Here is a 144,179-nt window from a genome sequence, read left to right as displayed (position 1 = left end):
TTTCAGCACCCGGTGTCCTCGTCTACTCTCCCGCCCGCCGCACCCCGCAAAGGAGCAACATTGCGCTGTCTGCCAGACACATTAAATTTACCACAGACAGGGCCGGGGGAATGCTGTGTCTTCCACGGGCATCAAAATTTTCTCGACAGCCAGAGGACATCCCGTATCTCTCCTACACCAAAATTTACCCTCAGGCATATTTCCCCCTTTCCCCTTTCTACCACGTTCCTTAACCCCCAATCTCTCTTTTTTTTTTTTGCGGTACGCGGGCCTCTCACTGTTGTGGCCTCTCCCGTTGCGGAGCACAGGCTCCGGACACGCAGGCCCAGCGGCCATGGCTCATGGGCCCAGCCGCTCCGCGGCATGTGGGATCCTCCCGGACCGGGGCACGAACCCATGTCCCCTGCATCGGCAGGCGGACTCTCAACCACTGCGCCACCAAGGAAGCCCCCCCACAATCTCCTCTTTAAAAGAGCCCAGAGAGTCTGCTCCACACCCAAAGGGTGGCCAAGAGATTTGGAGACATTGTCAATTGTCTCTCCATTTTGCTAGATCCCAATATCACCTCCTCTGCCAGACCTGACAGCCATTGTCAGATGCTCACAGGCACACAGCTCCTCTGGTAGTCAGCGAGTTCCCCAACAGACAATGCAAAATCCTTGCTCTGTCAACAGAAGTGCATCAGCTGACCCTCAGCAGCTTAACACATCTGCAGAATGAAATGTTATGATATATTACGAGTGTCAGGGGGCAAAAAAAATTCCAGTTCCATACCTGAGAATGCAGAGTTTTGGATAAGCACAGCGAACAGCACAATAACCTAGAAGCAAGTGCCTTCATGCAGTCTTTCCTGAGTTCCCGAAGTTCATCTCAATCTAGCCAGTGTGCCACCAGTAAGACCTTTCCCTCCTCTCTCACCCGGTCACCTTTACCCCCCACCCCCCCGCCGCCCTCCCTAATCTAAGGGCGATCTGTTCTGGCTCTGGGACTAGACTATCTGTAGCACTTGGAATTCTTCCAAAGTCGCCTTCTCTCCCCAGAGTCACAGTCCCTGGAGAGTTAGCCCAGGCCAGGCAATCGGGGCCAGGCAAGGTAGCAGCAGCTTTTGACCAAAGGTCAAAGCCTCCTGATAGCCAATTTATAAGATTCCACAGTGAGGGAGGGACAGGGTGGCACCGTAGCTGAATTGGTGTAGAGGGCAGCGAGAGTTCTGGGCTGTGGGTTCTGTATCCCCTCGTCCTTGAGCTGTCACTTAGGTTTCCAATCCATTTTTTCCCAAAGTATAGCTTCTAAGCATGTCAAAGTTTCTGTGTCCCTGCAACCAACCCCAGCCTATTGAAAGAGATATAAAGTGGTTGTCTTGGTCGCCCAGGAGGGCACTCTAACCACCTAATCTCATGATGATTGAGACCTAAAGGAAAATTCAGCTGGTGACCATGATAAGAAAAAAAGGGAATGAGAAGGATGTGTGTATGTATAGACTTGTTTTTTCATGGTGAAGACGTTCCTTTGAATAAACTCCCTCCCTCCCTCCCTGCCTCCCTCCCTCCTTCCCTTCCTTTTCTTTATCTTTGAGTCCTACAACACCAGTTTGAATTCGTTTTTAGATGGTCAGGTATTTTCTTTTTCAGGTGGGAAAACAGAGGCAAGTCACTTGTTTGAGATAGAAATATTAGTGTCAGAGCCAGGTCTTCATTCCAATCTTCTGACTCCAGGTATTTCCATGGTGCCTCAACATAACTTCTCAGACATGAGACTGTGCAGTTAGGTGTGCTCATTTTGTTTTTGTGCTGTTATGCTAATCACACAGAGCTGTGAATTTGGAGACTCGGATGCAATGTGTTCAAGACAATTTTGTAAGTTGTGTTTTGGTCAAGAAATAAATAATATATAGGTTACTGAAGAGATAATATGGCAAGTTGACATCTCTGATGATCTCTTTTTGGTCATTGTCCAATAGCTTTGGTCTCGTTGTTGCCTTATCAATCACCCTGTCAGTTTTTTCCTCCACAAATGTCTCTTCCTTTGTATTTATGATAGCACCTTCTCAAACTCTTCAGACTGTTATTTTAAGTGCCTCCTAACTCACCTCTCTGACGACCCCTCCCTGTGTCCCCAGATGTCCATGACTCTGGTTTACCCAGGGCATATTAATCTAAATGAAAGTTTTATCATGTTATGATCACTAATAAGAAGCTGAAATGATTGCCTAGATCACAAACTCCTCTATCTATTGAGAATCTGCTGAAATTTGCCCCCACACCTCCCCAACCAGTTTCCTCATCCTCTTGCCAAATTATACCTATTTTCAATTTCCAGCTCTAATTCCACTTCCCATTAAAGTGTTCTTTGACTTCTTTTTTAACAACTTGTTGAGCTATAGTTCATAGATCATACAATTTATTTATTTAAACTGTACAATTCAGTGGTTGTATACTATTCACAGAATTGTGCACCCATCACTGGTTGCACAATTTTAAAACATTTTCATCACTATGAAAAGAAATTTTGTATATCAAACTTTCAGTAGTAAGACCAAGTTCTGGAGATCTAATGTACAGCATGGTGATTATAGTTAATAATGCCGTATTATATGTCTGAACATTGCTAACAGTAAATTTTAAATGTTCTCACCACACACACACACACACACACACACACACACACACACACACAAATGGTAAGTATGTGACATGATGGAGGTATTAGCTAATGCTATGGTGATAATCATTTTGTAACATGTAGGTATATCAAATCAATATGTTGTGCACTTTAAACTTACACAGTGTTATATGTTAATTATATCTCAATAAATCTGGGAAAAAAAAACTGTACTCATTTGCAGTTTTTCCCATTTCTCCCCCAAGTACTCTGTTACCCCATACCCCTTTCCCCAGCCCTAGGAAGCCACTAATGCACCTCTGTATCTATGGATTTTTCTATTCTGGTAATTTTTTATAAATGGAAACATACATATATAGTTTTTGTGACTGGCTTCTTTCATGTAGTATAATATTTTCAGGTAGATCCATATTGCACTGTGTATATGCTTCATTCCTTTCTATTCCAAATATTGCATATATGTATACAGATAAACCACATATTGTTCATCCATTTATCAGTTTATGGAAATCTGGATTGTTTCCACATTTTGGCTATCATGGGTGATGCTGCTATAAACATTCATGTATATTTTTTGTATGGAATATGTTTTAATTTATTTTAGGTAATTCAACTGAGAGTTGAATTAGTGGGTACAATTGTAATTCTATGTTAAACTTTTGCGAGGAACTGCCAAAGTGTTTTCCAAAGTTGTTATACCATTTCACCCTTCTTCACATGCTCGTTAACAACTGTTATTCATGTATAGCCATCCTAGTGGGTGTGAAGTGATATCTAGTTGTGGTTTTGATCTGCATTTCCCTACTAAATAATGGTGTTGAGCATCTGTTCATGTCCTTATTTGGCTGTTTGTATATCTCCTTTGGAGAAGTGTCTATTCAATGATATTGCCCATTTTAATTGATTAGTTTGAATTTTTTATTATTCAGTAGTTACAAATGTTATTTATATATGCTGAGTACCAGTTCCTCATTGGATATGAGATTAAAGAATATTTTATCACATTCTTGGGAATGGCTTTTCACTTTTTTTCTTTTAATTTAACTATAGTTGATTTATAATATTGTGCTAGTTTCAGGTGTACAGCTTCAGATTCTTTTTCATTATAGGTTATTACAAGATATTGAATATATTTCCCTGTGCTATACAGTAAATTATTGTTTATCTATTTTATATATAGTGGTGTGTATCTGTTAATCCCATATTCCTAATTTATCTCTCCCCCTTCCCTTTCCCCTTTGGGAAGCATAAGTTTGTTTTCTGTATCTGTGAGTCTGTTTCTGTTTTGTAATTAAGTTGAGTTGTATTTTCTTTAGATTCCACAAATAAGTGGTATCATATAATGTGTCTTTCTCTGCCTGACTTACTTTACTTAGTATGATAATCTCTAGGTCCATCCATGTTGCTACAAATGACATTTTTTCTTTCATTTCTATGGCTCAGTAATATTCCATTGTATATATACCACATCTTCTTTGCCCATTCATCTGTTGATGGAAATTTAGGTTGCTTCCATGTCTTGGCTATTATGAATAGTGATGCTATGAACATTGGTGTGCATGTATCATTTTGAATTAGAGTTTTCCCTTTTTTTTTGGATATATGCCCAGGAGTGGGATCATATGGTAACTCTAGTTTTAATTTTTTAAGGAACCCCCATACTGTTCTTCATAGTGGCTGCACCAATGTACAGTCCCACCAACAATGTAGGAGGGTTCCCTTTTTCTCCACACCTTTTCCAGCATTATTTGTAGACATTTGGTGATGGACATTCTTACTGGTGTGAGGTGATACCTCATTGTAGTTTTTATTTGCATTTCTCTAATAATTAGTGATGTTGAGCATCTTTTCATGTACCTGTTGGCCATCTGTATATCTTCTTAGGAAAAATGTCTGTTTAGGTTTTCTGCCCATTTTTTTGATTTTTTTTTCATATTGAGTTGTATGAACTGTCTGTATGTTTTTGAAATTAAGCCCTTGTTGGTCGCATTGTTTGCAAATATTTTCTCCCATTCTTTAGGTTGTCTTTTCATTTTGTTTATGGTTTCCTTTGCAGTGCAAAAGCTTTTAAGTTTGATTAGGTCCCATTTGTTTATTTTCACATTTATTTCTTTTGTCTTGGCCGACTGAATCTAAGAAAATATTACTAAGATTTGTATCAGAGAATGTTTTACCTATGTTCTCTTCTAGGAATTTTATGGTATCTGGTATTATATTTAGGTCTTTAATGAATTTTGAGTTTATTTTTGTGTATGGTGTGAACAAGTGTTCTAACTTCATTGATTTACATGTGGCTGTCCAGCTTTCCCAACACTACTTGATGAAGAGACTGTCTTCTCTCCATTGTATATTCTTGCCTCCTTTGTGGAAGATTAATTGACCATAGGTGCATAGGTTTATTTCTGGGCTCTATTCTGTTCCATTGCTCCAAATGTCTGTTTCTGTGCCAACACCATGCTGTTTTGATTACCATAGCTTTGTAGTATTGTCTGAAATCTGGGAGGGTTATGCTTCCAGCTTTGTTCTTTTTCCTCAGAATTGCTTTAGCAATTCTGGGTTTTTTGTGATTCCATATAAATTTTAGGAGTATTTTTTCTAGCTCTGTGAAAAATATCATGGATAATTTGATAGAGATCACATTAAATCTGTAGATTGCTTTGGGTGGTAGTGCCATTTTTTTACAGTATTAATTATTCCAATCCAAGAGTATGGGACAACTTTCCATTTCTTTGTATCATCATGAATTTCCTTTATCAATGTTTTATAGTTCTCAGTGTATAGGTCTTTCACCTCCTTGGTTAGATTTATTATTAGTTTTTTTTTTTCTGATTTTAAAGGGGATTTTTTTTTTTTTACTGTCTCTTTCTGATATTTCATTGTTAGTGTAAAGGAATGCAACAGATTTCTGTATATTGATCTTGTATCCTATCCTGCTAGCTTTTTTAGTTCTAATATTTTTTGTGGAGTCTTTAGGATTTTTCTATAATCATCTGCATACAATGACAATTTTACCTCTTCCCTTCCAATTTGGATATCTTTTATTTCTTTTTCTTGTCTGATTGCTGTGGCTAGGACTTCTGATATTATGTTGAATAGAAGTGGCAAGAGTGGGCATCCTTATCATGTTCCAGAATTTATCGGGAAGGTGTTTAGCTTTTCACCATAGTGTATGATGTTGGTTGCAGGTTCGTCATAAAAGGCTTTTATTATGTTGAGATATGTTCCTTTTATACCCTCTTTGGTGAGAGCTTTTATCATGAATGAATGTTAAATTTTATTAAATGCTTTTTCTGCATCTATTGAGGGATATGCGGTTTTTGTCTTTTCCTTTGTTGATATGGTGTATCACATTGATTGATTTGCATATGTTGAACCACCCTTGTGACCCTGGAATGAATCCAACTCGATCATGGTGTATGATCTTTTTATGTGTTGTATTCTGTATGCTAATAATTTGTTGAAGAGTTTTACATTTATATTCATCAAAGATATTGGCCTGCACTTTTCTTTTTTTTGTATAGTAAGTCCCCTACATACGAACCTTCAAGTTGAGAACTTTGGAAGATGTGAATGTGCATTTGCACATCCAGTCACATAAGTTAGTTCATGTGTCTGGCATACATTGTCACGTGGGTGCATTCTCTACAAGTGGTTGTGCTTTTGTGTATTTTACAGTACAGTACTGTATAGAGTACAGTAGCACAGTATTGTTATTTGAAGTCCAGGATGTCCAGAAGGAAGCATAAAAGCAGAGGTGATGTAGCTGGTACTGCTAAGAAGTGCCAACTCTTGTGCTGTACTACTGTACTTTTCAAGGTACTGTACTGTAACATTGAAATGTTTACTTTTTGTGTTTGTTTTTTATGTATTATTTGTGTGAAAAATGTTATGAACCTAATACAGTACAGTACTATATAGCCAATTGTGTTAGTTGGGTATTTAGGCTAAATTTGTTGGACTTACGAACAAATTGGACTTACGAATGCACTCTCATAATGGAACTCATTCGCATGTAGGGGACTTACTGTAGTGTCCTTTTTTGTTTTTGGTATAAGGGTGATGGTGGCTTCATAGAATGACTTTGGGAGTGTTCCCTCCTCCTCAATCTTTTGGAATAGTTTATGAAAAATAGGTATGAGTTTTTCTTTGTATGTTTGGTAAAATTCCCCAGTGAAGCCATCTGGTCCTGGACTTTGGTTTGCAGGGAGTTTTTTTTTTTTTTTTTTTTGATTACAGATTCTATTTCACTACTAGTGATTGGTCTGTTCCAATTATCTGTTTCTTCTTGATTTAGTTTTGGCAGGGTGTATGTTTCTAGAAACTTGTCCATATATTCAAGGTTGTCCATTTGGTTCGCATACAACTTTTCATAGTATTTCTTATGATTTTTTTGTATTTTTGCAGTATTGGTTGTTATTTCCCCTCTTTCATTTCTTATTTTCTTTATTGGGGTCCTCTCTCTTTTCTTGCTGAGCCTGGCCAGAGGTTTGTTGATTTTGTTTATCCTGTCAAAAAACAACTCTTGGTTTTATTGATTTTTTTTTCTATATATTTTTTGAAATCTCTATTTCCTCTCTGATCTTTATTATTTCCTTCTTTCTCCTGACTTTAAGCTTTGTTTGTTCTTTTCTAATTATTTTAGGTGGTAGTTTAGGTTGCTTATTTGAGATTTTTCTTGCTTTTGGAGGAAGGAATGTATAACTATGAACTTCCCTCTCAGGATTGCTTTGGCTGCATCCCATAGATTTTGTATGGTTATGTTTTCGTTATCATTTGTCTCAAGGTATTTTTTGATTTCCTCTTTGATTTAATTATTCACCCATTGGTTTTTTAGTAGCATGGTTTTTAGTCTCCATATAGTTGTTTTCTTCTCATTTTTCTTTCCGTGATTGATTTCTAGTTTCATGCTGTTGTGGTCAGAGAAGATGCTTAAAATAATTTCTATCCTCCTCAATTTACTGAGGCATTTTTTATGTCCTAGTATGTGGTCTACTGTAGAGAATGTTCCCTGTGTCTTTGAAAAGAATGTATATTCTGGGTTTTTTTTTTTGTTGTTGTTGTTTGTTTGTTTTGTTTTTGGATGTAGTGTCCTATAGATGTCAGTTAAGTCTTAACTTTTTTATTATGTCATTTAGTGTCTCTGTTGCTTTATTGATTTTCTGTCTGGAAGATCTGTCCATCGATGTCAGTGAGGTGTTAAAATTCTCCTACTATTATTCTATTCCTATCAATTTCTCCTTTTATATCTATTAGTATTTGTTTTATGTATTTAGGTGCTCCTATTTGGGGTGCATATATGTTAACGAGTGTAATATCCTCTTGTAATGATTCCTTTATCACTATATAGTGTCTTTCTTTGTACTTCTTAATGGCCTTTGTTTTAAAGTCTATTTTGTTTGGTATGAGTATTGCTACCCTGGCTTTCTTGTTATTTCCATTTGCATGAAATATCTTTTTCCATCCCCTAACTTTCAATCTATGTGTGTCTTTTGCCCTAAAGTGAATCTCTTGTAGACAGCATATTGTAGGTTCTTCTTTTATTATACAACCTGTCACTCACTCTGTCTTTTGATCAAAGCATTTAATCCATTGACATTTAAAGTAATTATTGTTAAGTATGTATTTATTGCCATTTTAAACCTTGTTTTCAAGTTGATTTGTATTTCTTTGTTGTTCCTTTCTTTTTGTTTTTCCTTTTGTGGTTTGGTGGTTTTCTTTTGTGTTATGCTTGAGTTCCTTTCTTTCTGGTTTTTGTGAGTCTTTTGTATGTTTTTTGATTTGTAGTTATCCTGGTTTTCAAGTATGTTAACCCATAACTATATCTACTTGCTTTAGACTGATAGTCATATAAGCACAAACACATTCTAAAAGATCTACATTTTCTTCTTCCCCTCCCCCACATTTTGATGATTTTGATATCCTATTTTACATCTTTATCTCTATGTTTATCCTTTTGCTGTTCTTTGTAGCTATAATTGTTTTCACAATTTTTTATTGTTTTTAATCTATGTGCTGCCTTATTTAAATGATTTTCAATTCTTTTATATACCTGCCTTTCCTATTGTGATTTTCCCTTTCCTATAGATTCTTGCTTCTATAGAATCAAGAAGACGTTAGAGAAGGCCTTAGAGAAGACCTTTCACTATTTCTTTTAGTATAGATTTAGTATTGCTGTATTCTTTTAGTTTTTGCTAGTCTAAGAAATTATTTATTTCTTCTATTTTTAAATGATAATCCTGTTGGGTTAGAGTATCCTAGGTTATAGGTTTTTACCTTTCAGGATGTTGAATATATCTCGCCACTCCCTTTTTTCTTGCAAAGTTTCTGTAGAGAAAACAGCTTATAGCCTTATTGGGTTCCTTTGTAGCTGACTTTTGTTTTTCCTTTTTTTCCCTTTCCTTTTGTTTTTCTTTTGCTGCCTTTAGAATTCTCAGTTTATTTTTAACTCTTACCATTTTAATCATGATATGTCTTGGTGTGGGTCTGTTTGTGTTCATCTTGTTTGGAACCCTCTGTGCTGCCTGTACCTGGGTATATATTTCCTTCTTTTGCTTTGGGAAGTCTTCTGCCATAATTTCTTCAAATACATTTTTGACACCCTTTCTTTCTCTTCTCCTCTTGGAATCCCTATTATGCATAGGTTGGCACACTTTATATTATCCCATAGATCTCATATTTTGCTTTCATTTTTTTCACTTGTCTCTTTGTCTGCTGCTCTGATTGGGTCATTTCTATTATACTATCTTCCAGATCACTTATTTGTTCTGCATTATTTAGTCTGCTACTTATTTCCTTTAGCTCAGTTTTTATCTTGGCAGTTCAGTTGTCTAATTTTGATTGACTCCTCTTTATGGTTTCTAGTTCCTTGTTGCAGTGATCTGGATTTCTATTAATAGTCTTTCTTAGTTCCTTTAACATTTTTATTCCCTCTTTTTTGAACTCAGGGTCTAGTAGAATGGTGTGGTTTGTTTCATTGTTCCTTTAGGGGTTTTCTTTTGTTCTTTTATTTGGGAGTAGTTCCCCTGCTTTTTTATTTTAATTATATTTCTCTGACTATGAATTCAGGAGAAACAGTTATCTACTGCAGTCTGGAAGGGCTGTTTTTAATGTGGGAGCATCCCTGTGTAGACTGTGTAAGTCCAACATTTTTGTTGCAAGGGCTGTATTTGTTACGGTTGCCTCCTTGGTCTTTCTTCAGAGTGTGTTGACTATTGTCCCCTTGATAAGGGATGTGTTTGGTGTTGTAGTGACCAGAGCCTCCACTGGATGTTGGGTGCGGGCTTCTCTTTGCTCTGTGGTTGTCACAGCCTTGTCAGGGGCAGAGTCTGCTCCCCAATTGTTGGAGTAGAAGGCTCCAGATCTGGTTCTAAGGTGAGGTGTGAGGTAGGTGGAGCTGGAGTGCTCCCTCTGTGAAAGGAGCCACTGCATGTTCCTCCCCAGGAGATGTCAGCCAGGATGTATGACACTGTGACACCATCCACCACCCATTGTGTGCTCCCAAAAAATCCACTGCTGCTGGTACTACCCCTGGACCTGCCTCCACTGCAGGAGTGCTGATAATCAGGTCAGTCGTCATCCTGCCTTCAGCATGTGTGCTCTCACAAAGCACAAGCTCCCAAAGCCTGCTGAATCCATGCCCTGGTGTGGGAGTGCTGATAATCACTCAGACTTCAGTGTTAATTTCCATGTGTGTTTGCTCACAAAGCACAAGCTCTCAAATCCCACTGAAGTCATGCTCCACTGTGGGAGGGCCAATAATCGGCTTGGACTTCAGTCCCTGTGCATGTGTTCTCCCAAATTCTTCCATGGCCAGAGCTGTACCCTGCTGTGAGCATGCTGGCAATGAGGCTTCTATGTCAGACCCACACCCCACCATCAGGGCATTGATAATGGGACTTCTATGGCAGACCCACACTCCGTTCTGCATACACTCCCAATTGCAGCCTGGACCACATTCCAGGACATATGGGCTGTTTCCGTGCAGCCAAACCAAGCCTTCTCCCCGAGTCTGTCCACTGAACCCTGAGTTTCAGCACCCAGACACTGTGCACATCTGCAGGTATGTGTCTCAGCCTAGGAAGTGTGGCAACATGGCAGCCATCAGTGCTGGTCCCTCTCTGTCCTGCTTGGCAGCAGGCCAGCAGGGGAACATTCCTCTCAGCAAAGTGTGTTTGAAGTTGTCAAATATATTTTCTGCATCTGTTGAGATAATCACATGATATTTGCCTTTTATTCTACCAGTGTGGTGTATTACATTAATTAATATTCAGATGCTAAACCAACCTTGCATTTCGGGAATGAATCACATTTGGTTGTGGTGTTTAGTCCTTTATATCTGTTTCTGGACTCTGACATAATTTGGTTCAGATTTTTCCATGTGTATTCCAATAGCATATTGTTCTATAGTTTTCTTGTGATGTCATTTTCTGGTTTTAGTATCAGGATAATAATGACTTCAGAGTGATTTGAGAAGTTTTCCCTCTTTACCTAGTTTTTGGAAGAATTTGTGAACAGTTGAAATTAATTATTATATAATTGGTAGAATTCAAAAGTGAAGCTATATGGGCCTTATGTTTTTCTTTGTTGGAAGAAAACATAAATTAAATCTATTTACTTATGTAAATTAGTAATGTTATGTTATGTATCTGTTCAGATTTTCTATTCTTCTTGAGTCATTGTTCATAATTTGTGTCTTTTAAAGAATATTCCCATTTCATCTAAGTTACATAGTTTGTTGCATACAGTTGTCCATAGTATTTTCTTATAGTCTTTTTACTTAGGAAATGTCAGTAGTCACGACCCCTCTTTCATTACTGATTTTAGTACTTTGGGTTATTTTCTTAATGATTGTTCTAAGCTTTGCAATATACATCTTAACTTATAAAAATATTCGTAAGATTTATACTAACTTATTTCCAGTGAGATATAGAAATGTTTACTTCTATATAGCTCTATTTCCTCTTTCTCTTTTATGTGTTGTTGTTTTTCATATTACATCTTATATGTTATAGACCTAAGATTACATTGTCATAATTATCAATTTATAGAATTATATGTCTTTTAAGGAAGCTGAGTGAAAAAAGGAAAGCAAGTATATTTTATAGAGTTGGTTATATTAATCTTCTTAATTACCATTTCTGGCTCTCTTTATTTGTTCTCAAGACTTTGATTCACCACCTACTGTCATTTCCTTACTCTTATGGCTTTTTTCTCCCCACCTCCTTCTATTGTAAAATATGTTACATTAGTATATGTTAGGGGACCAAAATAAAGTCACACTCACACACACATACACAATTGGCTTTTAAATTGGATAACAGAAGAAAGGAGAAGAAAGACACAATTATATTTTCTTTTTTACATAATCACTTTTATATGTGTTCTTTGTTTTTTAATGTGTATTTGAATTACTGCCTTGGGTCACTTGCTTTCAACCTAAATAACGTCCTTTACTATCTCTTGTAAAATGGGTCTGCTAGCAATGAATTCTCTCAATTTTTGTTTATATGGGAATGTCTTTATTTCACCTTTAGTTTTGAAATATTGTTTTTCTGTATGTAAGATTCTTGGTTGGCAAGTTTTAGCACTTTAAATATATTTGCCTTCAGTCTTCTGGCTTCCATTTTTTCTGATGAACTATCAACTGTTAATCTCTTTGGGGGCCCCCTTGTACATAGAGAACAGTTTTTCTCTTGCAGCTTTCAAGATATTCTCTTTTTCTTTGGCTCTCAACATTTTGACTATGATGTGTTTGGGTATGGATCTCTTTAAGTTTATTTTACTTTGAATTTATCAATGGTGTCTCACATTTCTATAAAACTCTTTTCATTTTTCTTCATTTTTTCCCCTCTCTTCTTCAGATTGCATAATCTCTATCAATCTGTCTTCATGTATATTTATTCTTCTGCTAGTTCAAATTTACTGTTGATCCCCTCTAGTGAAAATTTCATTTCCCTGGGGAGGGAAAGATGGACTATATGTCTAATGTACAAACTTTATAAGGGGATACCCAAAGGAATGGCTTCTGTATTACCAGCATATTCTAGCTACCTGGGGTTCAATGGAAACAAAGATAGTGGTATAATATAGCACACAACTAGTTGCCACAGCCCCTCCCTCTCAGCTCAGTAAAGAGCAAACAGGTGAAAAATCCAAGATACCAGGTTCTCACTGGGGAGTGAAAGAGTTAGAGCATCCAATGATCTAACTTTTCTGTAGGCTGTCCAAGGAACTGACTTTATTTAGTCTTTATTGCCTTGGAACAGTGATGTGACTGTCATTCTGTAGATGCATGAGGACTGCTACAAACAAATAAGATTAGATTAGCACAAAGGTTGAGAGGCCCGAGAATTTCTCTCCAGGCTGATTGGTGAATATTTTTGTCTGTACAAGGCCAGTTAATAAAGACTGGGAGAAATGAGTTTTGTCTAATGCACAGACACCAGAGAGGCACAGAAAATGAAGAGACACAGAAATATGTTCCAAAGAGAGGAACAAGACAAATCTGTAGAAATTGATTCTAATAAAACCAAGATATATATTTTACCTGAGAGAGAATTTAAAATGAGCATCATAGAGATGTTTACTGAGGCCAGGAGAATAATGCATAGAGAAACTGAGAATTTCAACAAACAGAAAATATTAAAAAGTTCCAAACAAATCATGGGGGATAAAAAATAAAATAACTGAACAGAAAAATAAATAAATAAAAGTAAAACACTAGAGGCATTCAACAACAGACAAGTTAAAGCAGAAGATAGGATCAGTGAACCTGAAGATAGATCATTGGAAATGTTTCAGTAAGAGAAGGATACTGAATAAGAATCTAAAAAATGAATAAAGGACAACTGTCAGTCGAGTGAGTGGGACACATTGGGCATGCTGCATGCTAAGGACTCATTGCTGAACTCGATCCTCTTGGTGAGCATTTCTCTGTTTGGGGCCACAGACAATGAACAGGGGACCAGGGACCAGAGACCAGGGACTGGGGACCAGTGACCTGGTAACATTTTTCTTGAATGTCCCTGGGGAAGGTACAAATGTTGGTAAGGAGACAAATTCCTCCCTCCCCATGCTGGGCTGGTTTCAGGCACTGGAATTCACTTCCAAGGTCCACTGCAGGCCAGCCTCAGTTGGTGCAAGCATGTTGAGAAATTTTCACCATCATCTTTGGTCAACATCACAACCTATGTGTATGCATGAAGAAAGTTTATTTTTTCCTTTTTTTCCACTCACTGCTGCCACAATGAAGGAACATTCATAAACGAGACAAAAAACAATATGGTAATACTTAAAATAATAAAAAAGCAAAGTAAAAAGTGAATAAAGCTTAAGTAACTAATGCAACACTATCAGGTAGAACAATATACACATCAGGAGAGCCTCAAAAGAAAAGGGAAAGAAAGGATCAGAAAGTTAATTCAAAGAAACAATAGCTAAACCCTTCACAAATCTGGGGAAGAAAATGAATATCCAGATCCTGAAAGCTCCAAGCTTGCCAGTTAAAATAAATGAAAAAAGAAGTCCACACTGAAATAAATTATAAAAAAATTGTTAAAAGACCAGGCAAGAATTTTGAAAGTAACAAAAGAAAAGTGACTTGTGATGTACAAGAGGATCTCTATAAGACTGTCAATGGATATTTTAGCAGAAACATTGCTGGCTAGAAGGTACTGGGATGGCGTATTCAAAGTTCTGAAAGAAAAGCAAAACTGCCAATCCAACAATATTATATCTGACAAAACTATCCTTCTAATATGAAGGAGAGATAAAAGATAAGAAGTTCTGACAAAATCAGAGAAAAGGGGAAGAGTTTTAGAGTAAAGGGGAAGTTTGGCAAGGTAATTAGTATGTGGGAATTGAGGGTAAAGAGGAGGTGTATTCACTGGAGAAAAGAAGGAGGAAGATAGTGCTGGAGGCAGTCTGATAACAAAAATGCTGAAGGAGAGAGATAAGATGGTGCTGGAGGCAGAGCTTGAGAAGCAGAAGTCAAGTAGGAAGAACCTGAGGCTTTGGTATCCTATCTTTTTTTTTTAACATCTTTATTGGAGTATAATTGCTTTACAATGGTGTGTTAGTTTCTGATGTATAACACAGTGAATCACTATACATATAGATACATCCCCATATTTCCTCCTCCTTCTGTCTCCCTCCCAGCCTCCCTATCCCACCCGTCTAGGATGTGACAAAGCACCGAGCTGATCTCCCTGTGCTATGCAGCTGCTTTCCACTAGCTATCTGTTTTACATTAGGTAGTATATCTAAGTCCATGCCACTCTCTCACTTTGTCCCAGGTTACCGTTCCCCCTCCCCATGTCCTCAAGTCCATTCTCTACATCTGCGTCTTTATTCCTGTCCTGCCCCTAGGTTCTTCAGAACAATTTTTTTGATTCCATATATATGTGTTAGCATAACGTATTTGTTTTTCTCTTTCTGACTTACTTCACTCTGTATGACAGACTCTGTGTCCAACCACCTCACTACAAATAAATCAGTTTTGTTTCTTTTTATGGCTGAGTAATATTCCATTGTATATATGTGCCACATCTTCTTTATCCATTCATCTGTTGATGGACATTTAGGTAGCTTCCATGTCCTGGCTATTGTAAATAGAGCTGCAGTGAACATTGTGGTCCATGATTCTTTTTGAATTATGGTTTTCTCAGGGTATATACCCAGTACTGGGATTGCTGGGTTGTATGGTAGTTTTATTTTTAGTTTTTTTAAGGAACCTCCATTCTGTTATCCATAGTGGCTGTATCAATTTATATTCTCACCAATAGTGCAAGAGGGTTCCCTTTTCTCCACACCCTCTCCAGCATTTATTGTTTGTAGATTTTTAATGATGTCCATTCTGACTGGTGTGAGATGATACCTCACTGTAGATTTGATTTGCATTTCTCTAAGAATTAGTGATGTTGAGCATCCTTTCATGTGTTTGTTGGCAATCTGTATACCTTCTTTGGAGAAATGTCTATTTAGGTCTTCTGCCCGTTTTTGGATTGGGTTGTTTGCTTTTTTGATATTGAGCTGCATGAACTGCTTGTAAATTTTGGAGATTAATCCTTTGTCAGTTGCTTCATTTACAAATATGTTCTCCCATTCTGATGGTTGTCTTTTTGTCTTGCTTATGGTTTCCTTTGCTGTGCAGAAGCTTTTAAGTTCCATTAGGTCCCATTTGTTTATTTCTGTTTTGATTTTCATGTCTCTAGCAGATGGGTCAAAAGGATCTTGCTGTGATATATGTCATAGAGTGTTCTCCCTATGTTTTCCTCTAAGAGTTTTATAGTATCTGACCTTACATTTAGGTCTTTAATCCATTTGGAGTTTACTTTTGTGTATGGTGTTAAGGAGTGCTCTAATTTCATTCTTTTACATGTAGCTGTCCACTTTTCCCAGCACCATTTATTGAAGAGGCTGTCTTTTCTCCATTGTGTATTCTTGACTCCTTTATCAAAAATAAGGTGACCATATGTGTGCGATTTTATCTCTGGTCTTTCTAACCTGTTCCATTGATCTATATTTCTGTTTTTGTGCCAGTACCATACTGTCTTGATGACTGTAGCTTTGTAGTATAGTCTGAAGTCAGGGAGCCTGATTCCTCCAGCTTCATTTTTCGTTCTCAAGATTGCTTTGTCTATTCGGGGTCTTTGTGTTTCCATACAAATTGTGTAATTTTTTGTTCTAGTTCTGTGAAAAATGCCATTGGTAGTTTGATAGGGATTGCATTGAATCTGTAGATTGCTTTGACTAATATAGTCATTTTCACAATGTTGATGCTTCCAATCCAAGAATATGGTATAACTCTCCATCTGTTTGTATCCTCTTTAGTTTCTTTTATCAGTGTCTTATAGTTTTCTGCATACAGGCCTTTTGCCTCCTTAGGTACGTTTATTCCTAGGTATTTTATTCTTTTTGTTGCAATGGTAAATGGGAGTGTTCCTTAATTTCTCTTTCAGATATTTCATCATTAGTGTAGAGGAAAGCAAGAGATTTCTGTGCATTAATTGTGTATCTTACTACTTTAACAGATTCATTGATTAGCTCTAGTAGTTTTCAGGTAGCATCTTTAGGATTCTCTGTGTATATTGTCAAGTCATCTGCAAACAGTGACACCTTTACGTCTTCTTTTCCAACATGGATTTCTTTTCTTTTTCGTCTCCGATTGCTGTCACTAAAACTTCTCAAACTATGTTGAATAATAGTGCTTAGAATGGACATCCTTGTCTTTTTCTTGACCTTAGAGGAAATAGTTTCAATTTTTCACCATTGAGAACATTGTTGGCTAAGGTTTGTCATATATGGCCTTTATTATGTTGAGGTAAGTTTCCTCTATGCCTAATTTGGTGGGATTTTATCATAAATTGGTGTTGAATTTTGTCGAAAGTTTTTTCTGCATCTATTGAGATGGTCATGTGTTTTTTTTCCTGCAGTTTATTAATATGGTGTATCACAATGATTTACATTTATTGAAGGATGCTTTCATGCCTGGGATAAATCCCACTTGATCATGGTGTATGATGCTTTTAATGTGTTTTTGGATCCAGGTTGCCAGTGTCTGGTTGAGGATTTTTGTGTCTATGTTCATCAGCACTATGGGCCTACAATTTCCTTTTTTTGTGATATTTTGTCTGGTTTTGGTATCAGGCTGATGATGGACTCATAAAATGAGTTTGGGAGTGCTCCTCTCTCTGCAGTTCTTTGGAAGAGTTTGAGAAGGATAGGTGTTAACTCTTCTTTAAATATTTAATAGAATTCCCCTGTAAAGCCATCTGGTCATGTACTTTTTTTTTTAGGAACATTTTGAATCATATTTTCAACTTCATTACTTGTGATTGGTCAGTTTATGTTTTCTATTTCTTCCTGGCTGAGTCTTGGAAGGTTGTGCTTTCCTAAGAATTTCTCCATTTCTTCCAGGTTGTCCATTTTATTGGCATAGAGTTGCTTGTAGTAACCTCTCACCATCCTTTGTATTTCTGCAGTGTCAGTTGTTACTTCTCCTTTTTCATTTATAATTCTGTAGATTTGAGTATTCTCCCTGTTTTTCTTGATGAGTATGAGTAATGGTTTATCAATTTTGTTTATTTTCTCAACAAAATAACCAACTTTTAGTTTTACTGATCTTTAGTATTGTTTCCTTCATTTCCTTTTTATTTATTTCTGATCTGATCTCTATCATTTCTTTCCTTCTGCTAACTTTTTTTTTCTTTTATCTCTAATTGCTTTAGCTGTAAGTTTAGGTTATTTATTTGAGATGTTTCTTGTTTCTTTAGGTAAGATTGCATTGCTATAAACTTCCCTCTTAGAACTGTTTTTGTTGCATTCCATAGGTTTTGGGTCATCGTGTTTTCATTGTCATTTGTTTCTAGGTATTTTTTTGATTTCCTCTTTTATTTCTTCAGGTATATCTTGGTTATTAAGTAGTGTACTGTTTAGCTTCCATGTGTTTGTATTTTGTACAGATTTTTTCCTTTAATTGATATCTAGTCCCATAGTGTTGTGGTCAGAAAAGATACTTGATATGACATCAACTTTCTTAAATGTACCAAGGTTTGATTTGTGGCACAAGATATGATCTATCCTGGAGAATGTTCCATGAGCACTGGAGAAGAAAGTGTATTCTGTTGTTTTTGGACAGAATGTCCTATAAATATCAATGAAGTTCATCTTTTTAATGTATCATTTAAAGCTTATGTTTCCTTGTTTATTTTCATTTTGGATGATCTGTCCATTGGTGAAAGTGGGGTGTTAAATTCCCCTACTATGATTGTGTTACTGTTGATTACCCCTTTTATGCCTGTTAACATTTGCCTTATGTATGGAGGTGCTCCTATGTTGGGTGCGTAAATATTTACCAATGCTCTATCTTCTTCTTGGATTGATCCCTTGATCATTATGTAGTGTCCTTCTTTGTCTCTCGTTATACTCTTTATTTTAAAGTCTATTTTGTCTGATATGAGAATTGCTACTCCAGCTTTCTTTTGATTTCCATTTGCATGGAATATCTTTTTCCATCAACTCACTTTCCATCTTTATGTGTCCCTAGGTCTCAAGTGCGTCTCTTGTACACAGCTTATATATGGGTCTCATTTTTGTATCCATTCAGCCAGTCTATGTCTTTTGGTGGGATCATTTAATCCATTTACATTTAAGGTTATTATCAATTTGTATGTTCGTATTACCATTTTCTTAATTGTTTTGGGTTTGTTATTGTAGGTCTTTTCCTTCTCTTGTGTTTCCTGTCTAGAGAAGTTCCTTTAGCTTTTGCTGTAAATCTGGTTTCGTGATGCTGAATTCTCTTAGCCGTTGCTTGTCTGTAAAAGTTTTAAATTCTCTGTTGAATCTGAATGAGATGCTTGCTGGGTCAAGTAATTTTGGTTGTAGGTTTTACCCTTTCATCACTTTAAATATGTCTTGTCACTCCCTTCTAGCTTGCAGAGTTTCTGCTGAAAGATCAGCTGTTAACATTATCGGGATTCCCTTGTATGTTATTTGTTGTTTTTCCCTTGCTGCTTCTAATATTTTTTCTTTGTATTTAATTTTTGACAGTTTGATTAATATGCGTCTTGGCGTATTTCTCCTTGGATTTATCCTGTATGGAAGTCTCTGCGCTTCCTGGACTTGATTGACTATTTCCTTTCCTATATTAGGGAAGTTTTGAACTATAATCTCTTCAACTACTTTCTCAGTCCCTTTCTTTTTCTCTTCTTCTTCTGGGACCCTTATAATTTGAATGTTGGTGTGTTTAATGTCCCAGAGGGCTTTATGACTGTCCTCAATTCGTTTTATTCTTTTTTCTTTATTCTGCTCTGTAATAGTTATTTCTAATATTTTATCTTCCAGGTCACTTATCCATTCTTCTGCTTCAGTTATTCTGCTCTTGATTCCTTCTAGAGAATTTTTAATTTCACTTATTGTGTTGATCATAATTGTCTGTTTGCTCTTTAGTTCTTCTAGGTCCTTGTTAAACATTTCTTGTAGTTTATCCATTCTATTTCCAAGATTTTGGATCATCTTTACTATCATTTCTGTGAATTCTTTCTCCGGTAGACTGCCTATTTCCTCTTCATTTGTTACGTCTGGTGGGTTTCTATGTTGCTCCTTCATCTGCTGTGTGTTTTTCTGTCTTCTCATTCTGCTTAACTCTGTGTTTGGGTCTCCTTTTCACAGGCTGCAGTTTCATAGTTCCTTTTGTTTTTGGTGTAAGCCCCCAGTGGCTAAGGTTGGCTTAGTGGGTTGTGTAGGCTTCCTGGTGGAGGGGACTAGTGCCCATGTTCTGGTGGATAAGGCTGGATCTTGTCTTTCTGGTGGGCAAATACCATGGCTGGTGGTGTGTTTTGGGGTTTCTGTGACCTTATTATGATTTTAGGCAGCCTCTCTGCTAATGTGTTTGGTTGTGTTCCTGTCTTGCTAGTTGTTTAGCATAGGGTGTCCTGCACTGTAGCTTGCTGGTCATTGAGTGGAGCTGGATATTAGCATTGAGATGGAGATTTCTGGGAGGTTTTCACTGTTTGATATTACGTGTAGCCAGGCAGTCTCTGGTGGACCAAATTCATGAAATTGGCTCTCCCACTTCAGAGGCACAGGCCTGACATGCGGTCAGAGCACCAAGACCAGGTCAGCCACCTGACTCAGAAGGAAAGAGAGATAAAAGAAATAAAAAATAAAAAAATATATAACAAGAAATAAAGTTATTTAAGTAAAAAATTAAAAAAAATATTAAAGAAGAAATTAAAGGTAATACAAAAAAAAAAAGAAAGAAAGAAGAGAGCAACCACACCAAAAAACAAATCCACCAATGATAACAAGGAGTAAAACTATATTAAAAAAAATGGAGAGACAGAACCCTAGGACAAATGGTACAAGCAAGGCTATACAGACAAAATCACACAAAGTAGCAAACTCACTCACAAAAAGAAAAAAAGGAAAAGTGTATATACCTATATATATCTAAAAAAAAGGAAGAGAGCAATGAAATAAATAAAAAATCTACCAGTGATAATTAACTCTAAATACTAAAGTATGATAAAAATAAAACCCGAAACTGGTCAGTCACATACAGCAAACCCCACGTCTACAGTTGCTTCCAATGTCTACCCCATCAATTTTGGGATGATTTGTTGGCTATTCAGGTAGTACACCAATGCAGGGTACATCAACTTGATTATGGAGATTTAATCTACTGCTCCTGAGGCTCCTGGGAGAGATTTCCCTTTCTCTTCTTTGTTCACACAGCTCCTGGGATTCAGCTTTGGATTTGGCCCCACCTCTGCATGTAGGTCACCTAAGGGCATCTGTTCCTACCTAGGCAGAACAGGGTTAAAGAGTAGCTGATTAGGGAGCTCTGGCTTACTTAGACCAAGTAGAGGGAGGGGTATGGAATGTGGGGCGAGTTTGTGGCTGAAGAGGCCGGTGTGACATTGCAACAGACTGAGGCGTGCCATGTGTTCTCCCAAGGATGTTGTCCCTGGATCACGGGACCCTGTCATTGGCGGACTGCACAGTCTCCTGTGAGGAAATGTGTGGATTGTGACCTGTGCTTTCACATAGACTTCTTCGTGGCTGCGGAAGCAGCCTCAGAATTTCATGCCTGTCTCTGATGTCTGGCTGATAGCCGCAGCCTGCACCCATCTCTGGAGCTTGTTTAGGCAGTGCTCTGTATCCCCTCACCTCGCACGCCCCGAAACAGTGGTCCCTTGCCTCTTTGGCAGGTCCATACTTTTTCCTGGACTCCTTCCTTGCTAGCTGTGGTGCACTAGCTGCCTTCAGGCTGTGTTCATGTGGCCAATGCCAGTCCCCTCCCTGGGATCTGACCTCCAAAGCGCAAGCCTCCACTCTTATCCCCCACCCGCCCCAGTGGGTGAGCAGACAAGCCTCTCAGGCTGGTGAATCCTGGTAGGTACTGATCCTCAGTGTGGGAATCTGTCTGCTTTGCCCTCTGCACCCCTGTTGCTGCACTCTCCTCCATGGCTCCAAAGCTTCCCCCTCCCCCCTGCCACCACCCCCCATCTCTGCCAGTGAGGCTGCTTCCTAGTGTGTGGAAACTCTTCTTCCTTCACAGCTCCGTCCTCTAGTGGCCAGTCCTGTCCATATTCTTTTGTCTCTGTTTTTTCTTTTGTCCTACCCAGTTACATGTGGAGTTTCTTGCCTTTTGGGAAGTCTGAGGTCTTCTGCCAGCATTCAGTAGGTTTTCTTTAGGAGTTGTTCCACATGTAGATGTATTTCTTTTTTTTTCTTTCTTTCTTTTTTTTTGCGGTACACGGGCCTCTCTGTTCCAGTTGGGCTCTGCTATCACTGCAGGGCATGAAAGCTCCTCTCTCTGGTGTCCCAGTTTTATTTAATTGATGTTTCTTTTTGTTAATTTTATAAAATCAATACAATAGAATTGAGTGTTCGTAAATAGACCCTCACATTTATGTCAGTTGATTTATACCAGAGTACTGTGAAAGAATAGTCTTTTTGAGCAACATGGATGAGCAAAAAGCTACCTTTGTCTCCCCCCTTCAATCTACAACCTATAAAACATCCATAGTACAAAAAAGTAGCCTGTGCCTAGCACACAAGGACACTGGAGAATTCCCCATATCTATACATCTAAAGGTGGTTTGACTGGAACATGTAGAAAGTGCAGAACCTGAGGACCAGTGGAAGTAGTGTTGACAATCTGAGATTTCTGGCCAAGACTGCTGAGTTCACAGCCCCAGAGATCCCAGTAGTAGCAGGCAAGCAGTGCACAGGACTCCAGCATCCTGGCTATAGCAGTGCCTAAGGCCACAGGTAAGTGGGCAACAGTGGCAGTAGGACCTGAGACACCATCTCTCTAGCTGCTGAGGTGCCATAACTCTGGCTCCTGTTCCCCCTTGCACAGCAGCAGAACCCATGAACGTTACAACACTGGGCAAGGTAGGGGTGCCTGCACCACCAGGGCTCCCACTCTTCCCCAGCCCCTCCCCTTGCAGCAGCAGAGTTTGAAACTCAGGGATCCCAGATGTGGCAGAAGAGCCCAACATTCCAGTGCACAAGGCATCACTGCCGGCAACACTGGCAGACAAAGGCACCAATGATTTGAAGGCACAAGAAGCAATAACAAGGGCATAGAGCCACAACTATGAGAGAGACTGTGGGGGGTGAAAATTGAAGACTCTCCAGTGTAACCAGAGGCAGATCAGGTAAGAAAATCTGAAAACTTATGCTATAGCTCTATCTAGGAAAACAAAAGAAAGACCTTTAATTTCTAACTTGTTGATACTTCAGATGCAATGACAGAGTAACAACTTAATAAGTAGCATGAAGAACCTCAGTAACACTGTACCACAAAAGGAAAATGATAATTCTCCAGAAACCAAACTTAAATTCACAGATGATTGTGATCTATCTGATAAAGAATTTAAAATAGCTGTCATAAAGGAACACATTGAAATACAAGAAAACCCAGAAAGGTAATTCAATGAACTCAGGAATAAAATTAACAGAAGGAATACTATCAAAGAGATTTGAACTCTAAAAAATATCCAAACAGAAATTCTGGAGCTGAAGAAAACAATAAATGAGATGAAGAATGCATTAGAAAACATTGGAAATAGAACATATCACATGGAGGAGAGAATTAGTGAGCTTGAGATAGAAATCTATAAATGATACAAGTAGAAGATGATAGAGAAATAAGGTATAAAATAATAAGGAAATACTATGAGACCTATCTGACTCTTTTAGGAAGATCAATGTTAGGGGAATTGGTATTCCAGAAGGAGAAGAGAGGGAGAAGGGAGCTGAAAGTTTATTTAAAGAAATAATAGCTTAGACCTTCCCAAACCTGGAGAAGGAACTGGATATAGAAGTCCACGAAGCTAAGAGAACACTTAGATTTGCATTACAAGAAATGTTGAATGGAGCTCTTCTACCAGAATATATACTACAAAATGTAAAATAGATAGCTAGTGGGAAGCAGCCACATAGCACAGGGAGATCAGCTCGGTGCTTTGTGACCACCTAGAGGGATGGGATAGGGAGGGTGGGAGGGAGAGGCAAGAGGTAGGAGATATGGGGATGTGTGTATATGTATAGCTGATTCACTTTGTTATAAAGGAGAAACTGACACACCATTGTAGAGCAATTATACTCCAATAAAGATGTTAAAAAAGGAGAAATTACACAAAAGTTTGAGTAACATGATATATAGACAGAATAAGAAAATTGCAGCTATTAATCAGAATAGATTTTAAAACACTTTATTAGGACTTCCCTGGTGGCACAGTGGTTAAGAATCTGCCTGCCAATGCAGGGGACACAGGTTCGATCCCTGGACTGGGAAGATCCCACATGCCATGGAGCAACTAAGCCCATGTGCCACAACTACTTAGCCTGCACTCCAGAGCCCATGAGCCACAACTACTGAGGCTGTGTGCCACAACTACTGAAGCCTGTGCGCTTAGAGCCTGTGCTCTGCAACAAGAGAAGCTACCACAATAATAAGCCTGCACTCTACAACGAAGAGTAGCCCCAACTCACTGCAACTAGAGAAAGCCTGCATGCAGCAACAAAGACCCAACACAACCAAAACTAAATAAATTATTTAATTTTTAAAAATAATAAAATAACTATTATAGCATGAATGTTAAATGGGATAGAAGTAGATGAAAAACAGCTATATGTACTTAACTTGGTAACAAATTCAAAACATAAAAAAGGTATAATTTGAAACAAGACAAACAAGAGGAAGAAGAAAAGGATGGTACCCATATAAGTAAATGAAGATAAGAGATGATCAGCAGAAAAAGGACTATGTTATCTATGAAACATTTCATACAAACCCCATGGTAAACACAAAATATAAATCTAGAGCAGAGATATGAAACAATAAAAAGAGGAAACTCAGAAAACCAGCATAGAAAGTTACTAAACCACAATGGCAGGCCGAAACATAAAGAGAAAAAAGATATACAAAGCAACCAGAAAACAGAGGATAAAATGGCAATACTAAGTCCTCATCTATCAGTAATGAATATCAGTGTGGATTGATTCAATTCACCAATCAAAAGACACACAGTGGATGGTTGGATTAAAAATAAGGTCCAATTATATGGTGCCTCAAAGAGACTAACCTCATTTCTAAAGACAAACATAGGCTAAAAATTCAGGGAGGGAAATGATAGAAAAAAAAAAAGGCAGCCCAAAGAAAGAGGGTGTAGCCATACTCATATAGGACAAAATAGACTTTAAGCCAAAAATGGTAACAAAAGAAAAAAATGGAGTGTATATAATGATGAAGGGGACAATTCATCAAAAAATTAAGTTATTAATATATATGCACCTAACATAGGAGCAAAGTAAGTATAAAAAAATTACTAACAAACCTAAACAGTAAAATTTCATACTGTTTTGAAACAGTATGAAATGTCATAATAGCAGGAGACTTGAACACTCCAAATACATCAGTGGATAGATCATCCAGAGAGAAAGTCAACAAGCAAACAGTTGTTTGGAATCAAATGAAACATTAGATAACATGGATTTGATAGATTTGTGCTGACCATTCCATCCACATGTAGCAGAATACACATTCCTCTCAAGTTCATTTGGAATTTTCTCAAGGATTGACCATATATTGAGAGACAAAAGATGTCTCAATAAATTTATGGAGATAGGAAACATATCAAATAACTTTTCTGATCACAGTGTTGTGAAACTAGAAATTGATTACTGAAGCTGGAATAGTCACATATATGTGGAGACTAAACAACATGCTGCTGAACAACTATTGGGCCAAAGATGAAACCAAAGGAGAAATCAAAAATGACATGAAGACATGTGAAAATAAATATATGACATACCAAAATCTATGGATGCAGCAAAAGTGATATTGAGGGAAATTTATAACAATATATGTCTATATCAAAAAACAATAAAAATCTCAAATAAGCAATCTATCCTTACACCTAAAGAAACTAAAAGAGAAAAACAAACAAAGCTCAAAATTAAAGGAAGGAAGGTTGTACCTTTGTAAGAATTTGTCCATTTCTTCTAGGTTGTCCATTTCTTTGGCATATAGTTGCTTATAGTAGTCTCTTATGAGCCTTTGTATTTCTGTGTTGTCCATTGTAACTTCTCCTTTTTCATTTCTAATTTTATCGATTTGAGCTCTCTCCTTTTTTTTCTTGATGAGTGTGGTTAAAGTTTTATCAATTTTGTTTATCTTCTCAAAGAACCAGATTTATTGATAGTTTCATTTATCTTTGCTATTGTTTTCTTTGTCTCTATTTCATTTATTTCTGCTCTGATCTTTATGATTTCTTTCTCTCTACTAACTTTGGGTTTTGTTTGTTCTTGTTTCTCTAGTTGCTTTAGGTGTAAAGTTAGGTTGTTTATTTGAGATTTTTCTTGTTTCCTGAGGTAAGATTGTATTGCTATAAACTTCCCTTGTACAACAGCTTTTGCTGCATCCCATAGGTTTTGGATCATCGTGTTTTTGTTGTCATTTGTCTCTAGGTATTTTTCGATTTCTTCTGTTCATTGAAGCACTATTTACAGTAGCCAGGACATGGAAGCAACCTAAATATCCATCGACAGAGGAATGGATAAAGTAGATATAGGACCTATGTACAATGAAATATTACTGAGCCATAAGTAAAAATGAAATAATGCCATTTTCAGAAACGTGGATGGACCTAGAGATTGTCATACTGAGTGAAGAAAGTCAGAGAAAGACAAATATATGATATTGCTTATATGTGGAATCTATTAAAATGATGCAAATGAACTTATTTAGAAAACAGAGGGTCACAGATGTTAAAAACAAACTGATGGTTAAAAGGGGGAAGGGGGAATGGATAAATTAGGAGATTGGGATTGACATATACACACTATTATATATAAAACAGATAACTAATAAGGACCTACTGTATAGCACAGGGAACTCTACCTATATGGGAAAATAATCTAAAAAAGAGTATATGTGTGTGTGTGTGTGTGTGTGTGTGTGTGTGTGTGTGTATAACTGATTCACTTTGCTGTACAGCAGAAACTAACACAACATTGTAAATCAAGTATACTCGGATAATTTTTTTAAAAAAGAAAATAAAAAAATAAAGGAAGGAAATAATAAAGACAAGATCTGAAATGAATAAAATAGACACTACAAAAACAATAGAAAATGTCAGTGAAACTAAGAGCTGACTTGTAAAAGATAAACAAAACTAAGAAACTGTTAGCTGCACTCACTAAGAAAAAAAGGGAGAAGTCTCTGATTAAATGCAATCAGAAACAAAGGAGAAGAAATAGCCATGGTTGTCACATAAATATAAAAGAGTGTAAGAGAATATTATGAACAGCTCTATGTAAACAAATTGGCCAATCTAGAAAAGATGGGCAAATTCTAAGAATCATACAACCTTCCAAGACTGAATCGTGAAGAAATAGAAAATCTGAATAGACCAATAGCTAGGACAGAGATTGATAGAGTAATCACAATGCTCCCAATAAAAAATTCCAGTACCAGACGGCTTCACATGTAATTTCTCCCAAACATTCAAAGTGGATTTAATACCTATTCTTCTCAAACTTTTCCAAAAATCTGAAGGGGATGGAACACATCCTAACTCATTTTGCAAGGCCAACATCACACTAGTATCAAACCCAGACAAAAACAACACAGACACACACACACATACACCGAAAATTACAGGCCAATAATTCTGATGAATGTAGACCTCCAAATCACCAACAACACATTAGTTAACCAAATACAACAACGCAGCAAAAAGGTCATACACCATGATAAAGTGCAGTTATTCTAGGGATGCAAGAATAGTTCCCACAAATCAAGCAACATGATATACCATACTAACAAAATGAAGGATAAAAACGATTTGATTATCTCAGTAGGTCCAGAAATAGAATTTTACAAATTTCAACATCCATTTATGACAAAAAACGCTCAATAAAGTGGGAGTAGTAAGAGAGTATCTAAAGATAATAAAAGCCATATATGAAAAACCCACAGCTAACATCATACTCAGTAGTGAAATGTGAAAGCTATCCCTCTAAAATCAGGAACAAAGCAAGGATGACCACCTTTCTACTCTTGTTCACCATAATATTGGAAGTTGTAGTTGGAGGAACTAGACAAGAAAAGAAAGAAAAAGTATCCAAATAAGAAAGCAAGAAATATAAATATATAGAGAAAACACTAAAGATGCCACCAAGAAAACTGTTAGATACAATAAATGATACATTAAAATTTGCAAGGTATAAAATCAATATATAAAGATCTGCTGGGTATTTATATCCTAACCGTGAGTTAGCAGAAAGAAAAGTTAAGAAAACAATGCTATTTTTAATCTCAACAAGAAGATTAAATACCTAAGGATAAATTTAATGAAAGAGTTGAAAGACCTGATCTCTGAAAATTATAAGACATTATTAAAAGAACTTGAAGAAGACACAAACAGATGCAAAATATTCCATGCTCATGGTTTAGAAGAATTAGAATTGTTAAAATATCCATATTACCTACAGAAATCTACAGAATCAGTGAAATCCCTAACAAATACCCAAGGTTAATTTTCAGAGAAATAGAACAAAAAATGCTAAAATTTATGTGGAACCACAAAAGAACACAAGTAAAGTAATCCTGACCAAAAAACAAACAAACAAACAAAAAACCTGGAGGTATCACACCTGGATTTCAAACTATATTACAAAGCCATGGTAATCAAAACAGCATGGTCCTCTCAGAAAAACAAATACATAGATAAATGGATTAGAATTGAGACCCCAGATAAAAACCACAGATGTATGGACAACTATTTGTCACAAGAGCAAAGAACATACAATGGAGAAAGGATAGCCTCTTCAATCAATGGTGTTGGAAAAATTGTACAGCCACATGAAAAACAAAAGCACAAAAAATAAGTAACATTTTACCACTATCTCACACCATACACAAAAATAAACTCAAAAATGATTAAAGACAAATTTAAGTTTCATTAGGCTCCAGTTGTTTATTTGTGTTGTTATTTCCATTTATCTAGGAGGTGGGTCAAAAAGATCTTGCTGTGATTTATGTCATAGAGTGTTCTGCCTATGTTTTCCTCTAAGAGTTGTATAGTGTCTGGCCTTACATTTTGGTCTTTAATCCATTTTGAGTTTATTTTTGTGTATGGTTTTTGTCAGGGAGTGTTCTAATTTCATTCTCTTACATGTAGCTATCCAGTTTTTCCAGCACCACATATTGAAGAGGCTGTCTTTTCTCCATTGTATACTCTTGCCTCATTTATCAAAGACAAGGTGACCATATGTGCATGGTTTTAACTCTTGGCTTTCTATCCTGTTCCATTGATCTATATTTCTGTTTTTGTGCCAGTGCCATACTGTCTTGATGAAACTTAAAAGCTTTTGCACAGCAACGGAAACAATAAACAAAATGAAAAGACAACACTCAGAATGGGAGAAAATATTTGCAAATGAAGCAACTGACAAAGGATTAACCTCCAACATATACAAGCAGCTCATGCAGCTGAATATCAAAAAAACAAATAACCCAATCCAGAAATGGGCAGAAAACCTAAATAGACATTTCTCCAAAGATGATATACAGATTTCTAACAAACAGATGCAAGGATCCTCAACATCACTAATCATTACAGAAATGCAAATCAAAAACTACACTGAGGTATCATCTCACACCAGTCAGAATGGCCATCATCAAAAAATCTAGAAACAATAAATGTTGGAGAGGGGTTGGAGAAAAGGGAAGCATCTTGCACTGTTCGTGGGAATGTAAATTGATACAGCCACTATGGAGAACAGTATGGAGGTTCCTTAAAAACTAAAAATAGAACTACCATATGACCAAGCAATCCCACTACTGGGCATATACCCTGAGAAAACCATGATTCAAAAAGAGTCATGCACCACAATGTTCATTGCAGCTTTATTTACAATAGCCAGGATGTGGAATCAACCTAAGTGTCCATTGACAAATGAATGGATAAAGAAGATGTGGCACATATATACAATGGAATATTACTCAGCCATAAAAAGAAACAAAAATGAGTTATTTGCAGTGAGGTGGATGGACTTAGAATCTGCCATGCCAAGTGAAGTAGGTCAGAAAGAGAGAAACAGATACTGCTTGCTAATACATATATATGGAATCTAAAAAAAAAAAACAGGTTCTGTAAAACCTAGGGGCAGGACAGGAATAAAGATGCAGACATAGAGAATAGACATAAGGACACGGGGAGGGAAAAGTTAAGTTGGGACGAAGTGAGAGTGTGGCCTTGACTTATATACACTACCTAATGTAAAATAGATAGCTAGTGGGAAGCAGCCATATGGCACAGGGAGATCAGCTCAGTGCTTTGTGACCACCTAGAGGGGTAGGATATGGAGAGTGGGAGGGAGATGCAAGAGGGGGAGGATGTAGTGGCATAAGTATACATATAGCTGATTCACCTTGTTATACAGCAGAAACTAACACAACAATGTAAAGCAATTATACTGCAATAAAGGTGTTAAAAAAAGTCTTGAATGTAAAGCCTATAACCATAAAACTGCTAGAAGAAAATATAGGCTGTTTACTCTTTGGCACGAATGTTAGCAATAGTTTTCTGGATATGTCTCCTCAGGCAAGGACAACAGAAGCCAAATAAAACAAATGGGACTGCAGTGAAATTAAAACCTTTTTTTTCAGTGAATGAAACCTACAAAATTTAAAATACAAGCTACAGAATGGGTGAAGGTAATTGCAAATGATATATCCAGCAAAAGGTTGATATCCGAAGTATATAAAGAACTCATAAAACTCAATATCAAAACTACAAACAACCCAATTAAAAATAGGCAGAGGACATTTTTCCAAAGAAAAATTTTTTCAAAGGAGCCACGGAGAAGGTCATGAAACAGATGTTAATATCACTAATCATCAGGGAAATGCAAATCAAAACAATAATAAAATATCACCTCACACCCGTCAGTATTGCTATTATCAAAAATACAGCAGGGCTTCCCTGGTGGTGCAGTTGTTGAGAGTCCGCCTGCTGATGCAGGGGACACGGATTCGTGCCTCGGTCCGGGAAGATCCCACATGCCGTGGAGCGGCTGGGCCCGTGAGCCATGGCCGCTGAGCCTGCACGTCTGGAGCCTGTGCTCCGCAACGGGAGAGGCCACAGCAGTGAGAGGCCCACGTACTGCAAAAAAAAAAAAAAAGAAAAGAAAACAAAACAGATATCAGTTTTTGGTAAGGATGTGGAGAAAAAGGAGTACTTATACGTTGTTGATGGGAATGTAAATTGGTGCAGACACTTTGGACAAGGGTATGGAGATTCCGCAATGAATTGTGAATATAAAAACAGAAATATAGATCAATGGAACAGGATAGAAAGCCCAGAGATAAAGCTATGCACATATAGTCACCTTATTTTTGATAAAGGAGGCAAGAATATGCAATGAAGGAAAGGCAACCTCTTCAATAAGTGGTGCTGGGAAAACTGGACAGCTTCATGTAAAAGAATGAAATCAGAACACTCCTTAACACCATACACACAAAAAACCCACAAAATGGATTAACGACCTAAATGTAAGGCCAGACACTATAAAACTCTCAGAGGAAAACATAGGCAGAACAGTCTATGACATAAATCACAGCAAGATCCTTTTTGACCCACCTCCTAGAGAAATGGAAATAAAAACCAAAATAAACAAATTGGAACCAATGAAACTTAAAAGCTTTTGCACAGCAAAGTAAAACATAAACAGGATGAAAAGTCAACCCTCAGATTGGGAGAAAATATTTGCAAATGAAGCAACTGATGAAGGAATTAATCTCCAAAATTTACAAGCAGCTCATGCTGCTCAGTATCAAAAAACACAAAAAAACAAATCCAAAAATGGGCAGAAGACGTAAATAGACATTTCTCCAAAGAAGATACACAGATTTCCAACAAACTCGGGAAAGCATGCTCAACATTGGTAATCATTAGAGAAATGCAAATCAAAACTACAATGAGGTATTACCTCACACCAGTCAGAATGGCCATCATCAAAAATCTACAAACAGTAAATGCTGGAGAGGGTGTGGAGAAAAGGGAAGCCTCTTGCACTGTTGGTGGGAATGTAAATTGATACAGCAACTATGGAGAACAGTATGGAGGTTCCTTAGAAAACTAAATATAGAACCACAATATGACCCAGCAGACCCACTACTTGGCATATACCCTGAGAAAACCATAATTCAAAAAGAGTCGTGTGCCACAATGTTCATTGCAGCTCTATTTACAATAGCGAGGACATTGAAGCAACCTAAGTGTCCATCAACAGATGAATGGATAAAGAAGATGTGACACATATATACAATGGAATATTACTCAGCCACAAAAAGAAACAAAATTGAATTTTTTGTAGTGAGGTGGATGGACCTAGAGTCTTTCATACAGAGTGAAGTAAGTCAGAAAGAGAAAAACAAATCCCGTATCCTAACACATATTTATGGAATCTAAAAAAATATGGTTCTGAAGAACCTCAAGGCACAACAGGAATAAAGATGCAGACATAAGGAATGGACTTGAGGACACGGGGAGAAGGTAGGGTAAGCTGGGGTGAAGTGAGGGAGTGGCATGGACATATATACACTACCAAATGTTAGATAGTGGGAAGCAGATGCATAGCACAGGGAGATCAGCTCGGTGCTTTTTGACCACCTAGAGGGATGGGATAGGGAGAGTGGGAGGGAGACACAAGAGGGAGGAGATATGGGGATATATGTATAGGTATAGCTGATTCACTTTGTCATATAGCAGGAACTAATACATCATTGTAAAGCAATTGTACTCCAATAGGATGTTAAAAAATAATAAAATAAAAAAATAAAAAGTGAATAGTACTACTGTATCATCCAGCTCTCCCACTTCTGGGTATTTACTTCCTACATGCAGAAACACGAGTTCTAAATGATATATGCACCCCACTGTTCATAGCAGCATAATTTACAATATCCAAGATATGGAAGCAACTTAAGTACCCAACAGTGGATGAATGTATAAAGAAGAAACAATATATATATATATATACACTAGAATTCTACTCAGCCAATAAAACAAAAGAAAACAAAACATGAAGTCTTGGTATTTGTGAAAACATGGATGAAACTTAAAGGTATTATGCTAATTGAAGTAGGTCAGAAGTAGAAAGACAAATAACATATCATTTCACTCATATATGAATATAAAAAAACAAGCAGAGAACAAGAAGAAACAAAATAAATGAACAAATGAAAGAAAAACAAGCACATAGGCACAGAGAACAATGTAGTGGTTACCAAAGAGCAATGTGCGTGGAGCAATATGGGTAAAGGCGATCAAATCTATGGTGATGAATTGAAACTAAATTTTTGATTTTGAGCACACTGCAGGGTATATAGATAGAAATATAATTTTGTACACATGAAAATTATTTATGTTTTAAACCAGTGTTACCTCAATCAAAAAATTTGTCCTTTCAACAAATGGTGCTAGGGCAACTGAATATCTATATGCAAAAGAATGAAATTGGACTCCTAACTTACATTACATAAAAAAATTAATTCAAAGTGCACATAGATCAAAGACATCAACGTAAGAGCTACAACTATAAAACTATTGGAAGATAGCATAGCATTAAATTGTTGTGACCTTGTGTTCAGCAAAATTTTTTTTAACTGAAATTTTTTTTAAGATATGACACCAAAAGCATAATTTAGAAAAGATAATTGGGACTCATTAAAAAAAAAACTTATGTGCATGAAACTATACTGTCAAGAAAGTGAAAAGATATCCCATAGAATTAGAGACAATAATTATATATCTTACATCCAATAAAGAATTTACACCCAGAATATTTTAAAAACTCAAAAATTAAGAATAAGTCAAATAATCAAATATTTAAATAGAAAAATATTTTAATAGACATGTCTCTAAAGAAATTATATGGATAATTAGCACATGAAAAGTTGCTCAACATCATTGGTCATCAGCATGTACTTATATTTGGCTATGTGACTTGCCTTGGCTAAGAGAATGTGGTCAGAAGGTGACAGTATACTAATTTTGAATTTAAGCCTTTACAAGTTTTGCATGCCTCTGTGTCTTTCTGTACTTTGTCAACTCCAAAAAGAGAGCATGTCTTGGCTATCACTGGGGTAAATGAGAGGCTCATAGACCAGACTCGAACCTAACCTATATCACAGAATTGCCTACCTGAATTCAGTTGTGTTCAGTAGTGCCACCACAGCCAAACTACAGATGCATGAGAAATAATTACTGTTGTATGTCACTGAAATATATTTGTTACAGCATGCCTGATTCAGTTTCCTGGCCCCTCAACACTGCCCAGTGCCTCTCAGTGTGGTACATTTTAAAGTTTTTCCTCAGCAGCCATGCACCATGGGAGGCATTTCTACCTATCGCACTTGCCATTGAAATATAAATATTCTCAAGTAGGTAAAACCTAGGCCAGCAAGCTCAGTTTAATTCCTGGTTAGGTCTTAATAACTCAAAAAGGCTTTTTGGAGTAACAGTCAGTTTTTTGTCATTAGAGGTCTGAAAGCTGATGATGACAAAACATTCGTCCAAGAATCCCTTTTTTATTATTATTATTTTTTTACATCTTTACTGGAGTATAATCGCTTTACAATGGTGTGTTAGTTTCTGCTTTATAACAAAGTGAATCAGTTATACATATACATATGTTCCCATATCTCTTCCCTCTTGTGTCTCCCTCCCTCCCACCCTCCCTATCCCATCCCTCTAGCTAGTCTCCTTAGGTAGGTTTATTCCTAGATATTTTATTCTTTTGGTTGCAATGGTAAATGGGAGTGTTTTCTTGATTTCACTTTCAGATTTTTCATCATTAGTGTATAGGAATGCCAGAGATTTCTAGGCATTAATTTTGTATCCTGCTACTTTACCAAATTCATTGATTAGCTCTGGTAGTTTTCTGGTACCATCTTTAGTATTCTCTATGTATAGTATCATGTCATCTGCAAACAGTGACAGCTTTACTTCTTCTTTTCCGATTTGGATTCCTTTTATTTCCCTTTCTTCTCTGATTGCTGTGGCTAAAACTTCCAAAACTATGTTGAATAAGAGTGGTGAGAGTGGGCAACCTGGTCTTGTTCCTGATCTTAGTGGAAATGCTTTCAGTTTTTCACCATTGAGGATGATGTTGGCTGTGGGTTTGTCATATATGGCCTTTATTATGTTGAGGAAAGTTCCCTCTATGCTTACTTTCTGCAGGGTTTTTATCATAAATGTTGTTGAATTTTGTCAAAAGCTTTCTCTGCATCTATTGAGATGATCATATGGTTTTTCTCCTTCAATTTGTTAATATGGTTTATCACATTGATTGATTTGCGTGTATCGAAGAATCCTTGCATTCCTGGAAAAAACCCCACTTGATCATGGTGTATGATCCTTTTAATGTGCTGTTGGATTCTGTTTACTAGTATTTTGTTGAGGATTTTTGCATCAATGTTCATCAGTGATATTGGCCTGTAGTTTTCTTTCTTAGTGACATCCTTGTCTGGTTTTGGTATCAGGGTGATGGTGGCCTTGTAGAATGAGTTTGGGAGTGTTCCTCCCTCTGCTATATTTTGGAAGAGTTTGAGAAGGATAGGTGTTAGCTATTCTATAAATGTTTGATAGAATTCGCCTGTGAAGCCATCTGGTCCTTGTCTTTTGTTTGTTGGAATATTTTAATTACAGTTTCAATTTCAGTGCTTGTGATTGGTCTGTTCGTATCTTCTATTTCTTCCTGGTTCAGTCTTGGCAGATTGTGCATTTCTAAGAATTTGTCCATTTCTTCCAGGTTGTCTATTTTATTGGCATAGAGATGCTTATAGTAAGCTCTCATGATCCTTTGTATTTCTGCAGTGTCAGTTGTTCCTTCTTTTCCATTTCTAATTCTATTGATTTGTGTCATCACCCTTTTTTTCGTGATGAGTCTGGCTAATGCTTTATCAATTTTTTTTATCGTCTCATAGAACCAGCTTTTAGTTTTATTGATCTTTGCTATCGTTTCCTTCATTTCTTTTTCATTTATTTCTGATCTGATCTTTATGATTTCTTTCCTTCTGCTAACTTTGGAGTTTTTTTGTTCTTCTTTCTCTAATTGCTTTAGATGAAAGGTTAGGTTGTTTATTCGAGATGTTTCCTGTTTCTTAAGGTAGGATTGTATTGCTATAAACTTCCCTCTTAGAACTGCTTTTGCAGCATCCCATAGGTTTGGGTCGTTGTGTCTCCATTGTCATTTGTTTCTAGGTATTTTTTAATTTCCTCTTTGATTTCTTCAGTGATCACTTGGTTATTAAGTAGTGTATGGTTTAGCCTCTATGTGTTTGTATTTTTTACAGATATTTTCCTGATATCTAGTCTCATAGTGTTGTGGTCGGAAAAGATACTTGATACGATTTCAATTTTCTTAAATTTACCAAGGCTTGATTTGTGACCCAAGATATGATCTATCCTGGAGAATGTTCCATGAGCACTTGCGAAGAATGTGTATTCTGTTGTTTTCGGATGGAAAGTCCTATAAATATCAATGAAGTCCATCTTGTTTAATGTATGATTTAAAGTTTGTGTTTCCTTATTTATTTTCATTTTGGATGGTCTGTCCATTGGTGAAAGTGGGGTGTTAAAGTCCCCTACTATGATTGTGTTACTGTCGATTTCCCCTTTTATGGCTGTTAGTATTTGCCTCATGTATTGAGGTGCTCCTATGTTGGGTGCATAAATATTTACAATTGTGCTATCTTCTTCTTGGATTGATCCCTTGATCATTATGTAGTCTCCTTCTTTGCCTTTTTAATAGTCTTTGTTTTAAAATCTCTTTTTTCTGTTATGAGAATTGCTACTCCAGCTTTCTTTTGATTTCCATTTGCATGGAATATCTTTTTCTGTCCCCTCACTTTCAGTCTCTATGTGTCCCTAGGTCTCAAGTGGGTCTCTTTTAGACAGCATATATACAGGTCTTTTTTTTTTTTTTCTTTTTGTGTTACGTGGGCCTCTCACTGTTGTGGCCTCTTCCGTTGCGGAGCATAGGCTCCAGACGCGAGGCTCAGTGGCCATGCCTCACGGGCCCAGCTGCTCCGCGGCATGTGGGATCTTCCCAGACCGGGGCACGAACTCATGTCCCCTGCATTGGCAGGCAGACTCTCAACCACTGTGTCACCAGGGAAGCCCTCAGGTCTTGTTTTTGTATCCATTCAGCCAGTCTGTGTCTTTTGGTTGGAGCATTTAATCCATTTACATTTAAGGTAATTATCGATATGTATGTTCCTATTACCATTCTTAATTGTTTTGGGTTTGTTATGGTAGGTCTTTTCCTTCTCTTGTGTTTCCTGCCTAGAGAAGTTCCTTCTCATTTTTTGTAGAGCTGGTTTCATGGTGCTGAATTGTCTTAGCTTTTGTTTGTCTGTAAAGGTTTTAATTTCTCTGTCAAATCTGAATGAGATCCTTGCTGGGTAGAGTAATTGGTTGTAGGTTTTTTCTCCTTCATCACTTTAAGTATGTCCTGCCACTGCCTTCTGACTTGTAGAGTTTCTGTTGAAAGATCAGCTGTTAACCTTATGGGGATTCCCTTGTGTGTTATTTGTTGCTTTTCCCTTGCTGCTTTTAATATTTTTTCTCTGTATTTAATTTTTGATAGTTTGATTAATATGTGTCTTGGTGTGTTTCTCCTTGGATTTATCCTGTATGGGACTCTCTGTGCTCCCTGGACTTGATTAACTATTTGCTTTCCCATATTAGGGAATTTTTCAACTATAATCTCTTCAAATATTTTCTCAGTCCCTTTCTTTTTCTGTTTCTCTTCTGGGACCCCTATAATTTGAATGTTGGTGTGTTTAATGTTGTCCCAATGGTTTCTGAGACTGTCCACAATTCTTTTCATTTTTTTTCTTTATTTTGCTCTGCAGTAATTATTTCCACTCTTTTATCTTCCAGGTCACTTATCCATTCTTCTGCCTCAGTTATTCTGTTATTGATCCCTTCCAGAGAATTTTTAATTTCATTTATTGTGTTGTTCATCACTGTTTGTTTGCTCTTTACTTCTTCTAGGTCCTTGTTTAAAGTTTCTTGTATTTTGTCCCTTTTATTTCCAAGATTTTGGTCATCTTTACTATCATTATTCTGAATTCTTTTTCAGGTAGACTGCCTATTTCCTCTTCATTTGTTAGGTCTGCTGGGTTTTTACCTTGCTCCTTCATCTGCTGTGTGCTTCTGTCTTCTCATTTTGCTTAACTTACTGTGTTTGGGGTCTCCTTTTTGCAGGCTGCAGGTTCATTGTTCCCGTTGTTTTTGGTGTCTGTCCCCAGTGGCTAAGGTTGGTTCAGTGTGTTGTGTAGGCTTCCTGGTGGAGGGGACTAGTGCCTGTGTTCTGGTGGATGAGGCTGGATCTTGTCTTTCTCGTGGGTCGGTCCACGTCAGGTGGTGTGTTTTGGTGTGTCTGTGACTCTATTATGATTTTAGGCAGCCTTTGTGCTAATGGATGGGGTTGTGTTCCTGTCTTTCTAGTTGTTTGGTATAGGGTGTCCAGCACTGTAGCTTGCTTGTCATTGAGTGGAGCTGAGTCTAGGTGTTGAGATGGAGATCTCTGGGAGATTTTCGACATTTGATATTATGTGGAGCTGGGAGGTCTCTTGTGGACCAATGTCCTGAACTTGGCTCTCCCACCTCAGAGGCACAGACGTGACGTCTGGCTGGAGCACCAAGAGCCTGTCATCCACACAGCTCAGAATAAAAGGGAGAAAAAAAAGAAAGCAAGCAAGTAGAAAATAAAAGTTATTAAATAAAAAATAATTATTAAAAAAATTTAAAAAGTTATAAAAAAAGAAAGAAAAAAGAGAGTAACCAAACCAAAAAACAAATCCGCCAATGATAGCAAGCAATGAAAACTATACAAAAAAAACAAAAACAAAAAAAACCCTGGCAGAACCCTAGGACCAATGGTAAGAGCAAAGCTATACAGACAAAATCAGACACAGAAGCATACACATACACACTCACGAAAAGAGAAAAAAAAATATATATCGTTGCTCCCAAAGCCTGCCTCCTCAATTTGGGATGATTCGTTGTCTATTCATGTATTCCACAGATGCAGGGTACATCAAGTTGCTTCTGGAGCTTTAATCCACTGCTTCTGAGGCTGCTGGGAGAGATTTCCCTTTCTCTTCTTTGTTCGCACAGCTCGCGGGGTTCAGCTTTGGATTTGGCCCTGCCTCTGCGTGTAGGTCACCTGAGGTGTCTGTTCCCTCCCAGACAGGACGGGGTTAAAGGAGCTGCTGATTCGGGGGCTTTGGTTCACTGAGGCCGGGGGGAGGGAGGGGCACAGAGTGCGGGGTGGGAGCCTGCGGCGGCAGAGGCCGGCGTGACATTGCACCAGCCTGAGGCGCGCCATGCGTTCTGCCGGGGAAGTTGTCCCTAGATCCCGGGACCCTGGCAGTGGCGGGCTGAACAAGCTCCCGGGAGGGGAGGTGGGGAGAGTGATCTGTGCTTGCACACGGGCTTCGTGGTGGCTGCAGTAGTAGCCTTAGCGTCTCATGCCTGGCTCTGGGGTCCGTGCTGATAGCTGCAGCTCGCGCCTGTCTCTGGAGCTACTTTAAGTGGCGCTCTGAATCTCCTCTCCTGATGCAGCAGGAAACAAAGAGGCAAGAAAAAGTCTCTTTCCTTCGGCAGGTCCAGACCTTTTCCCGGACTCCCTCCTGGCCAGCCGTGGCACACTAGCGCCCCTCAGGCTATGTTCACTCTGCCAACCCCAGTCCTTTCCCTGCGCTCCGACCGAAGCCCGAGCCTCCGCTCCTAGCCCCCACCCGTCCCGGCGGATGAGCAGACAAGCCTCTCAGGCTGGTGATTTCCAGTCGGCACCAATCCTCTGTGCGGGAATCTCTCCACTTCGCCCTCCACACCCCTGTTGCTGCGCTCTCCTCCATGGCTTCGAAGCTCCCCCACTCCACCACCTGCAGTCTCCGCCCACGAAGGAGCCTCCTACTGTGTGGAAACCTTTCCTCCTTCACAGCTCCCTCCCTCTGTTTCAGGTCCCGTCCCTATTCTTTTGTCTCTGTTTTTTTCTTTTGCCCTACCCAGGTACAGGGGGACTTTCTTGCCTTTTGGGAGGTTTGAGGTCTTCTGCCAGCATTCAGTAGGTGTTCTGTAGGCGTTGTTCCACATGTAGATGTATTTCTTATGTATTTGTGGGGAGAAAGGTGATCTCCACGTCTTACTCTTCCACCATCTTGAAGCTCCTCTCTATTTATTTATTTTTGGCTGCATTGGGTCTTTGTTGCGTGCAGGCTTCATCTAGTTGTGGCGAGTGGGGGCTACTCTTTGTTGCAGTGCATGGGCTTCTCACTGCGGTGGCTTCTCTTGTTGTGTAGCACGGGCTCTAGAGCCCAGGCTTAGTAGCTGTGGCACACGGGCTTAGTTGCTCCGCGGCATGTGGAATCTTCCCGGACCAGGGCGTGAACCCATGTCCCCTGCACTGGCAGGTGGATTCTTAACCATTGCACCACCAGGGAAGTCCCTGAACCAATCTTAAATTTGCTCGTTTGTTCATTCACTCAGCAAATATGTCTGCGTATGTATTATGTACAAGATATTATAGGAGGTACTATGGAGAATACAGTGGAGAACCAAGCATAAGTCTCATCTTCAGTGAGCACATGATCTAGTAGGGGAAATGAGACCTATGTAGACATTTATAACACAAGATAGAAAGTAGTAGTTACCAAGAAAATGGCGCTATGTGATGTCAGAGAAGAGCGAGTTATTACTTCAGCTGGTGGAGGGACAAGTGGCTGGGAATTAGGTAAGGGTTCCAGGAGGAGATGGTGTTTGTGTGAGGCCTTAAAGGGCAGGGTAGAGTTTGATAATGCAGTTTTGGTAGGAAGGTAGAGGATTCCAAGGTGAAGGAACAGCTGGTACAGAGGCAGAGTATTGAGGGGTCTGAACAGGGAACCACAAGTAATTCAATAGGATCAAAGCACAGGGTACTGGGGAGGGAATCATAGGATGCCAGGTTGGAAAGGAAGCATCAGATGGTGGAAAGCCCTGAATGCCAGATTGTGGGTTTGATTTTATTCTGTTACTAATAAGGAAATACTGGGGGGTTGTAAACACTAGTAAGAGCTGTTTTGCAGGAAATCTAATCAGGTGGCAATATAATGGGTGAGGTGATTTGGAGCAGGAAGAAGGAAGGAAAGAGGAAATACCAGGTAGGGGGCTATTTCTGAAGTCCAGGAGAGAAAGGGGGCCGCACTATGGCTGTAACGGGGGTGGGTGGGTGGAGGAAAAGAGAATTGCAGAGGAATATACTGAACCTGGCAAGTGATTGGCTACTAGAGAGGTAATTCAAAGTTAGCACTAAAGTTTCAAAACTGGAAAGAAGGTATTGCCAGGTAGCAGAATTGTGGGTAGGGATGGTAGGTTTTGACTGATGTTGAGTTTGAGGTGCTAGTGAGACATCTGAGTGATGCCCGGCCCACAGCAGGACTGAATATTAGGAAGTTTCCTTTGTGGATAGGGTGGTCCTCTTCTAGATCCCCATAGAAATTGCAGTTCATTCAGGGTAGGGACCTTGCAGGTTGAGAAGAAATCTGGCAGAATGATGAGAACCTATGACAGTGCACCTCCTGAGCAACAAATGACTATTTCCTTATCCAAATCCTAGACAGATTGGGCAAGATGCTTAGTGGAGTGTGAGATGGTTGTTCTGTGTGCCACTCATCACTTTTTAAAAAAATATATTAAAAATTTTTTTGAAGTATAGTTGATTTACAATGTTTCAGGTGTACAGCAAAGTGATTCAGTATATACACCTATATATATATATATATATATATATATATATATATTCTTTTTTAGATTCTTTTCCATTATAGGTTATTATAAGATATTGAATATAGTTCCCTGTGCTATACAGTAGGTCCTAGTTGTTTATCTATATTATATAGAGTAGTGTGTATCTGTTAATCCCAAACTCCTAATTTATCCCTCCCTCCCCACCACTCATCACTTTTAACTGTCCATCCTTTAAGTGGCTTCACATCTTTGAGCCAGATGGCTTGTGCTTGACATTGTACCTTGATAGCTTCCAAGTGTGCTAGATGAGTTTTGACTGCAAGACACCCTTGGCCATGCCCTGATTGATTCACAGTGCAAAATGTTGCCTAAGCAATTCCACAGAGACAGAAAGGAGATCAGTGGTTGGCCAGGACTGGAAGAAGGGGAAATAGGGTGTGACTTCTAAGGGGATATGGAGTTCCTTTTTGGGGTGATGAAAAAGTTCTGGAATTAGATAGTGGCAATAGATGCACAGCTCTGTGAATATACTAAGAACCATTGAATTGTATACTTTAAATATTCAGTAGATAAATTGTATGGCATCTGAATTATATCTCAGTAAGAATTTCTATAAGGAAAAAAAAATGTTGCCTAAGAAGAAGAAGAAATATATTTTCCTTTTCTTACTTTCTGGACTGGAAACCTTTTGTCATTTTTCTAATTTTCAGTTTAACTACTTTGACAGAGTCCTTTTGCATGGTTTTTCTGCTCATGTTACTTTCCTCTGCTTTTTCTAAAAGAAGATCTCTGGGTAGAGCATTTCTGAAGTTGTACTAGTAAGATGCCCTTCAGGCATGTTTCAGCATCTAAGAAAGCCTTTCAATCTGCTTAGAGAAAGCAACATATTAATCTCTTTAAGAATTAAAGCATTTGCCAAATTAAACACGTGAATGAAAACATTCTAACCAGATTTGTGTTGACTTCTGTGCTCACAGTGTAAACACACGCACGTGTGCACACACAGACACACATACACACACGCACTCACACGAAGTATTTCAAAACATCAGAAAGCAATGGCTTTCAAAAGTACTCTCCAGCCAACACCCTCTCTCATATGCCAGAACTCAGTCCAGAGCAAGCTTTTTTATAGCTGAGTTATATAAACACTTGAAGCCCAGAGTAATCTCTAAAATGGAAATACTGACATCGCTTCACTTGAGCAACACAGATGGCTCTGGCTTTTTTAGCTAGAACATGATGAGTTTTCTAATAGGAAGCCAAGAGGCTCTTTGGGGTAGAACTGTTAAGAAATGTAGAGACTGGGAGGAAAATCTCTCAGTGGATTGCAGTTGTAAGCACTGTGCCCTGGCTGCATTCTCCTACTACCCCTCTTCCTTCTGTAATCAGGAAAACTGCCCAGATAGATACTGCCTTGTATAAGTATAGAATGTAACCTTGACTTGTGACCTTAATTTTCTGCAGTCCCTTGCTTACCCTAGGGTTGCTGGAAGCAACAATGGTGATTGTTGTCTCAGATATGAGGCTCTGTAAGGATGGACAAGAGACATCTGAATCGTTTAAAAAATAAGTCTACCAAAAATTCTCCCCCAATGTGTCAAGAGAATGAAATTGATGCACTTTAAAAGTTTTCAAGTGTTTTGGTGTATTAGCTCACTTTGGTCTCTCAATCACTCTGTTTGATAGAAGAGCTGTGTGTTGTTGTTTCCATCATTATAGTCAAGGAGGTAGCATGAATAACCTGTTAGTGGTCAGGCTAGGATTAGGAAGCGATACAAACTCATTGTTCCTTCCCCAGTACTCGGATGCCCAGTACCAGGACTCCCACATACAGACCTGCCCTGCTCCCCAGTGACCAGACATTGGTGTAGCTAATTGCATTTGCGATTTCATTTCTCATGGTTGTTTATTGTCTTGGCAGTTGGCTTTGCCTGGGTACCTTTGCTGAAGGATGGTAGAATCATCACATTTGAGCAGCAGCTGCCAGTTTCCGCTAATCTTCCCCCAGGCTACTTGAATCTGAATGATGTTGAATCAACAAGGGTAGGAAAATATCTGTATTTGTTGAAGGAATCATGATGAAGTGTTTTTTTCCTCTTTTTAAAAAACTGTATTGAAGTATAGTTGATTTACAGCATCGTGTTAATTTCTGCTGTCCAGCAAAGTGATTCAGTTATACATATATGATGAAATGTTTAAAAGGTAGAATACCGTTGGCATAGTCGATAGTTTGGTCTGGTTGATAGCTACTCAGAGTGTGGTTTGAGGGCCGGTGCTGGTCCACGACAAATAAGTATAGAAAATGAGTGTTGAGAAGCTTGTTTAATAGTTTGACAAAGTAACCTCATGTCTGTTGATTCTGATAACGATTTTTAAAATGGGACTTTGATTTTGTGCATAATGAAAAGAATTCATTTATTTAGTAATTTTTATTGTCATTTGGAAAAGTATCAGCCTGCAAAGGATTGGAAATTCAAAATGGTTTAGTGTACATTTATTCTAAAGACATGTTATTTTCTCCAATAATTCCCTATGTGCAAAACTAACACATTTGTTTCTGAAAGAAAATGTTGAAATGCATAAAGGCATTATATGTTGCTCATCTATCCATTGCTATGGTACAGAAACTCATGTGTGTATTTTCTCTTCACAGCAGTCTAATGTGGATATTAAGTGGGTAGATGGTACAAAGCCTTTGTTGAAGATTAAAAGTCACTTGGAGTCTACCATTTATACTCAAGTAAGTTTCATCACCTGAATTTTGTCAATTTTAATACTTGAGTATATTTCTGGACTAAAATAGACTATATTCGATTCTACAGCCTTAGAGAAGTTGTGGCCTGAAAGACTTTCTCATTAGTAATAACATCATTCTTAATAATAGCTCAAATTTAAAAATTCTTCTCAAATTACCAAATCCTTTTACCTATTAATGCCCCTTTTTTGTTTCAGGATTCTATCCAGCATAGCGTGTTACATTTAGTTGTCATATCTCCTTAGGCTCTTCTTGGCAGTGACAAGTTCCGAGACTTTCATTGTTTTTGGTCACCTTGTCAGTTTTCAGGACTACTAGTATTTTGTAGGATGGCCCTCTGTTGGGATTTCTCTGACATTTTTCTCATGGTTAGACTAGAGTTGAACACAGAAATTTGCAGTCAGTGGATCATGGCTGGCTACTACAGTTTGCTCTTAGCCTCGGCATCCATGAAATTAGGATCAAGTATCTGTGAGATGCCTCAAGCACAGTTTGAAAAATCACGGATGGAGAAGGTGAAGTCCACGCTCTTTGGTGTGGCCTACAAGGTCCCTCTCAATTTCCCCTGCCCACTTCATCATTTTAGAGGAAAAGAAACCGAGGCTTGCTCAGGTTAGATGATTTACCCGAGGTCACACAGGTAATAATTAGAGAAAGCAGGTCAAAATCCGAATTTCATGATTCTGGTTCCTGATACAGTCCATGCCGTCCACAAATTCAATATCTGTAGATTCCATACAGGACAGCTGGACACTGACCGGTGCAGGGCCAGGGTACACTGGGTACTGAATGCCTGGGACTTGTTCTGGTGACTCCCTGCTGCTATGTTTTCTTCACCCGTGAATTCAGACCTCTCTTCCTGCTCGTTTCATTAAAATATAGAAGCAGCCCAACTTCAGAGGCTACACTAGCCAAAAAAGAGATTAAACAAATGTGTGACTACTTGGGCATAAATGGTGACCCTACCCAGTGTGCTTAGGTACATGCTGAATGTGCCTGGTTTTGCTGCTTTGTGTGATGGTCGAGAGGACTATGGGACTCATTTAGGAACATGCATGTTGGTAGCTGCAGATGCTGAGTCTGGCCATTAGAAGACCCAGGGAAACAGGTTTCCAAGATTCCGGGGTGGTGTGGGGGCGGAGCCTGTGCTTTGCAGGTGGGAGGGAGGGAGATGCAAGAGGGAGGAGATACGGGGATGTATGTATATGTACAGCTGATTCACTTTGTTGTACAGCAGAAACTAACACACCATTGTAGAGCAATTATACTCCAATAAAGATGTTAAAAAATAAAAAGAAATGGAGCGGAGGGGAAGATGGCGGAGGAGTAAGACGCGGAGATCACCTTCCTCCCCACAGATACACCAGAAATACATCTACACGTGGAGCAACTCCTACAGAACACCTACTGAATGCTGGCAGAAGACCTCAGACCTCCCAAAAGGCAAGAAACTCCCCATGTACCTGGGTAGGGCAAAAGAAAAAAGGAAAAAACAGAGACAAAAGAATAGGAACAGGACCTGCACCAGTGGGAGGGAGCTGTGAAGGAGGAAAGGTTTCCACACACTAGGAAGCCCCTTCACGGGCAGAGACTGCGGGTGGTGGAGGGGGGAGCTTTGAAGCCGCGGAGGAGAGCACAGCAACAGGGGTGCGGAGGGCAAAGCGGGGAGATTCCTGCACAGAGGATCGGTGCCGACCGGCACTCACCAGCCCGAGAGGCTTGTCTGCTCACCCACTGGGGCAGGCAGGGCTGCGAGCTGAGGCTCGGGCTTTGGTCGGAGCGCAGGGAGAGGACTGGGGTTGGCTGCGTGAACACAGCCTGAAGGGGTTAGTGCACCACAGCTAGCCGGGAGGGAGTCCGGGAAAAGGTCTGGAGCTGCCGAAGAGGCAAGAGACATTTTCTTCCCTCTTTGTTTCCTGGTGCGCGAGGAGAGGGGATTAAGAACGCTGCTTAAAGGAACTCCAGAGACGGGTGTGAGCCACGGCTAAAAACGCGGACCCCAGAGACAGGCGTGAACCGCGGATAAAAGCACGGACCCCAGAGATGGGTGCGAGTCGTGGCTAAAAGCACGGCCCCAGAGATGGGTGTGAGCCGTGGCTAAAAGCACAGACCCCAGAGACGGGCGGGAGACGCTAAGGCTGCTGCTGCCGCCACCAAGGGGTCTGTGTGCGAGCTGAGGTCACTATCCACACCCCTCTTCCGGGGAACCTGTGCAGCCTCCCACTGCCAGGTTCCTGGGATCCAGGGACAACTTCCCTGGGAGAACACATGGCGCACCTCAGGCTGGTGCAACGTCATGCTGGCCTCTGCCGCCGCAGGCTCGCCCCTTACTCTGCACCCCTCCCTCCTCCTGGCCTGAGTGAGCCAGAGGCCCCGAATCAGCGGCTCCTTTAACCCTGTCCGGTCTGAGCAAAAAAGAGACGCCCTCCAGTGACCTACATGCAGAGGCGGTGCCAAATCCAAAGCTGAGCCCCTGGGAGCTGTGAGAACAAAGAAGAGAAAGGGAAATCTCTCCCAGCAGCCTCAGGAGCAGTGGATTAAAGCTCCAAAATCAACTTGATGTACCCTGCATCTGTGGAATACATGAATAGACAACGAATAATCCCAAATTGAGGAGGCGGGCTTTGGGAGCAAGATTTATGATTTTTCCCCTTTTGCTCTTTCTGTGAGTGTGTATGTGTATGCTTCTGTGTGAGATTTTGTCTGTATAGCTTTGTTTACACCATTTGTCCTAGGGTTCTATCTGTTTTTTTTTTAATTTTTTTTCTTAATAATTTAATTTTAATAACTTTATTTTATTTTACTTTATCTCCTTCCTTCCTTCCTTCCTCCCTCCCTCCCTCCCTCCCTTCCTTTCCTTCCTTCCCTCCTTTAGACAACGAAACAACCCAAATTGAGGAGGTGGACTTTGAGAGCATGATTTATGATTTTTTCCCCTTTTTCTATTTCTGTGAGTGTGTATGTGTATGCTTCTGTGTGAGATTTTGTCTCTATAGCGTTGCTTCCACCATTTGTCCTAAGGATCTATCCGTCCGTTTTTTTTCTAATAATTATTTTTTAATTTAATAACTTTATTATATTTTATTTTACTTTATTTTCTTTCTTTTTTCCTTCCTTCCCTCCTTCCTTCCTTCCTTCTTTCCTCCCACCGTCCTTCCCTCCCTCCCTCCCTTTTTTCTTTCCTTCTTTCCTTCTGTCCTTCTTTTCTTCTTTCTTTCTTCCTTCCTTCCTTCCCTCCTTTCTTTCATTCTTTCTTCCTATTTCTACTAATTCTTTCTCTCTACTTTTTCTCCCTTTAATTCTGAGCCGTGTGGATGAAAGGCTCTTGGTGCTCCAGCCAGGAGTCAGTGCTGTACCTCTGAGGTGGGAGAGCCAACTTCAGGACACTGGTCCAGAAGAGACCTCCCAGCTCCACACAATATCAAACGGTGAAAATCTCCCAGATCTCCATCTCAACACCAGAACCCAGCTTCACTCAATGACCAGAAAGCTACAGTGCTGGACACCCTATGCCAAACAACTAGCAAAACAGGAACACAACCCCACCCATTAGCAGAGAGGTTTCCTAAAATCATAATAGAGCCACAGACACCCCAAAACACACCACCATACATGAACCTGCCCACCAGAGAGACAAGATCCAGCCTCATCCACCAGAACACAGGCACTAGTCCCCTCCACCAGGAAGCCTACACAACACACTGAACCAACCTTAGCCACTGGGGACAGACATCAAAAACAATGGGAACTACGAACCTGCAGCCTGCAAAAAGGAGACCCCAAACACAGTAAGATAAGCAAAATGAGAAGACAGAAAAACACACAGCAGATGAAGGAGCAAGTTAAAAACGCATCAGACCTAACAAATGAAGAGGAAATAGGCAGTCTACCTGAAAAAGAATTCAGAATAATGATAGTAAAGATTATCCAAAATCTTGGAAATAGAATAGACAAAATGCAACAAACATTTAACAAGGAACTAGAAGAACTAAAAATGAAACAAACAATGATGAACAACAAAATAAATGAAATGAAAAAGACTCTAGATGGGATCAATAGAAGAATAACGGAGGCAGAAGAACAGATAAGTGACCTAGAAGATAAAATAGTGGAAATAACTAGTTCAGAGCAGAAAAAAGAAAAAGGAATGAAAAGAACTGAGGACAGTCTCAGAGACTTCTGGGACAACATTAAACACACCAACATTCGAATTATAGGGGTTCCAGAAGAAGAAGAGAAAAAGAAAGGGACTGAGAAAATATTTGAAGAGATTATAGTTGAAAACTTCCCTAATATGGGAAAGAAAATAGTTAATCAAGTTCAGGAAGCACAGAGAGTCCCATTCTGGATAAATCCAAGGAGAAATATGCCAAGACACATTTTAATCAAACTGTCAAAGATTAAATACAAAGAAAGCATATTAAAAGCAGCAAGGGAAAAGCAACAAATAACCGACAAGGGAATCCCCATAAGGTTAAAAACTGATCTCTCAGCAGAAACTCTGCAAGCCAGAAGGGAGTGGCAGGACATACTGAAAGTGAAGAATGAGAAAAACCTGCAACCAAGATTACTCTACCCAGCAGGGATCTAATTCAGATTTGATGGAGAAATTAAAATCTTTACAGACAAGCAAAAACTGAGAGAGTTCAGTACCACCCAACCAGCTTTACAACAAATGCTAAAGGAACTTCTCTAGACAAGAAACACAAGAGAAGGAAAAGACATACAATAATGAACCCAAAACAATTTAGAAAATGGGAATAGGAATATGCATATCGATAATTACCTTAAATGTAAATGGACTAAATGCTCCCACCAAAAGACACAGATTGGCTGAATGGATACAAAAACAAGACCCATATATATGCTGTCTACAAGAGACCCACTTCAGACCTAGAGACACATACAGACTGAAAGTAAGGGGATGGAAAAAGTTATTCCATGCAAATGGAAACCAAAAGTAAGCTGAAGTAGAAATTCTCATATCAGACAAAATAGTCTTTAAAATAAAGACTATTACAAGAGAAAAAGAAGGATACTACATAATGATTAAGGGATCGATCCAAGAAGAAGATAAAACATTTGTAATTATTTATTCACCCAACATAGGAGCACCTGAATACATAAGGCAAACACTAACAGACATAAAAGGGGAAATCGACAGTAACACATTCATAGTAGGGGACTTTAACACCCCACTTTCACCAATGGACAGATCATCCAAAATGAAAATAAATAAGGAAACAAGCTTTAAATGATACATTAAACAAGATGGACTTCATTGACATTTATAGGACACTCCATCTAAAAACAACAGAATACACATTTTTCTCAAGTGCTCATGGAACATTCTCCAGTATAGATCATATCTTTGGTCACAAATCAAGCCTTGGTAAATTAAAGAAAATTGAAATTGTATCAAGTATCTTTTCCGACCACAACGCCATGAGACTAGATATCAGTTACAGGAAAAGATCTGTAAAAAAATACAAACACATAGAGGCTAAACAATACACTACTTAATAACGAAGTGATCACTGAAGGAATCAAAGAGGAAATAAGACAATACCTAGAAACAAATGACAGTGGAGACACGGCGAACCAAAACCTATGGGATGCAGCAAAAGCAGTGCTAAGAGGGAAGTTTATAGCAATACAAGCCCACCTTAAGAAACAGGAAATATCTCTAATAAATAGCCTAACCTTGCACCTCAAGCAATTAGAGAAAGTAGAACAAAAGACCCCCAAAGTTAGCAGAAGGAAAGAAATCATAAACATCAGATCAGAAATAAATGAAAACGAAATGAAGAAAACAATAGCAAAGATCAATAAAACTAAAAGCTGGTTCTTTGAGAAGATAAACAAAATAGATAAACCATTAGCCAGACTCATCAAGAAAAAAAGGGAGAAGACTCAAATCAATAGAATTAGAAATGAAAAAGGGGAAGTAAAAACTGACACTTCAGAAATACAAAAGATCATGAGAGATTACTATAAGCATCTCTATGCCAATAAAATAGACAACCTGGAAGAAATGGAAAATTCTTAGAAATGCACAACCTGCCAAGACTGAATCAGGAAGAAATAGAAAATATGAACAGACCAATCACAAGCACTGAAATTGAAACTGTGATTAAAAATCTTCCAACAAACAAAAGCCCAGGACCAGATGGCTTCACAGGTGAATTCTATCAAACATTTAGAGAAGAGCTAACACCTATCCTTCTCAAACTCTTCCAAAATATAGCAGAGGGAGGAGCACTCCCAATTTCATTCTACGAGGCCACCATCACCTTGATACCAAAACCAGAGATGGATGTCACAAAGAAAGAAAACTACAGGCCAATATCACTGATGAACATAGATGCAAAAATCCTCAACAAAATACTAGCAAACAGAATTCAACTGCACATCAAAAGGATCATACACCATGATCAAGTGGGGTTTATCCCAGGAATGCAAGGATTCTTCAACATACGCAAACCGATCACTGTGATACACCATATTAACAAATTGAAGGAGAAAAACCATATGATCATCTCAATAGATGCAGAGAAAGCTTTTGACGAAATTTAACACCCCTATTTGATAAAAACCCTCCAAAAAGTAGGCATAGAGGGAACTTTCCTCAACATAATAAAGGCCATATATGACAAACCCACAGCCGACATCATCCTCAATGGTGAAAAACTGAAAGCATTTCCACTAAGATCAGGAACAAGACCAGGTTGCCCACTCTCACCACTCTTATTCAACATAGTTTTGGAAGTATTAGCCACAGCAATCAGAGAAGAAAAGGAAATAAAAGGAATCCAAATCGGAAAAGAAGAAGTAAGGCTGTCACTGTTTGCAGATGACATGATACTATACATAGAGAATCCTAAAGATGCTACCAGAAAACCACTAGAGCTAATCAATGAATTTGGTAAAGTAGCAGGATACAAAATCAATGCCCAGAAATCTCTGTCATTCCTATACACTAATCATGAAAAATCTGAAAGTGAAATCAAGAAAACACTCCCATTTACCACTGCAACAAAAAGAATAAAATATCTAGGAATAAACCTACTTAAGGAGACAAAAGACCTGTATGCAGAAAATTATAAGATACTAATGAAAGAAATTAAAGATGATACAAATAGATGGAGAGATATACCATGTTCTTGGATTGGAAGAATCAACATGCTGAAAATGACTCTACTACCCAAAGCAATCTACAGATTCAATGCAATCCCAATCAAACTATTGCTGGCATTTTTCACAGAACTAGAACAAAAAATTTCACAATTTGTATGGAAACACAAAAGACCACGAATAGCCAAAGCAATCTTGAGAACGAAAAACAGCTGAAGGAATCAGGCTCCCTGACTTCAGACTATACTACAAAGCTACAGTAATGAAGACAGTATGGTACTGGCACAAAAACAGAAAGATAGATCAATGGAACAGGATAGAAAGCCCAGAGATAAACCCACGCACATATGGTCACCTTATCTTTGATAAAGGAGGCAGGAAACTACAGTGGAGAAAGGACAGCCTCTTCAATACGTGGTGCTGGGAAAACTGGACAGGTACATGTAGAAGTTTGTGATTAGATCACTAACTATCACCATACAGAAAAATAAGGTCGAAATGGATTAAAGATCTAAATGTAAGGCCAGAAACTATCAAACTCTTAGAGGAAAACCTAGGCAGAACACTATGACATAAATCACAGCAAGATCCTTTTTGACCCACTTCCTAGAGAAATAGAAATAAAAACAAAAATAAACAAATGAGACCTAATGAAACTTCAAAGCTTTTGCACAGCAAACGAGACCATAAACAAGACCAAAAGACAACACTCAGAATGGGAGAAAATATTTGCAAATGAAGCAACTGACAAAGGATTAGTTTCCAAAATTTACAAGCAGCTCATGCATCTCAATAACAAAAAAACAAACAACCCAATCCAAAAGTGGGCAGAAGACCTAAATAGACATTTGTGCAAAGAAAATATACAGACTGCCAACAAACACATGAAAGAATGCTCAACATCATTAATCAATAAGGAAATGCAAATCAAAACTACAATGAGATATCATCTCACACCAGTCAGAATGGCCATCACCAGAAATCTAGAAACAATAAATGCTGGAGAGGGTGTGGAGAAATGGGAACACTCCTGCACTGCTGGTGGGAATGTGAATTGGTACAGCCACTATGGAGAACAGAATGGAGGTTCCTTAAAAAACTACAAATAGAACTACCATATGACCCAGCAATCCTACTACTGGGCATATACCCTGAGAAAACCATAATTCAAAAAGAGTCATGTACCAAAATGTTCATTGTAGCTCTATTTACAATAGCCCGGAGATGGAAACAACGTAAGTGCCCATCATCGGATGAATGGATAAAGAAGATGTGGCACATATATAAGATAGAATATTACTCAGCCATAAAAAGAAATGAAATTGAGCTAATTGTAATGAGGTGGGTAGACCTAGAGTCTGTCATACAGAGTGAAGTAAGTCAGAAAGAGAAAGACAAATAGTGTATGCTAACACATATATATGGAATTTAAGAGAAAGGAATGTCATGAAGAACCTAGGGGTAAGACAGGAATAAAGACACAGACCTACTGGAGAACGGACTTGAGGATATGGGGAGGGGGAAGGGTGAACTGTGACAAAGCGAGAGAGAGGCATGGACATATATACACTACCAAACATGAGGTAGATAGCTAGTGGGAAGTAGGTGCATAGCACAGGGATATCAGCTCGGTTCTTTGTGACTGCCTGGAGGGATGGAATAGGGAGGGTGGGAGGGAGGGAGATGCAAGAGGGGAGAGATATGGGAACATATGTATATGTATAACTGATTCACTTTGCTATAAAGCAGAAACTAACACACCATTGTGAAGTAATTATACCCCAATAAAGATGTTAAAAAAAATTAAAAAGATAAAATTAAAAAGAAATGAATCAAATTTCATATGGCTGTGTCCATATGTTTTTCAGGATCTACATGTGTACAAGTTCTTCCATCATTGCCAGCTGATTCAGTCAGGCTCGAATGAAGTTCCAGGGGAGCTCATTAAATATTTAAAGGTAAATGAACAGTAGCTTTCTGTGAAAGGTTTGTTTTTCATGTCGTTCGGTTGCCACATTTTTTGACGTGGGGGAAAAAATATCAAACGAACCCTTTAAAAATACTTTTGGCTGTGTATCCTCAAGAGAACACTTTCTATTATGTGCTTTTCCATCAAAGGGCTGTTTAGAAGCAGACCGCAGAATTGCTACATTAGGAAGAAAATGTTTTAGCCAGAATTCGTTGACATATTTTTGAAAATCTCATGAAAATGTTTATTTCAGTTCCGTAAATTGATTTTTCCAGGCCTTTTCTCATCTTGCCGATGGCCTGGTAAAGGTGGAAAAAATTTGGGGAAAAGGGCCAGGAGAAATGGAGTCACTTTTGCTTGGAATGAAATGTGAAATGATTCCTGTGTTCATAGGTGAAAGATTATCAGAAGGGTCAGCTAAAAAGAGAGAACCTAGTTTCTGCATGTTGCATAGGAGGGAGTCATAAGTAACGCCATATTTTATCAAATGTATTGAGAATCCAAGACCTCATTTATTCCTAATGGGGTGGGACAGGGTGCACGTCATGGGACCCAGCTAACAGTGACTTTTCTTTTCAGTAGATCAGCCATGGCCAGTCAAGCATTTTTATTTTAAATGAAGCCTCTACAGGATTTCCCTTTAGGCATATGTTAATAGTGAATGATATTCTTAGGAAATGAAAAGGTTCATTTCTTTCAGAGAGGTAGTATGACATGAGGTAATACACGTATGGGTTCTGGAATCACAAACTGAATTTGTGTCCCAGGTATGTCACTTATTAGCTCTTTGATTGATTGACCTTGACCAACTTACTTAACTTCTCCAAGCCTTTGTTTCTTCTTCTCTCACATAAAGATAAAAACCTACTTGTAGTTATGAGAGAAATGCAAATCAAAACTACAATGAGGTATCACCTAATACCAGTCAGAATGGCCATCATCAAAAACTCTACAAACAATAAATGCTGGAGAGGGTGTTGAGAAAAGAGAACCCTCTTGCACTGTTGGTGGGAACGTAAATTGATACAGCCACTATGGAGAACAGTATGGAGGTTCCTCAAACAACTACAAATAGAACTACCATACAACCCAGCAGTCCCACTACTGGGCATATGCCCTGAGAAAACCATAATTCAAAAAGAGTCATGGACCACAATGTTCATTGCAGCTCTATTTACAATAGCCAGGACATGGAAGCAACCTAAGTGTCCATTGACAGATGAATGGATAAAGAAGATGTGGCACATATATACAGTGGAATATTACTCAGCCATAAAAAGAAACGAAATTGTTTTATTTTTAGTGAGCTTGATGGACCTAGAGACTGTCATACAGAGTGAAGTAAGTCAGAAAGAGAAGAACAAATACCATATGCTAAGACATATATATGCAATCTAAAAAAAAAAAAGAAAAAATGGTCATGAAGAACCTAGGGGCAAGACGGGAATAAAGACGCAGACCTACTAGAGAATGGACTTGAGGACACGGGGAGGGGGAAGGGTAAGCTGGGATGAAGTGAGAGAGTGCCATGGACATATATACACTACCAAATATAAAATAGATAGCTAGTGGGAAGCAGCCGCATAGCAAAGGTAGATCAGCTCGGTGCTTTGTGACCACCTAGAGGGGTGGGATAGGGAGGGTGGGAGGGAGACGTAAGAGGGAAGAGATATGGGGATAGATGTGTATGTATAGCTGATACCCTTTGTTATACAGCAGAAACTAACACACCATTGTAAAGCAATTATACTCCAATAAAGATGTTAAAAAACAAAACAAAAAAAACAACCCACTTGTAGGGTGGTTACGAGGCCTCAGTGAGATAAAGCATCTGCTATATAGTATTCATTCATTCCACACTTTTTTCTTGAGTGCATCCTATGGGCCAGGCTTCATTCTAAACATTGGGAGGATAAATGAAAAAAACAAACAGTATCCCTGCTTTCAAGGAGCTTACTTTGTTGTGGAGACAGATGGACAATAAACACATAAACAAATGCACACACACACACACACACACACACACACACACACACACACAGTGGTCCCTCTGTATCCTCGGAGGATTGGTTCCAGGACCCTCCATAGATATCAAAGTCCAAAGATGCTCAAGTCCCTTGCAGTCAGCTCTCCGTATCCACAGATGCAGAACGTGTGGATACGGAGGGCCGACTGTGTTTGTCATGTCAGGTGGTAATAAGTGCTATAAAGAAAACCAAAACATAGTGCAGGGGAGTAGGAGTGATGAGTCCCTCTTTTAGATAAAGTGTCAGAGAAGAGCTCTCCAGTAAAGTGATGTTTGACAGAGACCTAAAGGAAAGGAGGGTGCCAACTATGTGGAATTCTGGGGGAGAGCTGGCAATAGCAAGGGCAAAGGCCCTGAGGAGCTTGCTTGGTGTGCTCAAGGAACAGCCGGAGTTCCAGTGTGTCTGGCACACAGAATGATTTGCCCTCACATTGGAAAGGTGGCTGGGTTGCTGGTCAGGTCAGGCCTCCTAAGCCATGATGAGAGTTGGAATTGTACCCTGAATGAGATGGAAAGCGTTGAACAGAGGAGTCACATGATGTGACTTTGGTTGTAAAGTATCATTCTGCCTACCATACAGAAAATATATTGTTGGAAGGGTAGAATCAGGGAGGTAGCCGATAAATGGTGGCTACGATTCTTAATTATCATTAAGAAGTATAGTAGTCATCTAACTTCAAATCCTTTTCTTGGGTAATGTCTAGAACTCCCACTCTACGTATGAATGCATTGTCTGTTGAGATCATTGTCTTTTTCTTCCAGTGGGGAAGCTTTGTAAAAGTTTTAACAGAATTGAACAGAACACTATTTTCCTATACTGGTATTCTTAGAATGGAGGAAAAAGAAAGTACTCATATTTGCGTTTTTAAGGGTGTGGAATTTCTGATATTTATGTGACCTATGCTTGCCCTCTAGTGGCAGTGAATGAAATGTCATGTGATTATAGAAAGAGCCAAACTCCTGTATGGAATGTTAGCGCTGAAAGGGATCTTTAGCGATGTTGTTTTACAGATGAGGAAACTGAGGCCCGAGGAGAGTGATTTGCCTGTGGTCATTCTGGTTACTAGCAGAGCTGAGCCAAGCCTGTCTCTTGATGTGTCTCTTGACTCCTAGTCCTGTTTTCTTTCTATCAAACCTTGCTACCTGTTGTCCTTGTAAATGACAGTGTTTCATCACTTCATTTTACCATCTACATGTTGAGCCCTTATTATGTGTTCAGTATTTTCCTAGATGCTGTGGGGCTTGCAGAGAAGAATAACTTAGGCTCATTGTCTATAGGAATCTTACAACCAGTCAGAGAGACAGGATCCACTTAAGTCAAATGACAATATAAGTCAGTAGTACAAATGATAGTCCAAAGCAATATGTAGTTAAATGTCAAATGCGTGATACAGGGTATAAATGCTAAGAGTTCACAAAACCGAGGAACCACTGAGACTAGAGGGTTCCCATCTTTATCCCTTTGGTTCCTTATTTTATTCATTTATTCAGTCATCCCTCAAATATTTATTGAGAACCTACTATGGGTCACATATTGTACTGGATGCTGGGACTATAATGGGAACGAGTTAGACAACATACCTACTCTAGTTGGGGTAGAGAGATTATATATAAGCAAGTCACATTACATAGGGATGAGTGCTGTGAAGAAAATAGAACAGGTTAATGGGCTCTAGCATGACCAGGAGTGCAGTCAAGATGGACTTGTCAGGGAAGGCCTGTCTAGGAGATGACACCATTTCAAGCTGAAAAGAAGCTGATGGGAGGAAGACAGCCATAGGTGATAAAGCTGTGTAAAAGGATGACAGAATATTGCAGCAGGTGTAAACACTTTGCAGTGGGATGTGTGGAAAGAAGAAAAACAAAGACAACGTAGCTAGAGCACATTGAGCAGCAAAGCAGGAGGATGGCCTCAGATGAGTGGGGAGTGATAGGCAGGGTACATGTAGGACGGGGAGCCCTTCACAACTTTTTGTTCATGGTGGTTGATTTTGTTTGTAGCAGAGGGAAATGACATTGTGGAATTTGCCTTTCCAAAAGAACCCTCTGGCTGCTGTGTGGAGAATAAATTCCAGAGGAACAGTACTGGTGCAGGGAGATCACTTCTGCATGGAAGGTCCGTCTCTCTTTTCTACTTGATGTGATCCTACTTACGATCCTTGAACCTTCCTCCTTTCTGAAGCCTCATATGACATTCCCTCCTCACTGGCAGACTCGGCTGCTTCTTCCTCTGTACGCCTTGTATATACCGCTGTTGTACTGTTTAGTGTTTGTATCGCAGTGATTTAGTTCCATGTGTTTTCCCCACACAGTCTGTGAACTTCTTGATGGTAGGAACCATGTTTTTTTGATGTGCTTGGCAATTGAAAGTTCATTCAGTATGCCTTTGTTGAATGAGTGAATGAATGGCTTCACTGAACTGGGGGTTTGAACTTGACTGGGAAGGGTGGCGAGGATTTGGCTACAAAGTGTGAACAAAGGTAGCAGTGCATTGATATATTCAAGGAGCAGTCAAGACACCAGTGTGGCCTCGTGAAGAATGATGAGTGTTAAGGTTAAGAGTGTAAGCTGGGTCTTAAGTAACTTAGACTTAATACCTGGGTCAGAGTTTCTCAAACTTGGCACTATTGACATTTGGGGCAGGATAAGTCTTTGTTGTAAAGGGCTGTCCTGTTCACTGGAGGGTGTTTAGAAGCATCTCTGGCCTATCCTCTAGATGTCAGTAGCACCCCCACCAATTGTGACAGCTCAAAAACGTCTCCGGACATTGGGGTTGGGTTGTGGCACATGGTCTCTGGTTGAGAACCACTGCCCTAGGTCATGGGGAAGCATCAAAAGATTCTTGTTGGTGGCACAAGGTGGCCTGATGTAACCCCTATTTGAGGAGGATTAAGTTTTGGAAATGAGAGACATATTGGGAGTGAGGAGAAAGTGTACATAGACCTACTAGAAAATTATTAGACTATTTTGGTTATAGGTTAGAGTTCTGAAAAAAGGCGATGGCTGTAAGGATAGAAGAGAGAGGGCAAAAGGAAGGAAAAACCTGAAGGATAGACCATGGGTTCCCTGAGCTCAGTTTCTTGCCTTATGCATCTGATTGAAGAGAGGCTGCCCGGAAATCTCAGAGGTCACTGTTGAGATGATTCAAATATAGATGAGAAAAGCCTGAAAAGGGATGCTGAGAGTAAGGATGGCAACATAGAGCAAGAGTAAGGGAGCCTATGAAAGATAAATGCTGAGTTCCTTAGTACAGAGACTTGTTTTACCCGTGTCTGTATTTCCCAGGGCGCTAAATATTGAATTGGTGTAGAAGGTGCTCAGTGAGGTTTTTTTGGTTGGCCAGTTGACTAAATGAGTGAGTGAATGAATGAGTGAATAAATGAATGCGGAGAGAAGGGAAGTAAGAAGAAAGACATTTTACATATTTAGCTGCTTGTATCATTTCTGTATATACACGGACATATTTCTTCTTTTTGATGTCAAGATACTGATCAGTAGAGATGAGTGTTAGCACTTTGAAAAAATGTATTGTGAGATGTTAGAATGCAGAACTGTCTCAGCTTGTGGATGGTGCTAGTGTAAAGCCAATTATATATAGAAACACACTTTATTGAATCCCATGTAGCTTCTCGCCACAAAGTAATGGCCCACTTGCCCCTGTAAAACACACGAACTTGAGGGCTGGTAGGCCCGTCTCCATTACCTCCAAACATGCCTGCTCCTCGCCCCGATTAAGTGTTGGTTTACCAAGAGTCTGTTGTCTTTATTCCAAAACCTGTTGATCCCAGTTATACTTATCTTCAATAGAGCATTTAATATTAAATGAACTAACAGAATCTGAGTGCCAAAATAGAGATGTGGCTAAAGTAACTGACAAAGTCCCCTATCCCCTGAAGCTCATGTTTAAAGTGAGCTTATATTCTAGTGAATGTAGTTTTCATTACTTAATTTTTTGTTGTTTCACCTTTGCAAGTTATATCATATTTTGGTTTATTTTCATAACTAATAATGACTTATTTTAGTGTTTGCATGCCATGGAGATCCAAGTCATGATACAGTTTCTACCTGTAATTCTTATGCAACTCTTCCGAGTCCTCACAAATATGACCCATGAAGATGACGTGCCTATCAACTGCACCATGTGAGTTTCAGTGTCATAATACCAAGAAGCAACTTTTGTTTCCTTTTGCATTTCTTCATTTGAAATATAAATTTATCTTCCAAATGAGAACCCCAAAGTCAGAAATCTAATATCAGTTTTCTCTAGTTTCATACTTCTCATACCAGGGGACTTATATCCCCAGGGACAGGTGATACCAGAAACCATAGGATAAACTTCCTCAACCAGAGGTTCTAAAGCTGCTGCATGTTAGAAACTTTTAAAAATGTCTGTTCCCGGACCATACTTCATACCAATTAAACCAGAATCTCTGAAGGTGGAACTCTCAATCAGTATTTTTTTTTTAAGTTTCCCTGATGATTCCCTAATGCAAGGGAGTTTGAGAACCATTGCCCTTGACCAGTCTTGTCCAATACAACTTTCTCCAGTCGTGGAAATGTTCTATACCTGTGCTTTCCAATATGGTGGCCATTAGCCACATTTAGCTGTTGAGCACTTGAAATGTGGCTAGTGTAACTGAGGAACTGAAGTTTTTGTTTTGTTTTGTTTTGTTTTTCCTTGTGGTACGCGGGCCTCTCACCGCTGTGGCCTCTCCTGTTGCGGAGCACAGGCTCCGGACGCGCAGGCCCAGCGGCCATGGCTCACGGGCCCAGCCGCTCCGCGGCATGTGGGATCCTCCCAGACCGGGGCACGAACCCGTGTCCCCTGCATCGGCAGGCGGACTCTCAACCACTGCGCCACCAGGGAAGCCCAGGAACTGAAGTGTTAATCGTAGTTAATTTTAATTCATTTAATCGCCACTTGTGACGAGCGGCTCTCACATTGGACAGAGTTGCCCTAGGCCATCAAATTGTACTCGAAAGAATAATGGAGTGTTCTTTTTATATGAAAACAAACAAGGATATATTGTAGAGTAGGATGCAAAATGCACCTGTATTTTGAAATTAAAACAGGAGTTTTCCAAAAAATTGTGAGCTCAGTGCTGGCTCTTTCTGGCTTTGCTGCTTCTGCTGTTGCCACTTCTGTTGAGCCTCTCTGGAGCCTCAGGGCTGAAGCACCACACACCTCCATACTGTTTGCTCTTCTCTGCTGCTGGGCATAGTCTGGTTGCAAATTTAAAAAGCATTATTCTAGTCCAGTTGTTCTCAAAATGTGGTTCCCAGACCAGCAGCATCAATATCACCTAGGAGCTTATTAAAAATGCTAATCATTGAACTTCACCCCAGACCTAAAAAATCAGAAACTCTGGGAGAGGGGTGAGCACTTTACCCTCCAGGTGTTTCTGAGGCACGCTAAAGTTGGAGAACCACTGCTGGTCTCATAATTTTAAAACTTTCTATGAATCTTAGGTTTACTTCCAATTTTAGTTCATATCATTATACCTGCTCTGTCTCTCCCTTCCCTTTTCCCCCATCTGTTGTCATGCTTAACATTTTTTTCTATTCTTTTCCTTTTATTCTCACTAGAGGGGATTTCAATATTTACCTTACTGAAGGTTTTTTTTTTTTTTTTTTTTTTACTATATGGTAGTTATGACCATACTTCAAATGTGGTTTAGAAAGGAGATGAAATATCTGGGTTGCCAAAATAAAATATCCGTCTTTTGAACCAGGAAACATATTTTACAAGACCCTGAGCATGTTAGATGCTGAAATCTCTGTTAGACCCAAACTAAGATGACATTTAATGCAATCATCTCACCTTTAATTATTTAGGCAGTATTAGGTATTTTTAGGGTTAAGTATGATGGTTTTATCGAACAATCAAACTATAGTGGTTAATTGTAGCCTGACATGCTGACTTTTGTGAATGTTGTTTCAGGGTTCTCTTACATATTGTATCAAAGTGCCATGAAGAAGGCTTGGATAATTATTTAAGATCCTTCATAAAGGTTTGTGGAGTAAAGCTTTCTTTCTGAGCAGTTTGTCTTCTGAGAGAATTTTGTCTCACAGCTCGTTTTCTTTGATTGTAGTATAGCTTCCGACCTGAAAAACCCAGTACTCCTCAGGCCCAGCTGATACATGAAACTCTGGCTACTACAATGATAGCAGTATTGAAACAGTCTGCAGACTTTTTAGCAATAAACAAACTGCTAAAGGTAAGGGCACAGGACACGGCAGGCAAGAAAAGCAGCCAGAGATATGCTTGTTTGATACCCTCCCATTTCACTTCTAGTCTTTCATCGTTTCCTCATGTGACTTTCCTTTTCCTCACCACTTTACCTACACATCCTTTTCCCCCAAGTTCTCCACAGAACCTCCTTCATTCCCTTCACCCTTCCCACCCCATCCTGCCCACAGTCGAATGTGTAATAGAAAGAATTTTGGAGGAGATAGACCTGGGCTAGAATCCTCTATTCACTGCATAATAGTTCTGTGACCTGGAGCCTGTTATTTAGCAGTCCTGAGCCTCCACTTCCTCATTTCTAAAATATAAGCAAAGCATTTAACATGTTGTTTCTGGCACATAGTAGGCACTCAAATGGTGGCTCTTATTATTGTCATGTTTTTACTATTCCTGTTAATAATGGTAGAATTTCAATTTTGGGTATTTTGGGATGTATCTGCTTGAGGCTTCTCTGTACCCTTCAAATTACATTTACACAAACACCTCTGCTACTTGGGCTGGCCCCAGTGTTGTACCAAGGGCAGGGTTGGGTCCCCCACTGGGTGCAGGCCATAATACAATTCACTGTCTATAGAGAATTTAAAAGCAATACTAAAGTAGACTAAAAGTTGGTTTGCTCTTATCACCACATGCAGGCAAATCAAAGCAGTGTCATTGATAAAACACCCCTCCCCACTGAGTTAAACATTCCCACCAAACAGCCTTTGTACATCACCAGCCAGCCCTAAGGTATACTACTACCTTTTTGCCAACACAATTTGAAGGTATCCTGTGGGACTTGGACAATTGCAATCACTTTAAAATGTTACTAAAGTTCAGAGACAAAATCCATAGTGATTTGTCAACCTCTGCTAAGCTTCAAGGATTTGGGTAACTGTTAATGATTGATTTGTTTATTTTAGTACTCATGGTTTTTCTTTGAAATTATTGCAAAGTCTATGGCCACATACTTGTTGGAAGAGAATAAAATTAAGGTAAGTAGGCTCAAGAATAATATTTAACATAGACAAAGAAGGCTAATCTTATTCACAGGTAGCCATGACATGCAAATCCTCTTTTATATTTTAAGGGCTCTTAGCCCTTAGCTTTTCAATTTTGCTGAAAACAAGCAAACAAACAATGGATGTATTGCAAAAATCTGACAGTTCATTTGTTTCCAAAGTCTAATCGTCAGAGACTCTTCCACATAGATTGTTTCCTGTGAGGTATTTGCCATGTTAAATGTATTATCTTTGAAGCTTTCCCTTTGTCTTGTGGTTTTAAAATGTCTATGTCAGAACATTCATTTGGAAGAAGAACAAGTACCAAATAAGAAAGAACCATTCTCTTAGAAAGGTCGAAGGCATGTACAAAGTTAAAAACACTTTATTTAATAATACATGTGTTCCTGGCATGTGCTGTATACATTTAGTCATATTTTTAAACTCTTTCGAAAGTACAAAGAAATTTTCTTAGCTATAGGAATTGAAAGCTAAGATTTGTGAAGTAAAAAATATTCACCTCATACTTATCATGTTTATCAGAATCTTCACAGAGCAGGTTTACTAAAATTGAGATGCATGGATACATGTATACTTTGTTTGTCAGGAAAAACATGGAATGAAAAATGGATGTGTCTGTATCTCAGGAGCACGATTCCAAAGTCGGGTCAGAATGACCTACTCTTGTTCATGATTTCAGTCAGTTATGGTATTAGATGTCCAGATAGTTCCTATAATGATCTAAAGTATACACTGAACTAGCCATGTAATTTTTAAGTTGGGAGAAAAATTAAACTCCAGTTAAAAACACATTTTTGTACAGAATGTGTCTGAAAATAAAAACAGCAATTGATTTAGATCTTTTGCAACTCTTTTTTCTATGCCTATTTAATTTAAGCTTCCCATAGGCCAGAGATTTTCTGAGGCGTATCATCATGTCTTACATTCATTGTTTCTTGCAGTAATTCCTCACGTGACTATTCACTATGCAGAGATTCCTGATGAGTCCAGAAACGTCAATTATAGTTTGGCTAGCTTCCTGAAGGTGAGTTAAAGGCAGCCAGAACATGGTAAGGAATTATTCTTCATCAATATGGTCTTTAAAGCCAAAGAAAAAAAATTACCTACTTTCTAGAGACTCAGCTAGGCTGCTGGAGAAACTTTTGACTGAGTTAATCCATCAATTCAGTTAAACAGCCATGTTTGATCCCCCACCCCCAATGGTTAATTATTTAAACCAGAGGTCCCACATAGGTGGCTTAACCAGAAGGCACGTCTTGCTGGTTTTACATGGTGTTTCTCAGAAATATTAATTTGAATGCCTTTAGGTGGGGCATGTACTTTCTATGTTGCCACAAACCCCACCACTCCTTAATATACCCCGACACTCTTTATACATTTAAATAGGTTCTCTGACCCTGTTGGCCTCTGAGTTTGTAACTCTTGAACTAAAGGCACAGTCTACACATTGCTAATATAATCACCATCTACTTGTTGCTAATACATGTAAATGAAAATGGTTGAGTTTGGTCAATGAGACTATCTTGAGAGATATCAGAAACTCCTATATTTATGAAAGATAGCACATTTCTCGTTGTTGTATTTTTATTCTCCATATGTAAGGGGCAATGCTGGAATGCGATTGTTCTAGAAAGTGGGTAATAATAATATTTGATTTGCTGCAGAGAAGGGGCATGGATTTGTAAGGCACTTAGTTTTTACTTCTCTCCACTCCCCATCTTCTCACAGCCTTTCAGCATGTCTCAACCTTATCTTAAGAACCTCATAGTCAATAATCGACCCAAGCAGTTTTAGTATCTCACATACCCTTGTTTTCTTATTAAAAATTCACAACTAGGTTTCAGATCTCCAGAGCATGATTTTCTGATGTAAGACCTCTGTTTACCAGAATTAAAACAAAGTTTTAACACTATTACATGAGCCCTTTTGTGTATTAAAAACCAAACATCCACATATCTTTTTAAAGTAAAGATGAGACTATTTGAAATATAAAATCTCCGTTTCTTCCATGGAGTTTAAACTTAAAGTTTGCTATGTAAACGGAATAGAACATAGTCGATTTAGTAGCAGTATTTACCTCATTCAAGTCAACAAACATTTGTCTGTCTTCTATGTGAGAATCCAAAGATGTGAGAGGCTATCTCTGTAATTATATTCAAATACATGTACAAGATCAAGTGTGATGACTGCTATACTGAAAATACAAACAAAATACAATCAGAAAACAAGAAAGGGAGGGATTAGGACCAGGTAGTATGAACAGAGACTAGAAGAATAGTTCCCCAAGACAGGGTTGAGCGTGTTTCAGGTAGAGGATTCATGAGCAAAGATGAGATATATGCATTCAAGAATTGTTCGGGGAGGAGCAAGAAAGTCATTGTGCAGAGTTTAGGATGTGTGGAGGTAGAGCTGGAAAGACCATCTGATGCCAGATGATGAAAGGCCTTGAATGTCAGGCTAAGGGATTTAGATTCGGAGCTATGTGCCATGGAGCTATCTATATACCAAAGATTTTGGAAGAGGTGAGGAAAAAGCCAGAGTCAAGGCAACCAGTTAGAAGACCAGTCTTTCCCCCTTGTCTGCCTGGCAGAGTCCATTCATCTTTTAGGCTCAACTCTTTCCTAACCTTCCCACACAGGGCTGATCACCCCTTCTGTTGTTTACCCGTCCTTTACATACTTGTATAACTTTTTATTGTGCTGTATTTTAATTATTTGTTTATTTGTCTTTACCATTAGACAAGACTAAAGACCATATCTTATTCACCTTTGTATTTCTCTAGAATGTAATGCTTTGTTTCAAACACAGTAGATCCTCAAAATGTTTTTGGATGAACAGATAAATATAAGCCTACCTCATTAATCCAGGTGAGAGGTCATGAGGCAGTGGAAGTTGAAAGGAGAGATGAGAAGTGAGATGCAAATGGCTGATTAATCAAATATTGAGTTCCTTCTATTTCACAGGGTTACTGTAGGTACCATGGAGAACATAAGAAAAAGAGATCATTCCTATTGTCCTCTCTAGGTAAAAACAGGAAAATAATAAGGAAAATACAAGCTAGTATAAAGTGTTTAAAGGGCCCTGTAGACCAAGGTGGTTAATGAAAATGGGCTTCATCATTGAAGAATGGGCAGGATTATGTAGAAGCAGTGATAGAATTGCTAGCTAGACCTGGCATGAGCAGAGACCCAGAGGTGGGAATGCACAGTGCATCTTCAACGGGTAATAAGTAGATGAGCTGTATTGGGAAATAAAACTGGAAAAGTAGGTTGGGACAAGATTGTGAGTGCCCTTGAATGCCAAGCTAAGGAGTTTGAAATTATATTAGAGGCAATAGGAAACTGTTGAAAGCTTTTGGGAAGAAAGGTGACATGATTAGGGCTAGGACTTAGAGATTAATCTGGAAGCAGTTGGATGGAAAGATTAGTGGCAGGAAGACAGGTTTGGAGGATAACTGCAGTTGTGCAGTTGCAAGGTAATGAAAGCCTTAACCAGGAGAGCGATAGCAGGAACATATGAACAACTAGTAGGGTTGTCACAGAGGAAGAATGTTTTGTAGGCCAAGACTTCACAGGACCCAAAGAAAAACTTCACTTTTGGCCTGAAATGTTCACATAGGTAAGCCCCACTAACCACCCTCCAGTTCACTTTGAGCTTTGAGAGTTAACCAAAATGAGGCAGTATAGCTAATAGATTACATATCAATAATTATGTGTATATGTTTATATACATATATGTGTATATATATGTATACATGTATTTGTGTGTGTATATATATATATGTATATATATCTTAGTTTGAAAATTATACAGTTGAGTCCCAATTCCAATGATAAGTCATTTGCCCTTTATCTCTCTCTTTTTTAAAAAAATAAATTTATTTATTTTTGGCTGCATTGGGTCTTCATTGCTGTGCTCAGGCTCTCTCTAGTTGCGGTGTGCATGCTTCTCATTGTGGTGGCTTCTTGTTGTGGAGCACGGGCTCTAGGCGTGCAGGCTTCAGTAGTTGTGGCACGCTGGCTCAGTAATTGTGACTTGCAGGCTCTATAGTGCAGGCTCAGTAGTTGTGGCACACGGGCTTAGTTGCTCCGCAGCATGTGGGATCTTCCCAGACCAGGGATCGAACCCGTGTCCCCTGCATTGGCAGGCAGATTCTTAACCATTGTGCCACCAGGGAAGTCCCATTTTATCTCTTTAAGGTCACCTAAATCTCTGAAAGTTTTTCTATTATCTGTAAAAGTGAGAATGTCATCCCCTTAATGTGGAAAAAATTTAAAACTTTTTGAATTTTAAAAACTTGACAGACCTTTAGAATTATGTAACTAACTGTTCATTTTGATTTGGTTTCTATAGCGCTGTCTGACACTAATGGATAGAGGATTTGTTTTCAATTTGATAAATGACTATATATCTGGATTCAGCCCCAAAGATCCTAAGGTAAGTTATAAGGACATAACTGCAGTGGGTGTCAGACATTAGAGTGTGAGAACAATGGTGACATTCTCCTCTGGAGGATTTGGAACTGCTATTTTCATTTAGGTGCTTTGACTAGAGTTATACCTCAAAGCAGGGAATAATGGATAGTGTTTTGGGGGTCCCCAATACTACTCCGTGTTTGATGGTTCACTAGAATGACTCACAGGACGTACTCATGGCTAAGATTCATTACAGTGACACAAAAAGGATGCTCAGTTGGATCAATAAGGGGAAAAGACATCAAGTGGGGTCCTTGGCAATCTACATGTAGGCTTCCTGAGTGCCCTCCCTCCTGTGAAGGGTCACATAGAGCACATCCTCTCTCCAGCAGTGAAAATTGAGCCACGTGCGTGCAACATTTCTCTTTAGGGAAGCCCATTTGAGACTCAGGGCTTAGGGGTTTTGTTGGGGGCTAGTTATGTATTTGAGGCTGGTCAAAATTTCCAGAGTCTTGGAAAGGATAGGAAGGCAGATGTTCACCATAAATCACATGGTTTGCACACTGCTGAACAGGTTGGCACAGAAGGCACAGTCTTATCATGTAGGAAATGTTTGTTTCAAGATCTAATTTCCCACACCACAAAACAGAAAATCACAGGCCAATATCTTTGATGAACATAGACTCAAAAATCCTCAACAAAATATTAGCAAACTGAATTCAACAATACATTAAAAGTGTCATACAACATGATCAAGTGGGATTTAATCCAGGGATACAAGGATGGGTCAACATCCACAAATCAGTCAACCCGATTCATCACATTAATAAAATGAAGGATAAAAATCATATGGTCATCTCAATAGATGCAGAAGAAGCATTTGCTAAAATTCGACATCCATTTATGATAAAAACTCTCAACAGTGAGTATAGAGGGAACATAACTTAACATAATAAAGTCCATATATGACAAACCCATAGCTAATGTCATACTCAACAGTGAAAAACTGAAAGCTTTTCCTCTAAGATCAGGAACAAGGGGCTTCCCTGGTGGCACAGTAGTTAAGAATCTGCCTGCCAATGCAGGGGACATGGGTTCGATCCCTGGCCCAGGAAGATTCCACATGCCGTGGAGCAACTAAGCCCATGTGCCACGACTACTGAGCCTGTACTCTAGAGCCCGTGAGCCACAACTACTGAGCCCACGTGCCACAACTACTGAAGCCCGTGTGCCTAGAGCCTGTGCTCCGCAACAAGAGAAGCCACTGCAATGAGAAGCCCGTGCACCACAACGAAGAGTAGCGCCTGCTTGCTGCAACTAGAGAAAGCCCGCACGCAGCAACAAAGATCCAACGCAGCCAAAAAAAAAAAAAAAAAAAATCAGGAACAAGACAAGGATGCCCACAGAAATTAGGCGACAAAAAGAAATAAAAGGCATCCAGATTGGAAAAGAAGTAAAACTGTCGCTATTTGCAGATGACATGATAATACATACAGAAAACCCTAAAGACTACACCAAAACTCTGTTAGAACTAATAAATGAATTCAGTAATGTTGTATGATACAAAATCAGCATACAGAAATCTGTGGTATTTCTATACACTAATAACAAACTATCAGCGAAATTAAGAAAACAATCCCACTTACAATTGCATCAAAAAGAATAAAATACCTAGGAATAAGTTTAACCAAGGAGGTGAAAGACCTGTACACAGAAAACTATAAGACACTGATGAAAGAAAATGAAGAAGCCACAAATAAATGGAAATATTCCATAATCATGGATTGGAAGAATTAATATTGTTAAAATGTTCATACAACCCAAAGCAATCTACAGATTCAGTGTATTCCCTATCAAAATTCCAGTGGTATATTTCACAGAACTAGAACAAATAATTCTAAAATTTTGTATAAAACCACAAAAGATCCTGAATAGCCAAAACAGTCTGAGAAAGAACAGAACTGGAGGTATCATGCTCCCTGATTCCAAACTATACTACAAAGCTATCATAATCAAAACAGTATGGGACTGGCATAAAAACAGATACACAGATGAGCAGAACAAAACTGAGAGCCCAGAAATAAACCCATACATATATGAACAATTAAGTTACAACAAAGGAGCAAAGCACATACAATGGAGAAAAGACAGTCTCTTCAATGAAAGGTGTTGGGAAAACTAGACAGCCACATGTAAAAGAATGAAACTAGACCGCTCTCTTACATCATAACACAAAAATTAACTCAAAATGGAGTAAAGACTTGAATGTAAGACCTGAAATCATAAAATTCCTAGAAGAAGACGTAGGCAGTAGCCTTATTGACATCCATCTTAGTGATATTTTTGTGGATCTGACTCCAAAGGCAAAGGAAACAAAAGCAAAAATAAGCAAATGGGACTGCATCAAACTAAAAAGCTTTTACACAGTGATGGAAACCATCATCAAAATGAAAAGGCAGCCTACTAAATGGGAGAAGATATTTGCAAATCATATCTCCATCAAGGGGTTAATATCCAAAATATATAATGAACTAATACAATTCAACAACAACAAAAACAATCTGATTTAAGAATGGGCAGAGGATCTGAATAGACATTTTTCTAAAGAAGACATACAGATGGCCAACAGCACATGGAAAGATGTTCAGCATCACTAATTGGGAAACACAGATCAAAACCACAATGAGACATCACCTCGTAATCTGTTAGAATGGCTATTATTGAAAAGACAAGAAATAACAAATGTTAGAGAGGATGTGGAGAAATGGGAACCCTCGTACACTGTTTGTGGGACTGTGAATTGGTGTAGCCACTGTGGAAAACAGAATGGAGATTCCTCAAAAAATTAGGAATAGAACTACCATAATATGACCCAACTTTTCCACTTCTGGGTATCTATCCAAAGAACATTAAAACACTAATTCAAAATGATATGCACCCCTATGTTCACTGTGGCATCACTTACAGTCGCCAAGATATGGAAATAACCTAAATGCCCATTGATGGATGAATGGATAAAGAAGATGTGGTATATATGTGTGTAAGTGTGTGTGTGTCTTTGTATGTGTATATATATAAAATGGAATACTACTCAAACAAAAAAGAATGAAATCCTGCCATTTTACAATGTGGATGGACCTTAAAAGTATTATGCTAAGTGAAATAAGTCAGATGGAAAGACAAATACCATATGATTTCGCTCACATGTGGAATCTAAAAAGAGAAATGAACAAAAAAAAAACCCAAAACAAACTCATAGATACAGAGAACAGATTAATGATTACCAGACGGGAAGAGGTTGGGGGGTGGGCAGAATGGTGAAGGGGGTGTAAACTGTATGCTGATGGATGGCAACTAGACTTGTGGTGATGATCACTTTGTAGTGTATACAGATGTCAAATTATAATGTTGTATACCTGAAACATATAGAATTAAAAAAAATCCAATTTCCCAAATGCCAGCCAATGACCAACCATGCAAGCAGGTCTTTTTAAGGTGAGCAGTCTTAGACCTGCTATGTTAACTCTTTACTGCACAGGTCACATTTTAAGGTATGCCTAAAATACTAAACACTTCTGTTTTGAAAATTAATGCACTGTATTTAATTACTAAAATAGTAAATGACTACTAAGTAGGAGTTCTTGTATAATTTCTTTGTGTTTAGGTCCTGGCTGAATACAAGTTTGAATTTCTGCAAACAGTTTGCAATCACGAACATTACATTCCTCTGAATTTGCCAATGGCATTTGCAAAACCTAAACTTCAGCGAGTTCAAGGTATGTATTTGTGTTTTCCATCATTAGGGATTGTGTTTTCCTGTTTTTGGCTAGCGCTAGTATAGTATAACGTTTTCTAGTTAAACCAGTCAATCTAAAGGTAATGTCAGAATTGTTACTATCTGAAGATAGGTTCGTTAATGGTACTCGGCATTTCCTTCATAGTGTCAGTGGTAGTATTCATAGAATGAAGAAATTAGGTGTGTTACATAGATTGCTGCTTAAACACAGATGTCAGATACCAGTTAAATTGCTCTCTGTAGTACTGTTTGGACTCTTATGTGAGACTGAATTAAGAAAAAAAACCATATAAATACATTTCTGCTGACTGGAACATCAAAAGAGAAGTATAAAGACAGAGTAAAATAGTGATATGTATGTATTAAATTGAGGAAATGCCTTCAGTTATCTCCATTGCTAGTTTTATTGAATGCTTTGTTGTGTAGCACTATTCTTATGTTACTATGTTTTTTATTTGTCCCTTTTCTTTTCATATATTAATTAGATTTTTTTTCATTTGCGGTGGACCGTTTGACTTCAGTAGGTAGGTTTAACTCGGTTCACTCTAAAGTAGTTTGCTGTCTCTAAAAACAATTGATTTCATGAATGGCTAAGATGGATGGGGGCTTTCTTTGCTTTTTAAATCCTCCCTAGCCAAGATGAGGCTTTAGTTAATGTACCCAGAAAACCTAGGAGGTGGTGTATTTGTTAACTCTTAAAATCAGCTTGAGTGTTGATTGCTAGAAGAATCAACTTTAAAACACCGTCCTCAGAAAACAAGTTTTGGCTCAAGCTAGCATGGGGGCTAGAGGGTAGCTGTTCTTTAAGTGTGTCTCATCTCTGCCAGGCTTGCCTCCCTTCTCTCTGACCCTGCTTAATGACTGCTTGGCCATAGTTTTGGAGGTTGGCTGAAACTACCTGATTCGATTTATTCAAACCCCTGAAGCAAAAAACCTTACTACCATTGTAAAGTCGACCCAGATAAGGCCACCTGGGTTAGTCCGTACTGGTTCTTGTGCATAGAAAGTGGTTGGGATTCACAAAAGAGCATGACCAATGGCAGAAAGAATATCAGCTACCTTGGTCTCTAGGAAGGTAGCTGCTGAGCACCAGTTTCAGTGCTTGAATGCCAGCCAGTGAAAATGGAGAAAAAATATTTAAAAACCCAAGCACCCCTATTCAGCTGCTCCCTTATTAGCTTCTGAGCATGTATAGCTCTGATACTTCCCCCAGTATTTATTGATGGCTTGAGGAATTCAGGGAAAAGAAGGGATGAGGATTAAATCTGATTTAGCATTTATTAAGTCCTAACTGAATATATATCATTATATTAAGTGCTGAAGAGGCCAGAAAAGAAATGGAAAACATATCCTTCAGCTTTATGGCCTAACTAAAATTAAAGGGTACGGTAGAGGAGATAAAGATAGTAGAAATTTACCATAGAAATTACTAAACTTGGTCACAGTGTCTTCTGATTGTGACCCAATCAGTTTATAAGGCAAGTCCCAACCAGGATATTAGCAGCTGGGATTTAAAATGGACTGAGGATCTAAAAGGAAGTGAAAGAAATAGTTTGAAGTGGTAATTTTATGAAATAAAAGGTTTGTATTCATGTGATGAATTTGAGTGAGATGAGGCTGTTTTTCTTATTGTTCTTGTACCTCATTGTATTGGGGCCAATATATAACATTTACTAAAACAGTCAATAGTTAATACTGTTACAGTGATTCAGTTGTCTAGTTTCTCTTCCTTTTCCTACTTTACAAATATAAACAGATAAGTGAATCAAGTATTGCTGTAGAGAGTTACTCCAATTTGTAGTTGTAACTAAATCTCTTCAGATATGAAGAAATGTGTTAAAACATTGCCAAATACAGTATTCTTTCATTCTAGATTTTACCCTAAGATTTCTAAGATTTGAAAAGCATCTCGAAAAAGAAAGAATTCTAGGAACTATCTTACCAACTGAAATTATCATTAAGGCTATCATCTAGCCCCAATGATGAGTGCTCGTATCTTGTAAAATTTTGCATGCTTATTCTATATGATAAAAGAATTGTTCATATTTGTTAATAATAACAATATAGTTCTTGCTAGCATGATCACATATGACTAAGTAATAAATATAGTGCTTTAATGTTAATTTTTGAATATTTTTATAAATGGGTTTTAAATTTCATTATACTGCAGATTCAAATCTTGAATACAGTTTATCAGATGAGTATTGCAAGCATCACTTCTTGGTTGGTCTACTTCTGAGGGAAACCTCCATTGCTCTTCAAGACAATTATGATATCAGATATACAGCTATCTCTGTCATAAAGAATCTTTTGATAAAACATGCATTTGACACTCGATACCAACAAAAGGTAAGGATGTTCGTATCATCATCAGTATCACATTAGTTAGTTTCTAAGAAGATTTTATGTTCAAGGTGAAGTTTTCAGTAAGGAACATAACAGGAGGATTGATGAAGTTATTTTTACAAATACGTTTTGTTTCCGTTTCAAACGATTAGGTTTTAAAAATACTGTTCAGATAACTGTTGAAGAACAACACTGGTTTTTCAAATCATGTCTAAAGAACAGCACAACTGCTTCATGATTTGTTACATAAACTAGAATTTTTTAAAAAAATTCTTATACGATTATAGCCATGTGCACTCTTTCAAATACACACCTTAATATATATCCTTAAATATATCTGTTATTGAGTTAAAGGCTATGGGAAGCTACAGTACCAATACTGTTTCACAAAAGTCCTATCTTTGTATTACAGACTCGGCACAGTTCTGCAAGGAGTAGTGTATCTCAGTATAACCGATTGGATCAGTATGAAATCAGAAGCCTCTTGATGTGCTATTTGTATATAGTAAAAATGATTTCTGAAGGTGAGTTACCAGCATATTAGTCGTGGACTGTACTCCACCCTCACAGGTTTACAAGTTCATGCAACAAATATTTGACCATCATCTGCATGTAGAACACATGCACATTAGAAACAGAACTTTGAAGACTCTGACCTTAGAATGTTCCTATATTTTAACTTAAAATAGGTTCATTTCGGTCATACAAGTTTGATTCTTTGAAATAACTTTTTTTTGATTTAAAAATTAGTTTCTAAAGTGAGGCAATAGTTTTAGAAGTGCTAAACATTTTTTTCATGCAGAGCATATAATGCATTAAATGACCAACGTAAACAGAAAAAAATAACAATAACCAGTGTCACAGTTAACACTTTAGCTTTTATTTGACCCAGGATTTGGAAAATCAGAAGCAAACAAAAAGACAGGAAGGGTTCTTTGAGGGTAAGGAATGTCGTTGTTATCTTTTGCAGTACCATTATACAGTTTTGCATGGTGTCAGGTTCTTTTCCAGGCTCTGTTCTTTTTTCCTTGGTGTATAATTGTATTATTAACTAGTATTACCATTTCCTCTTTACCTTATATGATAAACTATAACCAAAGGATTTTCATAAACTGCATGTCCTCTGGAAGTAAAATCAGAAGGTTATCTTATTCCCAATACCACATTTGTTTACACAATTCCCTCCCCTTTCTTCCTTTTCTGTTTTTGCTCAAAAAAAAAAAAAGTAAGCAGGAATGAAGAACGTAAAAGCACCTGGGTTCTGATCATCATAATACAGTAGTTAAATTTTACTTATTTTCTATTTTTTATTTCATTTTTAGTAAATATTAAATCTTTTTTTGTAATAATGCAGCATATAAAAACATAAAATAAGTTGATAGTTAACTCACTAGAAACATTGAAACAAATCAAAAGCTAGATATGAATGGTTAATTCTAAAGTATATTAATAAAACAGGTTTAAATAACTAGAATCTTCAAGTTCTAAGAATGTATGATTTAGAGTAAACATCAAAGATTATTGAGGCTATGTGATAAGCCTCCATGTTTGGGGAAAGAAAACAGTAAAGGGAAATCATTTTCAACCCTGGTGGTATTTCATTCCAGGAGATAATGGATCAGTTAATAACTACAGCCACAGCTCACTGTTTTTGTCTCCCCACAAGGTGAAAAATGGGGGAGTATATAAAGTGACTCCTAATATGTATGGGTTTTTTTTTTTAGGGTGATGAAAATATTCTAAAACTGTGGTGGTTTTATAAGTTTTTAAATGTACCATAAACTACTGTATTGGGCACTATTTAAATGGGTGAGTTTTATGGCACATGAATTCACTCAATAAATTTGTCTTTTTTTTTTTTAAGGCCCAAGAGGCAACATGGAAAACAAAAAACTGGAAAGAAAAAGGAAAAAGTAGTTGAATACCACCACAGCCCAGGGAAAGTAAGAAGGAGGGTGGTAGGGGGAGAGAGAGAAGGAAGGAGGAGAGGGAGATGCATCGTTGACTAGTTCTCCTCTCCTCCACCCCAGTACACATGTGCACACACACCCACATGCCACATACAGTGTTAACCAGTGACAAGCCACTGGCTGCTTTTTTCATGTCATGGGTAAAACCATAACTGCGTTGTTTCTTGAGAACTTCATAGTTCCCCCTCGTCTTGTAAATGTTGACCTTGCTTGCTAAATATTTGATCTTTGTTAATTAGGTTTTTCCTTCTTCTGTTCTTGCTTTTTGATTTTTAAAAGCAAATTTTTAATGACTAGCATACAGTCACATCTCCTCTTTATCTTTTGTAAATGTAATGTCATGCTGCATGGTATCTGTAAAGTCATATTCATTTTATTCCAAAAAATATCTGCTTCTTGGTCCTTCTCAATGAATGTATTCTAGTTACCTTGTCAAGTCCAGTAAATATTTCACTTTTGTTACTCTATATGCATTTAAATGTTGAACTCTTACAGTCCACGCCCTTTAGGTCTTCTCTTGGCTTTCAGTTTTTTGGGCTTTTTGTTGACTCATAAACAGTAGCAACTTAATTTCAGCAAAAAGATGGTAGACCCTACACTTTCATATCAAAGTACAGGGATTCTGAATAATGAGTTTCCTTCTCTGTAGCTTAAATTTATTAACTGGCAATAATTCACTGTTTCAAAGTCTTAGTCATTTGCCCAACTTTTGTGTAGGTCTTATTGCTTCGTATATTATATTATGAGAAGCGTATCAGAGTCAGGGGTTATCAATTACACAGTCTGAATTGACAGCAAGACTGTTCTCTTGGAAAAGAAAAGCAGTCTCCTTAAGAGAGAGGAAGAGGGAAAGCTACTTCCTTCTTCCTGGCTGTACCCTGGCTTTTCTCTTTATTGTAGACCCCAAAATGAAACTCTGGGTCTCACCTTGTGGCTTATCAGCACCAGCTGCACCTGCAGATTCAGTAGTATTCTTCCTCACAGTCACCTCTTCATTGGAAGGTGTCTGGTTACAGCTATCTCTCACCGAAAATCCAGTTTTGTGATGAGCAACACGAATCACTGATCTTTTCCCACGAGATGTATAGTCAAAAGGAAATACATATGAAGGAGGCTTTACCTTTCTCTGTGTAAAATGAGGAAATAAGCTAGTATCACCAAGCATATATTCCTCTGTAGTTGCAAGTGCTAATGGAGTAGGTGAGTTTTCTCCCGCAGAAACACTGGAAGGGCTCCAAGAGAAGTAACTCTGAGCTCTACGTTTTTGTGTGGAGTTCTTCTGTGTGAAGATCGGTTTCTTTTGTGTACTGCCAAGCCTGTCTTCAGGACGGCTGAAGTCACCTTGAAATCCATGCCCCCTTTGAGCGCCAGGTGTAGATGTTAAAGGAAGACTTGCAGGTGACTTCTGGTTGGCACTCCTTCCTGTGGCAGGCTTGCTGCTGTTAGAGGAACTCTCCAGAGGGGTCTCTGGCACCGCAGAGAGGTCCTTACTATAAAATGGAATTGGAAACTTGGAACTCTGTTGCTGTTCCTTTTTGCCTCCAGATTTCATCTGTTCAGTATTTGATTGCTTTACCAGTCTGACAGGCAGATGCATCTGAGATCCGGGTGGAGGGTCCCTGACTGAAAAATCTAGCCCCCTCTTTTGAGTGCAAGGAATGAAGTCGTCATCACTATCAGAACTAGAAGGATGAAGCTGTTGCTCCTTCAGTTTTAGTCTTGCAGAAAGCTGTTTATTTTCTTTTAATTTATTCCTTTCTTCTGTGAGCTCAGCAATAAGCTTCATATTTTGTTGTTGGATATGGTCAAATACTTTCTGTAGCGTCTTCCTGTACATTTCGTTCACTGAACAGCGGTCACATACTTTGGAGCTTAACTTATGTTGCAGGTCATCGATGGTGACATTCAGGATATTCTGTTGCTCCATCAACTCTTTAATTTTGGTTCTGGAGCCCGTCCGCCTTCTGTCTGCCAATTGCTTTCCTCAGACTGGTTAGTTTCCCCTAGAGACAGCGTAGCTCCCTGTCATGGAGCTCTTTTACTGTTAGCCAGGCTTTTTAAAAAGCGTCAGAAGACAAATCACAGACGCTAACCTGCATTTTATCTTTTGCGGGAGATCTCTGGCCACTTCCCTTGTCTCCTCCACCCACGTTGCCTGCCTGCATCTCGTCTCCCTGACTGGGACTGGGAAACAGTGGAGACAAACCGCCGCCGGCAAAATGGCGGAAGGGCTGCTGACTAGAGCTGGGCCTCGAACGGGACGAGAGTTTCACCCCTTCTACAGACCTGCGAAGAGGCTTCAGAGCACAAGGCGGGTGCGAGGATGGCTCGGGGGTAGACAGAAGGGCCCGGTTTGGCGGCGGAAAGGAGACCCGAGCCTCCTTTTGGCGGGAAGAGCCAGTGCGCAGAAGTAAGGTGGTGCCTGCAAGCCGGCCTGTGATGAGAGGCTGGAGAGACCGGAAACGCAGTGACTTCTGGGAGAGCCATGCTGCGCTGAGCCGGAAGGGTGCCCGAAGGTGGACGGGGGTGGTGGGGGTGGACCGGAAGTCAGCGCTCACTTTATTTTTGAAACAAATCCAATTTGACCTTATGTTAGCATCTTATTCCTGATGATCAGTATTTTATAAACATTGAAAACTATCAATACTCATGGTCTTGAGTAAATTGGGGAAATAAAGTCAAAACCCACACACTCTTCCCTCCCTGTCACCCCTCCGTTTAGCCAACATTACCTAGTCGTCCATCCCTATCTTCAGAGGCTCTCGCGGGGCAGGCCATTACGTCATTGCCTACTTTTGCGATCCCTACCAGCTTTTTAAATTTAGAAGTGGACCTGCTGACACCATTAGCTATATCTGAGCAGGATAAAAAAGGAATGGAAGGTTAAGTGAGGGCAATATTTTTCTTTTTAAAAAAGTCTCCATGAGTGTGTTGAAAGTTAAAAAAAAAAAAAAAGGGAAGAGCTCAAAAGAGAAGTGTATGTGATAGGTTTAAGGGACTTTTATATCTGAAATAGTTGTTCCATTAATGTGTGTGTATGTTTGTATATTGCCAGGACTTCAAGGTTGATAATCCGAAGGCAAAGAGGAAAAAGAAAGTTATCAGTCTCTTCCTCTAAAGTTTAGAGTTCTCAGACTGTTTGGTTCGCAGAGCCCTTTGAGTAGCAGGCGAAGGTGCTTGACCCTATCTTCCGAAAAATGTACTTAAATGCACCATCTTGCATAAAATTTTAGGAAGCTTATTAAAAACCCCAGGTCTACTTCCCTTCCTCTGTCGTCAGGGATGGTAAGCCATCCAAAAGAACATTTATGAAATACATAAAAATAATTGTTGAAGTTGAAATAATTACAGATTAAAAGGTATATTTGGAATTAATTCAAAAGAATACAGTGTGGGTATTGGGCAGTGAGATGAGATAGGAGGAGAGGATATAGATGAGACAGAATTGGCTGTGAGTTAATGGTTGCTGAAACTAAGTTATTGGTACTTTGGAGTTCACTGCACTATTTGCTGTAAGATCTATGCTATCTCAAGATGTAACACTTTATTCATTCCATTTTCAGATACACTCTTAACTTACTGGAATAAAGTATCTCCTCAGGAGCTCATAAACATTCTTATACTTCTAGAGTAAGTTATATTAACTTATTTTCATAAAATTTCCTCTTATTTTTGGGAGCTTAATTTTTATACATAATAAAATATTACCCCTTTTCTGCTTTCAACAGCATATTTGTTAATAATGTAGGAGATGTTAAACTATTTTGATAGTTTAGAGGCTGATGTACAGGTTCTTCACACATAGATAGAAGAAAAACATGGAGATGAAATACTTGTGATATTATAGAAAACTCTAGCTAATAATAGTGCATCCTTGCAGACCATCAGGAGTCTTTCTGTGATCTGGAAAACTGGAAGTGGCATCAGCTGTCCTAAATCATTCATTTAGAGCAGTTGCTGTCTTAATGGAGCAGCTTAAATGTTGGAATTTAGAGTTTGTACTCTCATGTAGAGCTGAGTAATTCTACTCACTTCAGAAATGCGTATATATATATATTTCCATATATATATATCTCCATTGCAAGGTCCTTAGGGAAAAAAATCTAGCCTTTTTCCTAGGTGGAGGTTGGAAATTGTCCTATATTGTATGCTGAGCTATTTTTATGTCATTATTGAAAGCTAAAAGAAAAATTAGAATGAAATGTAAGAAATTTCTAAATAAATAGTACACATATATGATATCGTGTGTGTCTACCAAAACACAGAGGGTAATCTATGCATAAAAACTTAGTAAAGTCTTTCAAAATTTTGCAGAAAATGTCAGCAAATAAAAGTTATGATTAGAAAAACTACTCTAATTATATTGAAATGTTTACTAATGAAAATATATGATGTTGGGGATTTACTTAAAAAAAAATAAAGGCGGTAGGGAGTGTGGAGGGAGAGCATGGGACCTGTTTGGGGTATAAGTTAAGAATGGCCATGAGTTGATAATTGTTGAAGCTGGTGGGTGCTGGGTATGTGGGATTTAGTTTGCTGTCCTCTTTACTTTGGTGTTTGAGATTTTCCATACTAGAAAGTGTTTTAATGCCATTATAAAAAATATAGCAATTGCCCCAATTTTTAGGGCTTAAGAACCTTTTTAGGTGTTACTGACTGTGCTAGAGACCTTTGCTGTGATACACACTATAAAGCACAAAGGATGATTTGCATTGACGGTTTTCTAAAAAATATGTCATTAGAATTGTATATGAAGACATGGAGCTTTTTGGTGTTGATGTAATTGTAGCAAATAAATGTAGAAAGATATAATATGGCAAGTAGTTATTTGTATATTTATTTTTGTATACCAAAACATATTATTGTAATATGATTTTAAATGGGTCGTTCTTTGTGACACATGAATTTTCAAATATTACTTGTTAAAATGCAAAGTATGGTAATATCTTACTAACATGCTATTGTTTTTCTTTCTAGAGTATGTTTGTTTCACTTTAGATATATGGGGAAAAGAAACATAGCAAGGTAATTCCCATAGCACTGCAATTTCCACCTTTTTTCTTCTCTTCCAACAGAGGGCAGTCTTAATTATGCCATGTATAACCTAGATGATTCATTTTGAGTTGACATTAAGATACCCATGATTTATTTAATGCATCTCAACTCACAGTTGAAATTAATCTGATGTGAACATTTTTTAAGTTTTCCAGAGGGTAATCATTAGACTGATATGCAGAGTTTCTGTTCTAATCCTAGAACAGATGCTTGTCTCTTCTGAAGGATGTGAGAAAGGGCTAGATCAAGGGGAAGGCAGGAAATCGTAAAGTGAGGACAACTGTAAGATCTGTACTTTTATCTACAACCTGTCAATACTCACCTCAGTTACTAACGTGAATAGAAATCCCCAGCAGCAATCGGGACATGCACTATATATTATTTATTTCTTCTTTTTGCTGTGTAAGTCTTAGTGAAATAAATACTTAAGAAAACGTTTGAGAAACTGTAAGGAAAAGATTACTTATTTCAATAAGATATATTTCAGGGGTAGAGTTAGTCATTAAAGGAATTCAAATAGAATTCTTTTTTTAAGTAAATTCCATGGCACTTCCAAAAACTAAAGAGGCTGTTTGGATGGGGTTTATTGCTGAGTCTCTGGAACATCCTAATAATTCAAGGGATGATTTCCACTGTCTTCCCAGCACTGGGAACTGGTTTAGAACTAGTATGGTAACTACCACCATGAACCTTAACCTCTAAGATTCTGCTGATCCACCCTCTATGTTTATTAGAGGATAGAGAAACTCTTTTTCTTCCTTAGTTCCTGTATTACCCGGTTGTAATTTTTTTTAATGGAATCTTAAAATTAAAGGAAAACAAAGAAAAATGTGCAAATAGACATGTTTATAGAGTAAAAATTTCTGCTCCAAGTTTAACTTGGGTCCAGAAACAGATTAGATAGGCACTCATTCTTAAACATCTAACTCCAGGAATTCTTCCACCTTATGTCAACTCCTAGTATCCCTCTCACTGTTTTCTCTGACTCTTGCCTTTCCTTACCTCCTGAGAAAAGACTGGATCTTATTGGAGTGTTGTCCACTTTACTCTGATATTTTTGAGAAGAAGAAGGGAAGTAAGAAACTCTCTCTAAATTCCTTACTTGTATTCGTATAGTATAAGCTATTTTAAATATACATTAAGCTTCATACAATTTCCAATGATGCCTCATTTAAGCCAAGTAAATACTGAGCATAACACAGTGTTTATGTGGAAACCTAGTCATTTATTAGTTTAAAAAATCTAACGTTGAGATGTATTCTTAGAGTGCTCCATTTCCTAACTTTAACATTTATTTTAGGGTGCATGATGCCTGGATGTCAAAACACTTTGGAATAGACCGAAAATCGCAAACCATGCCAGCTCTTCGAAACAGATCAGGAATAATGCAGGCCCGGCTTCAGCATCTTAGTAGCCTGGAAAGTTCATTTACACTTAATCACAGTAAGTGAAAAATGTGTGTAGGGTACCCATTTGAAACAGATATTAGTACTATTTAATCTTAAAGAAGTACTGGCTTAAATCTCCAATACAATTGGTAATCATTTCCCATACATAGATACAATTGCATATCTCTGTTTATGAACAGTCATTTCATCATATGTGAATATATGATAAAATATGCATGGATTTTTCAGCAATTTTAGGTAATGATGGGTTTTTTCTTAGTTCAATATCAAGGAAGTTAATTTTCCCTTTGAATTATTGTTCTTATATTATTTTACATTCGATATCCTTTATTCCTACTTTAATGCAAATAACGGCATCTTAATATAATAGTATGTATAATATTTGTTTAGAGTTACTATTGTTCATTCAGTGATCTTAAGGGATTATCCATGCTGAGCTGACTGCAGAAATCAAAGAACTGTAAATAGTATTTTGACAAAGATGTATTTCACACAGGTGAAGTACTGACAAGTTGAATAGGACAAGGAGGAAGCTACAGGGTTATATAAATGGATGCTATCCTCTGAAAAACAAATATTAATAAAAAAGTCAGAGAGTGAGATAAACGTTCATTTCCACACAGTCCTTTGGGGATTGCATAAAAGGAAGCCAGCAGAACTGGCTTTGCGATAGGGCTAATAATAAAAACAAATGTCTTGAGCAGATGGACCTGAGCTAATAGTCAAGACCTTTAAAAAAATGCAAGTCTTACAGCCTTCAGCTTTGCTCTTTGTCACTTGTAAAAATATCAGTATAATGAACCTATGTATTTCAGTTAGCCCAGATGCTTTGTTTTCCTTCTGATTTAGAAACGTCTCATACCATTGGCATCATTGAAAACATCTGGCCATAGGGTGCCACTGTATGTAATGTAGCTGCATTTCTATGAGTTTCTCATTTTTGCACACATAATTAACAGCACAGCCTAAAATGCCTCCTGCGTTATTTCCTGGTTACATCACCATAGTTCATCACTGAAATCTTGTCTCCAAAGAAGGGGGCACCTAATTATTTGTTGCAGAGCTGTTGATAACAGAGCTGAAGTAAAAATTAGTGGAATTGATTAACCCAGAGCATATTTGATTAAGGAGTAAATACAGTGAAACTCATTAAGTCTGCAGGTATTGAAAGCCTGCTTTCTTTGTGTTTGTCTCTCTCTCTGAGTCTTTGGAGGAGAAAATCATTCAAAACTGTTATGTGAATCTCTGTGTTGGGCAGTTTTTTTTTTTTTTTTTTTTTGCGATACACGGGCCTCTCACTGTTGTGGCCTCTCCCGTTGCGGAGCACAGGCTCCGGACGCACAGGATCAGCGGCCATGGCTCACGGGCCCAGCCGCTCCGCAGCATGTGGGATCTTCCCGGACCAGGGCACGAACCCGTGTCCCCTGCATCGGCAGGCGGACTCTCAACCACTGCGCCACCAGGGAAGCCCTGTTGGGCAGTTTTAATTTTCTTTTTTTTTTAAATCCCAGGTTCTGCAACAACTGAAGCAGACATTTTCCATCAGGCACTTCTTGAAGGCAATACTGCTACTGAAGTTTCCCTAACAGTACTAGATACCATATCATTTTTCACCCAGTGCTTCAAGGTAAACATGAAGAGTTAGAACTCAGTCGGTATCATTGCAAAGAAAATATTATGCAAAAACTAATTAGTCAGACGAAGCTTAGTATAGTATAAAAACCCCCAGTGAGCAGTCAGGAAACTTGGATGGCAGACCTAGTTTGGCTCCTGTGTGACCTTGGGAAATCACTGAGACTCGTGTGCCACATCCATAAAATGAGAGGATTGGACTAATTTGCCCTGAATTTCCCTTCTCTTTTATTTTCCTGTTTAAAAACAGTTTTCTTTCACACTTTTATGAAAATATCCAGTAATTTTTAGCCCAAATTATGAATGAGTCAGTTTATCCAAGCACCCGTTGTGATGAGGTATCTTGTCAAGCCAGATGATGTCCAGGCAGGCCGGCTGGCTGGCTTCCCTCGTCAGGTGCCTGGTGGTTTTTCTCAGCTGCTTGCCTCTCAATACAAATCATCATTGCTAGGATTAAAAAAAAATAAGAAGAAATTAAAAGCAATTATCTTGCAGGGTTGTTGAAGGTGTAAAATGAGATAATGGATGTGAGAGTGCTTTGAAAAGTAAAGACTGTATAACTATAATGAAGGGTAACAGTAGTGGGAGAACTCAAAAGTGAAAACTCTTGCTGGCTTTTCATCTGAGTTATACAGATTTTTTTTCTTTTCTTCCCCCCTTCTCTAAGTAATTCAGTTAATTGCTTCAGCCCTCTGGATTTACTATGGAAACCTGGTCTGTGCTTTTCAAAGAGGCTTATCAGGGAAAACTGAATTAGATACTAATAAGAAATAGGCTGCAAAATCCCTTTATGAAGTATTAAGTTCTGATTAAAATGCAGCCAAAATTCATTTTTTATTGTGCCAGTAAGTAAGACATTTGGTCTCAAGGTTTGCATTGTATTCTTTCCTCCTATCCAAATACTTCTTATTTGTTTAACATACATCTCTTGGTAGATGTCAGGCACTATCCGAAGTGCTTTAGAAATATTAACTCACTTTTTTGTCATGGGTCTGGAGGTGGAAAAGAGAACTGCAAATGGGCACCAAGGATCTTTTTGAGATGATGGGAATGATTGGGTTGTAATGGTTGCAAAACTCTGGAAATTTACCAAAAATAATTGAATCATGTACTTAAAATAGGTAAATTTTGTGGTATGTAAATTATACCTTAATAAACTTAAAAGTATAAATGTGAACTCACCTTTAATCCTCATACCAGCTTCGTGATATAGATACTGTTATTTTTCCCATTTTAAAATGAGGAAACTGAGGCTCACAGGGAAGTTAATATCACATAGGTGGTTAGTTAGCAGAATCAGGATTCTGATCTAGGCCAGTTATCACAAGAGTCCATGCTTCTAACCACTACCCCATGCTTCTTAGAAGTAGACTTACAGAAATATCAAACACCATTCAGGGATTCTGGCTATCAAGGTTATATTAAATCTGTTACAGGTTTGCATATTGTTTTGGTTTGTTGTTATTTTTGGCCAAGTTGTAACCTGGTAATTAGTTGCTTGAGGGATAGGAGAGCAGGGCTGGAGGTGTTAACCAATGCATTTTTTTTTAAAGGTTCACAAACCAATAGATATTTCTCTATAATTTGTTGTTTCTCTTATATCTCTATTTGCAAGGAACATTTAAACAATTTACGTAGTCTGTTCAATTGTGATCCCTGTTATTATCTACTCATAGAGGGTTTAATTTGTCACCAGTGGCTAAAGATGTCTTATACTAAACATACATTTAAAAGCAAATTAGATAATAGACTTTTAAAATGGAATTGATGTTTTCCTTAATTCTTACATTACTTTGTCAGAGAAATACAAAGGCTGGTTACCTTGTATCCATTTTTAATTTACTGATTTCTGAATTGAGGAGCAATATGGTTAGGTTAATAGAAAATACTCTTCCCATACTAGTTCTGTATTTGCTGTGTTATACTGGAAAAAGATTTTTTTTCATCTATTTAAAATTATGGAATTAAGTATAGATGTAGTTTATATAGTATTTTGAGATTTCCAAGTTGAAAGATGGCACAGATGATTTTAGATTATGTTAAACTTTTTATTGTTACTTTTCAAGCAGTGGTTTGATAAACAGGATGTTGGTAAAGCCTGTTCTCTCATTCTAGGGGGAGCAGCATAAACTATTTCTGCAAATTTTTTTCATGTTTTATAGAGCCAACTTTTAAATAATGATGGCCACAACCCGTTAATGAAAAAAGTATTTGATATTCATCTTGCTTTTCTTAAAAATGGGCAATCTGAAGTGTCGCTGAAACATGTCTTTGCCTCACTGCGAGCTTTCATTAGTAAGGTAAGAGCAGAGCTTTGTGGCTGCGAGTGGCCTTGCTTCATAGCAAGAAGGAAAGGTGAACAGGGATCATTGCGAAGACCTCTCCAAACCTCAGATAAGGAAGCCATTAAATCCTACCCTTGTAAATATTAGAACAGCAAAATACGTAAAGAGAGCCTGACCAGGCATTCCCTAAAATCAGCACGTGCTTTTTATTTTGTCCTGTCATTCCTTTCTGAAGAGTATCATTTTAAAATTACCAACTGCCAGTTTTTCTTCTCTTTTGCTTCTTTTTAAAGTATTGTCATGCTGAAGATATATAAGCTGTGAGGGTACTCGTGTATAAGCACTTTGAAAGCAGAGACCAAGGCTTATAACCCCAGGGCCTTGTATGATATCTTGCAAATTGTAGGCACTCAATACATGTTCAGATGAATGAATCCTTCCTTTCAGTGCGAATTGTATCGGTGGCCTCTAAATGTTCAGGCCACTTACCTCATCCAAACTAAAACTTCAGACTAGGCTTTTAGGATAAGTGTGACTGAAACAGATAGCAAGATTTATTTCTGATCTGGTTTTGATAGCTTTTAAACATAATTAAAAGCATTAGGAAGCAAGATGGAGTTAAAATTATGGAAAGGCACAGTCTAGGCCTCCACTCTAGTATGTGTAACTCCAACAAGACAAATTCAGTTAACCGATTTGTGTAATAGGATAGCTGAGCATGGAAAACTTTTTTGTCATTATTTGTATGGCAACTTACAGGGTTTAACTGATATAAAAATCAGGTGATCTTGAAGGTTTATTTTTAAATTGACGTTCTTTTTTTTTTTAATTTTTTAATTTTTGGCTGCGTTGGGTCTTTGTTGCTGCTCGCGGGCTGTCCCTAGTTGCGGCGAGCGGGGGCTATTCTTTGTTGTGGTGCGCGGGCTACTCATTGTGGTGGCTTCTCTTGTTGCGGAACATGGGCTCCATGCGTGCGGGCTTCAGTAGTTGCGGCACGTGGGCTCAGTAGTTGTGGATCGCAGGCTCTAGAACGCAGGTTCAGTAGTTGTGGCGCAGGGGCTTAGTTGCTCCGCGGCATGTGGGATCTTCCCGGATGAGGGCTTGAAACCATGTCCCTGCATTGGGAGGCAGATTCTTAACCACTACGCCACCAGGGAAGCCCTAAATTGCCATTCTTTAATATATATATATTTTTACATCTTTATTGGAGTATAATTGCTTTACAATGGTGTATTAGTTTCTGCTTTATAACAAAGAGAATCAGTTATACATATACATATGTTCCCATATCTCTTCCCTCTTGCGTCTCCCTCCCTCCCACCCTCGCTATCCCACCCCTCTAGGTGGTCACAAAGCACCGAGCTGATCTCCCTGTGCTATGCGGCTGCTTCCTACTAGCTATCTACCTTACGTTTAGTACGGTATGTATGTCCATGCCTCTCTCTCGCTTTGTCACAGCTTACCCTTCCCCCTCTCCATATCCTCAACTTCATTCTCCAGTAGGTCTGTGTCTTTATTCCTGTCTTACCCCTAGGTTCTTCATGACATTTTTTTCCCTTAAATTCCATATATATGTGTTAGCATACTGTATTTGTCTTTCTCTTTCAGACTTACTTCACTCTGTATGACAGACTCTAGGTCCATCCACCTCATTACAAATAGTTCAATTTCATTTCATTTTATGGCTGAGTAATATTGCATTGTATGTATGTGCCACATTCTTCTTTATCCATTCATCCGATGATGGACACTTAGGTTGTTTCCATCTCTGGGCTATTGTAAATAGAGCTGTAATGAGCATTTTGGTACATGACTCTTTCTGAATTATGGTTTTCTCAGGGTATATGCCTAGTAGTGGGATTGCTGGGTCATATGGTAGTTCTATTTGTAGTTTTTTAAGGAACCTCCATACTGTTCTCCATAGTGGCTGTACCAATTCACATTCCCACCAGCAGTGCAAGAGTGTTCCCTTTTCTCCACAACCTCTCTAGCATTTATTGTTTCTAGATTTTTTGATGATGGCCATTCTGACTGGTGTGAGATGATATCTCATTGTAGTTTTGATTTGCATTTCTCTAATCATTAATAATGTTGAGCATTCTTTCATGTGTTTGTTGGCAGTCTGTATATCTTCTTTGGAGAAATGTCTATTTAGGTCTTCTGCCCATTTTTGGATTGGGTTGTTTGTTTTTTTGTTATTGAGCTGCATGAGCTGCTTATACATTTTGGAGATTAATCCTTTGTCAGTTGCTTCATTTGCAAATATTTTCTCCCATTCTGAGGGTTGTCTTTTGGTCTTGTTTATGGTTTCCTCTGCTGTGCAAAAGCTTTGAAGTTTCATTAGGTCCCATTTGTTTATTTTTGTTTTCATTTCCATTTCTCTAGGAGGTGGGTCAAAAAGGATCTTGCTGTGATTTATGTCATAGAGTGTTCTTCCTATGTTTTCCTCTAAGAGTTTGATAGTTTGTGGCCTTACATTTAGGTCTTTAATCCATTTTGAGCTTATTTTTGTGTATGGTTTAGGGAGTGATCTAATCTCATACTTTTACATGTACCTGTCTAGTTTTCCCAGCACCACGTATTGAAGAGGCTGTCCTTTCTCCACTGTACATTCCTGCCTCCTTTATCAAAGATAAGGTGACCATATATGCGTGGGTTTATCTCTGGGCTTTCTATCCTGTTCCATTGATCTGTCTTTCTGTTTTTGTGCCAGTACTATGCTGTCTTGATTACCGTAGCTTTGTAGTATAAGCTGAAGTCAGGGAGCCTGATTCCTCCAGCTTCGTTTTTCGTTCTCAGGATTCCTTTGGCTATTCGGGGTCTTTTGTGTTTCCATACAAATTGTGATTTTTTTTTGTTCTAGTTCTGTGAAAAATGCCAGTGGTAGTTTGATAGGGATTGCATTGAATCTATAGATTGCTTTGGGTACTAGAGTCATTTTCACAATGTTGATTCTTCCAATCCAGGAACATGGTATATCTCTCCATCTATTTGTATCATCTTTAATTTCTTTCATCAGTGTCTTATAATTTTCTGCATACAGGTCTTTTGTCTCCATATGTAGGTTTATTCCTAGATATTTTAGTCTTTTTGTTGCAATGGTAAATGGGAGTGTTTTCTTGATTTCACTTTCAGATTTTTCATCATTAGTGTATAGGAATGCCAGAGGTTTCTGTGCATTAATTTTGTATCCTGCTACTTTACCAAATTCATTGATTAGCTCTAGTAGTTTTCTGGTAGCATCTTTAGGATTCTCTATGTATAGTATCATGTCATCTGCAAACAGTGACAGCTTTACTTCTTCTTTTCTGATTTGGATTCCTTTTATTTCCTTTTCTTCTCTGATTGCTGTGGCTAAAACTTCCAAAACTATGTTGAATAAGAGTGGTTAGAGTGGGCAACCTTGTCTTGTTCCTGATCTTAGTGGAAATGCTTTCAGTTTTTCACCATTGAGGATGATGTTGGCTGTGGTTTTTTTCATATATGGCCTTTATTATGTTGAGGAAAGTTCCCTCTATGCCTACCTTCTGCTGGGATTTAATCATAAATGAGTGTTGAATTTTGTCGAAAGCTTTCTCTGAATCTATTGAGATGATCATATGGTTTTTCTCCTTCAATTTGTTAATATGGTGTATCACGTTCATTGATTTGTGTATTTGGAAGAATGCTTGCATTCCTGGAATAAACCCCACTTGATCATGGTGTATGATCCTTTTAATGTGCTGTTGGATTCTGTTTGCTAGTATTTTGTTGAGGATTTTTGCATCAATGTTCATCAGTGATATTGGCCTGTAGTTTTCTTTCTTTGTGACATCCTTGTCTGGTTTTGGTATCTAGGTGATGGTGGCCTCATAGAATGAGTTTGGGAGTGTTCCTCCCTCTGCTCTATTTGGAAGAGTTCAAGAAGGATAGGTGTTAGCTCTTCTCTAAATGTTTGATAGAATTCGCCTGTGAAGCCATCTGGTCCTGGGCTTTTGTTTGTTGGAAGATTTTTAATCACAGTTTCAATTTCAGTGCTTGTGATTGGTCTGTTCATATTTTCTGTTTCTTCCTGATTCAGCCTTGGCAGGTTGTGCATTTCTAAGAATTTGTCCATTTCTTCCAGGTTGTCCATTTTATTGGCATAGAGTTGCTTGTAGTAATCTCTCATGATCTTTTGTATTTCTGCAGTGTCAGTTGTTACTTCTCCTTTTTCATTTGTTAATTCTATTGATTTGAGTCTTCTCCCTTTTTTTCTTGATGAATCTGGCTAATGGTTTATCTATTTTGTTTATCTTCTCAAAGAACCAGCTTTTAGTTTTATTGATCTTTGCTAGCGTTTCCTTCCTTTCTTTTTCATTTATTTCTGATCTGATCTTTATGATTTATTTCCTTCTGCTAGCTTTGGGGTTTTTTTGCTCTTCTTTCTCTAATTGCTTTAGGTGCATGGTTAGTTTGTTTATTCGAGATGTTTCCTGTTTCTTAAGGTAGGATTGTAGTGCTATAAACTTCCCTCCTAGAACTGCTTTTCCTGCATCCCATAGGTTTTGGGTCATCGTGTCTCCATTGTCATTTGTTTCTAGGTATTTTTTGATTTTGTCTTTGATTTCTTCAGTGATCACTTCATTATTAAGTAGTGTATTGCTTAGCCTCCATGTGTTTATATTTTTTACAGATCTTTTCCTGTAATTGATATCTAGTCTCATAGCGTTGTGGTCGGAAAAGATACTTGATACAATTTCAATTTTCTTAAATTTACCAAGGCTTGATTTGTGACCGAAGATATGATCTGTCTTGGAGAATGTTCCATGAGCACTTGAGAAAAATGTGTATTCTGTTGTTTTTGGATGGAATGTCCTATAAATATCAATGAAGTCCATCTTGTTTAATGTATGATTTAAAGTTTGTGTTTCCTTATTTATTTTCATTTTGGATGATCTGTCCATGGGTGAAAGTGGGGTGTTAAAGTCCCCTACTATGAATGTGTTACTGTCGATTTCCCCTTTTATGGCTGTTAGTTTTTGCCATATGTATTGAGGTGCTCCTATGTTGGGTGCATAAGTATTTACAATTGTTATATCTTCTTGGATCAATCCCTTGATCATTATGTAGTGTCCTTCTTTGTCTCCTCTAATAGTCTTTATTTTAAAGTCAATTTTGTCTGATATGAGAATTGCTACTAGAGCTTACTTTTGGTTTCCATTTGCATGGAATATCTTTTTCCATCCCCTCACTTTCACTCTGTATGTTTCCCTAGGTTCGAAGTGGGTCTCTTGTAGATAGCATATATATGGGTCATGTTTTGGTATCCATTCAGCCAGTCTGTGTTTTTTGGTGGGAGCATTTAGTCCATTTACATTTAAGGCAATTATCAATATGTATGTTCCTATTCCCATTTTCTTAATTGTTTTGGTTTTGTTATTGTAGGTCTTTTCCTTTTCCTGTGTTTCTTGCCTAGAGAAGTTCCTTTAGCATTTGTTTTAATGCTGGTTTGGTGGTGCTAACCTCTCTCAGCTTTTGTTTGTCTGTAAATGTTTTAATTTCTCCATCAAATCTCAATGAGATCCTTGCTTGGTAGAGTAATCTTGGTTGTAGCTTTTTCTCCTTCATCTCTTTAAATATGTCTGCCACTCCTTTCTGGCTTGCAGATTTTCTGCTGAAAGATCAGCTGTTATCCTTATGGAGATTCCCTTGTGTGTTATTTGTTGTTTTTCCCTTGCTGCTTTTAATATGTTTTCTTTGTATTTAATTTTTGATAGTTTGATTAATATGTGTCTTGGCATGTTTCTCCTTGGATTTATCCTGTATGGGCCTCTCTGTGCTTAATGTAATTGATTAACTATTTGCTTTCCCATATTAGGGAAGTTTTCAAATCTAATCTCCTCAAATATTTTCTCAGTCCCTTTTTTTTTCTCTTATCTACTGGGACCCCTGTAATTCTTATGTTGGTGTGTTTAATGTTGTCCCAGAGGTCTCTGAGACTGTCCTCAGTTCTTTTCATTCTTTTTTCTTTATTCTGTTCTGCAGTAGTTTTTTCCACTATTTTATCTCCCAGGGCACTTATCCGTTCTTCTGCCTCAGTTATTCTGCTCTTGATCCCTTCTAGAGTATTTTTAATTTCATTTTTTGTGTTGTTCATGGTTGCTTGTTTCCTCTTTAGTTCTTCTAGGTCCTTCTTAAATGTCTCTTGCATTTTCTCTATTCTATTTCCAAGATTTTGGATCATCTTTACTATCATTATTCTGAATTCTTTCTCAGGTCGACTGCCTATTTCCTCGTCCTTTGTTAGGTCTTGTGGGTTTTTACCTTGCTCCTTCATCTGCTGTGTATTTTTCTGTCTTCTCATTTTGCTTATCTTACTCTGCTTGGGGTCTCCTTTTTGAAGGCTGCAGGTTTGTACTTCCCGTTGTTTTTGGTGTCTGTCCCCAGTGGCTAAAGTTGGTTCAGTGGGTTGTGTAGGCCTCCTGGTGGAAGGGACTAGTTTCTGTCTTCTGGTGGATGAGCCTGGATCTTGTCTTTCTGGTGGGCAGTTCCACGTCTGGTGGTGTGTTTTGAGGTGTCTGTGGCCTTATTATGATTTTAGGCAGCCTCTCTGCTAATGGGTGGTGTTGTGTTCCTGTCTTGCTAGTTGTCTGGCATAGGGTGTCCAGCACTCTAGCTTGCTGGTCTTTGAGTGAAGCTGGGTTTTGGTGTTGAGATGGAGATCTCTGGGTGATTTTCGCCGTTTGATATTTTGTGGAGCTGGGAGGTCTTTTGTGGAACAGTGTCCTGAAGCTGCCTCTCCCACGTCAGAGGCACAACACTAACTCCTGGCTGCAGCACCAAGAGCCTTTCATCCACTCGGCTCAGAATAAAAGGGAGAAAAAGTAGACAGAAAAAAGAAAGAAAGAGGATGAAATAAAATAAAATAAAGATAAAATAAAGTTATTAAAATAAAAAATAATTATTTTTAAAAAATTAAAGAAAACGGACAAACAGAACCCTAGGACAAATGGTGAAAGCAAAGCTATACAGACAAAATCTCACACAGAAACATACACACTCACAAAAAGAAGAAAAGAGGAAAATATAATGAATTTTGCTCTCAAAGTCCACCTCCTCAATTTGGGATGATTTGTTGTCTATTCAGGTATTCCACTGATGCAGGGTTCATCAAGTTGTTTGTGAAGATTTAATCCGCTGCTCCTGAGGCTGCTGGGAGAAATTTCCCTTTCTCTTCTATGTTCGCACAGCTCCTGGGGCTCAGCTTTGGATTTGGCCCTGCCTCTGCATGTAGGTCGCCGGAGGGCATCTTTTCTTAGCTCAGACAGAACGGGGTTAAAGGAGCAGCTGATTCAGGGTCTCTGACTCAGTCAGGCCATGGGGAGGGAGGGAGGGACATGGAGTGCGGGGCAACCCTGCAGTGGCAGAGGCCAGCGGGACGTTGCACCAGCCTCAGGCGCGCCGTTCGTTCTCCCGGGGAAGTTGTCCCTGGATCCCATGACGCTGGCAGTGGCGGGCTGTACAGGCTCCCTGGAAGGGTGGTGTGGTTAGTGACCTGTGCTCACAAAGAGGCTTCTTGGTGGCGGCAACAGCAGCCTTAGCGTCTCATGCCCGTCTCTCGGGTCTGCGCTGTTAGCCGCAGCTCGCACCTGTCTGTGGAGCTCCTTTAGGCAGCGCTCTTAAGCCCCTCTCCTCGTGCACCAGCAAACCAAGAGGGAAGATATGTCTCTTGCCTCTTCGGCAGGTCCAGAGTTTTCCCCGGACTCCCTCCCGGCTAGCCGTGGTGCACAACCCCTTCAGGCTGTGTTCAAGTCGCCGGTCCTCTCCCAGCATCTGACCAAAGCCCGAGCCTCAGCTCCCAGCCCCCGCCCGCCCTGGCGGGTGAGCAGGCAAGCCTCTCGGGCAGGTGAGTGCTGGTTGGCACTGATCTTCTGTGCGGGAATCTCTCCACTTTGCCCTGCGCACCCCTGTTGATGTGCTCTCCTCCACAGCTCCGAAGCTTCCCCCCTCTGCCACCCGCAGTCTCCACCTGTGAAGGGGCTTCCTAGTGTGTGGAAACCTTTCCTCCTTCACAGCTCCCTCCCACTGGTGTAGGTCCTGTCCCTATTCTTTTGTCTTTTCTTTTTTCTTTTGGCCTACCCAGGTACCTGGGGAGTTTCTTGTCTTTTGGGAGGTCTGAGGTCTTCTGCCAGCATTCAGTGGGTGTTCTGTAGGAGTTTTTCCATGTGTAGATGTATTTCTGGTGTATCTGTGGGGAGGAAGTGATCTCCATGTCTTACTCTTCCGCCAACTTCCCTGTCTCTCCCAATACTGTTAAATAAAAGTGGTGAGAATGGGCATCCTGAACTTATAGGAAGTTCTTTCAGCTTTTCAACATAGGGTATGATGTTAGCTGTTGATTTGTCATATATGGCCTTTATTGTGTTGAAATATGTTCCCTCTGTACATATTATATTGAGAGCTCTTATCATAAATGGATATTAAATTTTCTCAACAGTTTTCTGCATCTTTCGAGATGCTCATAATTTTTTTTTCTTTACTTTATTACTGTGGTGTATCAAATTGACTGATTTGTGGTTTGATCCATACTTGCATCTCTGGGATAAATCCCACTTGATCATGGTGATGGACCTTTTAATGTGTTGTTGAATTTGGATTGCTAGTATTTTGTTGAGGATTTTGCACCTATGTTCCTCAGTAATACTGGTCAGTAATTTTCTTTCTGTTTTTTATTTATATTTTTGTTTTGTTTTGTTATCAAGGGAATGCTGGCTACATAGAATGAGTTTGGAAGTGTTCATTCCTCTGCAAGTATTTGGAACATTTTGAGGACAGGCATTAACTCTTCTCTAAATGTTTGGTAGTATTTACCTGTGAAGCTGTCTGCTCCTAGGGTTTTGTTTGTTGGAAGTTTTCTTTATTACTGTTTCAATTTCTTTACTGATACTTGGTCTGTGGATATTTTCCATTTCTTCCTGGTCCTATCTTGTGAGATTGTACATTTCTAGGAATTTCTCCATATCTTCTAGATTTTCTATTTAATTTTTGCATAATTATTTGTAGTAATCTCTTATGATCCTTTCTATTTCTATAATGTCAGTTTTGACTTCTTCTGTTTCATTTCTGATTATACTTGGTCTCTCTTATTGATCGTTTGACTAATGGTTTATCAATCTTCTTTATCTTTTCATAAATAAAGTTCTTAGTTTCATTGTTCTTTCTTATTTTTATTTAGTTTTTTATTTAGTCTTCATTTCACTTATTTCTTCTCTCATCTCTCATTTCTTCTACCAACACTGGCTTTTGTTTGTTCTTTTTCTACTTCATTTAAGTGTAAGCTTAGGTTGCTTTTTTGGGATTTTTGTTTTATTGTTTCCTGTGGTAATCTTTTATTGCTATAAACTTTCCTCTTAGAACTGCTTTTTTTTTTAATCTTTGTTGGAGTATAATTGCTTTACAATGTTGTGTTAGTTTCTGCTGTATAACAAAGTGAATCAGCTATATGTATACATATATCCCCATATCTCCTCCCTCTTGCGTTTCCCTCCCACCCTCCCTATCCCACCGCTCTATGTGCTCATAAAGCACCGAGCTTATCTCCCTGTGCTATGCGGCTGCTTCCTACTAGCTATCTATTTTACATTTGGTAGTGTATATTGGCCATGCCACTCACGCACTTTGTTCCAGCTTACCCTTCCCCCTCCCCGTGTCTTCAAGTTCATTCTCTAGTAGGTCTGTGTCTATTCCCTTGCCCTTAGTCTTGCCCTTAGGTTCTTCATGACCGGTTTTTTTTTTTTTTTTTTTTTTTTTAGATTCCATATATATGTATTAGCACATGGTATTTGTTTTTCTTTTTCTGACTAACTTCACTCTGTATGACAGATTCTAGGTCCATCCACTTCACTACAAATAACTTAATTTCTTTTCTTTCTATGGCTGAATAATATTCGATTGTATACATGGGCCACATCTTCTTTATACATTCATCTGTCAATGGACACTTAGGTTGCTTCCATGTCCTGGCTATTGTAAACAGAGCTGCAATGAACATTGTGGTACATGACTCTTTTTGAATTATGGTTTTCTCAGGGTATATGCCCAGTAGTGGTATTGCTGTGTCATATGGTAGTTCTATTTTTGTTTTTATAAGGAACCTCCATACTGTTCTCCATAGTGGCTGTATCAATTTACATTCCCACCAACCATGCAAGAGTGTTCCCTTTTCTCCACATCCTCTCCAGCATTTATTGTTTGTAGATTTTTTGATGATGGCCATTCTGACCGGTTTGAGATGATATCTCATTGTAGTTTTGATTTCCATTTCTCTGATATTTAGTGATGTTGAGCCTCCTTTCATGTGCCTGTTGGGCATTTGTATGTCTTCTTTGGAGAAATATCTATTTAGGTCTTCTGCTCATTTAAAAATTTTGTTTTATATTAAGCTATATGTGCTGTTTGGATATTTGGGAAATTAAGCACTTGTCGGTTTCATCATTTGCAAAAATTTTCTCCCATTCTGTAGGTTGTCATTTCCTTTTGTCTATGGTTTCCTTTGCTGTGCAAAGGCTTTGAAGTTTAATTAGGTTCATTTGTTTATTTTTGCTTTTGTTTCCTTTGTTTTAGGAGACAGATCCAAGAAATATTGCTGTGATTTTTGTCAAAGAGAGATCTGCTTATGTTTTCCTCTAGGAGTTTTATAGTATTGGGTCTTATGTTTAGGTCTTTAATCCATTTTCATCTTATTTTTGTATATGGTGTTAGAGAATGTTATCATTTCATTCTTTTACATACAGCTGTCCAGATTTCCTAGCACCACTTACTGAAGAGACTGTCTTTTCTCCATTGTATATTCTTGCCTCCTTTGTTGTAGATTTTATGACATAAGTGCGTGGGTTTTCTTCTGGACTCTCTATCTTGTTCCACTGATCTATGTGTCTCTTTTTGTGCCAGTCCCATGGTGTTTTGATTACCATAGCTTTGCGGGATGGTCTGAAGTCAAGGAGCCAGATTTCTTTAGCTCCATTCTTCTTTCTCAAGATTGTTTTGCATATTTGGGGTCTTTTGTATTTCCATATAACTTAAAAAAAATTTTGTTCTAATTGTGTTGTAAAATGCCATTGGTAATTTAATAGGAATTGCACTGAATTTGTAGATTGCCTTGGATAGTATTTCTATTTTGACAATGTTGTTTCTTCCAATCCAGGAATACAGTGTATGTTTCCATCTGTGTCATCTTCAATTTCTTTCATCAACATCTTATACTTTTTGGAGTACAGGTCTTTTGCCACCTTAGGTAGGTTTATTCTTAGATATTTTATTCTTTTTAATTCAATGGTAAATGGGATTATTTCCTTAATTTCTCTTTCTGATCTTTCATTGTTAGTTTATAGGAATGCAACAGATTTCTGTGTGTTAATTTTGTATCTTGACACTTTACCAAATTTGTTGATAAACTCTAGTAGTTTTTTGGTAGCATCTTTACTGTTTTGTATGTATAGTATCATGTCATCTGCAAATAGTGAATGTTTTACTTCTTTTACAACTTGGATTCCTTTTTTTTTTCTTTTTCTTCTCTGGTTTCTGTGGCTAGGTATTCCAAAACTATGTTGAAGAAAAACGGTGAGAGTGGGCATCCTAGTCTTGTTCCTGATCTTAGAGACAATGCTTTCAGCTTTTCACTGTTGAGTATAATCTTAGCTGTGGATTTGTCATATATGGCGTTATGTAAAATTTACTTTTGAATGAGAGTGTTAAGCTTATTTTTTGAGGAGGGGTCATTTGGAAAAGACCTTGAATGATCAGTAGAAGTTAATCAATTAGGATTGGATGGGAAGCACATTAAGGTGGGAGCAAACTTCCAAATGCAGTGAAATGTGAAGAAATCTGAGCTAATAAAAATATGATTTGAACCAAAATTTAAAAAAATAATAATGTTAGAGTACCAGCTAAATTAACCAAAATGAAAAAAATACAGTATAAAATTAAATAAAATAAGAAGTTAAACAAAAATATTTTAAAAGAGTATAAATTATTAGACCCTCTCCTGAAGGCAGAGATGAAGAAGTTAAGAATAAAATTTCTAAAGACTTTTGAGTTTTTTAAAATAAGTGAATGGAATTACATGAAAAGAATTAAATATCCCTGCATAGACTGGGGGAAAAACAAGAAAATAATTAAAGAAACTTTAAAAATAGATCACCAGTTCCAGATATTCCTATAATTTAATTTTATGAAGCTCATCAAGACCTGATAAGTTTAGTAGGTATGAGTATTTAATAATTTTTGATCATAAGATGTCACTGCCCATTAGAATATAGGGGTTCTGATATTAGTCAAGAAGCTGAATCATAAAGAAAGTTATCAGGTAGTGCCCTTAAAGGAGTTACTGTTGAAAATATTGAGTAAAATCTTAAAAAACTATATAAAGTGTGCTTACGACCGAAACTTGAAGATGGCTTAATAGTAGTATAAGTGATGATAATAATATGTAACCTGGCTTTTCTATGGTACTTTTGGCTTTACAAATCAGTTTTGATGGTTACCATATTTTCTTGGGGGATCACAGGTTCCAAGAGAAGACAACAGTTGAAGTGGACCCTAGAAGGGAAGTAGGCAGAGAAAGGAGAGGCATCTTGGTACCATAAACTATATTATGCACTTTTGAGCAAGAGCTTAGTGGGTACTCAGTAAAAAGTGTCATTAAATGTACATATAAGTCATTCCAGGCAGAGTGAGTGACATGAACAAGGAGAAAGGCATGAAAGGATGCAGCGTGTTTGAAAGATGTCTGGTAAATCCTACTGTGTACAAGGAATTTAACAAGGTAGTTTTATAGACATGATATTTGTTTCTCAGTATTCCTGTGATTGTAGGCAATAAACTCTGTTTCACAGATGAGGGGACTGTAGCCCCAAAAGGCTAAGTAATTTGACCAAGGTCACAAAAAAAGTTAGTAGCAGGATAGCAATTCATTCCCAAATCTGTCTGATGAGAAAACCAGTATTTTGTTTCCCTCACTTTACCTCCAGAATATCACATTGTGTAGGAAAGAGTTGTGGTAAGAATCAGAATATAGAGCACCTTGAATATTATGACCATGATTTAGGGCATGATTCTGTAAATGGTTTTTGAGTCAGTATGGGGTATGAGAGAGGAATGGATATTGTAATGAGAACTATGGTTACAAAGGATAGTCTGAAAGAAGATGGATTGAGAGGGTGGTAAAGAGATAGGTAGACTACAGAAGGAAAAATGTTAGTGGGCTGTTGGCAATTTTCCAAAAGAAGGTAAGTGCCTGATTCAAGGCAGTGGAGGTGGGAAATCTACCTTGTGGTGCTCTTATTTTTAGAACAGTATTAATTTCTTCTGTTGTGTTGTTTGCTGTGCACTATAATATGATTGAGATATATATTGCTTCATAAAGAGATGTAACCCTGGAAACTTTGAAAAATAAAAATGAACATGAAGAGCATTGGAAACCAAGGATGGCTGGCTTTAAAAAAATTTATTGGGGACTTCCCTGGTGGTCCAGTGGTTAAGACTCTGCACTTCCAATTCAGGGAATGTGGATTCGATCCCTGGTCGGGGAACTAAGATCCCACATGCCGTGTGGTGCAGCCAAAAGATTAAAAAAATATATATTGATGTAATGATAGCATAAGGATACTTATTGTTTGAGAAATTAGTTTATTCTGAGAGGGGATACATATCCAATGAGTTTCTTACAGATCCAAACGTGAATAACCTATATCATATAAAGAATCAGAATGACTTTGCAGTGCAGTTTGAAACCAGGAAATGTGATACCTCTGGCCTTGTTCTTTTTTCTCAGGAAAGACATTATGAAACTGGCATAAAAAATACACACATAGACCAATGGAACAGAATATATAGCCCAGAATTAAACCTCCACATATACATTAACTAATAGTCAACTATGGAGACAAGAACACCCAATGAGAAAAGTATAGTCTCTTCAACAAACGGTGCCAGGAAAACTGGATAAACACATGCAGAACAATGAAATTGGACCCATATATTATACCGCTCACAAAAATTAACTGGAAATGGATCAAAGAGTTAGCCATAAGACCCAATACCATAAAATTCCTACAATAAAACTTAGGGGAGAAGACCCTTGTCATTGGTTTTGGCAATTATTTTCTGGATATGACATTGAAAACACAAACAACAAAAGCAAACCACAGCAAGTGGGACATCAAACTAAAAAGTATCTGCACGCAAAAGAAACAACAAAATTGAAAAGCAACCTATGGAATGGGAGAAAACATTTGCAAACCATGTAATGATAATGGGTTAATAACCAAAGTATATAAAGTACTCATTTAATTCAATAACAAAAATTAAATTAAAATGGGCAAAATAACTAAATAGATATTTTTCCAAAGACATACAAATGGTTAACAGGTAAAACAAAAGATGCTCAACATCACTAATCATCATGAAAATGCAAATCAAAACTACAGTGAGATATCACCTCTTACCTTTTAGAATGGCTATCAACAAGAAGACAAGAGAAAACAAGTATTGGTGAGGATGTGGCAAAAAGTGAACCCTTGTACATTGTTCATGGAAATGTAAACTTGTTCAACCACTATGGAAAATAATGTGGAGGTTTCTCAATAAATTAAACATATATCTAACATATTATACAATAATTCCACTTCTGACCATATACCCAAATTAAATAAAAGGAGGATATTGAAGAGGTATATGCCCTCTCATCTTTATTGCAGCCTTATTCTCAACAGCCAAGATACAGAGAAAAACAGAAGTGCCCATCCCATGCTCCATCAGTACTGAATAGCTTGGAATTTTCAGAACATATTAGGCAATTCCTTATCTCTCTGGTAAATACTTTATAAGATTGTAATGTCTAGCTCACACATAGTTACCACCTTCCTGAGGCTATGATCAGAATCAACCACTCCTTTCTATGTGTATCAATATATATTTTTTGTCATACCATGTGTAATTTGTATTATTTCCCTACTAGGTTGTGAGCTCCATAAAGACAGGAACTGAAGCAGTTTTAGTTCTGAATCTCCAGCTGCCAGCCTAATGTTTGATATGTAGTAGCTACCTAGTAAATGTTTTTGAAATGAATTAGTTGGAGTAGGTGTAATTGTGCTGATTTTAGAAATAACAGAAGAGAAACACGGAAAAATAAGTGATTTCTTCAAAGTAACAAAGCTATTAGGTAGGAATGTGAGGAACTGAATGGAAGTACACTTGATAATAAAATTAGTCATTTTGTTACCAGATTTTGTAATCTTTGGAGCAGAGAAAAGTCAGAGTGACTTGAATGCAAGTAGAGAAGACTCCAATGGCAATCACCTCTGAATCAGGAAGTGGTAATTCCAGAGTTAGACCCAAATAAGCATGTAGTAGAGAGAATAATGGTCCACCAAAGATGTGCATATTCTTAATCCCCAGAACTTGTGATTTATTAGGTTACATGGCAAAGTGTAATTAAGGTTACAGATGGAATTAAGGTTGCTAATTTACTGACCTTAAAATAAGGAGATTATTCTGGATTATACAGGTGCACCCAACATAATCACAGGAGTCTTTAAAAGTGGAAGAGGGAGGGAAGACAGAAGTAGAAAGATGTCAGCATGGAAATTAGTTGATTTGATGTTGCTGGTTTTGAAGATGGAAGAGTAAGGCCACAAATCAAAGAATGTAGGAGGCTTCTAGAAACTGGAAAAGGCAAGAAACAGATACTCCCCAAGGACAGTTGTAAGGAAAGCAGCCCTGCTAAAACTTTCATTTTAGTGCAGGAAGATTTATTTTTGACTTCTGACCCCCAGAATTGTTAGATAATAAATTTGTGTTATTTTAAGTTTCTAAGTTTGAGGTAATTTATTACAGTAGAAAGACAGGAGACAGTGGTAAGAAAAATGGATAATGGAACCGCAAGCCTGAGTCAGAAGTAAAGAACAATACTCAGTGATTTACTGGGAGAAGTTTCAACTTCCTAGGAAACACAAAGTAATTAAGAAAGTCCTATGTAAAAGACAAAAATGAGTTTTAATAATATGTGTAATTTTTTATTTAGACTAGCTTTTTATGATTGAAAAATTAATAGATGGACATAGTAAGACATCTAAACAGTATATGGGGGTACACAGTATAAAATCTTCATTCCACCTCTGCCCTTCAGCTACCAGTTACCCTCTCCAGAGGAATCAATTTGCTGTTATGAAAACACAAGAGTGTATGTTCTAGACCTTGTCTATGCATAGGCAAGCACATTTGTGGATAAAACCCACATTTTCAAACAAATGGAGACACACTCTACACGCCGTTCTGCACCTTGCTATTTTGTTACTTAAAATACTATATTTAATCAATTCTAAGTCATGCTTTTAAACATTTTGAAATATGTGAAATCAGCATTTATGTCATGATGGCATCTTATAATCACTGTTGGTCAGGCGTGGTCATGATATAGCAGTTTTCATTGCCTGAGTCTCTTAAATATTTTGGCATGAGTGGACAACTGCAATTCCTTTATATCAATTAATAAATCATTTAAGGATTATTGAAAGAAGTAGTATAAGGGCCGACAGTTTCTGAAAATCTTCTGTTGACACTCTCTAGTAAGAACAAGAAAGCATCAGCATCTAAACTTGCAGAATGGGTGTTGGCACGTAGGAAGAAGATTCTAGAGAAGATAATGTAGTATTCTTTTTAAAAATTCTGCATCATAAATACTTTTGATGCCCCATGGAATGATGCTCTGTGCAAGATCATGAACATCATTGACATTGAACTCAAAAACATTTCAGAAGAGCCAAACTCTTAATGTAAGAAAGCTTTAGGAATACCTTAGTAAATTACTTTTTAAAATATTTTCTTATGTATGTACAAGCAAGTGTGATTTAAGATAAAAGTCTCAGTATTAAAAAATCTAAATTAGATAATTCAATAAGTCTAAAGTAATAACCTATGTGGCAGGAAAGGAGTTATGCTTGTAGCTTTTCCAACATGGTCTCTGGACTCCTAAGGAATCCACAAGGAGGTCCCTGATATCGAAAATATCTTCATCATAATACTAATTTATTTGCCTTTTTCATTGTGTTGAATCATCTTTTCATTCCAGGAATAAGTCTTACATAGTCATGATGCATAATCCTTTTAATATGTTGATGAATTCAGTTTTCTAGAATATTTTTGAGGATTTTTTCAACAATATACATAAGTGGTATTGGTCTATAGTTTTCTTTTCTTGTAGTGTTTTAGTCTGGCCCTGATATCAGTGTAATACTAGCATCATGGAATGAGTTAGGAAATGTTCCCCCATATTCAATATTTTGAAAGAGTTTGAGAAGAATAGGTGTTAACTTTTTAAAATGTCTGATAGAATTCACCACTTGAGCATTTTGACACCAACTTTTGCTTTGTTGAAAGTTTTTCTTTGATTATGGATTAAATCTCCTTACTTGTATAGGTCTGTTCAGATTTTCTATTCCTTATTAAGTGAAATATTATAGATTGTGTGTTTCTTAGAATTTTTCCATTTTATCTAGGTTTTCCAATTTGTTGGTGAACAATAGTTCATGGTGCTCTTTTATAATCCTTTTTATTTCTATAAAACCATTAGTATTGTCCCCATTTTCATTTCTAATTATATTAATTATGAAAATTTCACAACTAACATCTCACTCAATGATAAAAGATAAAAAAGTATTTCCCCCAAAGATAAGAACAAGGGTGCCCATTTTTACCACTGTTGTTCAACATTATACTGGAAGTTCTAGCCAGAACAAATGGGCAAAGAGGAGAAATAAAATGTATCCAAGTTGAAAAGAAGTAAAACTATCTCTATTAACAGATGGCATAATTCTATAGATAGAAAATTCTAAATAATACACACAAAAGCACTATCAGAACTAATAAACAAATTCAGCAAAATTGAAGGATACAAGGTGAGCATGCAAAAATCAGTTGTATTTCTGTACCTTGAAACTACTGTGTGATCTTGGGCAATTTATGTAACCTCTCTGTGCCTTTGTCTCCTTATCTGTAAAATGGAGAAAATAATAGTGTCATAAAGTTGTGAAAAGTAAATGAGTTAATGCATATATTGTAAAACATTTAGAAAAGTTACTAAACACTCAAAAATATTACATTATTTAAATTCTGTTTACATGTTTTTGTTCAACTAGCTTTAATTATCAGTTTATCTCCAGTGCTTAACTTGGTATCTGTCCCAGAGTAGACACTTACAAAATAAGTTTGTTAAATGAATTGATGAATGTGGATGGGTAAACAGTTGTAATGTAATAGATGCTGCAGCAGATACTGAGTACAAGGCACTTTATTTTATTTTCATTGAATATAGTTCCCTGTGCTATACAGTAGGTCTTTTTGTTTATCTGTCTTATATACAGTAGTGTGTATATGTTAATCCCAAACTCTTAATTTATCTCTGCCCCCCCCCCATACACACTATCCCCTTTGGTAACCATAGGTTTGTTTTCTATGTCTGTGAGTCTATTTCTAAATAAGTTCATTTATATAATTTTTCTAGCTTTCTCTTTATCTTTCTGACTTACTTCACTAAATATGGTAACCTCTAAGTCCATCCATGTTGTTGCAGATAGACATTTAATTCTTTTCTATAGCTGAGTAATAGTGCATTGTATATGTATATACCACATTTTCTTTATCCATTCATCTATCAATGGACATTTAGGTTGCTTCCATATCTTGGCTATTGTAAATAGTGCTGCTATGAACATTGGGGTCATGTATAATTTCTTTTCTTCTTTTCTTAAATTTTTATTGGAGTATAGTTTATTTACAGTATTGTGTTAATTTCAGGTGTACAGCAAAGTTAATCAGTTATACATATATATATAGCCACTCTTTATGAGACTCTTTTCCCATATAGGCCACTACAGAGTATTGAGTAGAGTTCCCTGTGCTATACAGTAGGTCCTAATTACTTATCTATTTTATATATAGTAGTGTGTATATGTCAATCCCAATATTCCAATTTATCTCTCCCGCTCTTACTCGCTGGTAATCATAAGTTTGTATTCTACATTTGTAACTTTATTTCTGTTTTGTAGATAATTTCATTTGTACACTTTTTAAAGATTCCACAGATAAGCTATATCATATGATATTTATCTTGCTTAGCCTGGCTTACTTCACTCAGTATGACAATCTGTAGGTCCATCCATGTTGCTGCAAATGGCTTTATTTTGTTCTTCTTTAAGGCTAATAGTCCATTGTATATATGTACCACATCTTCTTTATCCATTCCTCTGTCGATGGACACTTAGGTTGCTTCCACGTCCTGACTACTGTAAATAGTGCTGCAATGAACATTGGGGTGCATTTATCTTTTCAAATTAGAGTTTTCTCCATATATATGTCCACAAGTAGGATTGCTGGATCGTATGGTAACTGTTTTTAGTTTTTAAAGAATCTCCATACTGTTCTCCATAGTGGCTGCACCAATTTACATTCCCACCAACAGTGTAGGAGGATTCCTTTTTCTCCACACCATCTCCAGCATTTATTATTTGTAGACTTTTTAATGATGGCCATTCTGACTGGTGTGAGATGATAACTCATTGTTGTTTTGATTTGCATTTCTCTGACAATTAGTGATGTTAAGCATCTTTTCATGTGCCTCTCAGCCATCTGTGTGTCTTCTTTGAAGAAATGTCTATTTAGATTTTCCACCCATTTTTTTGATTGGGTTGTTTTTTTTTTTTTTGATATGGAGCTATATGAGCTGTTTTTATATTTTGGAAATTAAGCCCTTGCCAATTGCATAATTTGCAAAATTTTTCTCCCATTCTGTAGGTTGTCTTTTCATTTTGTCTATGGTTTCCTTTGCTGTGCAAAAGTTTTGAGGTTTAATTAGGTCCCATTTTGGTTTTGTTTGTTTGTTTACTTTGTTTTAGGAGATGGATCTAAAAAATAATGTTGCAATTTAAGTCAAAGAGGGATCTTCCTATGTTTTCCTCTAGTAGTTTATAGTATCAGGTCTTACATTTAGGTCTTTAATACATTTTTATTTTATTTTATTTTTATGTATGGTGTTAGAGAATGTTCTAATTTCATTCTTGTACACGTAGCTGTTCAGTTTTTCCAGCACAAGTACAAGACACTTTAAAGGGTAAGAGGGAGGATATGAATATTGTTTGAAGGAATCAGGAAACTTTTCACTGACAGAGGGCATTTACTTTCAGAAATTTTATAGAACAGTCAGAGCTTTCAGAGCAAGCTTTGCATCCAGAAACAGGTAATGTGACGCTGATAGCCACAAGGTGGCAATATTGCAGAAGAGAGTCACCAGCAGAGGAAAACACTAGAATATGCCAGCTTCTTTCAGCCCAGAGAATGTTTATAAGATTTCTCTCTCTTCTCCCTAGAGCTTTAAGTCATGACTTTTTCCTTTTCTTTCCTTTGTTGTTGGAAATTGACATTCCTGCTTCAGGCTGCTCAGGAAGCTGTCTGGCACTCCAGCCACTCTGTCATAATCAGACAGAAGAGAGAAATGTGCTCAATATGTTTACAGTTCACCAGATAATGAACATCTAATTCCAATTCCACTGACTTCCTGTTAACTTTGATATGCCCCACCACGAGTAGAGGGAAAAAAGGATAGGGGAGAAGCAAAACTAACATTTTTTGAAGAGGTGGGCACTATATCAAGCATTTTATATAAAATCATTTCATGTAATTACCCCAACAAATCCATCATCCAGCTTCAGTGATTATTAACAAATGCATGGCTGATCTTGTTTCATCTGTACCGTCACTCCCTACACCCCACCACCACTGAAATATTTTGAGGCAAATTTCAGACATTATATCATTTAATTTGTAAATGCTTCTCTAAGAGAGAAGAGATAAGAACTTAAAACAAACAAACAGAAAAACATAACCACAGTATCATTTTCACATCTTAAAAACGTAACAACACTCCTTAAATCATTAAATGTTCCATTACTATTTAGATTTCTCTTTTTTTTTTTTTTTTTTTTTTTTTTGTTTTTTTTTTTTTTTTTTGCGGTATGCGGGCCTCTCACTGTTGTGGCTTCTCCTGCTGCAGAGCAGAGGCTCTGGATGCACAGGCTCAGCGGCCATGGCTCACGGGCCCAGCCCCTCCGCGGCATGTGGGATCTTCCTGGACCGGGGCATGAACCCATGTCCCCTGCATCGGCAGGCAGACTCTCAACCACTGCATCACCAGGGAAGCCCTGGTTTTCTTATAAAAATAATTTATAATTGGTCGATTCAAATTAAGATTTGAGCAAAGTCCATTCATTGCATTTACTTGGTATGTGATGAAGAAGTTTTCATCCCCATTTTACAAACAAAATCAGAGAGGATTGTCTGTTCAGTATTTTTTAAATGTATATTGCATCAGACATTGAAGCAGGATTTGGGGATACAAAGATTAAGAAGTCAAAGCCCCTGCTCTCTGTGGACTCAACTTTTCACTCCTGAAGTTCTGTATTTCTATCACAGAACTTATTACATTATATCATAATTATGTGTTTATGTGTTCTCCTTCTAAACTATATAGTAAATTCCTTAAAGGCAGTTGTCATCTCATGTTCAACACTTTATCCTTAATACCTAACATAGTCTCTGGCACATAGCAAGTATTTAACAACTACGGGAAACTGAATAATTTTGTCTGACTGGGCAATGGGAAACAGTGAATAGTTTCAAGCATGTCAGTAATAATATAAGATTTTTCAAGGTAGGTAGGTACTCAAGTTGCCAAATGGATTGGAGGCATTATTGACTGTAGGCAGGGAGAATTGGAAGGAAGTTACTTCAGGAATTCAAGATAGAGAGGATGGGGACGAGAACCAGATCAGAGGCAGTGAGGATAGAGAGGAAACAGATTGGAGTTATTGAGAAGGTGATTTTGATAGCACTTGTAAGTAATTCCTTAGATATGCAGGGTGAGAGTGAAAAGTTCCAGGATTCAAGTTTGGATAATGATAGTACCACTAACAGAGATTCAGAATGAAAAGAAGAGGCAGGTTTGGAGTGTGGAAAGCAAAGTCAATTTGAAGTGTGTGTGATGTTCATGTGGCATTATCCAGTGGGATGTGTGAGATCAATGATCAGGAAAGAGATTATAAGTGAAAGTATAGATCTAGGAGTCATGAGCATTTAGGTGGTTGTTAAAAGCTAGATAGCAGTTATCATCTCTCAGGGAGAGGACATGCAGTGCAAATGGAAGTGACCTGAGGATGAGATCCAGGGGAACTCTGAAACTTATAGAGAGGGTAGAAAATGAGAATCCTGTAAAAACAATGGAGAGGGAAAAGCCAGAGGTATTGAAAGAAAAGTAAGAAAGTGTGGAGCCACAAAAGCCAAGGGAGGAGAGTTTCAAGAGAGTGGGAATAGGAGAGGTTGGTACTTGTGTGTGTGTGTGTGTGTGTGTCTGTATATGTGTGTGTGTGTGTGTGTGTGTGTGTGTGTGTGTAGCAGTTGTGATAGTGGCAACTAGTTAAGTGTCGCTAGGATGTGGGATGTGGTGAGGCCAGTATGGCCAGTTGAGCACTCATCCCAAAGAGCCTTGAACACCAGACTAAGCCACCAGGGCTTCATTATGTAGGTGATGAGGAGCACTTGAGGGACTTCAAAGACCAGTTGATCTAGTCTTTGAGGTGGTTTAGAAAGGTTAGCCTTAGACAGTGAAGAGGATGCTATGGGGGAGTGGGACTGGAGAAAAGAGCTCATTGGAGTGGAGTGGAGTAGCAGTTGGGTTGTTGAGGAAAGCAAAGACTTCCAATCTATTTAGTGGGTAAAACTGGGAAGCATCAAAAGTAGCTAATACTTAATTGAACATTTACTACATGCTTACAGGTATTACCTCATTTAATCCTCATAACCACTCAATGAAATAGATAAGAGTATAGCCCTCATTTTAAGCATCAGGAAATTAATGCACAGAAAGAAGATGAGGGTCAAAAACCAGTACATGGAATAGCCTAGATTAAATTCCATGTGTTTTGGTTCAACCCACTCTCAATCTTTATTTGCTTTGCCTTGGTTAGGTATGGGGACTGAAGGGAGTTTTAGTTGGAATTAAGTCCAAATTTGAGTTAGCAGAGATCCAAGTAACAATACATAAATATATTCCTCTTTTATCCTAAAGCTTATGGGTGGGCTCCTACTAGCTCTATCATCTCCAGGGTGTATACCTCAACATGATGGTACAAGACAGAACTCCAGCCATCATATTCATGTTTCAAGCAGCAAAATAAGAAGTAAGAGGAGAAGAATGGTGCACATACTGGGGAACAATGAGCAATCTCGACTGTAAGAGAAACCCCATGATCCTGATATAGGTGTCACCAACTGGAATAGAGTAGAGGAAATCTGTTGGAATGAACATTTTTTTGAGGGGGTATATTTCTCTCTTCTTCTGGTAATAATACCTTTTGTTTTTGAGGAGAGCTGTTTTTCCCTCCTCCAATCATGGAGTTCTAGTAGAGACTTCCAATCATAGTATCCCTCTCCCTGGTCACCATTGATTTGATTGGTTGAGGTTAAGTGTATGTCACCTAGGTCAGGAAATCAGAATTCTTCCCTAGAGTATTTCTAACTGAATCTGGGTAAAAATATTCTGTCCTACTTTTCTGGCAAAACTTGGAGATGTATAGCTCAGGAACATGTGGTAGTTCTTTTATAGCCACGGGGAGGAAATTGGTCTAAGAGAATAAAATGAACAGGTAAGGATGAGAGACAGAAAGAAAGAAATCTATTTGTGTTTAAGTCTCTGGTCTTACTTGAACTTGAGGCTCGCTTACATTCTTCCCCTTCCTGTAATTATGTCACCTTTTAAAAAATTCCTCTTTTTGCCTGAATTAAAGTTGTGTTTTAGTTCACTTGCAATCAATAATATTCTAAATAATACTGTGTTCTTAAAGGTAATTCTGGAATCAATGTTGAAGTTGCATTTAGGGCTTGTGTGTGTGGGAAGTAGGGTACAGTCAGTAGTGGCCAAAAACAGGAACATTATTTTTGACACTGTATAGTCTATGCGAGAAACAATAAGGCCTTGAACTAACAGTGTCAGTAGGTACTTTAATTCCTAGCTATGATTGTCATGCTCAGTCTTTCTTAGACCTGGAGTTGATTTCCCACCTATCAGCTGGTCATTTTTACATAGTTGCAATGTATTTGTGCATATAAGTTTCCTGGTCACTATTCAATTTAAACATTTTTATTTAAATCTTTGGGCATAGCTGTTTTAAAATGTTACTAGTTCCAACATCTGTGTCATCTCAGGGTCCATTTTTAGCAACTTTTTTTGATTATGGGTCATATTTTCTCCTTTCTTCATATATATGTTAGTTTGAAATGGACTTTGTATAAGATGTGTTGTAGAGAATTTGGACTACATTTTGTTCCTTTGAAAAATATTGTTTTGTTTTGTTTTCATAAGCAGTTAACTTGGCTGAACTCAAATATAAACTGTCTCTTCTGAGGTGGGCAGCACTTACAATATTTATTCAGTTCTTTCAGCTTTACCTAGACTGCCTGGAGCATGCTTCCTGCATTTATAGTTGGCCAGAGATTTGGACAAAGTTTATACACAAAATTTAGGGCTCTCACTCTTTGGATCCTTTTCAGGATTTTACACCCATACTTTCCAGCTGCTGTAGGTGAACTGAAACTCTGTCCTCTGGTTCTTCATGCCAGTAAGACTGAAGGTTTTCTATACCAGATTTAGACACTCAGTAAGGAACTTATTGTGACTTGCCCTCTGGCTAAAAGCTCTAAAAAATTGAAATATCACCTAATTTTGTTCCTTTCTTTCAAGTTCAGAATTTCCTTTAGTTTATGCCTGCTTTATGTTGCTTGATAGTGCCTTTAGGTAGTTGTTTGTTTATTTTTTGTTTTTTATATTTTACCCAAAATACATAGCTGTTGTCTGAGGGAAGGAGATACTTAGCCTTTACCAGAAACCAGAACCTTCCTGGTCATGGTTATTTAACTTATAACCAATGTAGCAAATAGTTCCAGTGATGTTGTAAGAAAACATACTCAGTACCTAGGTGTTAGATCCAGAATATATGGCTTGCCAATGGATATTTTTACAAATACACAAGGTCAGTGTGATAGTGTTTCAGGATGACATGTTTGGGAGTGTAAGAAGGTGGGTAAGCAGGAACTTGGGACTTCTTGTGAGCTAACAGCTTCACTCTTGACAGACCTGATCCCACTGCCACCTACTTGATTGTCTCATTGAGTATATCCTATTTTGATATCTCCTAGAAACCTCTACTAAAAGTATTTGAGCTTACTGTAGTAAACTATAAATTCTTTACAACTTACAAGCCAGAATGCCAGGGTAATTTCCCCACTGAGTCCTTTATCACATCTACTATCTAGGTTGGAGAAAAGTAGACAAATTAAAAATATTTTTAGCAAATTGAATGTTCAGAGATTAAGGACATATGAAAGGGAATAATAAAGAAGGTAAAAGTATGAATTTCAGTTTTTTGTCTTGGGCAGTTGAATAGATGGTGAATACAGGATAAATACAAGGAATACAGGAAAAATTCAAGAAAGATTTAGTTGTCAGTAGGGTATAATTCAGCAGAAAAACAAGCCAAAAAAAAAAAGTACTTAAAAACATCTATTGGATTTAACAACTAGGAGGAAGACTTTGTTTACCTTGAATATTGCAATTTCAGTAGAGTGGTAGACCATGTAGGCCAGGTTGCGGTGGGTTGAGGAGTTGTATGGGTGTGGTAGACTAAAACATGTGACTTCAGTTAACCATACCTCCCAGTAATTATGCCCTTGTGAAATTTCCTCTCCTTGCATCAGGGTTGGCCTTGTGAGTCAGTTTAACAAATAGAATGCAGTATAATTGGATGCTGCCTAATTTCGAAGCATAGGTCATAGAAAGCCATGAAGTTTCTTTCTTCCTCAGTCTGTCTTTTGGAATGCTAAGCCACCATGGAAAAAGGCTGATCTCTCTTTGGGATGTACCACATGCAGAGGGCCTGAGACAACATGAAAAGTGATAGAAATCCACTGAGGCCAACTTTTCAGATATCCTCACCAAGACAGCAGGCATGTGTGTGAACCTGTCTTGGATCCTCCACACCAGACCAACCACCAGCTGAATGCCACCTAGTGACCCCAGTAAATGCTTTCTGGAGTAGAATTGTCCAGTGGACCTTAGCTTAATTGCTGAAATGCACAATAATGAGTATAATAAAATTACTATTTTTTAACTCACTAAGTTCTGGGACATTTTATTATACAGCAATATATAAATTTGACATTAGGATTGAGATAATAGAACATAGAGCAATGAGGTAGTGGAAGGTGTAAATGTAATAACTCTGGAAAAGGAAAATCAGATGATAGCTGAAGATGCTCATGAGATTGAGGGAGGTCTTTTTTTTTTTTTTAATGGAAGAGTCTTGGGAAAGTTTATATTCTTTAAAACAGCCAAGAGAAAAATGAAGTTGAAGATACAGGAGAGAATATGATTAATCCACTGAGTTTTCCAAGGAGAAAGGAAAGGATGACATCCAAACTTCTAGTGGATGGGCTGGCCTTGAACACAACAATGGGACAATTTCAGCCACTAAAATAGGTGTCCGACCTCCTTAAAATCTTTAGAAATCATCTAACTTTCCCACATGCTGCATTCCAGATGTGGAATATCCAGACCTTGCTGGGCAGTAATGTCTCCCCCAAGAAAGAGATGGAGAGATGGTAGTAGATTAAATTTTATTGTTTCAAGGGTAAAGAATTTCAGCTTATAACAAAGTTCAAGGTAGGACCATGAGAAAAGATAATTGGAAATAAGGAGAAGGAACAGGGGGTACAGGATTGAGGATGAATATGAAAATTGAAGGGAGTTAAGATAATGACAAAACTTGGAACAGAAAATAAGCTATTCCAGAAGCCAAATTCCTCAATGAATGCAAGATAGTAAATAGGAGGTTGGTAAATGACACAGTTCTATAACAGTATTATAAGATAAGGGCGTGAGCTTCAGAAGAAGATTCTGTGTATGAGAGAAGAAAACAGCAATTGGGAGCAAGCAGAACATGGATTCTGTTTCTCTGGTTTGTGAGTGAAAAGCATCATCTACCACAGAGAGGAGGAGAGCATGTGATATCCTCAGGGAACAGCAAGCTTTCACCATGGAGGAAGAAAGGATATAACCTGGTTTTTGTGTTATTTTTAAACATCTTTATTGGAGTATAATTGCTTTACAATGGTGTGCTAGTTTCTGCTTTATAACAAAGTGAATCAGTTATACATATACATATGTCCCCATATCTCTCACTCCTGCATCTCCCTCCCTCCCACCCTCCCTATCCCACCCCTCTAGGTGGTCACAAAGCACCGAGCTGATCTCCCTGTGCTATGTAGCTGCTTCCCACTAGCTATCTATTGTACGTTTGGTAGTGTATATATGTCCATGGCACTCTCTCACTTTGTCACAGCTTACCTTCCCCTCCCCGTACCCTCAAGTCCATTCTCCAGTACGTCTGTGTCTTTATTCCCATCTTGCCCCTAGTTTTTCATGACCATATATATATGTATTAGATTCCATATATATGTGTTAGCATACAGTATTTGTTTTTCCATTTCTGACTTACGTCACTCTGTATGACAGACTCTAAGTCTATCCACCTCACTACAAAAACTCAATTTCGTTTCTTTTTAGGGCTGAATAATATTCCATTGTATATATGTGCCACATCTTCTTCATCCATTCACCTGTTGATGGACACTTAGATTGCTTCCGTGTCCTTCCTGGCTATTGTAAATAGAGCTGCAATGAACATTTTGGTACATGACAATTTTGAGTTATAGTTTTCTCAGGGTATATACCCAGTAGTGGGATTGCTGGGTCGTATGGTAGTTCTAGTTTTAGATTTTTAAGGAACATTCATACTGTTCTCCGTAGTGGCTGTATCAATTTACATTCCCACCAACAGTGCAAGAAGGTTCCCTTTTCTCCAAACCCTCTCCAGCATTGGTTGTTTATAGATTTTTTAATGATGGCCATTCTGACCAGTGTGAGATGATATCTCATTGTAGTTTTGATTTGCATTTCTCTAATGATTAATGATGTTGAGCATTCTTTCATGTGTTTGTTGGCAGTCTGTATATCTCTTTGGAGAAATGTCTATTTAGGTCATCTGCCCATTTTTAGATTGGGTTGTTCATTTTTTTGACATTGACCTGCATGAGCTGCTTGTAAATTTTGGAGATTAATCCTTTGTCAGTTGCTTCATTTGCAAATATTCTCTCCCATTCTGAGGGTTGTCTTTTCGTCTTGTGGATTCCTTTGCTGTGCAGACGCTTTTAAGTTTCATTAGGTCCCATTTGTTTATTTTTGTTTTCATTTCCATTTCTCTAGGAGGTGGGTCAAAAAGGATCTTGCTGTGATTTATGTCATAGAGTGTTTGCCTATGTTTTCTTCTAAGCGTGTGTACTGTCTGGCCTTAAATTTAGGTCTTTAATCCATTATGAGTTTTATTTTCTGTGTGTGTACGGTGGTAGTAGGGAGTGGTCTAATTTCATTATTTTACATGTAGCTGTCTAGTTTTCACAGCAGCACTTATTGAAGAGGCTGTCTTTTCTCCACTGTGTATTCTTGCCTCCTTTATCAAAGATAAGGTGACCACATGTGTGTGGGTTTATCTCTGGGCTTTCTATCCTGTTCCATTGATCTATATTTCTGTTTTTGTGCCAGTACCATACTGTCTTCATTACTTTAGCTTTGTGGTATTCTCTGAAGTCAGGGAGCCTGATTCCTACAGCTCCATTTTTCTTTCTGAAGACTGCTTTTGGGTATTTGGGGTCTTTTGTGTTCTCATACAAATTGTGAAATTTTTTGTTCTGCTTTTGTGAAAAATGCCAGTGGTACTTTGATAGGAATTGCATTGAATCTGTAGATTGCTTTGGATAGTATAGTCATTTTCACAATGTTGATTCTTCCAATCCAAGAACATGGTATATCTCTCCATCTATTTGTATCATCTTTAATTTATTTCATCAGTGTCTTATACTTTTCTGCATACAGGTCTTTTTTCTCCTTACATAGTTTATTCCTAGGTATATAATTCTTTTTGTGGCAGTGGTAAATGGGAGTGTTTTCTTAATTTCACTCTCCGATTTTTCATCATTAGTGTATAGGAATGCAAGAGATTTCTGTGCATTAATTTTGTATACTGCTATTTATCCATTCATTCATTAGCTCTAGTAGTTTTCTGGTAGCATTTTTAGGATTCTCCATGTATATAGTATCATGTCATGTGCAAACAGTGACATCTTTACTTCTTCTTTTCCGAGCTGGATTCCTTTTATTTCCTTTTCTTCTCAGATTGCTGTGGCTAAAACTTCCAAAACTATGTTGAATAAGAGTGATGAGAGTGGGCAACCTTGTCTTGTTCCTGATCCTAGTGGAAATGCTTTCAGTTTTTCACCATTGAGGACGATGTTGGCTGTGGGTTTGTCATATATGGCCTTTATTATTTTGAGGAAAGTTTCCTCTATGCCTATTTTCTGTAGGATTTTTATCATAAATCCGTGTTGACTTTTGTCGAAAGCTTTCTCTGCACCTATTGAGATGATCATATGGTTTTTCTCCTTCAATTTGTTAATATTGTGTGTCACATTGATTGATTTGCATATATTGAAGATTCCTTGCATTCATGGGGTAAACCACAACTGATCACGGTGTATGATCCTTTTAATGTGTTTTGGATTCTGTTTGCTAGTATTTTGTTGATGATTTTTGCATCTATGTACATCAGTGATATTGGCCTGTAGTTTTCTTTCTTTGTGACATCTTTTTCTGGTTTTGCTATCAGGGTGATGGTGGCCTCGTGGAATGAGTTTGGGAGTGTTTCTCCCTCTGCTATATTTTGGAAGAGTTTGAGAAGGATAGTTGTTAGTTCTCTAAATGTTTGATAGAATTTGCCTGTGAATACATCTTGTCCTGGGATTTGTTTTTTGGAAGATTTTTATTCAGAGTTTCAATTTCAGTGCTTGTGATTGATTTGTTCATATTTTCTCTTTCTTCCTGATTCAGTTTTGGAAGGTTGTGCACTTCTAAGAATCTGTCCATTTCTTCCAGGTTGTCCATTTTATTGGCATAGAATTGCTTGTAGTAATGTCTCATGCTCCTTTGTATTTCTGCAGTGTCAGTTGTTACTTCTCCTTTTTCATTTCTAATTCTAGTGATTTGAGTCTTCTCCCATTTTTTCTTGATGAGTTTGTCTAATGGTTTATCAATTTTGTTTATCTTCTTAATGAAACAGCTTTTAGTTTTGTTGATCTTTGATATCGTTTCCTTCGTTTCTTTTTCATTTATTTCTCATCTCATCTTTATGATTCCTTTCCTTCAGTTAACTTTGGGGATTTTTTGTTCTTCTTCCTCTAATTGATTTAGGTGTAAAGTTAGGTTGTTTATTTGAAATCTTTCTTGTTAATTAAGGTAGGTTTTTATAGCTATAAAATTTCGACTTAGAACTGCTTTTGCTGCATCCCACAGGATTGGTTCTTCGTGTTTTCATTGTCATTTGTTTCTAGTTACTTTTTGATTTGCGCTTTGATTTCTGCAGGGATCTCTTGATTATTAAGTATTTTATTTTTCCACCTCCATATGTTTGTTTTTTTTAAGATTTTTACCTGTTATTGATACCTATTCTCATAGTCTTGTGGTCGAAAAAGATACTTGATACGATTTCAGTTTTCTTAAGTTTACCAAAACTTGATTTGTGACTCAAGATATGATCTATCCTGGAGAATGCTCCATGAGCAATTGAGAAGAAAGTGTATTCTGCTGTTTTTGGATGGAATGTCCTATAAATATCAATGAAATCTATCTTGTTTAATCTATCATTTAAAGCTTGTGTTTCCTTATTTATTTTCATTTTGGATGATCTGTCCATTGGTGAAAGTGGTGTGTTAAAGTCACCTACTATGATTGTGTTACTGTCGATTTCCCTTTTTATGGCTGTTAGTATTTGCTTATGTATTGATGTGCTCCTATGTTGGGTGCATAAATATTTACAATTGTTTTATCTTCTTTTTGGATTGATCCCTTGATCACTATGTAGTGTCCTTCTTTGTCTCTTGTAATAGTCTTTGTTTTAAAGTCTTTTTTTTTCTGATATGAGAATTGCTTCTCCAGCGTTCTTTTGATTTCCATTTGCATGGATATATAATTTTCTATCCCCTCACTTTCAGTGTGTATGTGTCCCTAGATCTGAAGTGGGTCTCTTGTACACAGCATGTATAGGGGTCTTGCTTTTGTTTCCATTCAGCCAGTCTATCGTTTTGGTTGGTGCATTTAATCCATTTACATTTAAGGCAATAATCAATATGCATGTGCGTATTACCATTTTCTTAATTGCTTTGGGTTTGTTATTGTAAGTCTTTTCCTTCTCTTGTGTTTCCTGCCTAGAGAAGTTCCTTTAGCACTTGTTGTAAAACTGGTTTGGTGGTGCTGAATTCTCTTAGCTTTTGCTTGTTGGGAAGGGTTTTAGTTCCTCCATCAAATCTGAATGAGATCCTTGCTGGGTAGAGTAATCTTGGTTGTAGATTTTTCTCCTTCATCACTTTAAATATGTGCTGCCACTCCCTTCTGGCTTGCAGAGTTTCTGCTGAAAGACCAGCTGCTAACCTTATGGGGGTTCCCTTGTGTGTTATTTTTCCCTTGCTGCTTTTAATATTTTTCTTGGTATTTAATTTTTGATAGTTTGATTAATAAGTGTCTTGGCGTATTTCTCCTTGGATTCATCCTGTATGGGAGTCTCTGCACTTCCTGTACTTGATTTACTATTTCCTTTCCCATATTAGGGAAGTTTTCAACTATAATCTCTTCAAATATTTTCTCAGTCCCTTTTTCCCTTCTTCTTCTGGGACCCCTGTAATTCGCATGTTGGTGCGTTTAATGTTTTCCCAGAGATCTCTGAGACTGTCTTCAATTCTTTTCATTCTTTTTTCTTTATTCTGATCTGCAATAGTTATTTCCACTATTTTATCATCCAGGTCACTTATCCATTCTTCTGCCTCGTTTATTCTGCTATTGAATCCTTCTAGAGAATTTTTAATTTCAATTATTATGGTGTTCATCACTGTTTGTTTGCTCTTTAGTTCTTCTAGGTCCTTGTTAAACGTTTCTTGTATTCTCTCCATTCTATTTCCAAGGTTTTGGATCTTCTTTACTATGATTATTCTGAATTCTTTTTCAGGTAGACTGCCTATTTTCTCTTCATTTTTTATGTCCCATGGGTTTTTGCCTTCATCTGCTTTGTGTTTCCCTGTCTTCTCATTTTGTTTAACTTACTGTTTTGGGGGTCTCCTTTTCACAGACTACAGGTTCATAGTTCTCGTTATTTTTGGTGTCTGTCCCCAGTGGCTAAGTTTGTTTCAGTGGGTTTTGTAGGCTTTCTGGTGGAGGGGATTAGTGCCTGTGTTCTGGTGGATAAGGCTGGATCTTGTCTTTCTGGTAGGTAGGGCAACATCTGCTGGTGTGTTTTGGGGTGTTTGTCACCTTATTATGATTTTAGGCAGCCTCTCTGCTAACCCATGGGGTTGTGTTCCTGTCTTGCTTGTTGTTTGGCATAGGGTGTCCAGCACTGTAGCTTGCTGGCCATTGAGTGGAGCTGGGACTTGTCATTGAGATGGAGATCTCTGGGAGATTTTCACCATTTGATATTACATGGAGCTGGGAGGTCTCTTGTGGACCAGTGTCCTGAACTTTGCTCTCCCACCTCAGAGGCACAGCCTTGACACCTCGCTGGAGCACCAAGAGCCTGTCATCCCCACAGCTCAGAATAAAAGGGAGAAAAAAGAAAGAAAGAAAGAAGAAGATAAACTAAAACAATATTATTTAAATAAAAATTAAAAAATAATTATTAAAAAATTTTAAGTATTAAAAAAAAGAAACAAACAAAAACGGACAGACAGAACCCTAGGAGAAATGGTAAAAGCAAAGCTGTACAGACAAAATCACACACAGAAGCATCCACATACACACTGACAAAAAGAGAAAAAGAGAAAAAAATACATATGTCCTTTCTCCCAAAGTCCACCTCTTCAATTTGGGATGATTTGTTGTCTATTCAGGAACTCCACAGATGCAGGGTACATCAAGTTGATTGTGGAGATTTAATCCGCTGCTGCTGAAGCGGCCGGGAGAGATTCCCCTTTTTCTTCTTTGTTCTCACAGCTCCTGTGCTTCAGCTTTGGATTTGGCCCCGCCTCTGCTTGCAGGTCGCTTGAGGGCGTCTTTTCTTTCCTCAGACAGGGCGAGGTTAAAGGAGCAGCTGATTAGGTGGTTCTGGCTCACTCAGGACGCCGCGAGGGAGGAGTACGGAATGCAGGGTGAGCCTGCGGTTGCAGAGGCCGTGACGTTGCAACAGCCTGAGGCACACCATGTATTTTTCCGGGGAATTTGTCCCTGGATCTCGGGACCCTGGCAGTGGTGGGCTGCTCAGGCTCTCAGGAGGGGAGGTGTGGATATGACTTGTGCTTGCACATAGCCTCCGTGGTGACTGCAGCAGCAGCCTTAGCGTCTCTGGGGTCCATGTTGATAGCCGCGGCTCACGCCCGTCTCTGGAGCTCCTTTACGCAGCGCTCTTAATCCCTTCTCCCCGTGCACCTCAAAGCAAAGAGGCAAGACGAAGTCTTTTGCGTCTTCAGCAGCTCCAGACTTTTTCCTGGACTCCCTCCCAGCTAGATTTGGCGCACTAGCCCCATTCAGACTGTGTTCACGCAGCCTACCCCAGTCCTCTCCCAGGGATCCGACCTCCGAAGCCCGAGCCTCAACTCCCAGCCCCCACCCCTCCCGGCGGATTAGCAGACAAGCCTCTCAGGCTGGTGAGTGCTCGTTGGCTCCGATCCTCTGTGTGGGAATCTCTCCACTTTGCCCTCTGCACCCCTGTTGCTACACTCTCCTCCATGGCTCTGAAGCTTCTCCCCTCCACCACCAGCAGTCTCCGCCCACGAAGCGGCTTCCTAGTGTGTGGAAACCTTTCCTTCTTCACTGCTCCCTCCCACTGGTGCAGTCCCATCCCTATTCTTTTGTCTCTCTTTTTTCTTTTGCCCTACCCAGGTGCATGGGGAGTTTCTTGCCTTTTGGGAGGTCTGAGGTCTTCTGCCGGTGTTCAGTAGGTGTTCTGCAGGAGTTGTTCCACATGTAGATGTATTTTTGATGTATTTGTGTGGAGGAAGGTGGTCTCCACGTCTTACTCTTCCACCATCTTGAAGCTCCTCGCAGTTTTATTATATGTTACAAATTATTGAAGTAAAATCCACATAAATTAAAATTAATATTTCTGTTGCATTTAGTCCGTTGTCTGTAAAACCACCACTTTTATCTAGTTCCAAAGTATTTCCATCACTCCAAGGTAAAATTCTACACAATTTAAACAGTTTCTTCCTGTCTCCCCTTTACCCTGGTCCCCAGAAAACGCCAGTCTGTGTTCTACTTTTATAGAAGTACCTATCTGGATATCCCATATAAGCAGAATCATACAATATGTAACCTTTTATATTTGTCTTTCACTTCACATCATGTTTTTGGAGATTCATTCATATTGTAGCATGTATTAGTGCTATATTATTTTAATGAGTAAATAATTTTCCATTATACACACATACCACAATTTATCCATTTATCCTTTAATAGACATTTGAGGTGTTTCCAGACTTTGACTATTGTGTATAGTGCTGCTTATGAACAAGAGCGTACATGTACTTGTTTTAGTACTTCTTTCCCATTATTTTGGGTATATACATACATAAGGAGTGGAATTTCTGGGTCTTATGATAATTTTATGTTTATCTTTTTGAGGAAATGCAAAACTGTTTACCACAGAATCTGAACCATTTTACATTCCCACCAACAATGTATGAGGCTTCCAATTCCTCCATCCTTTCCAATACGTATTGTTTTCCATTTTTAAAAATTATAGCCATCCTAATGTGTGAAAAGTGGCACTTCATTGCAGTTTGGATTTGGATTTCCCAAATAACCAATGATATTGAGTATGTTTTCAGGTTTGGGGTTTTTTTTTGGCCATTGTATATGTAATTTGGACAAATTACAAATATGTAATTTTGGCCATTGTATATGTAATTTGGACAAATTACAAATATGTAATTTTGGCCATTGTATATGTAATTTGGACAAGTCCAAATATGTAATTTGGACTTGCTCATTTTTAACTGGGTTGTCTTTTTGTTTTTGTGTTGTTAAGAGTTCTTTATATATTCTGAATATTAGACTCATTACATATATGGTTTACAAACTTTTTCTCACATTCTGTATGTTGTCTTTTCACATTCTTGATCATGTACTTTGATGCACAAAATTTTCTAATGTTGACAAGATCCAATTTATATAAATTTTTTTTCTTTTGTTGTTCATGCTTTTGGTGTCATAGCTAAGAAACTGTTGAAAAATCCAAGGTCATGTTGATTTGACCTATGCTTTCTTCTAGGAGTTTTATGATTTTTGTTCCTATATTTGTGTCCTTGATCCATTTTGAGTTATTTTTTATATGGTGTAAAGAAGTGGTCCAACTTCATTTTGGTTTGCAGGTTGATATCCAGTCATCCCATTTACCATTTGTTGAAGAGACTATTCTTTTTCTGGTGAGTGGAATTGGCACATTTTTCAAAAATCAACTGGCCATAAATGTATGAATTTATTTCTGGACTCTCAATTATATTCCATTGTTCTATATGTCTATCCTCATGTTGGTACTGCTTTGTTTTGATTACAGTGTCTTTGCATTAAGTTTCAAAATTGGGAAATGTGAGTCCTCCAGTTTTGTTCTTCTTTTTCAAAATTGTCACATAAATTTGAGGATCGACTTTTCCATTTCTCAATATAATGTCTAGCGCTCTTGGGAGAGCACTGGAATCACAACTAACTGCTGAACAATCATCAACAGGAAGACATTGGAACTCACGAAAAAAACCACCCCACATCCAAAGACAAAGGAGAAGCCACAATGAGATGGTAGGAGGCACACAATCACAAAAAATCAAATCCCATAACTGCTGAGTGGGTGACTCACAAAGTGGAGAACAATTATACCACAGAAGTCCACCCACTGGAGTAAAGGTTCTGAGCACCATATCAGGCTTCGCCACCTGGGGGTCTGGCAATGGGAGGAGGAATTCCCAGAGAATCAGGCCTTGAAGGCTAACAGGATTTGATTACAGGACTTCAACAGGACTAATGGAAACAGAGACTCCACACTTGGAGGGGACACACAAATTAGGGTGTGCATCAGGAACCAAGGGGAAGGAGAAGTGACCCCATAGGAGACTGAATCAGACATACCTGCTAGTGTTGGAGGGTCTCCTGCAGAGGCAGGTGTCTGTGGCTCACCATGGGAAAAAAGACACTGGCAGCAGAAGTTCTGGGAAGTACTCCTTGGCCTGAGCCCTCCCAGATGCCACCATTAGCCCCACCAAAGAGCCAGTAGTCTCCAGTGCTGGGTCACATCAGGCCAAACAACCAACAGGGAGGGAACTCAGACCCACCCATCAGCAGACAAGTGGATTAAAGTTTTACTGAGCTCTGCCCACCAGAGCAACAACCAGCTCTACACACCACCAGATCCTCCCATCAGGAAGCTTGTACAAGTCTCTTAGATAGCTTCATCCACAAGATAGCAGACAGCAGAAACAAGAAGAACTACAATCTTGCAGCCTGTGGAATGAAAACCACATTCACAGAAAGCTAGAAAAATGAAAAGGCAGAGAAGGATGAAGGAAGAATATAAAACACCAGAAAAACAATTAAAGGAAGTGGAGATAGGCAACCTTCCAGAAAAATAATTCATAATAATGATAGTGAAGATGATACAGGATGTTGGAAAAAGAATGGAGGCAAAGATCAAGAAGATGCAAGAAATGTTTAACAAAGACCTAGTAGAATTAAAGAACAAACACCTAGAAGAATTAATGAACAAACAAACAGAGATAAACAATACAATAACTGAAATGAAAAATACACTGGAAGTAATCAATACCAGAATAACTGAGGCAGAAGAACAGATAAGTGCCCTGGAAGACAGTATGGTGGAATTCACTGCCATGGAACAGAATAAAGAAAAAAATAAGCAAAAGAAAAGAAGGTAGTGTAAGAGACCTCTGGGACAACATTAAATGCACCAACATTCACATAATAGGGGTCTCAGAAGGAGAAGAGAGAGAGAAAGGACCTGAGGAAATATTAGAAGTGATTATAGTGGAAAATTTCCCTAACATGGGAAAGGAAATAATGACCTAAGTCCAGGAAGTTCAGAGAGTCTCAGGCAGGCTAAACCCAAGGGTAAACTTGCCGAGACACACAGTAATCAAATTGACAAAAATTGAAAACAAAGAATAATTATTAAAAGCAACAAGGGGAAAATGACAAAAAACATACAAGGGAACTCCCATAAGGTTAACAGTTGATTTCTCAGCTGAAACTCTACAAGCCAGAAGGGAGTGGCATGATATATTTAAAGTGATGAAGGAGAAGAACCTACAACCAAGATTACCCAGCAAGGATCTCATTCAGATTCAGTGGTGAAATACAAAGCTTTGCAGACAAGCAAAAGATAAGAGAATTCAGCACCACCAAACCAGCTCTACAACAAATGCTAAAGGAACTTCTCTAAGTGGGAAACACAAGCGAAGAAAAAGGACCTACAAAAACGAACGCAAAACAGTTAACAAAATGGTAATAAGAACATACATATTGATAATTACCTTAAATGTGAATGGATTAACTGCTCCAACCAAAAGACAGAGGGTCGCTGAATGGATACAAAAACAAGATCCATATATATTCTGTCTACAAGAGACCCACTTCAGACCTAGGGACACATGCAGCCTGAAAGTGAGGGGATGGAAAAAGATAGTCCATGTAAATGGAAATCAAAAGAAAGCTGGAGTAGCAATACTCATCAGATAAAATAGACTTTAAAATAAAGAAGGTTACACGAGACAAGGAAGGACACTACATAATGATCAAGTGATCAATCCAAGAAGAAGATATAACAATTATAAATATATATGTACCCAGCATAGGAGCACCTCAATATATAAGGTAAATGCTAACAGCTATAATAGATGAAAGTGACAGTAACACAATAATAGTGGGAAACCTTAACACCTCATTTACACCAATGGACAGATCATCCAGACAGAAAATTAATAAGGAAACACAGGCTTTAAATGACACATTGGACCAGATAGATTTACAGCACATTCCATCCGAAAACTGCAGATTATACATTGTTCTCAAGTGCACACAGAATATTCTCTAGGATAGATCACATCTTGGGTCCCAAATCAAGCCTCAGTAATTTTAAGAAAAGTGAAGTCATACCAAGCATCTTTTCCAAATCAACACTATAATATTAGAAATAAATTACAGAGGAAAAAACTGTAAAAAACACAAACACATGGAGGCTAAACGATACTTTACTAAATAACCAAGAGATCACTGAAGAAGTCAAAGTAGAAATAAAAAAATAAACCCTAGAGACAAATGACAATGAAAACATGATGATACAAAACTTATGGGCTGCAGAAAAAATGGTTCTAAGTGGGAAGTTTACAGCAATACAATCCTACCCCCGAAAAAGAAAAATCTCAGATAAACAATCTCACGTTACACCAAAGGGAACTAGTGAAAGAAGAACAAACAAAACCCAAAGTTAGTAGAAGGAAAGAAATCATAAAGATCAGAGCAAAAATAAATGAAATAGAAACAAAGAAAACCATAGCAAATATCAGTAAAACTAAAAGCAGGTTCTTTGAGAACATAAACAAAATTGATAAACCTTTAGCAAGACTCAACAAGAAAAAGAGGGAGAGGAGTCAAATCAAAAAAACCAGAAATGAAAAAGGAGAAGTTACAATGGACACCGTGGAAATATACAGCATCATAAGAGACTACTACACGCAACTCTATTCCAATAAAATGTACAACCTGGAAAAAATGGACAAATTCTTAGAAAGGTATAACCTTCAATGACTGAACCAGGGAGAAATAAAAAATATGAACAGACCAATCACAAGTAATGAAATTGAAACTGTGATTAAAAAATCTCCCAACTAAGAAAAGTCCAGGACCAGATGGCTTCACAGGTGAATTCTATTAAACATTTAGAGAAGAGCTAACACCTTTCCTTCTCAAACTTCCAAAAAACTGAAGAAGAAGGAACACTCCCAAACTCATTCTATGAGGCCACCATCACACAGATACGAAAACCAGACAGAGATAATACAATAAAAGAAAAATACAGACCAACATCCCTGTTGAATATAGATGCAAAAATCCTGAACAAAATACTAGCAAAGAGGATCCAGCAATATATTACAAGGGTCAAACACTGGGAATAAGTGGGATTTATCCCAGGGTTGCAAGGATTCTTCAGTATAGGGAAATCAATCAATGTGATACACCACATTAGCAAATTGAAAAATAAAAACCATATGATCATATCAAAAGATGCAGAAAAAGCTTTTTGCAAAATTCAACACTTATTTATGATAAAAACTCTCCAGAAAGTGGTCATAGAGGGAATCTACCTCAACATAATAAAGGCCATATACAACAAACCCACAGCAAACATCATTTTCAATGGTGAAAAACTGAATACATTTCCTCTAAGATCAGGAAGAAGACAAGGATGTTCACTCTCACAACTATTATTCAACATAATTTTGGAAGTCCTAGCCACAGCAATCAGAGAAGAAAAAGAAATAAAAGGAATACAAACCGGAAAAGAAGAAGTAAAACTATCACTGTTTGTCGACGACATGTTACTATACATAGATTCCTAAAGATGTCACCAGAAAACTATTAGAGCTAATCAAAGAATTTGGTAAAGTTGCAGGATACAAAATTCATGCACAGAAATCTCTTGCATTCCTATACACTAATGATGAAAAATCTGAAAGTGAAACTAAGAAAACACTCCCATTCACCATTGCAACAAAAGGAATTAAATAACTACGAATAAACCTACCTAAGGAGACAAAAGATCTATACTCAGGAAACTATAAAACACTAATGAAAGAAATCAAAGACGACACAAACAGATGGAGATATATACCATGTTCTTGCATTAGAAGAACTAATATTGTGAAAATGACTATACTTCCCAAAGCAATCTACAGATTCAATGCAATCTCTATCAAATTAACAATGGCATTTTTTACAGAAGTAGAACAAAAAATCTTAAAATTTGTATGAAGACACAAAAGACCCAAAAGAGCTAAAGCAAACTTGAGGGAAAAAAAAAAAAAAAAACAGAGATGGAGGAATCAGACTCCTTGACTTCAGACTATACTACAAAGCTACAGTTATAAAGACAATGTGATACTGGCACAAAAACAGAAATATAGGTCAATGAAACAGATAGAAAGCCCAGAGATAAAGCCACGCACCTATGGTCAACTAATCTATCTATGACAGAGGAGGCAAGGATCTACAGTGGAGAATGGACAGTCTCTTCATTAACTGCTGCTGGGATAACTGGGCAGCTACATATAAAAGAATGATATTAGAACACTCCTTAACACCATACACAGAAATAAACTCAAAATGGATTAAAGACTTAAATGTAAGACCGAACAGTAGAAAACTCTTAGAGGAAAACATAAGAAGAACACTCTGACAAAAATCACAGCAAGATCTTTTTGATCCACCTCCTAGAGCAATGGAAATAACAACAAAAATAAAGAGACAGGATGTAATGAAACTTAAACATTTTTTCACAGTAAAGGAAACTATAAACAAAACGAAAAGACAACCCTTAGAATGGGAGCAAATATTTGTAAACAAATCAACAGACAAAGGATTAATCTCCACAATATATAACAGCTCATGCAGCTTACTATTAAAAAAACAAACAACCCAATCAAAAAATGTACAGAAGTCCTAAATAGACATTTCTACAAAGAAGACATAGAGATGGCCAAGAGGCACATTAAAATCTGCTCAACATCACTAATTATTAGAGAAATGCAAATCAAAACTATAATGAGGTATCACCTCACACCCATTAGAATGGGCGTCATCAGAAAATCTACAAACAACAAATGCTGGAGAGGATGTGGCGAAAAGGGAACTCTCTTGCCCTGTTGGTGGGAATGTAAACTGATACAGCCACTATGGAGAACAGTATTGAGGTTCCTTAAAAAACTACAAATAAAAATAAATAAATAAATAAAATTAAAAAAAAATTTAAAAAAACTACAAATAGAACTACCATATGACCCAGCAATCCCACTACTGGGCATATACCCTAAGAAAACCATAATTCAAAAAGAGTCATTTACCAAAATGTTCATTGCAGCTCTATTTACAATAGCCAGGACATGGAAGCAACCTAAGTGTCCATCAACAGATGAATGCATAAAGAAGTTGTGGCATACATATACAATGGAATATTACTCAGCCATAAAAATGAATGAAACTGAATTTGTAGTGAGGTGGATGGACTTAGAGACTGTCATACAGAGTGAAGCAAGTCAGAAAGAGAAAAACAAATATCGTATGCTAACACAGATATATGGAATCTAAAAAAAAAAAAGAAAATGGTCAGAAGAACCTAGGGGCCAGATGGGAATAAAGATGCAGACCTACTAGAGAATGGACTTGAGGATATGGGGAGGAGGATGGGTAAGCTGAGACAAAGTGAGAGAGTGTCATCGACATACATACACTACCAAATGTAAAATAGATAGCTAGTGGGAAGCAGCTGCATAGCACAGGGAGATCAGCTCGGTGCTTTGTGACCACCTAGAGGGGTGGGATAGGGAGGGTGGGAGGGAGGGAGATGCAAGAGGGAAGAGATATGGGGACATATGTATATGTATAACTAATTCACTTTGTTATAAAGCAGTAACTGACACACCATTGTAAAGCAATTATACTCTAATTAAGATGTTTAAAAAAAAAACTAAAAACAGAACTACCATATGACCCAACAATCCCACTAATGGGCATATACCCACAGAAAACCATAATTCAAAAAGACACATACACCCCAGTGTTCATCTCAGCACTATTTACAATAGCTAGGTCATTGAAGCAACCTAAATGCACATCAACAGATTAATGGATAAAGAAGATGTGATATATGAGGTGGATGGACCTAGAGTCTGTCATACAGAGTGAAGTAAGTCAGAAAGAGAAAGACAAATACCATATGCTAACACATATATATGGAATTTAAGAAAAAAATGTCATGAAGAACCTAGGGGTAAGACAGGAATAAAGACACAGACCTATAGAGAATGGACTTGAGGATATAGGGAGGGGGAAGGGTAAGCTGTGACAAAGCGAGAGAGTGCCATGGACATATATACACTACCAAACATAAAATAGATAGCTAGTGGGAAGCAGCCGCATAGCACAGGGAGATCAGCTCAGTGCTTTGTGACCACCTAGAGGGATGGGATAGGGAGGGTGGGAGAGAGGGAGATGCAAGAGGGAAGAGATATGGGAACATATGTATATGTATAACTGATTCACTTTGTTATAAAGCAGAAACTAGCACACCATTGTAAAGCAATTATACTCCAATAAGGATGTAAAAAAAAAAAGATGTGATACATTTATACAATGGAATATTACTTAGCCATAAATAGGAATGAAACTTGGTCATTTGTAGAGACATGGATGGACTTAGAGACTGGTAGGGCAGAAAGATAAAAACAAATATTGTGTAATAATACATATATGTGGAATCCAGAGAAATGGTACAGATGAACCAGTTTGCAAGGCAGAAATTGAGACACAGATGTAGCGAACAAACGTATGGATACCAAGGGGTGAAAGTGGTGGGGTGGTGGTGTTGTGATGAATTGGGAGATTGGGATTGACATATATACACTAATATGTATAAAATAGATAACTAATAAAACCTGCTGTATAAAAAATAAATTAAATTTAAAAAAAGAAAAAGTTTTCCATTTCTCCAAAAGGCCATTGGAATTTTTTTTAACATCTTTATTGGAGTATATTTGCTTTGCCATGGTGTGTTAGTTTCTGCTTCATAACAAAGTGAATCAACTGTACATATACATATATCCCCATATCTCCTCCCTCTTGCCTCTCCCTCCCACCCTTCCTATTCCACCCCTCCAGGTGGTTACAAAGTACCAAGGTGACCTCCCTGTGCTATGCATCTCCTTCCCACTAGCTGTCTATTTTACATTTGATAGTATATATAAGTCCATACCACTCTCTCACTTATTCCCAGCTTACCCTTCCTCCTCCCTGTGTCCTCAAGTCCATCCTCTACCTCTGCGTCCTTATTCCTATCCTGCTCCTAGGTTCTTCAGAACCTTTTTTTTTTTCAGATTCCATATATATGTGTTAGCATACGGTACTTGTTTTATTCTTTCTGACGTACTTCACTCTGTATGACAGACTCTAGGTCCATCCACCTCACTACAAATAACTCAATTTCATTTCTTTTTATGGCTGAGTAATATTCCATTGTATATATGTTCCACATCTTTTTTATCCATTCATTTGTCAATGGACACTTAGGTTGCTTCCATTTCCTGGCTATTGTAAATAGTGTTTTAGTGAACATTGTGGTACGTGACTCTTTTTGAATTATGGTTTTCTCAGGGTATATGCCCAGTAGTGGGGTTGCTGGGTCATATGGTGGTTCTATTTTTGGTTTTTTAAGGAACTTCCATATTGTTCTCCATAGTGGCTGTATCAATTTACATTCCCACCAACAGTGCAAGAGGGTTCCCTTTTCTCCACACCCTCTCCAGCATATATTGTTTGTAGATTTTTTGATGATAACCATTCTGACTGGTGTGAGGTGGTACCATATTGTAGTTTTGATTTGCATTTCACTAATGATTAGTGATGTTGAGCATCCTTTCATTTGTTAAGCCATTGGAATTTTTATTGCACTGAATTAGTACCAATTGCACTGAATCTGTCGATCACTTTGGATATTATTGCCATCTTAAGAATATTAAATATTTTAATCCAAGAACCAAAATGTGTTTCCATTTCTGTAGGTCTTCGTTTTTTTCAGCATCATTTTGTAGTTTTTCAGTGTATACATCTTTCAGCTTCTTGATTAAATGTATTCCTATGTATTTTATTATTTTGAATGCTATTGTAAATGGAATTGTTTTCTTAATTTCTTTTCTAGATTTTCATTGCTGGTGTATTGAAGAACAACTTACTTTTGTGTGTGAATCTTTTACCCTTCAACTTTGATGAATTCATCTATTAGGTCTAGTATTATTTGTGGATTCTTTATTAATATATATATATGTGATTATGTCATCTGTGAGTTGAGATATTGCTACTTCTTTCTTTTCAATTTGGAAACCTTTTCTTCTTCTTGCCTAGTTTCCCTGATAGAGCTTCTAATACAATGTAGGATAGCAGAGGTGAAAGTGGATATATTTTTCTTATTCTTGATTTTACAGTTAAAACTTCCAGTTTTTCGACAGTGAGTATGTAATGTTAGCTGTGAGTTTTTCATAATTGTCCTTTGTCATGTTGAGGAAGTTCCCTCCTTTCCCTAGTTTGCTGAGTGCTTTACTTTTTTCCATAAAAGGACTTTGGATCTTGTTAAATGCCTTTTCTGCAACAATTGAGCTGATCCTGTGGGCCTTTTTTTCTCCATTCTCTTATTGTGATGTGTTCCGTTGATTGATTTTATGATGTTGAACCACCCTCACATTCCCAGGATAAACCTCACTTGATCATGGTAGCCATGGTCAGCATCCTTTAAATATGCTACTGGATTTCCTTTTCTATTATTTTGTTGAAGATTTGATATGGGTAATTTTTAATCCCTTTAAATGGGTGCTCTGGAGAGCACATGGAAGTACTCAGAGAAAGGGCAATATTGGGAGAGTGTGTCACTGCAGAACAGTATGGAGCTGAAATATTGGTGGACAAATGATCAGAGTGACTTTCAATTTGGGTAGTGTCCCAGAATAAGTCAGTTGCCCAGTATCATACTGTTGGTAAGTGGCAGGACTTAGACTAGAACTTAGGTTGCCTTCCATCAATATCATGCATGCTTCATTACACCAAGCTGCCCAGAAGAGCTGGCCTGACCGTAATAGACCCTCCAAATAATACATGGTTTAATTATATTTATCGGGATAATTACCTAGAAACTCTCCAGGAGAAAGTTATGACTCTTCCTGACACTAATCTCCTTCCATCTGGAAATAAAGACAGTATAGAGGGAGATGGTGGATGGCCATATGAACAGGGTCTTTGGTTTCACCTCTGAAAGCTTCATATCTAAATGCTTCTCAGGAAAAGCTGAATTACAGGGAGAGTGAAAATTCAATCCAATTGAAAACAATAAACTTTGATTTTTTGAACATTTTATTTGAAAAATCACAAACATACACAAAATAAGAGAGATTGGTATAATGAGCCCCTACGGATCTACCATCTAGCTTCAATATATAACAACTCTCTGTCCACCATGCCTCATCTGCCATATACATAATTTCAGACATTATAACATTTTGTCAGTAAATATTTGACTATGTGTCTCTTAACACAATGATTTACAAAGTGTGGTCTCAGGACACCTGGGAATGCTTGAGAGACTTGCAAGGCTAATGTATCAAAGGTTGTAGAAGACATGGTGACTAATGATTGATTCATTAGTTAGAACTCAAAGTTTTAGACAAATGGAGGTATTTTCCTGGGAGCTTGGACTAATTCAGTAAGAGAATTGAACAGTGAGTCAACAAGCTTGGTTTGGGGACTTCCACTTCCAACCATGAGCAATGGTGGCTGGACTTACCATCTTACTTTACACAGCTAGAATAATATATTAAACAGCTGTTGTAAGATATTGAACAAGAAGCAGCATAGAACTATGATCTCTGAGACCTGAGAATGAAGTGATGTCTATGATTTCCCTAGCTTACTGCCTGCAGACAGGGACTAGGCTAAAGCACCACAAGGTAAAACCCAATCAGCCCAGTGGTCTCGCTGAATTGAGGAGACAGGGAATAGAATTCAGAGAGAGTAAGGCAGCTAGAATTTTAGGGACGGTTACCAGAGAGGAGTTAGCTGATTGGAGAGGGTACTTACTGACTGCAGAAAATGCCCCTTGAGATGTTAGCTAAGTAATGAATAGTGAACATATGTGAAAAAACTTCCCAAAGTCAGTGAAAGGACCAAAATGTTTAGAGGAAACAATCCTTAGATAAAACATGGACCAGAAGAACTCTCCTGTTCCTATAAGCCAGACCTATAATTAATGGTTTATTAGGTAGAGAACTCAGAAGGAATTTGTCTCAGCAGCATCGAAAAACTAGCCTTAGACTAAATGCTGCTATATTCCTGTTTAACAAAGTTTACAAACAATACCTGAAAGAATCAAACTGTTTCCAAGTAATTTAACTATGCCTCAAAACAAAGCTCACAAATACTTATAAAAATATAAAAATATACAGCATGAACCGTTAAAACTAATCAATCAAACTTCATCAAACAATGACATTTGCTTCTCCAGAACCACGGTCTAGGAGCAAATATTTGCAAGTCACATGTCTGATAAATGTTACGTATTCAGAATATATAAAGTAATCATGTAACTGAATAATAGTAAGATAAACAACCCAGTAAAATAGGCAAATGACTAGGACACTTTACTGAAGAATATATATGAATGAATAGTAAATTAGTACATGAAAAATTATTCTAAAACATTAGTCATTAAGGAAATACAAGTTGAAACCACATTGAGATACCACTATAGAATTATTACAATAGCTAAAAATAAGAAGACTAACAAACACTAAGTGTTTATGATGATGTGGTAAATTGCATGGTATGGTCACTTTGGAAACCAGTTTGGCACTTTATTATAAAGTTGAACATGCACTTACCATAGACCTAGCAATTCCACTCCTAGGTATTCTCTCCATCTTCACTTCCACAGCTTTAGAGAAAACCCTCATAATGTCTTACTTGAACCGCTGTAATAACGTTTAAACTTCTCTTCTTCCTTCCACTGTTAGCTACCTCTCTTTTCTCCAAAATGCTGCTAGCTTCGCTTTTTAAAAACATGATTCTAGTCTTGCTAGAAGGGTAGAGTACAAACTTCTTGTCTTGACTACACTTTCCTTTCTCTCCTCCTACTATCTTAATTGGACAATTCCACCCACTTTCAGGTTCCATTTTGTTCTACCACCTGAAACAAATATAAATGTCAATGGTCCCTCGTAGTTCATATTGAACCCCTCTATGTCAACCACTTGTCTGAAGTGCAACTTATTGTTTTTTGTCATGGTTTCATTATGGCATGTCAGGCTGTTGGACTGTTGAAGAAATGGTAGCAGGTGGTGAAGTTGAAAAACCATGTAGATTTGGATAGGAAATTTAGCCATGTACAAGAGGAATATGTAGAGACAACTAATAAGTTGATTAAAAGGAAAGAAGAGGAGAAACTTTTAGAAAGAAGCCAAGATGAAATAGACCATATAGCCCTGACAGACAAAAAAGTCATCATAGTTTCTTACTCTAATTTTTAGTTCCAATTCAAATTAATGCTGGTTTCCCTTGCTTTCTCTATTCTCTTGCTAGTTTGAGTGGGATTTTGTTTCTTGCTACCAAAAACACCTAGCAAGTTATCTCCCTTCCCTTGAAAACAGCCAAGAAGCCCCATTAACACCACTGTCTTCAGAGTTCCACATGCCTTGTGACCCTCCAGAGTCCATCATTGTATTATAAACCCCAATCTCTTGATCATTTATTGTAATTTATCCCACATATTTCTTCCCCCTATTCATCAAGCTAGAATTGTGACATTCAAGTATTCCTGATACAAGTCTTTTCGAAGGTGCATTCCTATATAATGCAAAAGCCCTAACTTTTATTGAATAATTCCCCCTAGACAATGGGGCATGAACACCCTATATATATATATCATCAAATTAAGGATACAGCATGTATGATGCCACTACCCCTTTCTGTACCATGACAAACATTAATAAATTGTCATGACACTTTTTCCTGCTAAGGCCTAGTGTAGCCTCCAAATCCTTTTCAACAGGGCATCCAGGTAGTCATAAGTAATCAGTCATAATTTGAACATGGAATAAAATATATTTAACATCCGTGAACTACTCTGTTCTTCAGAAGTGAATCTATGTTTGGATTTCCAAAGTCCATTCCTGTTTGGAAGTGGTAGGAAGTTAGGGGAGAACTCATGGCTTAGGTCCATCAAGCTCTGGGGACACCTAACTGGAAGGATCTACTCTTTCAGGCCCTGAAATCCAAGATCAGCCCTGTCTATGCATTCCAGTTAAACCAGTGTCGCTCTTCTCTTAAGCCTGACAAACCTACCCAGTTCTGACACCAGAAGTTCCTAGGAAGTTTTTACCTTTACTGAAGACTACTGCAGTAGTCTTGATATCTCCAGAACCACAGAACCACACTATAAGAGCCCATTTCGTGACCATAGGACAAGCATCATCTCACTCTAAACACCAGTACCTTGCTTTGGTTAGATCCACTTTACACACCCTATCTTCCTGCTTCTCTAGGGCTGATATCAGTTGTCTTCTGGGACCCCAGGGGATAGGCCCAGATAGGTCCCCTGGACCAGGGAAGATGAAGCTTGTGTTCTTTAAAAACTCCTTTCCCACGTTATAAGAATCCTGGGACTTGCTATGAGGGCCCTAGATCTGGATAATTTTGACCTTGGGCTTACTACCCCATGAAGCTTACCAATTTGTTTAGAGATGGACACATAAGCCAAATTGGGGCAGTCAGAGTCTTCTCTGGGATATTACCTGGAGTAATTAGGAGAAAGACATTTTTCTCTAGGATCAAAACCTTTTTCTGTTTCTGCACTACAGAGCTTGCAGGATCTCAGTTCCCTGACCAGGAATTGAACTCGGGCCACAGCAGTGAAAGCCCAGAATCCTAACCACTAGGCCACCAGGGAACTCCCAAAAACTTTTAAAATTAAACATTAAAAAATATATTTTAGATAATGGTAGATAATTTTACATGCAGTTGTAAGAAATAATACAGAAAGATACCATGTACTTTTTACCTTATTTCCTTCAAAAGGAAAACCTTGCATAATCACAAACAGGATATTGACACTGATATAGTCAGGATACAGAACAGTTCCATCAGTACAAGGATCCCTTCTGTTGCTATTTTATAGCCACACTCATCACCCCCCACCAACCCTACCCCTACCATCTTTAACTCCTGGCAACCATTCCTCTGTTCTCCTATTTTAAAAGTTTATTATTTCAAGAATGGTATAATATAAATGAAATCATACACTTTGTGGTATTTGGGGAGTGACTTTTTTCATTCAGCATAATTCCCTTGAGATACATCCAAACTGTTGCATATATTAATAGCTCATCCTTTGTTATTGTTAAATAGTATTCCGAAGTACCTTGGTCTGTTTAACCATTCACCTATTGAAGGACATCTGAGTTTTTCCCAGTATTTTGATATCATGAAGCTACTGTGAAAATTCCTGTACAAATTTTTGCATGGATGTAAGTTTTATTTCTCTGAGATAAATATCTGAGTGCAATAGCAATAGCAGGGTCAGATGGTAATTGCAAGTTTAAATTTTTAAGAAACTGCCACACTGTTCTCAAGAGTGACTGTACCACAGTAACATTCCCACCAGCAATGTGAGGGATCCAGTTATTCCACATTCTCACCAGCATTTGGTATTGCCACTATTATTTTTTTGTCATTCTAATGTGTAGTGATATCTCATTGTAGTTTTAATTCACATTTCTTTAATAGCTTATAATGTTGAATATCTTTTAATGTGCTTATATGCCATCTTCAGTGAAGATATATCTTTTTAAAAATTAATTTCTATTGCAGTATAGTTTCTTTACAACGTTGTGTTCGTTTCTACTGTACAGCAAAATGAATCAGCTATACATATACACATACCACCTCTTTTATGGATTTCCTTCCCATTTTGATCACCACAGTTCATTAAGTGGAGTTCCTTGTGCGATACAATATGCCCTCATTAGTTGTCTATTCTATACATAGTATCAATAGTGTATATGTGTCAATCCCAATCTTTCAAGAGATATATCATTTTCAGTGAAATGCCTGTTTATGTCTTTCATCCATTTTCTAATTAGATTGTTTTTTACTGTTCAGTTTTAACAATTCTTCATATATTCTAGATAACATTTGTTGGATATGCAGTCTGCGAGGATTTTCTCCCAGTCTGTAACTTGTCTTTTCATCCTTTTCACAGGGTCTTTCACGAAGTAAAAGTTTTTTTTTATTATTCAAGTAAGTTCCAGTTTACCAATTCTTCCTGTTATGGATCATGCTGTTGGTGTTAAGTCCAAAAACTCATTGCCTAGCCCTAGATCCAAAAGATTTTCTCATATTTTGAAAAAATGTTTTATCAACTTACATTTATAGTTTTATGTTTTACATTTGCATATATCAATGTTATAGTTTTCACTATTTAGATCCTATACATGCTTTGTTAAGTTTACAACTAAATATAAAACTGTAATGATTATAAATTGCCTTGTGTTTTTAATTTCAGTTTCAAAATGATTGTTTCTAGTATATATAAATGAGATTGATTTTTCTCTCTCTTATATACTGTAATTTGCTGAAATCATTTGTTAGTTCCAGGAGGGATTTTTCCCTAGATTCATTGGGATTTTCTGTTTAGACAATCATTTCATCTGTAAATAACAACAGCTTTATTTCTTCCTTTCCAATCTATATGTCTTTCATTTATTTTCTTGCCTTGTTGAAGTGGCTAGAATTTTCAGTACTATGTAGGGATAAAACTGGTGAGAGTGGACATGCTTGCCTTGTTTCCACTATGAGGGGGTTAACATTCAATTGTTTAACATTCAAAATAATGATAGTTACAGGTTTTTTGATGGATACTCTTTATTAATTTGAGGAAGTTTCCTTCTATTTCAAGCTTTCAGAGTTTTTCTCTTTTTTATCATGAACAACTATTGGATTTTGTGAAATGTTTTTTTGTGTTAGTTTATTTTATCAGATTATCATTATCTTATTATCTGATCATTTTCTTTATCTTGCTGCTATGATGGATTGCATTAATGGACTTATAAAAATATTTTATATTGGAGTATATTTGATTAACAATATTGTGTTAGTTTCAGGTGTACAGCAAAGTGATTCAGTTATACATATACATTTATCTATTATTTTCCAGCTTCTTTTCCCTTTTAGGTTGTTAAAGGATATTGAGCAGAGCTCCTGTGCTATATAGTAGGTCCTTGTTGGCTATCTACTTTAAATGTAGTAGTGTGTATATGTCAATCCCAAATGCCAAAATTTCTCTCTCCCCACCACATTTCCCTTATGGTAACCATAAGGTTATTTTCTAAGTCTGTGACTCTGTTTCTGTTTTACAAATTAGTTTGTTTAGATTCTGCATATAAGCAATATCATATGCTATTTGTCTTTGTCTGACTTACTTCATTTAGTATGATAATCTCCAGGTCCATCTGTAATATGTTGCTGCAAATGGCATTATTTCATTCTTTTTAACGGCTGAGTAATATTCCATTGTATATATGTACCACATCTTCTTTATCCATTCCTCTGTTGATGGACATTTAGGTTGCTTCCATGTCTTGGCTATTGTAACCAGTGCTGCAATGAAACTTGGGGTGCATGTATCCTTTCAAACCATGGTTTTCTCCATATATATGCCCAGGACTGGTATTGCTGGATCATATGGTAGCTCTATTTTTAGTTTTTTAAGGAATCTCCATACTGTTCTCAATAGTGGCTGTACCAGTTTACATTCCCACCAACAGTATAGGAGGGTTCCCTTTACTCCACAGCCTCTCCAGCATTTATTGTTTGCAGAATTTTTGATGATGGCCATTCTGACTGGTGTGAGGTGATATCTCATTGTAGTTTTGATTTGCATTTCTCTAATATCAATATTGAGCATCCATTCATGTGCCTCTTGGCCATCTGTATGTCTGCTTTGGAGAAATGCCTATTTAGGTCTTCTGCCCATTTTTTGATTGTTTTATTTTTCTGTTTTTGATATTGAGCTGCATGAGCTGTTTGTAAATTTTGGAGATTAATCCCTTGTCAGTGACATCATTTGCAAATATTTTCTCCCATTCTGAGGATTGTCTTTTTCATCTTGTTTATGGTTTCCTTTTCTGTGCAAAAGGTTTTAAGTTTCATTAGGTCCCATTTGTGTATTTTTGTTTCTATTTCCATTACTCCAGGAGACAGATCAAAAAAGATATTGCTGTGATTTATATCAAAGAGTGTTCTGCCTATGTTTCCTGTAAGAGTTTTATAGTATCAGGTTTTATATGATACTATACTATTAGATATTTAATCCATTTGAGTTTATTTTTCTGTATGGTGTTAAAGAATTGTTCTACTGTCATTTTTTACATGTAGCTGTCCAGTTTTCCCAGCACCATTTATTGAAGAGCCTGTCTTTTCTCCATTGTATATTCTTGACTCCTTAGTCCTAAATTAATTCATCATAGATGCATGGGTTTATTTCTGGGCTTTCTATCCTGTTCCGTTTCCCTATATGTTTGTTTTTGTGCCAGTACCCTACTGTTTTTTTTTTGGTTTGTTTGTTTGTTTGTTTTTGCTGTATGTGGGCCTCTCACTGTTGTGGCCTCTCCCGTTGTGGAGCACAGGCTCTGGACGCACAAGCTCAGTAGCCATGGCTCACGGGCCCAGCCGCTCCGCGGCATGTGGGATCTTCCCAGACTGGGGCACGAACCCGCGTCCCCTGCATTGGCAGGCAGACTCAACAACTGTGCCACCAGGGAAGCCCTACCCTACTGTTTTGATTACTGTAGCTTTGTAACATAGTCTGAAGAGGAATCAGGGAGCTGGATTCCTCCAGCTCCGGTTTTCTTTCTCAAGATTGCTTTGAATATTGGGGGTCTTTTGTATCTCCATACAAATTTTTAAAATTTTTTGTTCTAGTTCTGTGAAAAATGCCTTTGGTAATTTGATAGGGATTGCACTGAATTGGTAGATTTCTTTGGGTAGTATAGTCATTTTGACAACATTGATTCTTCCAACCCATGGTGTATCTTTCCGTCTGTTTGTGTCATCTTTGATTTCTTTTAATAACGTCTTATAGTTTTCAGAGTACAGGCATTTTGTCTCCTTAGGTAGGCTTATTCCTAGGTATTTTATTCTTTTTGATGTGATGTTAAATGGGATTGTTTCCTTAATTTCTCTTTCTGATCTTTTGTTGTTAGTGTATAAGAATGCAAGAGATTTCTGTATGTTAATTTTGTACTCTGCAATCATACCAGATTCATAGATGAGCTCTACTAGTTTCCTGGTAGCATCTTTAGAACTTTCTACGTATACTATCATGTCATCTGCAAGCAGTGACAGTTTTAATTCTTCCTTTCCAATTTAGATTCCTTTTATTTCTTTTTCTTCTCTGATTGCCATGGCTGGGACTACCAAAACTGTGTTGAGTGAAAGTGGTGAGTGTGAATATCCTTGTCTTGTTCTTGATCTTAGAGAAAAGGCTTTCAGATTTTTACCATTGAGTATGATGTTAACTATTGGTTTGTCATATATGGCCTTGATTATGTTGAGGTATGTTCCCTCTATGCCCAGTTTCTGAAGAGTTTTTGTCATAAATGGGTATTGAATTTTGCCAAAAGCTTTTTCTGCATCTATTGAGATGATCATATGTTTTTTATTCTTCATTTTGTTAATGTGGTGTATCACACTGATTTGTGGATATTGAAAAAGCCTTGCATCTCTAGGATAAATCCCATTTGATCATGTTGTATGATCCTTTTAATGTATTGTTGGATTGGGCCCCTTGTATTTTGTTGAGGATTTATGCATCTATGTTCATCAATGATATTGGCTGGTAATTTTCTTTTTCTGTGGTATATTTGTCTGGTTTTGGTATAAGGGTGATTGTGGCCTCGTAGAATGAGTTTGGTAGTGGTTCTTTCTCTGCAATTTTTTGAAATAGTTTCAGAAGGATGTGTTACTCTTCTCTAAATATTTGATAGAATTTGCCTGTGAAGCCATCAGGTCCTGAACTTTTGTTTTTTAGTAATTTTTAAATTACAGTTTCAATACAGTACTTGTGAGTGGCCTGTTCATATTCTCTGTTTCTACCTGGTTCAGTCTTGAAAGATTGCTTCTTTCTAAGAATTTGTCCATTTCTTCCAGGTTGTCCATTTTATTGGCATATAGTTAAGATTTTTTTTAACATCTTTATTGGAGTATAATTGCTTTACATTGTTGTGTTAGTTGTTGCTGTATAACAGAGTGAATCAGCTATATGTATACATATATCCCCATATCCCCTCCCTCTTGTGTCTCCCTCCCACCCTCCCTATCCCATCCCTCTAGGTGGTCACGAAACACTGAGCTGATCTCCCTGTGCTATGCAGCTGCTTCCCACTAGCTACCTATTTTATATTTGGTAGTGTATATATGTCAATGCCACTCTCTCACTTCGTCTCAGCTTACCTCCCCATGTCCTCAAGTCCATTCTCTACATCTGCATCTTTATTCCTGTCCTGTCCCTAGGTTCTTCAGAATCATTGTGTGTTTTTTTTTTCTTTTTTTTTTTAATTCCACATATATGCATTAGCATACGGTATTTGTTTTTCTCTTTCTGACTTACTTCACCCTGTATGACAGACTTTAGGTCATCCTTTGTATTTCTGTGCCGTCCATTGTAACTTCTCCTTTTTCTTTCTAATTTTATTGATTTGAGTGCTCTCCCTTTTTTTCTTGATGAGTCTGGCTAAAGGTTTCTCAATTTTGCTTACCTTTTCAAAGAACAAGTTTTTAGTTTCATTGATCTTTTCTATTATTTTCTTCATCTCTATTTCATTTATTCCTGCTCTGATCTTTATGATTTATTTCCTTCTACTAACTTTGGGTCTTGTTTGTTCTTCTTTCTCTTGCTGCTTTAGGTGTAAAGTTAAGTTTTTTATTTGTGATTTTTCTTGTTTCCTGAAGTAAGATTGTATTGATCTGATCTTCCCTCTTAGGACTGCTTTTGCTGTGTCCCATAGGTTTTGGATCATTGTGCTTATATTTTCATTTGTCTTTATAGGTATTTTTTGATTTCCTCTTTTATTTCTTCAGTTGTCCATTGGTTGTTTAGTAGCATAGTCTTTAGCTTCCATGTGTTTGTGTTTTTTACATTTTTTTTCTTGTAGTTGATTTCTAATCTCATAACTTTGTGGTTAGAAAAGATGCTTGATATGATTTCAATTTTCTTAAATTTACTGAGGCTCATTTTGTGGCCTAGCATGAGACCAGTCCTGGAGAATGTTCCACATGCATTTGAGAAGAATGTGTATTCTGCTGCTTTTGGATGGAATGCTCTATAAATATCAATTCATTCCATCTGGTCTAATATGTCATTTAAGGCGTTTCCCTATTAATTTTCTGTCTTGATGAAAGTGGGGTGTTAGAATGCTCCACTATTACTGTGTTACTGTCGATTTCTCCTTTTATGGCTGTGAGTATATGCCTTATATATTGAGATGCTCCTATGTTGGGTGCATATATATTTATAATTTTTATATCCTCTTCTTGGATTGATCTCTTGATCATTTTTTAGTGTCCTTTTTCTCTTGTAACAGTCTTTATCTTAAAGTCTATTGTGTCTGATATGAGTTTTGCTACTCCAGCTTTCTTTTTTTTTTTTTTTTTTTTTTTTTAACATCTTTATTGGGGTACAATTGCTTCACAATGGTGTGTTAGTTTCTGCTTTATAACAAAGTGAATCAGTCATACATAAACATATGTTCCCATATGTCTTCCCTGTTGCGTCTCCCTCCCTCCCACCCTCCCCATCCCACCCCTCCAGGCTGTCACAAAGCACCGAGCCAATATCCCTGTGCCATGCGGCTGCTTCCCACTAGCTATCTACCTTACTGCGTTTGTTACTATGTATATGCCCATGACTCTCTCTCCAGCTTTCTTTTAATTTACATTTGCATGGCATAACTTTTTCCATTTCCTCACTTTCAGTCTGCATGTGTCCCTAGATTTGAAGTGGATCTCCTGTAGACAGCATGTATATGGGTCTTGTTTTTGTTTCCATTCAGCCAGTCTATGTCTTTTGGTGGGAGCATTTAATCAGTTTATGTTTAAGGTAGTTATCGATATTAAATTTCTTATTGCCATGTTGTTAATTGTTTTAGGTTTGTTTTTGTAGGTCATTTTCTTACCTTTTGTTTGCTTGTCTTGTGATTTGATGACTAATTTTAGTGTTGTGTTTGGATTCCTTTTTCTTTTGTGTGTATGTATCTATTGTAGATTTTCAATTTGCAATTACCATGAGGTTTTGATATAGCAGTCTATATATAAAGAAGATTGTTTGAGCTGCTGGGCTTTTAATTTCAAATGCATTTCCAATATCCTGCATTTGTACTTTCCTCTTCTCATGATTGCTGCTTTTGATATCATATTTGTGTGTGGATGATTTCCTACATTTACTGTATGATTGCCTTTACCGGTGAGCTTTTCCATTTATAATTTTCTTGTTTCTAGTTGTGGCCTTTTCTTTTCCACTTAGAGAATTTCCTTTAGCATTTGTTGCAAAACTGGTCTGGGGGTGCTGAGTTCTCTTAGCTTTTGTTTATCTGCAAAGCTTTTGATTCTATGTTGAATCTGAATGAGATCTTTGCTGGGTAGAAGATTCTTAGTTGTAGATTCTTCCCTTTCATCACTTTAAATGTATCATACCATTCCCTTCTGGCCTGCAGTGTATTTTCTGCTGAGAAATCTGCTGATAACCTTATGGGAATTCCCTTTTATGTTGTCTGTTACTTTTTCTTTGTTGCTTTTAATATTTTCTCTTTGGCTTTAATTTTTGTCAGTTTGATTACTATGTGTTTCATCATGTTCCTCCTTCGGTTTATCCTGACTGGACTCTCTGCACTTCTTGGATCTGGGTGGATGATTTCTTTTCCAAGTTAGGGAAGTTTTCAGCTATTATCTCTTCAAATATTTTCTCAGGTGCTTTCTCTTTCTCTTCTCCTTCTAGGACCCCTATGTCCTAGATAGGAAAAATGTGAATGTTTGTGCATTTAATGCTGTCCCAGAGGTCTCTTAAACTGTCCTCATTTCTTTTAATTCTTTTTTCTTTACTCTGTTCCATGCTAGTAATTTCCACCATTCTATCTTCCAGCTCACTTATCCGGTCTTCTGCCTCAGTTATTCTGCTATCGATTCCTTGTAGTGTATTTTTCATTTCAGTTATTTTATCGTTTAGCTCACTTTGTTTGTTCTTTAGTTCTTCTAGTTCTTTTTTTAACATTTCTTGTATATCCTCTTCTTCTGTTCCTCCATTCTTTTTCCAAGATCTTGGATCATCTTTACTATCATTATTCTGAATTTTTGTGTGTGTGTCGATTGCCTATCTCCACTTTACTTAGTTGTCTTCCTGGGGTTTTATGTTTTTGCTTCATCTGTTGACATATTCCTCTGCCATCTCATTGTTTCTAGCTTTCTGTGATTATGGTTCCCATTCCACAGGCTGCAGGACTGTAGTTCGTTTTGCTTCTGCTGTCTGTCCCCCTTGCTTGTGCAGGCCTCCTAGTGGGAGGGACTGGTACCTGCCCACTGCTGTGTGGAGCTAGGTCTTGTTGCTTTGGTGGGTAGGGCCATGTCAGGGTGTGCATTTCATGGGCAGCTCTGTGTTCAAAATGACCTTAAATTGCCTGTCTGCTGATGCATTTGGCAGTGCTCCTGCTCTGTTTGTTGTTTGGCCTGAGGCTTCCCAGCACTGGAGTCTAAAGGCTCTTGGGTGGGACCAGGGCTTGGTGAGAAAGTAGCAGACTCTAAGAAGGCTCATGCCAATGAGTACTCCCCAGAACTACTGCTGCCAGTGTCCTTGTCCCCACAGTGAGGCACAGCTGCGCTTGCCTCTTCAGGAGACCCTCCAATACTAGCAGGTAAGTCTGGACCTGTCTCTTATGAGGTCACCACCTTTTCCCCTGAGTCCTGGTGTGCACAAGACCCTGTATGCACTCTCCAAGAGTGCAGTTTCTGTTTACCCCAGTTCTGTGGAATTCTTGTGATCAAACCCCACTTGACTTCCAAGCCAGATTCTCTGGGGGCTTCTTCTCCTGTTGCCAGACCCCCAGGCTAGGGTGCCTGATGTGGGGCTCAGAACTTTCACTCGTGTGGGAGAACCTCTGTGGTATAATTCTCTTCCCATTCGTAGGTGGCCCACCTGACATTTATGGGATTTGATTTTATAGTGATTGCACCCATCCTACCATCTTATCGTGGCTTCTTCTTTGTCTTTGGATGTAGGGTATCTTTTTTTGGTAGTTTCCAGCTTTTTTTTTTTTTTTTTTTTGGTCAATGATTGTTCAGCAGTTAGTTGTGATTCTGCTGTTTCCATAAGAAGAGGTGAGCTCATGTCCTTCTACTCTGCCGTATTGTCTCTTTCTCGTGAATGAACTGGCTCTGACTTTTGAATAGATGGTTAGCGGAGGGGAAAATTGCAGGTGCAGCAGGGTCAATTGTGAGGCCTTTACATGAAGGAGGTGATTGTGTTTTGAACTAGGGAAAAAACAATAGACATGAAAAGGAATGGTCAGGGTCTGGAATACTTTGAAAATAAAGGGAACTTGCTAGTGGGATTGATGTGT

General features: G+C 37.9%; 2 protein-coding genes and 1 long non-coding RNA gene across 3 annotated transcripts; all 3 read left to right on the top strand.

Annotated features, from left to right (window-relative positions):
• The first annotated feature begins 43,375 nt into the window (after positions 1-43,375).
• Positions 43,376-45,712, top strand: LOC141277648 (uncharacterized). Its single transcript, XR_012329378.1, has 3 exons — positions 43,376-43,493; positions 44,104-44,190; positions 45,440-45,712. It is a non-coding gene; the product is annotated as an uncharacterized lncRNA (long non-coding RNA).
• Positions 45,713-53,223: 7,511 nt separating this feature from the next.
• Positions 53,224-62,590, top strand: LOC117310416 (dedicator of cytokinesis protein 11-like). The gene is made up of 5 exons (XM_073799342.1): positions 53,224-53,297; positions 59,357-59,475; positions 61,276-61,345; positions 61,427-61,552; positions 62,484-62,590. Exons 2-5 carry the CDS (start codon positions 59,369-59,371, stop codon positions 62,580-62,582), a joined length of 402 nt encoding a protein of 133 aa, XP_073655443.1. The 5' UTR covers positions 53,224-53,297; positions 59,357-59,368; the 3' UTR covers positions 62,583-62,590.
• Positions 62,591-62,700: 110 nt separating this feature from the next.
• On the top strand, positions 62,701-135,997 carry LOC117310195 (dedicator of cytokinesis protein 11-like). The gene is made up of 15 exons (XM_033849295.2): positions 62,701-62,706; positions 63,460-63,606; positions 66,936-67,019; positions 70,662-70,773; positions 71,279-71,317; positions 72,964-73,142; positions 73,552-73,663; positions 78,673-78,739; positions 80,087-80,134; positions 81,465-81,607; positions 83,085-83,200; positions 85,368-85,505; positions 121,074-121,127; positions 129,677-129,760; positions 135,776-135,997. Exons 1-14 carry the CDS (start codon positions 62,701-62,703, stop codon positions 129,758-129,760), a joined length of 1,329 nt encoding a protein of 442 aa, XP_033705186.2. The 3' UTR covers positions 135,776-135,997.
• The last annotated feature ends 8,182 nt before the right edge of the window (positions 135,998-144,179 follow it).

This window comes from Tursiops truncatus, chromosome X, assembly GCF_011762595.2.
Source record: "Tursiops truncatus isolate mTurTru1 chromosome X, mTurTru1.mat.Y, whole genome shotgun sequence".
NCBI classification, from domain to species: Eukaryota; Metazoa; Chordata; class Mammalia; order Artiodactyla; family Delphinidae; genus Tursiops; species Tursiops truncatus.
Note: the sequence above shows the minus strand (reverse complement) of the source record. Positions and strands in the feature narration are given on the sequence as shown.

Excerpts from the sequence above, each read along its gene's own strand:
- LOC117310195 (XM_033849295.2), top strand. Across the intron at positions 73,143-73,551 it reads ACACTCGATACCAACAAAAG|ACTCGGCACAGTTCTGCAAG; the intron begins GTAAGGATGTTC and ends TTTGTATTACAG. Across the intron at positions 73,664-78,672 it reads AGTAAAAATGATTTCTGAAG|ATACACTCTTAACTTACTGG; the intron begins GTGAGTTACCAG and ends TTCCATTTTCAG.
- LOC117310416 (XM_073799342.1), top strand. The coding sequence starts at position 59,369 with ATGGAGATCCAAGTCATGATACAGTTTCTACCTGTAATTCTTATGCAA. Across the intron at positions 59,476-61,275 it reads GTGCCTATCAACTGCACCAT|GGTTCTCTTACATATTGTAT; the intron begins GTGAGTTTCAGT and ends ATGTTGTTTCAG. Across the intron at positions 61,553-62,483 it reads CAATAAACAAACTGCTAAAG|TACTCATGGTTTTTCTTTGA; the intron begins GTAAGGGCACAG and ends TGTTTATTTTAG.